General features: G+C 42.2%; 2 protein-coding genes across 5 annotated transcripts; both read left to right on the plus strand.

Moving 5' to 3' along the window:
- The first annotated feature begins 1,606 nt into the window (after nt 1-1,606).
- On the plus strand, nt 1,607-77,612 carry PIWIL2 (piwi like RNA-mediated gene silencing 2). Of its 2 annotated transcripts, XM_055299856.1 has the most exons (23): nt 1,607-1,673; nt 2,844-3,080; nt 5,140-5,227; nt 5,374-5,512; nt 6,009-6,224; nt 6,814-6,924; nt 10,264-10,381; nt 10,846-10,970; nt 11,792-11,872; nt 12,170-12,283; nt 23,835-24,023; nt 24,658-24,739; nt 25,826-25,915; nt 28,105-28,245; nt 31,700-31,813; nt 33,032-33,220; nt 35,527-35,628; nt 36,223-36,339; nt 36,905-36,993; nt 37,945-38,050; nt 74,146-74,399; nt 74,851-74,958; nt 75,782-77,612. In XM_055299856.1, exons 2-23 carry the CDS (start codon nt 2,892-2,894, stop codon nt 75,936-75,938), a joined length of 2,919 nt encoding a protein of 972 aa, XP_055155831.1. In that variant the 5' UTR covers nt 1,607-1,673; nt 2,844-2,891; the 3' UTR covers nt 75,939-77,612. The 2 variants fall into 2 exon arrangements, with proteins under 2 accessions (XP_055155831.1, XP_055155832.1); XM_055299857.1 differs by lacking the exons at nt 74,146-74,399; nt 74,851-74,958; nt 75,782-77,612 and adding an exon at nt 54,510-56,184.
- A 9,358-nt stretch (nt 77,613-86,970) lies between these two features.
- SLC39A14 (solute carrier family 39 member 14) lies at nt 86,971-134,025 on the plus strand. 3 transcript variants are annotated; one of them, XM_055299853.1, is made up of 9 exons: nt 86,971-87,099; nt 118,473-118,750; nt 120,919-121,105; nt 121,884-122,053; nt 126,178-126,300; nt 127,666-127,854; nt 127,981-128,188; nt 129,234-129,418; nt 130,808-134,025. In XM_055299853.1, exons 2-9 carry the CDS (start codon nt 118,487-118,489, stop codon nt 130,952-130,954), a joined length of 1,473 nt encoding a protein of 490 aa, XP_055155828.1. In that variant the 5' UTR covers nt 86,971-87,099; nt 118,473-118,486; the 3' UTR covers nt 130,955-134,025. The 3 variants fall into 3 exon arrangements, with proteins under 3 accessions (XP_055155828.1, XP_055155827.1, XP_055155829.1); XM_055299852.1 differs by lacking the exon at nt 121,884-122,053 and adding an exon at nt 124,048-124,217; XM_055299854.1 differs by lacking the exons at nt 86,971-87,099; nt 121,884-122,053 and adding exons at nt 114,191-114,207; nt 124,048-124,217.
- Nucleotides 134,026-141,188: the final 7,163 nt, after the last annotated feature.

Genomic DNA, 141,188 nt, shown 5'->3' on the forward strand with positions numbered 1-141,188 from the left:
TTACAAAACAATCTGCTTTACTTTTTTGGAGTGCACTTGCTACTGATGTTTGCATGGGCCACAAAATTCTGCCTACTATATACTTTAAAAGAACATAACATTGTAACATTGAAAGGTAGGAAGGTTGTAGAGTAGAAGAACTTAAAATGTAAAAAATACATCCATAAAGAGTAAAGGTATATTTTGTCAATTAGATCCCTGCTTTGTAAATTGTCCTGCTCCAATACTTTTCAAATACTATTCTTTTTTTTTTTTTCAAATACTATTCTGATTTGAGGAGAGTCCTTGAATGTATGGATTAAAACAAGGTATGAGATATCTAAGGTTTGGAAAAGCCTTCTGTAGTGCAATTCCATGCAGAGCATTTACATGTCTCTTTAGCATTGGCGTGGTTTCTTGAAGCTTGACCCCAACCACCTCCTAAATCCTGGAGTTGACAAGGGGTGTAGTTATTTGCCAAAATATTTGGATAGAGGGAGAGGTCTATTTCTTTGGGTGAAAATATTCTATAATTGAAAATTAACCACCAACACTTTTATATAGTTGGGAGAAAGCTTTTCTTGGTTTACAGATTCAGACATCAATAAATAATAACAGTGGGGACACCTGCGTGGCTGAGTGTCTGCCTTCAGCTCAGGGCATGATGCTAGAGTCCGGGGATCGAGTCCCGCATCAGGCACCCTGCCATGGAGCCTGCTTCTCCCTCTGCCTGTATCTCTGCCTGTGTGTGTGTGTGTGTGTCTGTCTCATGAATAAATAAGTAAACAACATTTTTAAAATTAAAAATAAATAAATAATAACAGTATGCAACATCTATTGCAGGCAATCCTTTCCTTGAGGTACATAATTCATATACATCATCTCATTAATATAAGTACATTTCCATACAACCCTAGGAATGGATGCTTTCATTCCTATTTTATATATAAAGAAAGTGAGGTGCAGAGATCACATAGGTATCTGAATGTAAACTCAAGCTTACCCTTGCCGAGTCTCTACCTATATTCCTATATCCTCTAGCTGGGATGGATGGGGCAAGTCCATTTCATTATGAGCGGGACACCTGGGTGGCTCAGCAGTAGTTGAACGTCTGCCATTGGCTCAGGTTGTGATCCGGCTCCCTGCATGGAGCCTGCTTCTCCCTCTGCCTGTGTCTCTGCCTCTCTCTCTCTCTATCATGAATAAATAAATAAATAAATAAATAAATAAATAAATAAATAAATAAATAAATAAATAAATAATAAATCTTTTTTAAAAAACATTTTTTTTTTCATTATGAGCCAACTTTTCCTACTGGAGTTACCCACAGAACAGAGTCGAGACCCTAGAAACAAAGCATTTAACGCTTCGGCTTCCTCCTAACTTCCGGGCCCCCATTTCAAGCACCCTCTGAGGATAAATCCTCTATAGAACGAAGCTGCTAGAAAGGGAGCGGGCCTTTTCACAGACGAGCCAATGGGGTAACTGCATCCCGTGAGTGGCATTTTGTCTGGCCAATGGGGTCAGCCCTCAAGGCCTCGCGAGAGGACCGGAAATTGGTCTGGAGCATGTGGGCCTCTTGGCCTGCCGGATGCTGTTGAGCGCCGAGTTCTCCCGGGGCGCCGCGGAGCCGGGCGACGACTGGAGCCCGCCGTGTGGACCGGGCGGAGTTTTGGAAGGCCAGGGAGGCCCAGGTAGCCCAGTTGTAGGCCGAGTGGTGAGCGGGTCACCTTACGGCCCGGTGCGGACCGTCCTTCCCCATCCCCCTCCTCCTCACCCCTCACCTCAGGCGCGAGGGTCTGTGGACCCGGGGTGGGGCCGGGGCGGGGGCGGTAGGTCGTTACTTGAGGCCTGGTGTGTGGAGGAGCAGCGCAGGACCTGGAGAGAGGGTGGGAAGGTGGCGGCCCAGGGAGAGAGGCCCCGCCTGCTGGGTCTGAGTGAACGGGAGAGTGGTTTGGACGGCACGGTGGGTGGGTGAGAGCCGCTGCAGGGCTGTTGGTTTGGGGGCTCGCCTTCGGGGTGGCGGAGTGGGGGTGGGGGTGGGGCGGGGGTCGGATGTGCCTGGAGGGGCCTCCCTTCTGGTCAGGCCCGCGGGGCCCACGGCCCTCTTCCGTGGCACCTTCCAGGCAGCCAGCTTTAGGCTGACTAATCCAGAGGAGGAGGTCCACGTTAAGGGAGGGCCTCCTGGAGGAGGGGCCTGAATCCACAGAAGTGATGAGGGAGGAGTGGAGAAAGGGGCCCCATGGCGGAGCTCCTCTAACTGGCAGGGGGTTACGGCGCCTCTCAGCCTGCCCCAGGGCGACCTCGGATTCCTTGGGTGGTGCTGGGAAGAAGTGAGAGCAGAAAGGTCAGGCTAACCCAAAAGGAGCTGAAACAAACTCAAGGAGAGGACTATTGTAGCCTTTAGGGTAGGGAGGCATAGGCTACCATTTTTGTATGAAAGAGGATAGTCTAGTTCAACATTTAAATTTTATTTATTAAAAAAAACAAATTTTATTTATATCAAATATGTTATAAATAATCATTTAAAATTTAATTAATTAAATAATATCATTTAATAATTCTTTATTTAAAATTTAAAGTAATATTTATTTAATACATATTTATATTTATAATATTTGTAATAGTACATATAATATATATTTATGTATATTTATTTAATAAATCATTAAATAAATATTGCTGTTGGAAAGTGTTTAGGATGTTCTAGGCTAAATAGAGCTTTTGAAGTGAATACGATGTAGGAAGCTGGTTGTATTACTGGTCTGACGTAAGGGAACTATATTTTTAATGCTTTGTGGGTCTGTCTTGAAGGAAAAGGAAAACAATTGGGGATCTTTTTAATCTTTATGAAATACTGGCAGGTAATTCATCAGAACAGGATCGACACCCGTATCCTCTGCGGCCTTTCAATGGATCCTGTCCGACCACCCTTCAGGGGCTCTTCTGTGCACCCATCTCAGTGTGTACGGATGCCAGGCCCTTGGCCACAAGCTCCTAAACCTTTGGACTCAGCTCTGGGCAGGGCAGGACCTGCAGGCAGAGGCCATGTGTTTGGAAAGCCAGGGGAACCAAGCAAACAGAGTGGGCCAGCACAAAGGGTAAGATCATGTCTGGATGCACAGTAGCAACATATAGCTTATCATCAGAGGAAATAAAAGATTTCAAATAACTATGAAGCCCCATATGGGAAAAAGAGAGATTTGGGGTTTTTTGGTTGGTTGGATTTTGTTTTTGTTTTTCTTGGTAATTGCATTTTGGACATATATTTCAAATACTGGAGTTGTGAGTTTAGAAAAAGTACCTCATAAAAAATGCTAGATAGGCTTGGGTATCCTCAGTCTTCTAGTTTCCATAGATATAAATATACATGTATACATAAATGATAGGTTTGAAGATACAGCTTTGTGTTCTAAGTATTTAGATTTTCACACTGGGTTTGGCTCTATGGTATTAGCAGCTTGTTAAGAAATTTCCTTTTAGAGGGCTCTTTGCTCAAATCTTAAAAATATTTTCAGCTATTGCTTCTAATGTGTGTACATTCGCATGTATGTACATTGTTAATCTCATATAGTAATTTTAAGAATGGTAATTGTCTATAATTAAGAAATCTCAAAGAATAAAAGTTAGCAAATAGAGGAAGAACCTGATAATGCAGTTACGACCATTTGAAGTGGAATAGACAGGGGATCCCTGGGTGGCGCAGCAGTTTAGCGCCTGCCTTTGGCCCAGGTTGTGATCCTGGAGACCCGGGATCAAATCCCACGTTGGGCTCCTGGTGCATGGAGCCTGCTTCTCCCTTTGCCTGTGTCTCTGCCTCTCTCTCTCTCTCTCTCTCTCTCTCTCTCTCTCTGTGTGTGTGACTATCATAAATAAATAAAAATTAAAAAAAAAACTTTTGAAGTGGAGTAGACAGTGTCAAATGTAATGTTGTGGAGGCAGAAAGAAAAAGGACATTATGTTATGCTTGGATGGCTTGCATAAGTCTGTATGTGACAGCTCTAATTGGCATAACACCAGTAAACTTTCAAGACTTCCACAGGAAGACAGTTGCAAGTTTTGTTGGAGGTTGTTTTAAAAAACCCAAATCTCAGATACTTTTAAATGGTCCAATTTTCTTTTTTTTTTTTTTTGGTCCAATTTTCTGAAAATTTATTAACTAGTATATGTGTTTCCTCTTATCTTCGGTATATAGGAAACAAATAAGAAAAGTTGTACTTTGTTACTCTGTACACCAAGCAGGGACTATACCTGTATATATGCTTAAAAACCTAATATGACATAGCTATAAGTCTTAAAAGTATTTATTAAAACTACTTTTTTTTTTAAGATTTTATTCACAAGAGATAGAGAGGCAGAGACACAGGCAGAGGGAGGAGAAGCAGGCTCCATGCAGGGAGCCTGATTCAGGACTCGCTCCCGGAACTCTAGGATAACACCCTGAGCCAAAGGCAGACGCTAAACCACTGAACCACCCAGGCGTCCCTATTAAAGCTACTTAAAGGGGCATCTGGGTGGCTCAGTTTGTTAAGCATCCGACTCTTGATTTTAGCTCAGGTCATCTCAGGGTTGTGAGATAGAGCCCCATTTTGGGCTCTGTGCTGGGCGTGGAGTCTGAGGTTCTCTCTCTCCCTCTCCCTCTGGGCACCCCCGTAATCTAATTAAATAATTTTTATGAGGTATTTTTATCCTTTATTCTTATAATGTGCATAGAATTCAAAGATGATTTTAATTACCAATACTTTAAGAAAACCATCAGTGGGGAATCCTTGGGTGGCTCAACGGTTTAGAGCCTGCCTTTGGCCCAGGGCATGATCCTGGAGTCCTGGGATTGAGTCCCACGTCAGACTCCCTGCATAGAGCCTGCTTCTCCCGCTGCCTGTGTCTCTGCCTCTCTCTCTGTGTATATCTCTTGTGAATAAATAAATAAATAAAATCTTTAAAAAAAAAAAAAAAGAAAACCTTCAGTGTTTCTGGGTTTCTTGTTATAAACATCTTTATTATATCTTCTTAAACACTTCACTATATGTGGTACAGAATGTGTGTCACTTCCAGTCATTGAAATAACACTTATTTCATTTTAGAAATGAAATATATTCTACATCTTAGAATAACTGTCAAAATATATTTTCAGATAACTGTACCCTTTAACTTACATAGGAATCTGTAGGTTTCATGTCTATGTTCCGAGGACTGGGCCTTGAAACTGTGTCCCGGGCCCCTCTGAAACGGGAAATGCCTCCATCAGGTATGTGGAAAACTAACTCAAAAAAAGTGTAGTATGTATGTATGATTGCTTTGTTCTTAAATTTACAGTTTATCTTCAGAAAAATAAGTGTACTATACAACATCTTCAACTCACAGTTATAGTTGGGTTTTGGCCCTTCCATTCAGGTAGAGGCATTTTAGGTCGAGGCTTGTCTGCCAGTATGGTACGCAAGGACAAAGAAGAACCCCATTCCACTTTTGCGGATCCTTCCGTGTTGGCAGCTGGGGATAGCAAGATGGCAGAGGCTTGTGTTGGTTGGAATAGGTGGGTAAAGTTGCCTTCTAGGGTAAGTGTCAAATTCAGATGAAATGTCTTTATAAGCCCAAAGAGAAACTCTGAAAAGGATCATATTATAAACAACGCATGGTTTTATACTAAAGAGTGGGTATTTTCCCCAGAATAATCAGCAGCCACTGATCCAGTCAGTCATTGGAAATGGGTAAAAAGTAGTTCTCCACTGGGCAGTTTACAACTCCCATTTGCCCTGATAAGTTAACCTGATTGTGGTGGTTCACAACCTGGCTGACTCACTCTTCCACCTCAATTCTGCTGAGGAAATTGGCCCTGAAAGTCAGTATTAGTAACAATTAGCAAATGAGTCATGTAGGCATATTTGGATCTGGAAAGAATCCCAAGGTTTGGGTCCCTTTTGCTGACTCCTTCAGGAAAAGAATGTAGACTTGGAGAAATCATTTAGATGGGGTATAGATAGAAGCATGGTTGAGAAAGGCCCGATTTGCTTCTCTTTTCAACATTTCAGAATGCTTGGAAGAGGGAATTCGAATACATCTTTATTATCTTTGGGAAGAGCAGCTGGTGGTTTAGGCAGAGGAGTACACAAGGCTCCTGGTGCTATCAGCCTGACTTGTCGAGATCCTTCCCAGCTATCATCACCACCACCTCTGCCACCATCCTCACTGCACTCTCTGGATCACTCTCTACTTGGGGCTGTGGAACATAAGGAACATAAGGAAAAGTAAGTCTCTACTTGGTAATGATGTGGGAGGAGACCTTCTCATAAAATCATAAGCACTGTTTCTGTTGCATCTAAACTCCTTTGTGGGTGGTGGGTACTGCAGGCTTGTTTATTTTGTTTTGTTGTTTGGTTTTTGCCAGGGGGGAAAGTGACAAGGGGGTGGGACAATGCCTGATGAAGTGAAATGGGGTTGATGGGTTAAATAATACGTACCAGGGAATGAACTCAAATGATTTTTCATTTCCTTCTCAATTCAGACATAGCCAGTTCTTTGACTCATCGAAGATTAGGAAATAGTCTAGGAAAGATATTGCAGCAGTTCATCTTTCTTATTGGAACTAATTTTTGTGTTTTAGTTAGCTGGCCTCAATTATTCCATTGATATTACCAGGGCAAAAAGGGTGATCTTGCTTCTCTAATTAGAGATTGCTAAGATTTTAGCTTCTAGCCTTCAAAGCTTGCTTTTGCGTAACTTGTGTAAGCTAAGTGTAAAATATTACTTCCCCCAGTGTTTTTTTCTTTCTTATTCTTTTGTGGCATGAGTTGCTTGCATTTGTTTTTGTTATATATGCCTACTTTTATTTTCCAGAGAGGTTTTTGTGAAGCAGGGCTCAAAAGGAACACCTCAATCTTTAGGATTGAACCTTATCAAAATACAGTGTCATAATGAAGCAGTTTATCAATATCATGTGACCTTCAGGTATTCACAACTTTTTTTTCTCTGTATTTACTTCTTAGAGAACAGTAATGAAATCATTTCCCTGGAATAACTGAGTATTTTTCTGTGTGATTCCTAATGAACATCCCCCCCACGATAATGTGCAAACTCAGATCCTTGTGATAATTTTAAGGTTAACATTATTTGCAGGGGCAGCCCAGGTGGCTCAGTGAGTGGTTTAGTGCCGCCTTCAGCCCAGGGCCTGATCCTGGAGACCCAGGATCGAGTCCCATGTCAGGCTCCCTGCATGGAACCTGCTTCTTCCTCTGCCTGTGACTCTGCCTCTCTCTCTCTCTCTCTCTCTCTCTCTCGAATAAATAAAATTAAAACCAAACAAACATTACTTGTTAACATTAACATTATTTCACTATTTCAGATTTTAACTTATTAGGTGCCATTTTAAGCACTTGCAAGGTGGATTTACTGTGAAATTGATGAAGCTTGAAGTCCGGGCCTTTTACTTGCACAGACCCCTTCCATAATCTTTTTTTTTTTTAAAGATTTTTTATTTATTCAGGAGAGACAGAGACAGAGACAAAGCAGAGGGAGAAGCAGGCTCCATGCAGGGAACATGATATGGGATTCGATCCCTGGATTCTGGGATCACACCCTGAGCCAAAGGCAGATGCTCAACCGCTGAGCCACCCAGGTGTCCCGCTTCCATAGTCTTTTAACTTACTTTGTAATTTTGCATTTCTCTTCTTAAAGAGAGACTCCTCCCCACCGCTGGTATAAGACCCACATCCCACAAAACCTGGATCCCTCTTGCCTAAGTCTCATACTATGAATAATTTTATATCAATAACTTCAGGGTTTCTCATAATTCTTAAAAATTAAGAATTCATGTTTGTATTCTTTTCAAATCTCAGGAAGGGAGTGCTTGGGTGGCACAGATGGTGAAGTGTCCAATTCTTGATCTCAGCTCAGGTCTTGATCTCAGGGTTGTGAGTTCAAGCCCTGTGTTGGGCTCTACACTGGGTGTGGAGCCTGCTTAAAATCTCAGGAGAGTCATTAGCTAGAGGTTATTAGCTGGAATTGCGAAAACGAATATGTGTTTTGGAGTGTCTGTGAAGAGAAAATAGGAGGATGGAAGGCTGAATTTTTGGAACACAGCTGCTAATTGGTATAAGAGAAATAAATGGAAAAAAAAGAGAAATAAATGGAGTGAAAGAAAGGAACAGTTAAGGGGGAAATACCCTGAAGACAGGTTATAAAGACCAAAGGAAGGGCTCCTTTGAATGAGGAGGTAGTTGACTTCAGCCACAGGAAAAAAAAGTTACTGAATTTACTTTGAAGAGCACTCTTGATTTTCTAGTAGCTTTATTGGAGTTATGGAGAAAAAACTAGACTAAAGGAACCAAGGTGAGCACAGGCCATGGGAAATAGCCAGTGAATTGGCTACTTATTTATAACTAGATTTTTTTAAAGGTTTTATTTATTTATTCATAGAGACACACACAGAGGCAGAGACACAGGCAGAGGGAGAAGCAGGCACCATGCAGAGAGCCTGATGTGGGACATGATCCAGGGTCTCCAGGATCACGCCCTGAGCTGCAGGTGGCGCTAAACCGCTGCACCACTGGGGTTGCCCTTGGCTACTTATTTAAAAAGTGGGGGGGCCGCCTGGGTGGCTCAGCAGTTTAGCGCTTCCTTCAGCCCAGAGTGTGATCCTGGAGACCTGGGATTGAGTCCCACCTCAGGCTCCCTACATGGAGCCTGCTTCTCCCTCTGCCTGTGTCTCTGCCTCTCTCTCTGTGTGTCTCTCATGAATAAATAAATAAAATTTAAAGAAAAGACTTATTAGAAATTATGAAATAATAAAAATAAAAAGTGGGTAAGAGGATGAGAAATGAAATGATAATTAAATAGAGTAGTAGGATTGCTTTAAAACTGAGCACATGTGGCAGGTGAAGAGAAGCTAAAAAAGAGGGTGAAATTGTACCCTAAGAAGGGAGGGTAGTGGGAATGGGCCTGCTCTGGAACTGGAAGAGAAATGGATGAGCATAATGAGAAGGAAGAACTCTTTCTCTGGAAATGAATTGACAAATGTTAATGAAGCAGAAAGGAATGTGAGTCCTCAGAAATCTCTGCATTGACTGGACAGTGGAGAAGACATGGATTCTATAAATTTCAAGATGGTAGATACGGACCTTTGAAGCCACAGTATAAAGAGCTTGCCAGGCCATTGAGAGGGTACTGAGATGTATTACTGTGAACTGGTCATCTTGTGGCTTCCTTTATTAAGTGAAGAAAGTCCAGAAAAACAATTTTAAATACTATGTTTAGGGCATAGTGTCATTCATGTAGATTAATTTTTTGGAGAAGCATTTTGTTTTTTTGTTTTTGAATTTTTATTCATGAGAGACACAGAGAAAGAGGCAGAAACATAGGCAGAGGGAGAAGCAGGCTCCCCGTGAGGAGCCCAAAGCAAGACTCAATCCCAGAACCCCAGGATCATGACCTGAGCAAAAGGCAAATAGATGCTCAACCACTCAGCCACCCAGGTGCCCTTGTAGAAGCATTTTGAAATGTGATATTAATATATGAATGTTTAGTTTTGGGGACAGCTATATTGGATTACCACTTGATTTTTTCATCTTTCGTCATGTGCTTGAACATACCCTATATTAACCTTAGATTTGTTTAAGCTTTCCAGTTGTACACCAACATTGTATATTATTGATATGAAATGGGACGGTCATTGTACTAAGTAGCTACTGGAGCTTTTCAAAGGTGTAATATTTGAGACAGTGAATCAATAAAAAGTAGAAATTGCATTGTCACAAGTGAAAAAAGGATGGAGTAAAATCCTTTTTTAAAAAAATTATTTTTAATGTGTGTATTTTTGCAGACTCTAGAGCAATGATTGACAAACTACGGCTGTCCTGGAGGGCAGATCTGGCCCACTGCCTGTTTTATAATAAAGTTTTTCTGGAACATAACCAGGCTCCTTGGTTTACATATTGTCCATGCTGCTTTAGTGTGTGTTGGCCAAGTTGAGTAGTTGTAGCAGAGACTATATGATCTGTAAAGCCTAAAAAAATTGCTATCCTTTACTGAAAAGATGTTCTGACCCTCTTGTCTAAAATCTGGACATGTTAAAGCAGTTGTCTTTGGGTGGTGAAATTACGAGTTTTTTTTCTGTGGGCAGGTAGGTATTCTTGGGTTGAAATTCCTCTTATAGTCAGGTATATTTGAATTTTTAATATGACCACTAGATGGAGCAGTAGTTACAAGTGAGTCTAACAAACCTATTACACAGGGATGGTAAAGACTGCCATTTGAACAAATTGAAGTAAAATCCTCTTTATTGTTTTCTAGCCCCAATGTGGAGTGCAAAAGCATGAGGTTTGGCATGTTGAAGGACCATCAAGCTGTCACCGGAAACGTTACTGCTTTTGATGGATCCATTCTCTATCTGCCTATTAAACTTCAACAAGTGAGACCAAATAGGAAATATATTTTGGAATGAAACCTAAGAGTGCTTTGGTATTTTGAGTGGTAGGAAATCATAGATCTCCTGATGTTTGAGTTGTACTTTCCTATTCTCAGAGGAAAGACAGGCTTCTCAATAACAAATGTCAAATTAAGAAACTTTTTCATTTGAATTCTTCAAGAAGTTGCTTCTCAGGAAGAGTGGTTGGAAGCCTTTGACCTCAGTGACAGAGAATGGTTTTAGGTTTCAGCATGCAAAGAGATCTGTTGCTAGTCAGTCCTCTTACCAAATCCTTTCTTAAATCCTAGTTGTCATGCTATGATTTTGCCTAGTGTGGGCAGCAAAGTCAGGGGAAAGTAGAAAATATATTTAAGATATTTTAGTGTTTTCTAGAACACAGTTGGATTAGATGAGGGCTTGACAGTTTTGTCTTTTTTTTTTTTTACTTGAATATATTTATTTGTTAGGTTCTTGAGCTAAAAAGTCAAAGGAAAACTGATGGTGCAGATATCAACATTAAGATTCAATTGACAAAGACCCTGGAACCCTGTTCTGACTTGTGCATTCCTTTCTACAATGTTGTTTTCCGTCGGTGAGGAAACAGCTTATTTTCTTTAATCTCAGTCTTAAATATGTAACCATGTTCTTCAAGAAGCTTGGATGGTATTATACAACACATATATAAAGATGAGTTTGGAAACATTTAATAAATAAATAAATGGAGGCTATTGAGGCTAACTTACTAAAAAATTATGTCAGGTGATTCTCCAGATTTAGGTATAATGAAGGGTGGCTGGATGGGTTCCTTTGAATCATTCAGGAACTTTAAAAGCAGAGGTTATATTGCATAATTTAATGGTGTTACTGATGGAGCTACTCAAAGTGGCAGCCTGCAAAAATTTTGCTGGAAGAATTTTTTTTCCAGGTCCCTTGATTTTTTTGGATTCAGATAGCTCATATTTTTTTTACTTTTTATAAGACTCAAATTTTCATAAAATTTACTCCTATATCACCTCTTTTTAAATGATACACAGAACCTAATTTCTGCCTAGTAAGCTGAACTGCCAGGAATAAACATATAACTTCCTATGCCAGACTGATCTTTACAAACAGGAATTGACTTTTTTGCATTCCTTTTAGTTAATGGTGAAAAATAACGTAAATTGAACCTGGGAAATAAGTTTTGTTACCTTTGTAAATAAGACCAGTTGTTGTCAGTTGTATATACCTCAAGATAAATGCTTTGATTATTTATTTATTTGCAATGGTGTTCTCAGCATAAAAGCTATGTTGTGCAAAAGACACCAAAGATTTTGGGACGTTAGGCTTCAAAAGGAAGATATAGCTAAGAGTAATAGAGCTTGAATTTTTTTGATTTTTCTTTAGAAGACCCATTTTTGCTCTTTATTTCAGGGTAATGAAACTTTTAGATATGAAGCTTGTGGGGAGAAACTTTTATGACCCTACAAGTGCTATGGTACTGCAGCAACACAGGTCAGTGGTGGTCTCTTCCTTTCAAATGTTCTGGAAAGAAATTTTTCATTGTGATTATCATATATAGTACAGAAATCTCAACAGTATTTTATGATTGTGAATACAATTTATCAGTTAAACCTGTTCCATAGTTATTATTTTAGTAGGTTCACAATGATGTTGATTTATTTTGTTTCATGGTGCTTTCTCACTGTTACTATGGAGGGGGGCCGTATTTGCTCTATTGTTTCAAATAGGGGCATGGAAGTATCTGTGGTCCTTTTAGAACCCTAAGGTAAAGCTCACCTGTCTCTTCAGGTTGCAGATCTGGCCAGGCTATGCAGCTAGCATCCGAAGGACAGATGGAGGTCTTTTTCTCCTAGCTGATGTCTCCCATAAGGTCATTCGGAATGATTCGGTTCTAGATGTCATGTGAGTGAATTGTGGGGATCTATTTTTAACAAGCTAGCAATTTTCTGAAAAGTTCAGTAATAGCTGAATACAGATTGACCATTGTTCTGTTTAGGTTTTAAATTGTAGAACAGATTAAGAATACTGAATGTATATAAGTCTTGCTGGGATAGCATATGAATAGAGACCTACTGTACTTTGAGAAGGAATTGGGGTTTGTTTGTTTTTTTATTCGACAGAGATTTTATTTCTTTATTTGACAGCACATGCAGGGGGAACAACAGAGGGAGAGGGAGAAGCAGGCTCCCCACTAAGCAGGAAGCCTGATGCCATGCGGGCTGTATCCCAGGATCCTGGGATCGTAACCTGAGCCAAGGGCAGATGCTTAACTGACTGACCCACCCAGGCGCCCCAGGAATTGTAGTTTTAAAAAAAAAAAAAAAAAAAAAAAAGATTTATTAAAAAAAAAGATTTAAAAAAATAAATAAATAAAATAAAAAAAAAGATTTATTAAAAAAAAAGATTTATTTATTTTATTTAGAGTATGTGTGTGTGTGCACATGCATGTGTGCACTTATGAGCAGGAGGGGCAGAGGAAGAGGGAGAGAGAAATCCTCAAGGAGGCTCCACCCTACGTGAGGAGCCCAATTCAGGGCTCAATCTCATGTCCCTGAGATCACCATCTGAGCAGAAACCCAAGAGCCACCCAAATGCCTCTATAGTAACACATTTAAACAAAAACTCAGGGTGTGTGTGTATTAAACCAAGCTTTTTTAGAGAGTTAATACAATTCCTCCTCAGGGCTCCTGGGTGGCGCAATTGGTTAAGCATCTGACTCTTGATTTGGCTCAGGTTGTGATCTCAGGGTCATGGACTGGAGTCCCTTGTTGGGTTTTGTGCTCAGGGCAGAGTCTGAGGATTTCTTTCTCTACCTCTACCTCTCCCACTGCCCCTCCTCCACTTCAAGTACTTGCACACACATGCTTTTTTTCTCTGTCAATGGAATAAATAAATCTAAAAAGTGAATGTGTTACTGTAGTAAATTATTTACTGTAGTAAATATAGATGTGATTAATTTGTAATGGCTTCATGAAATCCCATTTTATTTTATTTTTTTTTGAAATCCCATTTTATAGATAAATCTGTGTCCATCACTGATTCTTTTTTAAAGGCTATGTGCTTAGAAGTGGAATTATTTAATAAAAAGGCTGAACATTTTAAAGACTTCAAAAAATATTTGCTATAATATACTTATATATTGACAAATTATCTTCTAGAATACTCAGTTCATTTTTCTACCAGCTGCATACAACTACTAGGTGTTATCAGGCTTATAAATCTTTGCTTACCTGATAAATTGATTCTTTCAACATGCATTTATTGAGCTTCTATTGTATACCAGAGTCTTGGGACATATAAGTTAACATAAAAAAGATCCCTCTTCTCAAGAGTTTGTACTATAGTTGGGTACATAAACTATAAATAATAAACATGATAAGTGAATCGTATAGCATACTACAAGTGTTGAGAACTTTGGAAGGAAGAAAAAGTAGAACATAGACTAGGAGAGATCAGGAGTACCAGAGGTAGGGTAGGGGAAGGTGGAGAGCTGTAATTTTAAATAGAGTGGTCAAGTTAATTCAAGCCCAACACTCTCAGGAGATGAGTGAGTTAGCCAGGTGAATATATGGGTGAAGGGACTTGTTGGCAGAGGGACTGCCTGGGTAAAAGCCTTTAAAAGATAGAAATATACCTGGCTCATTCAAGGAGTGTTAGGGAAGCCAGGGTGGCTAGAGCAGAGCAGAGCAAGGCAAGAGGAAGTGGAAGTATGGAGAAGATGGAGGAGATGATAGTATAGAGCTTTGTAAGGCTATTGTAAGGAGATTTTAGCTTTTAAAGTGAAGTGTAGGACTTAGAGTTGAGGAGGGAGATGACGTGGCTTGAGTTGTAAAAGGATCCCTCCCGTTGCAGTGTGGAGGAGAAACTTGGGAAGGTGGGAATAGAAATGGGGAGACCAACCAGGAATCCAGTGGAGGCATGAAGATGGCAGCAGTGGAGGTGAAGAGAAGTGGTTGGCTCCTGGATATATTTTGAAAGTAGTGCTTATTAATAAGTTTCCTGGCTGGATGTGGGGTATGAGATAAAGAGAGAGGTTGAAGATGGCACACTTTTTTGGGTGAATTTGTAATTATTTATTCTGTCTTTCCTAGACTATCTCTCCTTGATGGTGGGGCCATGTCTCTTTTTCTCACAGTACATCCAGCTCTAGTTGATTCCTAGCATGTAGTAAGTGTTAAGAATATTTGTTAAATAAGAGTAGATGTCTTCAAGTGCACTGTTTCTTTATAGTCTCTGCTTTTCTTCTTAGATCTAACTTCTGTTTTATTTTTTCCAGTGTTTTAAACCTTCTGGATTTTATTTTGATGTGATATTAGGATCATATTGATTGCCTTGGAACTATCACACAACTTAGTGAAAAACTTTTGTTTTTTTAGATTTAAATCCCTCTCTTTATCGTATGTTAAAATACTTGGATTTATTTCTGAATATTTCATTTTGATCTAGTGGTTAAAATCAATGTGACACTGTTTCAGTTACTGTAAATTTATTAGCTTTTAATATTTGTCAAGGAATTCTGTTTTCAGAATTTTTTTAAAAAGATTTTATTTATTTATTCATGAGAGACACAGAGAGAGGCAGAGACACAGGCAGAGGGAGAAGCAGGCTCCATGCAGGGAACCCAACGTGGGACTTGATCCTGGGACTCCAGGATCAGGCCCTGGACCGAAGGTGGTGCTAAACCGCTGAGCCACCCAGGCTGCTCCATGTTTTTAGAATTTTTGTAGCAAATTTCACCAATTTACTCTTGCATGTGATCCTTTGAATAATTTAATGAGAATAAGAAAAAAAATGACATTTTGATTAGCATTGACTGAGGAGAACATTCAGTGATTCTTCCTATTCACAAATATGGCATATTTTTCCATTTATTGAAATTTATTTTTATTAAAGTTTTACTTTAATAAAAGTTATAGTTATATTTTAACTACACAAAAGCTATTTATAGATGAGTTATGTAGTATTACTTTGTTTTTTGCACAATAGCTTATGTTGTATATAAAATTATCTTTTTATTTCTTAAGTACGTAATTTTATGTGTACTTACCACTAATTCACTTTTTATAGATTTCAGAGTATAGTTTTGCACTTATCCTAAGTATTTTATTCTTTTTGATGCCTTGTAAACGGATTTCTTTAAAAGTTTCATTTTTTTTGTTACAAGTGTATAGAAAAACAACTGATTTTTTTATATCATTCTTGTATCGCACAACCCCTGTGAACTCGTTTATTAGTTATAACATTTTATTCATAGATTCTTTGGGATTTTCAATATAGGAGATCATGTCATCTGCAAATAAAGATACGTAATTTTATTTCTTCCTTTCCAATCTGGATCTCTATTTATTTTTCTTGCTGAATTACTCTGCTAGGACCTCTAATACAATGTTGAATAGAAATGGTGTGGAAAAAGAAAAAAGCCCTGACCCCGCCCCTAATGTAAGTAGCCTTGGATATATTCCCTTTGATAATAAAGACAATTCAACTAGCAAAAAAAAAAAAAAAAAAAAAAAAAGAGTGGACATCCTTTTCCTTTTCCTTTTCCTGATCTTAGGGAGAAAATATCCATCTGTCTTTCATCAAGTATGTTAGGTGTGAATTTTTTGTTGTAGATGCCCTTTTTCATATTGAGGAAGTTACATTTTATTCCTGGTTTATTGAGTGTTCTTAGCATGAAAGGCAGTTGGGTTTTCATCATTTAAAAAAAGCCCCAAACATTCTGCTTTTAAAATGGATTTTTCAGTATTAAACCTTGCATTCCTGGGATAAATCCCACTTGTTCATGGTGTATAATTTTTTCTATATGTTGCTGGTTTTGGTTTGCTTGTATTTTGTTGAGGATTTTTATCTATATTCCTAAGCAATATCTGTAGTTTTCTTGTGATACTTTTGCCTGGTGTTAATATCTGGGATATACAGGCCTTATAAAAAGAGTTCGGAAGTATTCCCTTCCCCTTCTGTTTTTTTTTTTTTTAATTTTTAAAAAAATTTTTTAAATTTTTTTATTTATTTATGATAATCACACACACAGAGAGAGAGAGAGAGAGAGAGAGAGGCAGAGACACAGGCAGAGGGAGAAGCAGGCTCCATGCACCGGGAGCCTGACATGGGATTCGATCCCGGGTTTCCAGGAGCGCGCCCTGGGCCAAAGGCAGGTGCCAAATCGCTGCGCCACCCAGGGATCCCCCCTTCTGTTTTTTGAAAGAGTTTATTAAGGATTGGAATTCATTTTCCTTTGAATGCTTGGTAGAAATTCATCGGAGATACCATCTGAGTTTTTTTTCTTTGTGTGCAGTTTTTAAATTGCTAATTTAATTTCTGTACTTGTTAGATATTTATTCAGATTTTCTGTTTATTTTTGAGTGAGTTTTGGTCATTTGTGTCTTTCTAGGAGTTTATCCGTTCCATTTAGGATTATCTAATTTGTTGGCATACAGCTGTTGAAAGTGTTCCCTTACAGTTCTTTTTATTTATGTGAAGCCAGTTGTAGTGTTCCCTCTTTTCATCACAGATTTTAGAAATCTGAGTCTCCTTTTTTCATAGGTGGTCTAGCTAAAGATTTGTCAGTGTTTTTGACCTTTTCAAAAAGCCAATGTATAGTTTTGTTGACTATATTTTTCTGTTCTCTCTTTCATTAATTCCCACTCTTTTTTTTTAAATTTTTTATTTATTTATTTATGATAGTCACAGAGAGAGAGAGAGAGGCAGAGACACAGGCAGAGGGAGAAGCAGGCTCCATGCACTGGGAGCCCGACGTGGGAGTTGATCCTGGGTCTCCAGGATCGCGCCCTGGGCCAAAGGCAGGCGCCAAACCGCTGCGCCACCCAGGGATCCCAATTCCCACTCTTATATTCATTATTTTCTTCCTTCTGCATACTTACGGATTAGTTTGCTCTTTTTTTCTCCAGTGTCTTCAGGTGAAAGGTTGTTTTTTTGGGGATATTTTTTCTTTTTTAATATAGGCTTTTACAGCTATAAATTTCCCTCTTAAGTAATGCTATAGCTGTATGGCATATGTTTTGGTATGTTGTGTTTTCATTTATATCCAACTCCAAGTATTTTCTAATTTCCTTTGTCATTTATTTGACTCCTTGATTATTTAAGGGAATATGTTACTTTCTACGTGTATGTGAGTTTCCTGAGTTCTTCTGTTACTGATTTTTTTTTCTGTTACTGATTTTTAATTTCATTCTGTTGTGATCAGAGAATTTACTTTGTATTATTTCTGTCCTTTTATTTTCATTGAGGTTTGTTTTATGATCCAGCATATGATCTATACTGGAGAATATTCTTTGTGTACTTTGGACATTGTAATTTTAACTCAAAATACTTTTTTGCCTTTTACTAAGGAAAGTGCCAGAATTAAGACTTATGGTAAACCTTTATATTGAAAGCAGAAATTCTCCCAGGGAGAGTATGAGACCTTGACATAGGTAAACCTGTGACAAACAAGAAAGAAGCACTGAAGTTGTCTAAGGATGTGTGTTTGTGAACCATATTTCAGGTTCCAAACACAGATAGGAAGGGCCATGAGATCAGCGACCCAACTATCGTTGACCCTGGAATTTGAACAAATAAACACAATGATCTTCTTTCACAAATTGCTAAGACAATAAGTGCCTTCCTAATGTTTGACCACTTTCTTTTTCACAAATTGGTTTCTGACCAAATGACCTCCAACTATAATGTCTCAGGAGTGGATTGGCTTGGTTTGGAGGCTTATCTGGCTTATGCCTCCATGCATTCCCTATAGAACACTCTCTTGTACACTTAATAGGGACAAGGAAATCCAGGGCAAAACAGAAACACGTGAAAGAAGCCTTTATGCATATAACAGCAAAAGCAAAATAAGCAGATGGAGAGTAATCAAGTTAATGGCAAAAATAATTTTCAAATGGTATTCTTTCAAAACAAAAAGCCCAAAGACCTCATACAAAGACCAAGGTCTAACCTGAAAACTCATTAGAGAAGCAGCTAAAACCTAATGAAACTAATCTGAGCTCAGCTGGTTATTGGGACTGTACTCACTGGCAGCATATCTGAAGGACAAGTGGAGTTAAGCACAAGGGGTCCAGGGAGTGCATCTGTAGAGTGTTGCAAAGGAAGAGCTTCCACAGTTACTATGATGAGACCTTCAGAATTGTCAAAGGACGAGGAGACTTCTGTTCCATGTGAAATAAAGAGAAGGCTGATTTATGATTTACTGTTTACTACAGTGAGTTGAGACTACTGATCTCAGAGAGAGTACTGGAGAGGTATGGAGTTCAGGACAACAGTTTTCCAGAGGGGCAAGCAGTAGAAGCATGGTTGCTCAGGTCGTCTGTTGTTGATTGAGTAGTACTCATCATCGGGATGCTTATTGGATTAAGTTGTTCGCGACTGGTCAATTTATGGAAACAAGGGGACAACTCTGGTTGGATAGCTAGCAAAAATAGGTTTGTGGAGGTGAGTTGAACAGAATTGTATTAAGCAAGTTTAAAACTGGATTTTTTGGAGGGTGCCTGAGTGGCTCAGTCAGTGAAGCATCTGCTTTCAACCCCAGTTGTGATCCTGGGGTCCTGGGATCGAGCCCCAAGTGGGGCTCCCTGTTCAGTGGGGGTCTGCTTCTCTCTCTCCCCTTGAGCCTCTCCACACTCATTTTCTCTCTCTGTGTCAAATAAAATATTAAAGAAAAATAACCCCCAAACCCTTGGATTTTATGGCTACTTGTTACCATGGCTACAATACAATCTTCTCCAAAGTTTGTGATTTTTTAATTGCAAGGAAGACACGAATGTGCTTTCATCTGATTTTATTGTTTAATTTCTTACATGTTAATATATTTTTTTAACAATTCTCTCAATGTTTATTTAAACTTAATATAAATGCTCCAAATAACTTAATCTGTATCCATCCATCCATCTACATATAGGTTGCTTCCCTGAGACTAGACTAATTCTAAAGTTGATATGAAAAAAATAACCAATCGGGACTCCTGGGTGGCTCAGTGATTGAGTGTCTGCCTTTGGCTCAGGGCATGATCCTGGAGTCCTGGGATTGAGTCCCACATCAGGCTTCCTGCATGGGCCTGCTTTTCCCTCTGCCTATGTCTCTGCCTCTCTCTCTGTGTCTCTCATGAATAAATAAATAAAATATTTAAAGAAAAAAAAAGAAAAAAAAACAAGAATATTGAGGAAAAGTCTAAAAAAGAAAAAAAAACTATACAAAGGGGGATTGACCCTATGATATTAAAACATACTAATAAAATCTCTTATTAAATGATATATATATATAACGTGTTATTGATTATTTTTAAATGGTTACCAAAATTTTTATCTGTTTTTTTTTATCTGTGTTTTTAAACATGTATTTCTTCAAAGATGTATTGAGAGGGGGAGGGGGGAGGGACAGAGAGAGAGAGGGAGAATCTTAAGGAGACTAGGCTGAGCATAGAGCCTGACCCAGGACTTGATCCCATGACTCTGAGATCACAACCTGAGCTGAAACAAAGAGTTGGGTCACTTAACTGACTGCAATATCTGGGTGCCCTGGTTCCTTTCTTTTCTTTTTTTTTTTTTTAAGATTTTATTTATTCGTAAGAGAGACAGAGAGAGGCAGAGACACAGGCAGAGGGAGAAGCAGGCTTCATGCAGAGAGCCCGACCTGTGACTCGATCCCGGGACTCCAGGATCAGGCCCTGGGCTGAGGGCAGCGCTAAAACCGCTGAGCCACCTGGGCTGCCGAGGGTGCCCTGGTTCTTATCCATTTTTTTCCCCACTAACTTGAAATGTCACTGGTAATTATTGGCACCGTTATTGGCACTCAGTCCTAATTTGTATTTTACTCTCATCAGGGTCTTCTATTACATTAATTTCTTTTTTCAGATTTAGTAAGGCACAATTGACATGATAAATCTCATATTTTTTTTAATTTATTTATTTATTATAGTCACACACAGAGAGAGAGAGAGGCAGAGACACAGGCAGAGGGAGAAGCAGGCTCCATGCACCGGGAGCCCGACGTGGGATTTGATCCCGGGTCTCCAGGATCATGCCCTGGGCCAAAGGCAGGCGCCAAACCGCTGCGCCACCCAGGGATCCCAAATCTCATATTTTTAAAGTATACAATTTGATGAGGTTTTTGTTTGGATTTTATTTATCTGAAAGAGTGTAAGAGCAGGGGGCAGGGAGCAGGAGAAGCAGGCTCCCCACTGAGCAGGGAGCCTGATGTGGGGCTTTGATCTTAGAACCCTAGGATCACGACCTGAGCTAAAGGCAGACGCTTAACCCACTGAGCCACCCAGGCACCCGCAATTTGATGAGTTTTAACTTATTTATATACCAACATCACAGTGAAGATAATGAGCATATCCATTGCCCACTCAAAATTTACTTATGTCTCTTTCAGATCTCTTTCTACCTTTGTTCTCCTTTGTCCACCATAGGCAGCACACACTGGTCTGCTTTCTGTCACTAGAGATTAGCGTGCATCGTTTAGAATTTTCTATATTTAGAATCATATGATAGGGGATCCCTGGGTGGCTCAGCGGTTTAGGACCTACCTTTTGGCCTAGGGCATGATCCTGGAGTCCCGGGATCGAGTCCCAGGTCGGGCACCCTGCATGGAGCCTGTTTCTCCCTCTGCCTGTGTGTCTGCCTCCCTCTCTTTGTGTGTGTCTCATGAATAAATAAAATCTTTTTTTTTTTTAAAGCATTTTTTTTTTTTATTAACACTGGCTAGGTCTTTTTTTTTTTTAATTTATGATAGTTACACAGAGAGAGAGAGAGAGAGAGGCAGAGACATAGGCAGAGGGAGAAGCAGGCTCCATGCACCGGGAGCCCGATGTGGGATTCGATCCTGGGTCTCCAGGATCGCGCCCTGGGCCAAAGGCAGGTGCCAAACCACTGCGCCACCCAGGGATCCCAATAAATAAAATCTTTAGAAAAAAAATCACACCGAAAACAAGCCAGACTGGAAAAAAAAAGGGGGGGGTATCTATCATATGATTTTTTTTTTTTTAAGATTTTATTTATTTATTCATGAGAGACACAGAGAGAGGCAGAGACAGAGGGAGAAGCAGGCTGCATGCAGGGAGCCCGATGTGGGACCCGATCCCGGGTCTCCAGGATCATGCCCTGGGCTGAAGGCAGCGCTAAACTGCTGAGCCACCCGGGCTATCCTCAGTGTGATTTTTTTTTTTAATTTTATTTTAATCCCAGCATTTAGAAGTCAAAGTGAAATAGATGTAGTTAGAAATCATTGATTTCTATCTACTTTTCAATGTTGAATGTTGGAATGGCAGGATTCAGCTCTATATTGTTTATCTCCTGCGTTCCTCATCCCTTTTTAGCTTTTTCTTGATTGTGCCTTCTTCCTCCATGTCTTCCTACATTTTCTGATGGAAAAGACAGTGATCAGGGAAAAGGAATTAGGTAAGAGAATATTAAAAACTAACATTATGAGTTCTGAAAATAAATTACAAGTTAAAAAGTGTTTGGATATGGATTCTATAGTAGTGGTTTCTTTTGACTTCCACAACTACATATATAGTTAACCTACTTTTTTGGGGGGAGAGAGTGCACACACAAGTTGGAGGGTTGCAGAGGGAGACAGAGTCTTGAGCAGTCTCCATGCTCCGCGCAGAGCCTGGCGTCAAGCTTGATTTCATGACCCTGAAATCATGACCTAAGTTAAAATCAAGAATCAGAGGCTTACCTGACTAAGCTCTCCAGGTGCCCCTGTAGTGAATTTATCTTTATAGCCATTTCTCCTCTGTATTTAACCTAGCAGAATAAGCTTGCTCTCTCTCTCTCTTTCTCTCTCTCTCTCTCTCTTTCTCTCTCTCTCTCTCTCTCACACACACACACACACACACACACACACACTGCATCTGGAATGTATCAGGTACTGATGATCATGATGGAGATGATATTTGCAAACATACAGTTCTGTTGTCTGTACGAGGGGTACAGTTCTCACTGTTTCGGGTCTATACAGTCATTGCATTCTCTCAACACTGTGAGTTAGGTGCTTTCACTGACCCCACTTTCACATGAGGAAACCAAGGCACAAAGAGCAGTAGCTCTCTCAGAGTTTCACAGGCTAGTAAGTGGAAGACACAAGATTTGAACTCAGGCGTTGGCTCTAGGGTCTGTTGTCAGGGTTGAACTGCTTAAAGTGTCTGATGGTTTTTCATCACTTACTTAATCTTTCTTAGGGCGAGTTCTGTAGGATACTATAATTGCCCAGAAGGGCCATAAATGTTTGTTCAGTAAGGTTAGAAGTACAGGGTGGGAGGAATCTGTGGTTAAATACATCGGAGGTAAATATGTTTCTTTAGGAGCCTGAGGTGCATGTGTACTTTGTGAGTTTCTAAACAGGCTTTATAATATGCAGAGTGGACTCCACTTTTTTGATTGTGGAACCTTTTTCACACCTCCTCACAACCTATCAAGGGACCAGTGTTTTTGAAGAATATACCCTGGGTGACCCTGACCCACAGAAGAAAGTCCAAACTCTGTTCCTTGACTTAGGAGGACGTTCAGATTTGGTCCCTGCCTGATTTTGGCCTGTACTTACACCATCTTCTATCCCTCTTCAACGTCCTTGCCCTCCCCATCCCCAGATTGCTGCTCATCTCCTCCCTATTGCTGCCTCTGCCTGGAGTGTCACTCATTCCTCTCCCCAGTGTTTCTGCTTGGCAGACTGCTCCTTCAAGCATCAGCTGCTTCGGTCAATGTTCCTTGACTCCCTAGGCATATTCATTCCTATGAATTTCCTGTGTCGGCTTATTCATGGCACTGTTTAGAGGTTACGGTGAGGGTACATTTAACTATAGTGAATCTGTTCATCTGCATCTTTAGCATCTTCACCAGGACTGTCTAATAATAGGGATTTGTAATAGGTATTTCCGTTAGCTAAAAAGGGCAAATATAGTTTAAAAAATGTTTTGTTGTCCTTCTGTAGACTATCCTAATGATGATGATACAAAATAATTATTTTGATGATTAAAATACTTTATTCAAAGGCAAACTGTGAATGTTATTAATTTGTAGTTGTTTTTAGTTTGACTTTTATCTCTTCACTATTTTGTTTTTAAAGATTTTATTTATTAGCACATGTGAGCGAGCACGAGCAGGGATGTGAGGAGAGAGATGGAGAGGGAGAAGCAGACTCTCCACTCAGCAGGAAGCCTGATGCAGGGCTCCTCCCAGGACCCTGAGATCCTCACTTGAGCCAAAGGCAGACACTTAACTGACCCAGACACCCCTCTTTTCACTATTTTTTATTAATTTTGGATATTTTGGTAATGTCAAAAAGAGATGAGTCCTATCTCTCAAAAGAGACAACTGGAGCCTTTTGTTGCTATATGGCTGTGATCATACCCCTGAAGTACTTGTTTGCATCCTCCATCCTTTTCATTGTGCTCTGTGAATACAAATATGATTCAAAAGTCTCTTGTTTCTTTCCAAAGGCATGCCATTTATCAGCAGAACAAAGAAAACTTCCAGGATGAGTGCACTAAGCTTTTGGTTGGCAATATTGTTATAACCAGATACAACAATCGTACCTATCGTATTGATGATGTGGACTGGAATAAGACACCAAAAGATAGCTTCACAATGTCTGATGGAAAGGAGATCACATTTTTGGAATACTACAGGTGGAAAGTAGAGACTGGGCTTGGGCCTTCGGGGGGGTGTGGGATGTAGTCTGCCATTCTCTAGCAGAATGTTGAGTTCCATTGTAGCCTACAGTGGGACACTTTTATGGTAATAGATTGGTAATGCTCCCAAGATTAAATGAACTTGTTTGTGGGATTTGACTTTAAGTTTCATTTAGTAATTTTGGAAATTACTTTATAAATTAATACCAAGGTTTGAATTATATTTCTTTTGTTGATTTAAGTAGAAGTCTGGTTGGAGAGATTAAGTTCAAATCCCTAATCACTTGACTATCATTTTGCCTTTTCAGTTGCCCAAGCCTTTCAACTTGATGCAGTTTTTTAAGATTGATTTATTTGAGGGTGAAGGGAGTGCAGAGGAGCAGGGGGAGGGGCAGAGAGAGAGAGAATCCCAAGCAGACTTTGTGGAGCCTGATTTGGTGCTCGATCTCACAACCCTGAGATCATGACCTGAGCTGAAATCAAGAGTTGGATGCTTAACTGAGTCACCCAGGCGCCCCCAACCTGTTGTGGTTTTAAGCAAATTTTTCTCTGGACTGTTAGAAGATTTCTCCTCCATTTAGTGATGCTGTTTCTGAAATGCTTTCCTGCTTTTGCCTCTGTCCTGGTCTAGCAAAAACTATGGAATCACAATTAAGGAAGAGGACCAACCACTGCTGATCCACAGGCCCAGCGAGAGACAGAACCAAGGGATGGTGAGTTGGCGGGGGGAGGGGTAATTAGATTTGTACTTGTAGCTTAAGTTCTTCATCTGTGGTGCTGGGAGCCATGAAGCCGAGTTACAGTGTGGTTGGGGAAAACTGTGGAGGATTGTCTCTAGCCAGAGGTGCCACTTAACATGGTAGGATTTGTTTTTTTGTTTTGTTTTGTTTTTGTTTTTTTTAGATTTTATTTATTTATTCATGATAGAGAGGGAGGGGGGGCAGAGACACAGCCAGAGGGAGAAGCAGGCTCCATGCAGGGAGCCCGACCTGGGACTCAATCCCAGGTCTCCAGGATCATGCCCTAGGCTAAAGGCAGGCGCTGAACCGCTGAGCCACCCAGGGATCCCCAGGATTTGCTTTTGAAATCCCCATAATGAGGAGCTAAGTATCCATATGAGCAAGTCTGGTTAAGGAATAAAGAGAATTATTTTCTGCTAAGATTAAAACACTAGATCCGTTAGGGAAGAGAGACATTTAACCGGGCCAGGAGCCAGGGGAAAGTGCCTTGACAACAGCTCTTCTGTCTTATTTTTTTTTTTTTAAGATTTTATTTATTTATTCATGATAGTCACACAGAGAGAGACAGAGAGGCAGACACAGGCAGAGGGAGAAGCAGGCCCCATGCAGGGAGCCTGACGTGGGATTCAACCCCGGGTCTCCAAGATCGCGCCCCGGGCCAAAGGCAGGCGCCAAACCGCTGCGCCACCCAGGGATCCCAGCTCTTCTGTCTTAAATGAGTATGGCTGAAAATCACCCAGCTAAGATAAGATCTGGAGGCCTTAGCTTGTCTGGAGGTCTAAGAGGGACAGTTATTTTTTTTTCCTAGTTTTTCCCCTTTTTTTTGACCATTTCAACATTTTCCTTTTACTTAATATAACAAGCTTATAATATTGTGACTGAGGGGAAAAGGTTAAAATACTTGCAGTATTTCACTGCCTTCTTTTCTGAGGTTTTATGTTCCCTAGTGTACCAATTATGTCCCCGCAGGCCCAGCCCTGGGCATGGCATGTCTTGTCAGGTCAGGAGAACAAGACCATCTTTGGTGCCTTATTTTTCCTCCCCGTTCTCTCTTCAAAGCTGCTAAAAAGTGAAATCCTGCTGCTGCCTGAGCTTTCATTCATGACTGGAATCCCCGAGAAGATGAAGAAGGACTTCAGAGCCATGAAGGTGAGAAATGCCTGTGTTGAATGGAAGGCCTTTTCGCTAACAGCTTGAGCCTAGACCTGGGTAGGCTTGTGTTATCACCTGGGCAGGTCTGTTCTTCCAGGCTCCAGTTCTCTCTAAAACATGCCCTGTGTCCTTTCTCATTCACTGTGAAGAAGCTGATCAGAGCCTCCCTTTGGAAGATTGTCGGCACAGTAGAGTGACTGAATTATAAGGGAAAAGGAAAAATGTAATTGTCTTCACCCCTATCAGTCAGATAGATGACTGTAAACTGGTCATATGATCACAAGTGAGGTTCTTTGAGCGCCTTGAGTTTTTCTAGCATTCTTACAAGCCTTCAGTCTATTTAAAGGGGTGAGGAGATAATGTAGCAAAAAAGTAATCAATTAGTCAGAGACTGAGGTAAAAGGATAGAAGTTTATCTCATGGGGTGTGGAGTGTCCAGGAGATGTTGGGCTTGGTCCCCATAGGAAATAGCTGAGAAGCACAGACGTGGGCAGCAGCACGAATCTGGAGCCGGAGCCATTCACCTCCACTCTGTCTGCAGCGCTTGGGGCTTTCCACACTTGAGCTTCTGTGCTTCCTCACTCTCCTAGAGCATGTCTGTTACCCTTGGACCCATGCCTGTCTCCGCTGCCGCAGACTATTTTCAGAACATCATAAAGAGCCATAAGAGATTTCTTTCAGGGATCCCTGGGTGGCGCAGTGGTTTAGCGCCTGCCTTTGGCCCAGGGCGCGATCCTGGAGATCCGGGATCGAATCCCACGTCGGGCTTCCGGTGCATGGAGCCTGCTTCTCCCTCTGCCTGTGTCTCTGCCTCTCTCTCTCTGTGTGTGACTATCATAAATAAATAAAAATTTAAAAAAAAAAAAAAAAAAAAAAAAAAAAAAAAAGATTTCTTTCATGTTTACCTTCGTCCCTTTTCCATTTAACATGTAGGTCAAGGCTCCTTCCTTACAACACTCAATCACCTAATGACTTTATGATCACAGGGCTATCTGTACAGCCCCGTAGACTGGCGGTAATGACTGCCTCACAGGGAACAACAACTGTATAGTTCTGTAGTCCCAGAAGAATAAAGAACTCACATATGTGATTCAGAATCTTCATATACACATTTAAGTATTCATTTAACAATAACATTAAAAAGCATATATTATGGACCAAGCACTGGACAGAAAAGAGTCTTATGATGACATTAGATACAGTAGTAGTAGGACATGAAATAGAAGAGTGGATGTGGTTTTCCATTCTGTTATGTTTGGCTCTGTGCCTAGTACAGGACATTTTTTCCCCCTGTTTTTTCCAAATAATAAATTGGTGTAATCAAGCTCCCTTTTCTCCTGTTTCATAGACTTTCTTAGGTTTTTTTTTTTTTAAGTTTTTATTTATTGGGGCACCTGGGTGGCTCAGTGGTTGAGTGTCTATCTTTGGCTCAGGTCGTGATCCCTGGGGTCCTGGAATCAAGTCCCGCATCAGGCTCCCTACAGGAAACCTGCTTCTCCCTCTGCTTATGTCTCTGCCTCTCTCACTATGTGTCTCTCATGAAGAAATAAAAAAAAGCTTAAAAAAAATTAAAGGGACACCTGGGTGGCTCAGTGGTTGAGCGACAGCCTTTCGGCTCAGGGCGTGATCCCAGAGTCCCAGGATGGAGTCCCACATCAGGCTCCCTGCATGGGGCCTACTTCTCCTCTCTTTGCCTCTGTCTCTCGTGAATAAGTAAATTTTTTTTTTAAATAAAAGTTTTGATTTATTTGAGAGAGGGGGAGGGGCAGAGGGAGAGGGAGAAGCAGACACCCTGCTGAGCAGGGGAGCCCCATGTGGGGCTGGATCCCAGGACCCTGGTGGGATCAGGACCTGAGCCAAAGGGAGACACTTAACTGACTGTGCCACCCAGGTGCCCCTGAATTTCTTGGGAATTTTAAATTCAGAACATAGTTTTAAGAAAAAGATAAGATTTAGCTGTGATGTGGGTGAAAAAAACAACATTTCAATTCTTTTATGATTAAATTTTTAAGCATATATTTCACATTCCTGAGTCATGTTTATTAAAATCTTTGGAGGTATTTGAAAATGTCTACAGATTTCAGTGGAAAAGAGGTTTTCTTTTGGAAATGTTTTAGTTATATTGGGGTTTAACTTCATATCGGAGATACTAATACTTTTATTATCTCCATTTTAAATCTATTTAGGATTTGACCCAGCAGATTAACCTGAGCCCCAAACAGCACCATAATGCTTTGGAATGCTTGCTGCAGAGAATTTCAAAGAATGAGACAGCCAGCAATGAACTGGCACGCTGGGGACTCTATCTGCAGAAGGATGTACATAAGGTAAACTGGATGTAGCCAAGTAGGAAACCGTGGTGACCAGCTATTTTCAGAGCTTAGTGAAAGTAGGTGATAGCTTCCTGTCTTGTCTTTATTTTGGAGTTTTACTCTATTTTTATACTTTTTTTGGGGTGAGGAGGCCCTAGTCATAATATTTAAATTTCCTTCTCCTAATTGATTAGTATCTCTTAAAGATTTTTCTTCTGTATTTTGCAGGGATATGAGCTGTTAATTTTCAATCAAATAGATAGCAGAAGGAATATCGACTTAAAATTTACCTCATTATTGGGGTGCTTGGGTGCCTCAGTTGGTTAAGCATCTGACTTTTGATTTTGGCTCAGGTCATGATCTCAGGGTTGTGAAGTCAAGTTGCACTGTTGAGCTCTGCACTCATTGGGAATTCTTACTTACTTATTCATTCATTCATTCATTCATTCAGTCTCATGGAATTCTGCTTGAAATTCCTCCTCTCCTTCTGCCCATCCTGATGCTCACATGCACTCTCCTGACCACCTAAAAAATATAAATAAATAAATCTTTTTAAAACTTTTATTACCTCATGTTCAGTTTTCCAATCTAAATAATTTCTAAGGTTTTGTATGTTTGATATTTTTCTTTCCCAGTAACTAGTGATTCTTTGAGTACACTACTGTCATTCTTTCTGTAGGCATAGAGTACCAGACTTACACCATCTAATTTTCCTGTGGCCCTTTCTGCCTGCATTTTGTCTGAGTCTGCTAGGTTGTATTTTGTGTGGTGTAACCCATGGGGCAGAGGCAGTATGAGATGGTGGTGGAGTCCTTCGCCTCTGGTGTCCACTTATTGGCTTTGAATCTCAGCTCAGCCAGTTGCCATCTTAGTTACTTTGAGCAAATGGCTTAGCATCTCTTAGTTTATCTGTAAAATGAGGATAATAGTTGAGTGATAAGAATTTAAATGGTAGCATCTTTTAGCATAATACGTGACATATAGCAAGTGCTCAGTAAACATTAGCTATCACTACTTTTCACCTTTCTTTTGAGGTTATACTAAAATAATTCTATCTTTAGTTCCTTGCACTCTGAATTGACTCCTTGTTAACTTTTTTTTAATAAAAATAATGGATAGTTATTAAGGAAAATGTTGAAACTTTACAAAAAAGCAAAGAAAGAGGGGCACCTGGGTGGTTCACAGGTTGAGTGTCTGCCTTTAGCCCAGATTGTCATCCTGGGGTCCTGCGATTGAGTCCCACATCAGGCTCCCTACAGGGATAAGGAGCCTGCTTCTCCCTCTGCCTATGTCTCTGCCTTTCTCTATCTCTCATGAATAAATAAAAAGTAAAAACAAACAAAAAAAAAACCCAAAGAAATAAAAATACAGTAATTTAATGATCCAAAGATGATATATCTTAGCGATTTATTTTAGATATATATGAAAAATATTTCAATGTATTTCATTCCCCTACACATTTTTCCTGTAAAAATAAATCTTTTTCTTACAAGGCTGTGATTATATCGTATATGGGTTTGCATTTATTTAATGTTATACTTTAAACATGTGTTTTTGTTACTAAATGTTAACTTGAAAATGTAGAAAACATAAGCCAAAGAAGAAAAGAAAGTTCATCTATTTCAGAACAACCACTGTTAACATTTTTGTACATACTCTTCAGTAGATTTTTGTGTGTGTAGATGTGCATGCTTGCATGCTTATGCATACTCACACAGCATGTGTTCATATGGTTTCCTTCTCCCCCCTCAATATATTTAGAATGGTTTTCCATGTCATTTAATATCTTTCAAAATATTTTAATGGCTTCCATCCAGATAGTTTATTAACATTTTTCTATTCCTTCACATTAAAAATTGAATTTAGTATTTTTTTATTAGAAATAGTTATTCAGTGAACAGCCTTGTTAACTAGGTCTTTGTAATGTTTATTATCATAGTCAGATTTATGGAAGTGGAATTTTTAGGGCAGGGGACATTTATATTTTTAGTACTTTTATTCTTATTGGTCAGTTGCCTTCTAGAAAGGCTCAAAAATTTTTTTACTTCATATCATGAGTTGGATTCCTTACACTATTGCTAATGTGGGCATTGTTATTTATGTTTATAAGCTCATTAAATTTTTTTGGGTTATATAAGTTTTTTTTTTTTGAAGATTTATTTATTTAAGAGAATGGGGGAGAGAGAGAGCTAGCATGTGCCTGTGCAAAAGTGAGGGGAGGGGCAGAAGGGAGGGAGAAAATCTCAAGTAGACTGCCCGCTGAGCACTGAACCTGATGTGGGGCTTGATCTCACAACCCTAAGATCATGACCTGAGCCAAAATCAAGCGTTGGATGCTTAACCGATTGAGCCAGCCAGTGCCACAGTGTTATTTTTTAATAAGCAAATGGTAGAGATCATAGAAAGTAAAAATCCCCTATAATTGCACATCCCCAGAAATAATCACTACTAAGTACAGACTCATTCAGTTTTTATGATAGGTACATTACTATTTATTTTTTGTAAAAACGGCATCATATTATGTGTAGTTAGAAGGTGGTTTTAAGGGACACCTGGGTGGCTCAGTGTTGAGCACCTGCTTTTGGCTCAGGGCGTGATCCCGTAGTCCCGGGATCAAGTCCACATCAGGTTCCTGCATGGAACCTGCTTCTCCCTTTGCCTATCTCCCACCTCTCTCTGTATGTCTCTCATGAATAAATAAATAAAATCTTAAAAAAAAGTGGTTTTAATGATTGCAAAATAGTCCATGTTCTTATATCATCGACTTTACTATCTTCCTATTTTTGCATATTTAGATTTGAGTGACTTATTCCTAACTTTAATTTATTCTTTTGTTATATTTATGCCTTTTCTTTCTGGTTTTTCTTTCTTTCTTTTTTTTTTTTTAAGATTTTATTTATTCATGAGAGAGACACAGAGAGAGAGGCACAGACACACAGGCAGAGGGAGAAGCAGCCCGACGTGGGACTCGATCCCGGGTCTCCAGGATCACATCCTGGGTGGAAGGCAGGCACTAAACCTCTAAGCCACCTAGGGATTCCCTGGTTTTTCTTTTTAAGGTATAGTTTATGTTCAGCTTTCTTAAGAAATTTTACTTTTAATTTTTTACTTTCAGTTGGTCCCTTAAAATATTATTTTCCTATTTATCTTGAAATTATAGTTGTTTTACAGACATTCTCTACTTCTAAAGAAGCAATGCTTTCTAATCCCTTCTTTGGGAGACCATGTTGGAAGCTTCAGTAATTAAAGAGCCATGCCTATAAAAATGTTACCTATATTTGTCCAGAGTTTTATTAGCCTGGACTCACGGCTAGGAGCTTCATTTTGTGCCATTCTTAGAAGTTATAACAGGACCCTGTTACCAGACCCTGTGGAGTTGACCAGACCCAAGACAGGACAGTATCATTGTTCTTTCCTAAATTGTGTTTGTAGATGGCTCATGTCAGGTGTAACTTTGTTTTCTATTTAGATCGAAGGACGTGTTCTGCCAATGGAAAGAATTAACTTAAGAAATACTTCATTTATCACATCTCAGGAACTAAACTGGATTAAGGAAGTAACCAGAGACCTTTCCATCTTGACTGTAAGTGACTTTTGAAGTGGTGAAGAGAGGACCAGTATTCCAATAAGTATGGAAATTAGGGTGCAGGAATGACTCAGTATCTTCTTTTTGAGAGTACCAACTGAATTCCCATCCTGAATTATCTACTAAACAGGGTTCCTTTAAATAGAGCAAACTGAGTTTTTAGAGGTAAGAACTTTGGTTGGCCATAGACTTAGGAAAAAGAAATAGATTGCTATGGTAATTCATATAGTGCCAACCTATTACCCACTCTCCCTTTTATCTTCCTTTATCTTCCCCCGCTTTTCCCTGGGGGTTCCTGGAAGATGTTTTTATCCATGAAGTATAATTTAAATAGTACCCCCACCCAGGGAACTAAAGAACAGAATGATATACAATTATTTTTAAATGTTTTTGGCTAACCTGGTCTTTTTGGCCATGCATAAAGTACACACATCTGTTTCTCAAACTTTTTATTGAAATATGTTTAAAGAAAAAGTATACTTAAAAGAATTTTCAAAGGTTTATAAGCCTGTGGAATCAAGGATTAAAAAAGATAACTTTGGGCAGCCCCGGTGGCTCAGCGGTTTAGCGCCTCCTGCAGCCCAGGGCATGATCCTGGAGACCCTGGATCAAGTCCCACGTCAGGCTCTCTGCGTGGAACCTGCTTCTCCCTCCGCCTGTGTCTCTGCCTCTCTCTCTCTCTGTGTGTGTGTGTGTCTCTATGAATAAATAAAAAATCTTAAAAAAAAAAAAGACAACTTTAAAAAAAATAAAAATAAAAAATAAAAAAGATAACTTTACCAATGCCCCATAAGCCATCCCTCCTGCTCCTCCTTACTATCTACCTCTCACCTTTAAAAACTGCAAGAGTAACTAATCGCTCTCCTCATTTTAACAGGATAGATTCTTTTGTTTTTTGTACTTGATTTATACATGAAACCATATGGCATATATTCTATTATGTCTAGCTTCATTTCTTCAGCCTTGCATTGGTGGGTTTCATCCATATTTTTAAGTATGGTTGTAGGTCTTTCATTCTCATTGCTGCATAGTATTAGTATTCCACTGTGAGAGTATTCCCCAGTTTACTTATCACATACATCTGTGTTAGCTACAGGAATTAAATCAGGACTCAAAGCTAAAAGCAATTTATTCTCTACAATAATACCTCCTGGGTTTGGTTTTGGAGTGTCTAAGCTGTGGGAAGTGCTAAAAATAGCTTGTGGTTATTCCTAGGTCCCCATGCATTTCTGGGCACTGTTTTACCCAAAGAGAGCAATGGATCAGGCCAGAGAACTGGTTAACATGTTAGAGAAGATAGCTGGCCCCATTGGTATGCGCATGAGCCCACCAGCCTGGGTTGAACTAAAGGATGATCGAATAGAGACCTACGTCAGAACCATTCAGTCCATGCTAGGAGTTGAGGTAATAAATTAATTTGAGTATATTTTAAAATGTTTTAAAATACTTGAATACTTGATTTTAAATTATCTTGGTTATCAGTATGCTTATGATGCCTGAGAAACCTGCGTCTTACGTACACATTAAATATTGAACTAAATATAAGTAGTCCTTATGCCCCTTGATTTGTTCTGCTTCTCTCATTCTTTGCTTGCAGCCTCACTCACTCTGGTGTTTTTTCATGTAATTGACAGAGAGTAGCTGACTTAACTTTAGTTCGTTATCTATATAGAACATGTTGTGCTCAGAAAGCAACTTTCTGGGCCTGGTGCCATTTTGCACGATTCAGTACAGAGCTGTCACAGTCTGGTCTGGCTTAAGATTTGAATTGTGCTGGTGATGAACTTGGCACCTGGCCCATCAGCCCAGTCCTGACAGCTGATCAGGACCCCTGGAGCTAAGCAGGTCATGGGACTCATAACTCAGTAGTTCAGGCCTGTAGTTCTTACCGGTGCGCAAAACAGAGAAAGAAGCTTCAGGAAGGAACAAAAGCAGAGGAAAAGTTTTTGGAAGTAATTAGTCCTTTGACTTGAAGGATCCATTCTTGTGGGATGAGTACTAGAGTGAGATCTTCTTAGGATCTAAGAAGGGTTATGGGTTATCACCCATAGCGCCACCGTCGTGTTCTGTCTCTCTTTGTAATTTCCTCCTGGTTTCCCGGGCTTGTAGTCTGCCATGGCCTCTCCCTGGGCCTGATCATTGATAATTTTGCTGTGCTTTCAAAAGAACAACGCAGTGTAGTACATCAGTGCCCCCATCTCCCCACTTGCCATGTTCTTTTAGGAGAATATACTGCCATCAGTTTTCCTGCAGCATGGATATGAGGCTCATTCATCACATTTACCAAACTTAATTCATATTGGTCTTGTCTCTGTTGTCTTTAGGGCATGCTGCTTTATTATTTGTTAGGGGTCATAGACTCAGATGTCTGCGGGAATCAGGTGAATAATACAAACAACTAAAGTGGGCTAGGAGGGGACCTAGTGAACTAAAGAGAGTAAACCACATGACTGCAGATGAAAGCACACCATTATCAAGTTGATTTTTAATTTATTTATTTTTCAGTAGAAGCAAAAAATCTGGATTTGTGTGTATGTGCCCTTCCTTATGTTTAGATGTTAATTTTAAAAAGCAGGGCAGGGGGCACCTGGCTGATTTAATTGGTAGAGCATATGACCCTTGATCTCAGGGTCGTGAGTTCAGGCCCCACACTGGGCATGGAGCCTACTTAAAAAATAAAAACAAAGGGATGTCTGGGTGGCGCAGTGGTTGAGTGTCTGCCTTTCTCAGGGCATGATCCTGGAGTCCTGGGATTGAGTCCCACATCGGGCTCCCTGCATGGAGCCTGCTTCTCCCTCTGCCTATATCTCTGCCTCTATGTGTGTGTATGTCTCTCATGAATAAATAAATAAAATCTTTTAAAAAATAAAATTTAAAATTATTAAACCCACAACCAGAGTTGTGAGTAAGTACTCTAGGGGCTAAAAAGCTACTTGTGTTTGATAGGTCCAGCCCATAGGCTCCCAGTGTGTTCTGTGTGACTTTGGAAGCTCTTTGATGTGATTGCTGGAATGTGTGTTCTCACAGAAGTCTTAATCTAACACTAATCTTGATTTGGAATAATATAGTATTAATTTACTATTAATAGCTGTTCTTGCATAAAGGATTGGCACTTCATTTCACTTAAGTGCTACTTTTCTTTATTCAGACTTTGAAAGATCCTGTTTCCAGTGTTGGATCTCTTAAACAGATGGGTCAGGGATGCTTATATGAGATACACTGCTGGCAATGTCATTCTCTCTCCTAACCATAGAATTAGGAAGAGCCACTTACGGATTTGGCAAGAGCTTCGTCTATTTGTGTTTGGCTCTGAATGCTTTCTTGTGGTATCTCAGTTTTGTGGCATGAATGTTAATAAGGTGCTTAGCTTACTGAAGAGAGTGGTAGAAAGCATTATAGGGAATTGAAAGCAGCAATTAGGTAACCCTTGCAAATGTTCAAACCTACCTTTTTAGGCAACTTTAGGCGAACGAAGTCAGGTAGTAAGGACTGGCTCTAGATATTTTGTGTACATGTGCAAAGAAGCCCTGAACCCAACAAAGGTTCAAGGACCTATTTGGGGTTGGAACAATCTACCCTCTTTTTTCCTGTCCCCCTCTGCCTTAAAGGTACTATGACTTTGCAGGCTCTTACACTGCCCCCAGCTGGAACCCTGTCAGGATCCCCTGAGAATTCCAAAGCCTGACTTTTATGTACTTTATCTCCTCAAGGGGAAGATACAGATGGTTGTTTGCATCATCATGGGCACACGTGACGATCTCTATGGGGCTATTAAAAAGCTATGCTGTGTGCAGGCTCCTGTGCCCTCACAGGTGAGTGGGAGCTGGGCAGGAGGCATGGATGGAAAGTCTAACCTCCCTCGAGTCTTTGAAAAGAGGGATTCAGGTGTTCAAAAAGACTGAAGTAACTATTAGAAGTCATCATGTGTAACCCTTCCACTGGAACATTCCCCTTATTAGAGTAACCTGGTTAAGAGCAGATGCTCTTTATAAATGCTGCCTTCCTGTTTCCAAATGAGTGAGTTTGGCTGGTTCAAGTGCCTGAGCTGCTGGGCGGTCTCACATGATTGGGTTCTAAGAGTGTAGGCTTCACTCTAAAAGGGGAAAGCTGTTTTTCCTAAGTGGGTTTAAAATTTTTTTTATTCTGTATGAGATTCTTTTGAAAGTTTGTTTTTTTTGGTGATTCTTTTATTTTGATTTGTATTTGTGGTGTGTGTGTGTGCGTGCAAATGTGCTTGCACACTTACACTTGTGCATTCCTGCATGGAAATCCTAGAATTAGAACTAGTCGTGCAAAGTGTATTATCTGCTAACTGAGGTTTCTTAAATGTTGTGTGTACATCAGGCTTCTTTTACATTGTCTAACAGGCTGATAGTGTCTTCTTTCCCCACACCCTTTTGTTATAGGTCATCAATGTCCGAACCATTGGTCAGCCAACCAGGCTTCGGAGTGTGGCCCAGAAAATTTTACTTCAGATTAATTGTAAATTGGGTGGTGAACTCTGGGGAGTGGATATTCCTCTGGTGAGTGATGTGTCTTCATTCAATTTAGCTCTTCAGAGATTTCTACCTAGTTGTTTTCCTTATTTTCCTTATAGAGTTATCTATTCTCCATGCTTAGTAGTCTAAATGGTTCATGGCATGATTTTGTAGAGCCCACGTACTGAGTATGGTTTTTATAACTTCAAATACCTGAAACCAATAAAAATAAGACTAATATTTCCTGACACATGAAAATTATATGAAATTCCACTTTCAGTGTCCTTAAATGAAGTTTTATTTGAATACAGCCATATTTTTTTTTTACAGACTAGCGATGGCTGCTCTTGTGCTGTTAATGACAAATGGAATTGAATAGTTCCTACAGAGACTGTGTGGTTCACAGAGCCCAACATTATTTACTGTGTAGTTCTTTACAGAAAAAGTGTGCTGATTCTATTCTAGATTTCCGACTTCTTCCTTGTGTTTAAAAAAAAAGGTTGATTTCAGTCTTTCCTTTTCCCAGAATTTATTTTCGTGTTTTGCTTTTGAGGGGCAGATAATAAAAAGATGGGGGGATGGATTGCTTGTTTTTTGTTTTCTAACCCAGAAACAATTAATGGTGATTGGGATGGATGTTTACCATGACCCTAGCCGAGGCATGCGCTCTGTGGTTGGCTTTGTTGCGAGCATCAATCTGTAAGTACTACTCATAATGCCGTTTTGTTTGGTTACCTCATTTTGATGCCTAATCTTACTACAAATTTAGCAAATACTTTTTGAATTTTTTGTTATAGAAAAGTATGCTTTACAAAAGTATGCCAAGCTCTTTTTTCCTTTATCTATTAGCTTATGTAATCTGTTTCCCAAATTTGTCAGATCTGTAAGTTTATTTCCCTGGCTGTGGTATAATCTTCAGAATGGGGGCTGTATCTTAGTGGGGTTCCCTCCCACAGCAGTGAGGGACTTTTTTGTTCTCATTGTAAAAACAAGGCATGTTCATACAGATACCTGCAGAAATTTAGAAAGTGAAAGTTCCTCATGAAAATCTTTTATTAACTACCACCACAGGTTTAATGTATGTGTATATAAACTTTCAGATTCTCATTTATATGCATAGAACCCATACAGGTGGTGTATATATGTAAAAATGGTATGTTACTATTTATACTATTCCTCAACTCTTTTTATGTACTTAAATTGTATATTGCAGACATTTGCTATCAATACAAATAAATCTCAGGCAATTCTTTTTAACTGCTGCATGGAATTTATTGTTTGTTGGAGCACTGTTTAGTTCTCTGTTGGTGGATATCTAGGTAGTTAAATTTTTTCAGTTGGAAGTAGTTTTGTTGCAAAGACCACAATTGTGCCTATATTTTTATATTCTATGTATGACATATAAAAATACATATTATATGTGTAAAATATAAATATATATAAAACATATAATAAACAAAAACTTATATATAAATATGTATACAATATATATTATGTCCCGATGTGTTTTTACCTGTAACATAAATACATTTACTAGGTATTTGTTGTTTTGGTACATAGAGAAGCCTGTGTGTACTGACATTCAGACTGTAGACATTCCTCTATGAGTGTGTATTCATCTTTCTCTCTCTCTTACTGCCTTCTCCCCAGCACTCTCACAAAATGGTATTCACGAGTGGTATTCCAGATGCCTCATCAGGAGATTGTGGATAGCCTGAAGCTGTGCCTGGTGGGCTCCTTAAAAAAGTTTTACGAGGTGAGGAGAACAGATTTAAAGTTTCACGGTTTTTAAGGACTATCTGACCACTTGAAGAGGAAGTCTGATTTAGTGGGAGGGATCCCAAATTGAAGGTGTCTTCTAAACTGACTGAAAAGTTAGTCATTGCTGAATAGGCAGCTCAAAGGGACTGCTTTCAGGCTTCTGCTTGTACAGAGCAGCTTAAAAAGATAAATGCTTTGATTTTGCTTGGTAAGTAATGATTATTCCTAGATTGTCAGTCTGATGCCTGTAGACATAATCTTCATGCCCTTATCAGGGAAGTGGGAGTAAATTTCAGCAATTAAAGCAGCTTATGAATTTACTCAGCTTTTTATGGCTATTATTAGGACTTTTCATTTTGGTTCAAGAGAAATGCCTCCCTGTAAATCACCCCTAGAACTCCCAGGAATGCTAACCATGGAGAATTGCTGTCATTAAACTGATAGTGGGTCTGGCACAATGAGCAAGCAAAATACTGGGTTTTACCTTGGCCATACATCAAAGGAAGTGCTGATAAGTGGCTTTCATTTCTTAGGGTCAGAGTTAGCCCTTTGCATGGAGATTAACAATAAGAAATTTAATAACTTTATATGGTTATAGCCAGTCACTAGAACTCCACCTTGTTTCTTTTTAGATGAATGTTTCCTACATTGTCTTTCAAATAGTTTAATATTCTTTCAGTATTTGAGATTATATAAAAAAAACAAAGTTGAATTTTGTCTCTGAGGAGATGTAAATACATATGCCACTTTGTAACCAAGTCCTACACACACACACTACTTTGTCACCAAGCCCACCAGGGGCAGGAGGGAGTCATGAAACCGTTGTCCTTCATAGCCCTCGGAAGCAACCAACCCTGCCAACACCCTGATCTCAGACTTCTAGCCTTCAGCCCTGTGAAACAATACATATCTGCTGTCGAAGCTACTCAGTGGTACTTTGTTATGGCAGCCCCAGTGAACAGATACTCAGTTCATCCCAGCTCTGGCACATGCAGTTGCAGCTCTGGTCTGAGAACCATTAAGAAAAAAGAATGTTGAGGTAAGGTGGGGAAAACAAAAAAAAAGTATTGTTGCACCAGCATCTTTCTCCACCCCCTCTTCTCTAGATCCCCCAGAGCAGAGGAGAGAATCTCTGGGCCTTCCTCATGCTGTGTCAGTACACACTCATGGAAGCATGCAAGTCAACCCTTCATGCCTTTATTCCCTCCATTTTAAACAAAGTTTCAATTGTCCATTCTATTCTCTAACAAACTGTTCCTCTGGGAATGAAAATGTGTTCCTTGGTCTGAGGAATGTGAATTGGCAGTCCAAACTGGTGCAGTATCTTCTGTTTTCGGGGTTTTTTTTTTTTTTTTTTTTTTTGAACATTTTGTATCTACCAACAGGTATGCATAGCCCAGTCCACAATAGATGTCTGTTTATGTCAAAAAAACTATTTCTTGAGCAGCCTGGGTGGCTCAGTGGCTTAGCGCCGCCTTAAACCCAGGGTCCTGGAGATCTGGGATCGAGTCCCACGTTGGGCTCCCTGTAGGGAGCCTGCTTCTCCCTCTGCCTGTGTCTGTGCCTCTCTCTCTCTCTCTGTGTGTGTCTCTCATGAATAAATAAATAAAACCTTTTAAAAAACAAAAACTATTTCTTGCCTCTTGGAGCTACTATTGTCCATCTAACTTGGCACATATGTGCAGGGCCTTCCCCTCAGGAAATCTACCCCAGAACCATCTGCATTCTTTGTATCCCCTCTTGTCAAAACAATGCTTGTTGGCATTTTGCACTTCAGAGAGTACAAGAGAAATGTCTAGATTAGCCCATTTCTTCATTCCTGTGGCTCCAATGTCTGCTCATTGTCACCTTAAGCAAGCGCACCAAAATAACCACTTGCTAATTTCAACCTCTTTTTGATCCTGGAAGGAAGTAATTATTCCCCATTCACACTTCCCTGTACTTATTGATAATTGTTTACTTTTCTGTCTCTATGAATTTTTTTTAAAGATTTATTTATTTATTTATGATAGAGAGAGAGAGAGAGGCAGAGAAACAGGCAGAGGGAGAAGCAGGCTCCATGCCGGGAGCCCGACGTGAGACTCGATCCCGGGACTCCAGGATCGCGCCCTGGGCCAAAGGCAGGTGCCAAACCGCCGAGCCACCCAGGGATCCCCTGTCTCTATGGATTTACTGATTTTGGATGCATTATGTGGAAGTAATCATAAAATATGTGACTGTGTTTGGCTTCTTTTATTTAGCACGTTTTTAGGGTTTATGCAAGTTGTAGTATATATTACTACTTTGTTCTTTTTTATGGATGAGTAATATTCCATTATCTGTTTATTCCACAATAGATTTATCCATTCATTATCGATGAACAATTGGACTTGTTCCTATGTTTTGACTATTCTGAATATTGCTGTAAATATGCTTGCATATGTATTTGAGTACCTATTTGCATTTCCTTTGGGTATATACCTAGGAGTGAAATAGATGAGCTATAAGGTAATTCTGTTTACTTTTTGAGGAGCCAGCAAACTGATTTCCTCAGTGGCTACACCATTTTCATTCCTACCAACAACATAACAGAGGTTCCATTTTCTCCAGTTCTTGCCAAGACTTTATTTTCCATTTTTAATTATAGCCACTGTGAAGTGGTATCTCATTGTGTTTTTTTTTAAAGTGTTTTTTTTTTAAGATTTTATTTATTTATTCATGAGAGAGAGAGAGGCGGAGAGACAGACAGAGGGAGAAGCAGGTTCCATGCAGGAAGCCTGATGTGGGACTTGATCCCAAGACTCCAGGATCATGTCCTGGGCCAAAGGCAGGCACCAAACCGCTGAGCCACCCAGGGATCCCCTCATTGTGGTTTTAACTTACATTTCCTTAATAACCAATGACATTGAACATCTTTTCATGTGCTTATTGTCCATTTGTATATCTTCTTTGAAGAAGTCCTTTCAAATATTTTCCTGATTTTTTTAAAGATTTATTTATTTATTCTTGAGAGACCGAGGGAGAGGCAGAGACACACACAGGCAGAGGGAGAAGCAGGCTCCTTGTAGGGAGCCTAATGTGGGACTTGATCCTGACTCCAGGATCACACCCTGAGCCAAAGGCAAACACTCAACCACTGAGCCACCCGGGTGTCCCTATTTTCCTTATTTTTAAATGGAGTTTTCTTTTTGTTGAATTGTAAAGAGGTTTTTGGAGTTGTGGGGGTTTTGTTTTGTTTTGTTTTGTTGTTTTACATATTTTGGGTGCAGAATGCTTGTCTGATAAATGATGTGCAGATATTTTGTTCCATTCTGTAGGATATCTTTTCTTTCTTCATAATGTTAATTTGATGCATAAAAATTTTAAATTTTTGTGAAGTCCTGTTTATCTGTTTTTCTTTTTGTTTCTTGTGCATTTGGTGTCAAATCTAAGAATCTGTTGCCAACTCTGAGGTCATGAAGATTTACCCCTATGTTTTCTTGTAACAGTTTTCAGCTTTAGCTCTTGTATTTGGATCATTGATCCATTTTGAGTTACATTTTGTATATGGAGTGAGGTAGGAATCCATCTTTATTCTTTGGCACGTGTTTATCCACTTATCCCTGCATTACTTGTTGAGGACTATATTCTTTCTCCATAGAATAGTTTTGGCATCCTTGTTAAAAATCAATTGGGCATAGATGTTTATTTCATAGGGTTTATTTCTGAACTCTAAATTCTATTCTGTTGGTCTAAATATCATTTTTAATTTATTAATTTTTTAATTTAAATTTAACGTACAGCGTATTGTTAGTTTCAGAGGTAGAATTCAGTGATTTGTCAGTCTTCTGTAACACCCAGTGTTCATGACATTGTATGCCCTCCTGAATGTCCATTACCCGGTTATCCCACCCCCGCCCCTCCATAAATGTCATTCTTAATGTCAGTATAAGACTGTTTTGGTTACTGTTTCTTTTTAGTTAGTTGTGAAGTTGGAAAGTGTGAGTCTTCCAGATTTGTTTTCTTTTTCGAATTTTTTTTAATTTTTATTTATTTATGATAGAGAGAGAGGGAGAGGGAGAGGCAGAGACATAGGCAGAGGGAGAAGCAGGCTCCATGCACCGGGAGCCGGATGTGGGATTCGATCCCGGGTCTCCAGGATCGCGCCCAGGGCTAAAGTCAGGCGCTAAACCGCTGCGCCACCCAGGGATCCCTCGAATATTTTTTTAATTTTAACTGTTCAGGCCCCTTAGAATTTCATGTGAAATTTCCATTTCTGGGGGAAAAAAGCCATTGGAATTTTGATAGGGATTGCATTGAATTTGTACAGTGCCTTGCAAGTATTGCCATCTTAATAATACTTAGTCCTATATAGACAGGATATTTTTTCCATTTGTTTAGGTCTTTAATTGTTTTCAGCAACATTTTATAGTTTCCATATACAAGTATTTTACCTCTCTGATTAAATTTATTTCTAGGAATTTTATTATTTTGGATGCTATTGTAATTGTTTTCTTAATTTCATTTTTGAATTGTCCATTGATCATGTACAGAAACATAACTGGTTTTTAAGCATTAATCTTTAACCTTAACCACTTTTTTGAATTAGACTTAGGGCTTTTTCTTTTTTAAAAAAATTCTTGATATTTTCTATTTATGGAATCAGATGATCTCCAGAGATAGTTATACTTCTTTCTTTCCAATTTGAATGCCTTTCTTTTTTTTTTAAAGATTTTATTTATTTATTCATTTTAGAGAGAGAGTGAGTGTGCATGAGCAGGGGAAGGGAGGGTGGGAGGGAGGGGAAAAGGGAGAGAATCCCAAGCCAACTCCATGCCAAGTGTGGAGCTCACTGCAGGGCTGCATTCCATGACCCTAAGGTCACGACTCAAGCCAAAACCAAGAGTCAGATACTTAAGTGACTGAGCCACCCAGCCAGTCACCTCCAATTTGGATGTCTTTTATTTCTTGCACAGTTGCTGTAGTTGGAATTTCAGTTACAATGTTGATAGCAATGGTGAAAATGGGCATCCTATTTTATTCCTGATGTTTATTGGGAATGATTTTAAGTCTTTCACTATTGAGTATAGGTTAGCTGTGAGTTTTCCATAAACTTGATTGATAATGTTAAGGAAGTTTCCTTCTATTCCTAATTTGACGAGAATTTTTTCTTTTTTCTTTTCTTTTTTTTTTTTTTTGACATGTGATGAACATTTTTATGTTGAAAGTGTGTTGGATTTTATCAGATGCTTTTTCTGCATGTTAATGTATAACAATCTTATTCACATTAATACCGAATTGATTTCAGTAGTATACAAAAACTTTGTTCATACACAGTTCTGTTCTTTCCCTCTTTTTTTTTTTAAAGATTTTATTTGTGAGATAGAGCATAAACATACACACAGAGAGAGAAGCAGGCTTCCTGCTTATCAGGGAGCCCTAGGTGGGGCTTGATCCCAGCCAGGATCCTGAGATCATGACCTGAGTGGAAGGCAGACACTTAATCAAATGGGCCGTACAGGTGCCCCTCTCTTCCTCTTTTTGTATGGTGCTAATTCTGTATTAGGGTTCTCCAGAGAAACAGAATCAGGAGCCTGCATGTGCACACATGCATGCACATGCACACGAAGAAAGAGATTTGTTCATTTTAAGGAATTGGCTCACATAATTTATGGAGGCTGTCAAGTCCAAAATCTTCAGAATGGGCCAGCAGGCTGGAGACCCAGGGAATAGCTGATGTTGCAAATCAAATTTGAGTTTATCCTACTTTGTATTCTTTAGGCTTCTTGGAGATTCAGTTGAATTTTTTACCAGGTTTGGTAATTTTAGGTCCACTATTTCTTCAGATGACCTTTTTGACCCTTTCTGACTCACCTTTCCTACTGAGACTCCCAATTATTTGTATTTGGTATGTTAGATGGCATCTTAGTCTCCAGAAACTGTGTTTATTTTTCTTCTTTTTCCCTCCTCTTTCTCATACTGGATAATTTCAGTGGATTTATCTCCTAGTTCATGGATTATTTCTTCTGCCTCATCAGATCTACTGTTAAGCCCCTCTAGTGGAAATTGTCATTTCAGTTGTTATATTTTCTGATTTCCAAATTTTTACCTTTTTCTCGCTTATAACTTGCATCTTTATTGATAGTTTATTTGGTGAGACACTTTCTATACTTAATGTCTTTATTTTTTTTTTCTTAATGTCTTTAGATGTGGTTTTCTTTAGTTTTTTAAACAGTAATTAAAATACTGATTTAAAGTTCGTGTCCAGGGATCCCTGGGTGGCGCAGCGGTTTGGCGCCTGCCTTTGGCCCAGGGCGCGATCCTGGAGACCCTGGATCGAATCCCATGTCGGGCTCCCGGTGCATGGAGCCTGCTTCTCCCTCTGCCTGTGTCTCTTCCTCTCTCTCTCTCTCTCTCTCTCTCTCTCTCTCTCTCTGTGTGTGTGACTATCATAAATAGATAAAAATTAAAAAAAAAAAAAGTCCGTGTTCAGTAAAGCCATCAGCTGGGTTTATCCTAGGCAGTTTCTATTGACTACTTTTTTTTTTATGTTTTTTTTTTAATTTTTTTTATTTATTTATGATAGGCACACAGTGAGAGTGAGAGAGAGGCAGAGACACAGGCAGAGGGAGAAGCAGGCTCCATGCACCGGGAGCCCGACGTGGGATTCGATCCCGGGTCTCCAGGATTGCACCCTGGGCCAAAGGCAGGCGCCAAACCGCTGCGCCACCCAGGGATCCCTGACTACTTTTTTTTATTATGTGAATGGGCCATATTTTACTATTTCTTGACATGTCTCATTTTTTTTATTGGAAACTAGACATTTTTCATATATGTGGCAACTCTGCAAATTAGATCTCCACTCCCAGGAATTGCTGTTATTATTTTTTATTTGATGGCTTTTCTGCCTGATTTACAATCTCTGTAATCTAGATTATGTGTAGCACTGAAAATTTCCCTTGGTTAGTTTAGTGATCAGTTAATGTCTAGACATACACTTCTTTAAATGCCTGGAACCTGTTCTGCCCTCCCACCCTGTGACTGCTACATTATTACCATAGTAGTGAGGCTATAGATGCTACTGCAGAGAAAGGAGGATGTGAGTAGAACAAGTTAAAATACCACAAAGCTTGTGAGATTCAGCCTTTATTTTATTTATTTTATTTTTTTTATTCAGCCGGTTTATTTTTTTTTAAATTTTTATTTATTTATGATAGTCACAGAGAGAGAGAGAGAGAGAGAGGCAGAGACACAGGCAGAGGGAGAAGTAGGCTCCATGCACCGGGAGCCCGATGTGGGATTCGATCCCGGGTCTCCAGGATCACACCCTGGGCCAAAGGCAGGCGCCAAACCGCTGCGCCACCCAGGGATCCCCTATTCAGCCGGTTTAACTGAACAAATGCTCTTCAGATTGTTGCAAACCTCTGGCTGGTATCTACAATTCCAGAAAGTTTGATTTTGACCAGTTTTGCAGTGTACTCGTTGCTTTTATGGAGGAGATTTTTCAAGGTCCCTTTTTTCCCATTCAGTAAGTATATTCTAAGGAGTGCTTTTGACAGTCTTGCAGTTTTCCAGGTGGACAATAATTAGAGTCTAGAACCCACTAAGTGTAGATGACACTAGGAAACCTCCAACATTTTGGGTTGGTGCCCTAAAGGGTTACATTGTAGGAATAAGCGTGAGTGAGTAGTATATAACCATTAGAGCAAACTATGGCTTATCTTTGAATAATACAATGACCCTGAATGCTTACGGTCCTGAGTTTCTCATAGTGCTAATACTCCAGACTCTTGGAAAAAGTAAACATAAATCCTCTCTGTATTAAAACCTCATTCCAGGCTTCCCCTCATTTCTATTAACAGTATTATCAATGCTGTGTTTGGCATTCAATTTCTAGAAAGCAGTGCATGTAGATTATATATACACACCTACATGTCTACCCATCTGTGTGTCTGTAGGTAGGTATATGACATATATATGCATGGACATACATATGTGCTTATATATAAACATGTATATAAAATACACCTAAGTTTAACTGAAGAGTTAATGAAGAAAAACATAAGAAAGGCAAGATACAAAAGGACAGAAACCCTACAGGCATATTCTAATTCTGAAAGCAGTAGCTAAAAGTTGAAAAGCTTTAGCACATTTGAAAGTCTTTAAGGATCAAAAACTGGAGGCCAGGGCTCCTAAATCAGTGGTGGTCCCTAGTATACTTCCCCACTCCTTGAGTTGTGAATCTAAAGGGCTACAGAGTTGGAGTAAAGAACTATAGGTAGACTGAATCATGTCAGTCCCTGAATATGAATTAGTTTATTTATTAAATTTTATTTAAATTCAATTTTCCAGCATAGAGTATAACACCCAGTGCTCATCTCATCACCTAAATATGAATTTAGGTGAACTCAACTGCTACTTGCCAGAGCAAATACAAATTCTCTGAAGGAAGGTAACATTATGTTAGGCATCAAAATGTTTCCACAATGCTTACCAATCAATCAATAATAACTAATAACACAAAAAAATGAAGGGACTAAAAATAGGAAAAAAAATAGATGCTTGATTCTGATCCATATAAGACTCAGATAATTGAGCAATCAGATACATTTTTAAATAGCTACACTTGGGGTGCCTGGGTGGTTCAGTCAGTTAAGCATTGGTCTCTTGATTTCAGCTCAGGTCATGATCTCAGGGTTGTGAGATCAAGCGATGTGTCAGGCTCTGCTGGGGCATGGAGCCTGCTTAAGATTCTCTCTCCTCCTCTCCCCATCAATCTCTCTAAGCCCCTCTTTAAAAAAATAAAATCTTAAAAAAAATCTTAAAAAAAATAGCTACACTTACTGTATTCAAAGAAGTAAAATACAACAGTAAGAATTTTAGCAAAGAATTGGGAACTATGAGAAAAAAAGTTGGAATTTCTAGAACTGAAAATTCTGCCAAATAAAATTAAATACTCAAAGGATGGGTGTATTAGGTTGCTGACTGCTATAGCAACGTACTATAGACTGGGTAGATTAACAAAGACTTATTTCTTCACAGTTCTGGAGGATGGGAAGTCCAAGATTAGGGTGCTGGCAGGGCTGGATTCTCCTGAGGCCTCTCATCTTTTCTTGTAGATGACTGTCTTCTCTCAGTCACATGGTCTTATCCTGTGTGTATCTGTGTCTTAATATCCTTTTCTTACAAAGACACAAGTCGTATTTAATTAGAGCCTACCCAAGTGATCTCATTTAAACTTAATAATCTAGTTTTAAAGGCTCTATCTCCAAATACAACCCCACTCCAGGGTACTAGGGGTTAGGACTTCAACGTACAAATTTTGGGGAAACACATCTCCATGCAAAAAAACTGGGTAATGGTAGTTTAGACTTAATTGAGGAAGTAAAAAGTCAACTGAGAGATAAGGAAAAAAAACCGGAAGCATTGAGATACAAAGATATGGGAGAGATGGGGTTATAATATATGCATAAGTGGCCCAGAAGGAAGTTAAAGAGGGTATAGAACAGAAGAAATATCTGAAAAGACAATGGTAAAGAATATTCCGAAGGTGACAGAAAACAACAGAGCAATAGATACAAGGTGTCTGAAAGATCTCAAGTAGAATATATAAAAAGAAAAGTACACTTAGGTATATTACAGTAAAACTGTTGAAAGACAAATATGCATATGCAATGCACATGCACACAGGTTAAGACCAGTCTCGAAGGAAAAGAAAAGAAAGGTTACCTTAAAAAGTCAACAAATGTACTAATAGCTAACTTGTCAAAAAGTGTAAGCCACAAGGTGATTGACACCTGGCTTGCTCAGTCAGTGGAGAATGGGACACTTGATCTCAGGGTTGTGAGTTTGAGCCTCACATTGGGTGCAGAGATTACTTAAAAAAATACAGTCTTTAAAAGAGAAAAGAAAACTGCCTATGTAGAATCTAGTATCCATGAAAAATAACTTCTAATAAGGTGAAATAAAGATACCCTATGGCAAACAAAAAATTGAGAGACTTTGTCTCTGGGAAACTCACATTGAAGGAAGATACTAAATGACATTCTTCACCTAGAAGGAAAATTATCCTAGAGAGAAGCTTAGATGTGGTTATGGCATAAAAGTGGCAAATATGGGATAAATTTGAATGAATACATACTACCTAAAATATTATAATTCCTTTGGGACCTGAGTGGCTCAGTCAGTTAAACATTTGCCTTTGGCTCAGGTCATGATCCTAGGGTCCTAGAATAGAGCCCCACATCTGGCTCCCCGCTCAGCAGGGAAACCTGCTTCTCCCTCTCCCCCTGCTTGCTCCTCTCCCTGCCCTCTCTCATGCTTTCTATCAAATAAATAAAATCTTTAATAAAATAAAATAATACGGTTCCTGAATGGGTATATATTAGTGTGTGTTGGTATATTTAAGTTTCAAATTAATGAAAATAGTACATAAGGAGGAAGTAAATGAAATTCTAATGCTGTTAGTTTCCTAAATTATTATTATTATAGTTTCTTGAATTATTGAGTAAAAGTTGAAAGTACTTATATTATACTTAGATTAACTAGATTTATGTTGTAATTTCTAGATTAGACACTAAATAATAGAATATAGAACTATCAAGAGAAAATTATTTCTTTTTAAACTTTTATTTACTTGAGAGAGTATGTGCACAAGCAGCAGGAAGAGCAAACAGAGGCAGAGAGAGAAGCAGACTCCCCATCAAGCAGGGAGCCCAAAGAGAGGCTCATGACCTGAGCAAAAGTCAGATGCCCAACTGACTGAGCCACCCCAGGCACCCTACAAAAAAAACTAAGATTTATTTATTTAGAAGAGACACACACAGAGAGAGATAGGCAGAGACATAGGCAGAGGGAGAAGCAGGCTCCTTGCAGGGAGCCTGATGTGAGACTTGATCCCGGATCCTGGGATCACTCTCTGAGCCAAAGGCAGATGCGCAACCACTGAGCCACCGAGATATCCAATCACAAAAAAAATTTTTTTTAAAGATTTTATTTATTCATGGGAGACACACAGAGAGAGAGGCAGAGACACAGGCAGAGGGAGAAGCAGGCTCCATGCAGGGAGCCTGACGTGGGACTCGATCCCTAGTCTCCAGGATCAGGACCTGGGCTGAAGGCGGCACTAAATCGCTGAGCCACCAGGGCTGCCCACAAAAAAATTTTTAAAAAGGAAGAAAGATGGATGCCTAGATGGCTCAGCGGTTGAGTGTTTGCCTTTGACTCAGGGCATGATCCTGGAGTTCTAGGATAAAGTCCCACAACAAGCTTCCTGCATGGAGCCTGCTTCTCCCTCTGCCTGTGTCTCTGCCTCTCTGTCTCTCATGAACAAATAAATCTTTTTTTAAAAAAGGAAGAAAGAAAAAAAAAGTGAAGCAGCAGAGACAAATAGCATCCAATACTTGAATTTTGAAAATGTTATACCACGTGAAAGAAACCAGTCACAAAAGACTATAGATCCCATTCATAAAAAATGTGCAGGAGAGGGAAATCTAGAGACAGAAGGTAGGCCAGTGGGGAAAGGTGGGTAGGGTGGTGATGTTGTACATACCTATGTATATACTAAAAACATATATACAATTTAGTTTGGTGAATTGTATGTATAGTCTGTGAATTATATCTCAGTAACAAGATGTTTAAAAAAAAAATTTAAGAACCATATAGAGGGGGATCCCTGGGTGGCGCAGCAGTTTAGCGCCTGCCTTTGGCCCAGGGCGTGATCCTGGAGACCCGGGATCAAATCCCATGTTGGACTCCCGGTGCATGGAGGCTGCTTCTCCCTCTGCCTGTGTCTCTGCCTCTCTTTCTCTCTGTGTCTCTCATGAATAAATAAATAAAATCTAAAAAAAAAAACATACAGAAATTATGGAGTTGTAAAATACAGTAAATGAAAATTTTACTAGAGGAGATTAATACCAGATTTGACTAGGCAGAAGAAATAACCAGCAATCTTGAAGATAGGTCAATTGAGATTAACCAGTGTGAGCAAAAGGAAGAAAAAGGAATGAAGAAAATGAATAGAGATTCAGAGATCTGTGGGGCACCGTTAATCATACCAACATAAACATAATGTGATTCTTAGAAGGGACTAAAGATAGAGAATGGAGAAGAAAGAACATTGGAAGGAGCAATAGCCCCAAATTCTTAAATTTGATGAAAATCAGTAGCAAACTTACCCAAGAAGCCCAGTGAATACTAAGTAGTAGAAACTCAAAGATATTCATACCTAGACACATCACAGTAAAAGTAACTGAAAGACAAAGCATCTTGAAAGCATCAAGAGAAAAACACTTATTTTTTTTTAAAGATTTTATTTATTTATTCATGAAAGAGAGAGAGAGAAGCAGAGATACAGGCAGAGGGAGAAGCAGGCTCCATGCAGGGAGACCGATGTGGGACTCAATCCTTGGACTCCAGGATCACGCCCTGGGCCAAAGGCAGGCGCTCAACCACTGAGCCACCCAGGCGTCCTGAGAAAACCACTTACTATATGTTCAGTGTGTCTTCAGTAAGATTAAGACCTGACCTCTCATCAGTGTCATGGAGCCAGAAGGCATTGGGAGGATATATTCAAAATAATGAAAAGTGTTGAATAAGAATTCAGTATCTAGAAAAACTATTTTAAAATGAGAGAAATCTTGACAATATTAAGCTCAGTGAAAGCAGCTGAATGTATAAAAAAGCCACATTTTATATTCTTCTACTTCAGTGAATTATCCAGAATATGTAAATCATAGAGACATTAAATGATTGGTTTCCAGAGAGTGAGGATGTGGACAAGAATGGGGAATAATTGCTAATGATTGCAGGGTTCTTTTGGGGTGATGAAAATATTAAGGAATTAGTGTTAGGGCATAGCTTGATGAATATATTACAAGTCACTAAATTATACAGTTCAAAATAGAGAATTTTATGATACGTGATTTATGTCAAATATTTTTAAATGAGGGAGAGTGAATCATTGAGCTCTATCTCTGAAAGTGATAATACACTATATGTTGAGTTTAAATTTTAAAAATAAAGGGAAAAATAGATAAAACAATTAACCCAATCAAAAAATGAAGAAGAAATTAAGACAATTTCAGATAAACGAAAGCTGGCATAATCTGTCATTGGCAGACCTATCCTACAAGAGATACTAAAGGTAGTCCTTCATGTGGAAATGAAGTAACACTAGATAGTAATTTGTGTCCACATGAAGAAGTAAGTAGCACCAGAAAAGGTAACTGGAAAAGGTAATCAGAAAAAGTAACCATAAAAGATAAAAGAGAGCAAAAAGGTATTTTTGTCACTTTTTCTTGACTCTATGATTTAAGAAACAACTGCATAAAGCAGTAGATGTAAATCTTTTTTAAAAATTTTTTAGTAGATGTAAATCTGAGTAGATGTGTATACAATGTATCAAGATATAATGTGACAGTAAAGGCACAAAGTAGAAGGGAGGGTATAAAGTAATATACAAGTGGAGTTTTTTAATATTACTAAAATTAATGTTATATTAACCAAGTGACATTGTTCCAAGTTAATATGTTAATTGTAATCTCCAGGGAAAACACTAAGAAAAGAACTCTGAAAAATAAAACAAAGGGAACAACAATGAAATTAAAATGGTAACTAGAAAATATCTATTTAATAGAAAATAAGGCCGTTGTGGAAGAATAGAAGGAGAAAAGTGATAGAAGGCATGTAGAAAACAGTGAAATGGCACATGTAAATTTTACCGTATTAGTAATTACCTTCATTATAATGAAGGACTAAACATTCCATTTAAAAGATAGAAATTAGAGAATGGATTAAGTGAAAAATCCATGGTTATGATTTCTGCAATAGATGCATTTTAGTGTCAAAGACACAGTGAATTTGAAAGTAAAAGGATAGAACAAGATTATATATTATACAAATAGTAACCAAAACAGAAATGGAGTGGCTGTACTGCTATTAGAATAGACTTTAAGGGGATCCCTGGGTGGCTCAGCGGTTTGGCGCCTGCCTTTGGCCCAGGGTGCGGTCCTGGAGTCCTGGGATCGAGTCCCACGTCGGGCTCCCAGCATGGAGCCTGCTTCTCCCTCCTCCTGTGTCTCTGCCTCTCTCTCTCTCTCTCTGTGTGTGACTATCATAAATAAATTTAAAAAAAATTTTAAAAAACAAAACAAAACAAAAAAACCAAAAGTGTCAATCCATGAGGAAGACCTAAAATATAAATATATGTGAACCTATTCCAAAATAGACTCCCCAAAATACATTAAACTAAAACATAATTAAAAGCAGAAATAAAAAATTCAACAGTAATAGAGACTTCAAAACTCCACTTTTAATAATGGATAAAACAATCAGAAATAAGATTAACAAGGAAACAATACTTGAACAATAGTATGATCCAACTAAATGCAACAGATATCTATAGAACACTCCATCAACAGAATACACATTCTTCACCAATCTACCTGTGACGTTCTGCCAAAATAGACATAGACCACTGTGTCTGGATGTAAAGTAAGACCAAATAAATTTAGAAGGATTAAAGTCAAAACAAAATATGTTCTCAGAGCAGCCTGGGTGGCTCAGTGGTATAGCACCGCCTTCACAGGGCGTGATCCTGGACATCTGGGATTGAGTCTCACATCGGGCTCCCTGCATGGAGCCTGTTTCTCCCTCTGCCTGTGTCTCTGCCTCTCTCTCTCTGTGTCTTTCATGAATAAATAATTAAAATCTTTTAAAAATAAAAAAAAAAGTAAAAAATAAAAACAAACAACAAAATATCTTCTCAAACCACAATGGAATAAAATTAGAAATTTTAATGAGAACTTCAGGAGATTCAAAAATATATGGAAATTAATACTCCTAAATAACAAAGGCATCAAAGAAGATATTAAAAGGGAAATTAGAAAATACTTTGAAATAAAGATGCAACATACCAAAACTTGAGTATGTAGATAAATACTGCTTGGAGAGAAGTTTATAGCTGTAAACACCTATATTAAAAATGAAGATCTCTGGGACGCCCGGGTGGATCAGTGGTTGAGCATTTGCCTTTTGGCTCAGGGCATTATCCTAGGGTCCAGGATCGAGTCCTGCATCTGGCTCCTTGCCAGGAGCCTGCTTCTCCCTCGGTCTACATCTCTGCCTCTCTCTCTGTGTGTCTCTCATGAATAAATAAAATCTTTTTTTTAAAAAAAAGACCTCAGGGACGCGTGTGTGGCTCAGTGGTTTAGCACCCGCCTTTGGCCCAGGGAGGGCATGATCCTGGAGTCCCGGGATCGAGTCCCACATGAGGCTCCCTGCAAGGGGCCTGCTTCTCCCCTCTTGACTGCCTCTGCCTCTGCCTCTCTCTCTCTCTCTGTTCCTCATGAATAAATAAAATATAAAAAATTAAAAAAGATCTCAAAAGAACCCAATTTCCACCTTGAGAAACAAGGAAAAGAAGAGCAAACTTAAAGCAAGGAAATAATAGGAAAGTAAAGTAAAGTAAGGAATTAATAGAGATTAGAGCGTAAGTAAATGGAGAATTGAAAAACCATAGAGAAAAGTCAGTGAAACCAAAACTTGGTTATTTGAAAAGATCAACAAAATTGACAAACCTTTAGCTAAAACACCCATGAAATATAGAAGAGTAAAATTATTAAGATCAGGAATGAAAAAAGAGACATTCATCGCTACTGACCAAATGGGGAAAACAGGATTATAAAAACATACTGTAGACAGCTATATCCCAAGAAATTAGATTACTTAAATGAAATGCACAGACCCTGAGAAAGACAAACTGCTGAATCTTTTTGGTTATACCAAACATTTAAAGAAGAATTAACACCAATTTTTCATAAATTCTTCCATCAAATTGGAAAGGAGGGAACACTTCCCAATTCAGACTATGAGGCTGATATTACCATGATACTAAAGCTTAAACAAAAATATTACAAGAAAGCTGCAGCAAGCATCTAGATGGGATATAAAGAAAACTATGTCTTTCTAGATGATGTTAAATTACATATAGAAAACCTTGAAGATTACACAATTACAGCTAATCAATTAGTTTGGCCAGATTGAGGATATAAGATCAAAATGAATTAATGAGGGATGCTTGGGTAGCTCAGTGAGTGGTTCAACTTCTGCCTTTGGCTCAGGGCATGATCCTGGGATCCAGGATTGAGTCCTACATCCAGCTCCTTGCGGGGAGCCTGCTTCTCCCTCTGCCTGTGTCTCCGCTTCTCTCTGTGTGTCTCTCATGAATAAATAAATGAAATCTTCAAAAAAATGCACTAATTGGTTATACTTCTGTACACTAGCAGTGATCAAAAATGAAATGTAGGAAAAACTTAGAAGGGCAAGACATACTGAAAACTGCAGAATGTTCATGAAAGAAATCGAAGAAGATGTAAATAAAAACATCACTTATTAATGGATTGGAAGACTATATTGTTAAAATAGCAATACTTCCCAAATTAGTCTACAGTTCAATGAAATATGTATTAAGAATGTAACATTCTTTTTTTTTGCAGAAATGGACAAGTTGATTTTCCAATTCATGTGGAAATGTAAAAAGTCCAGAATAAGCAAAACAATTTTGAAAAAGAAGAGCAAGTTGAAGGACTCACACCTTCTGAATTCAAAACTTATTAAAGCTAGAATAAGCAAGACAGTTTGGTACTGATATAGAGATAGGCTTAGGGATCAGTGGAATAGAACTGAGTCAAACCCATGTACCTATGGTAAATGGATTTTTCACAAGGGTGCTGTTCAGGGGTAGAAAGAATTGTCTTTCCAAGAAATGATGCAGGGACTACTAGAAATCCAAATGCAAAAAAGAATGATGTTGTATCCTTGCCCCACACAAAGTAAAAAATTAACTCCAAATGATTAAGCACTCAAATATAGGAACCAAAACTTTAAAATTCTGGATGATAACATAGGTGTAAATCGTTGTGACCATGTATTAGACGTGACGCTGAAAGTGAAAGCAAGTAAAGAAGAACAGGTAAATTGTATTTCATCAAAATTAAATTTTTATTATTTTTTTAAAGATTTATTTACTTATGATAGACATAGAAAGAGAGAGAGACACACACACACAGGAGGAGGAGGAAGTAGGCTCCATTCAGGAGCCTGATGTGGGACTCGATCCCAGGTTTCCAGGATCATGCCCTGGGCTGCAGGCAGCACTAAACCTCTGCGCCACTGGGGCTGCCCAAATTTTTATTATTATTATTATTTTTTACTTCAAAGAATACCATCAAAGTAAAAAGACAACCCATGAAATGGGACAGAATCATTCATCTGAAATTCCTGGTAAAGGTCTACTTTCCAGAATACATAAAGAACTCTTACAACTCAACAACAAAGAGAAAAATCACCCAATTTAAAACCAAGAAACATTTGAATAGATGTTTCTCCAAAGACTATATACAAATAGACGAATACATGAAAGGTTGCCTGGGTGGCTCAATCCCTTAAGCATCTGGTTCTTGATTTTGGCTCAGGTCATGATCTGAGGGTTCTAAGATAAAGTCCCATGTCAGGTTCTGTGTTGGGTGTGGAGCCTACTTAAGATTCTTTCTCTCTCCTTTTGTCCCTTCCCCTCTTAAAAAAGAAAAAACACAGGAAAAGAACTTAACATCATTAATAATTAGGGAAATGGGAATCAAAACCACAATGAGATACCACTTCATACCAAAAACAGATAAAAGATTATAGTAAAGCCATAAAGCAATATCTCTCATGAACATTAGGTGATGCAGAAATCCTCAACAAAGTAAAAAAATTACATACCTTTTCAAATGCATGTCCACCTGGAACTTGTGACCTTATTTGGAAGTAGGGTCCTTGCAGATGCAACCAAGTCAAGATGCAGTGATTGAATTAGGATGGATTATATATAATCCAGCAGCTGATACTCTTATAAGAAGAGGGAAATTTGATCATAGAGTCATAGGGTGAAAGCCATGTGAAGAAGTAAAGACACAGAGGAGGAGAAGCTGTTGTGAATGTGCAAGCAGAGATTGTAATGACGTATGTACAAGCCAAGAAACACCACGGATTGCCAGCAACCACCAGCAACCACAGGAAGCAAGGAAGAATTCTTTCATAGAATCCTTTGGAGGAGGCATGATCCTGTTGATACCTAAATTTTGGACTTCCACCCTCCAGAACTGTGAGAATAAATGTCGTTCAAAGCCATCCAGTTTGTGGTTGGTTGTTATAGCAATGCTTGGAAAAAGAACACACCCACCATGTTGTGTTGCAGTTATACAAGGCTGGTTCAACATTTAAAAATCTAGTGATCCATTTCATCAACAGGTTAAAGAATAAATATCACAACAATAGATGCAAAAAAAAGCATTTGACAAAATTCTGTTGACAGTCATGGTTTAAAAAAATAGCAAAAGCTCCCAAAAAATTAGTAATAGAGAGAGAACTTCATAAACCTAATAATAGAACATCTACAAAAACCCTATAGTTGAGTGGCCCAGGTGGCTAATTTTCTTTATTCATGAGAGAGAGGCAGAGACACATGCAGAGGGAGAAGCAGGCTCCCCATGGGGAGCCCGATGTGGGACTTGATCCTGGGATCCCCTGAGCCAAAGGCAGACCCTCAACCACCAAGCTACCCAGGTGTCCCAAGACACTAGTTTTTCGTAAGATTGGGCATGTGTATTTCCCCTCTCATCATTTGTATTCAACATCATACTGAAAGCCTTAACTAATGCAAAAAGACAAGAAAAGGAAATAAGATATACAAATATTGGAAAGAAAAATGTTTGCAGATAGAATGATTGTCTACAGAAAATACCGCATGGAATCAACAACTAAAAAACCTGGAATGAGCAAAAATTACAAAGTTGCAGGATACAAGGTTAATATATATAAGTCAGTTTCTTTCCTATATACCAGCAGTAAACAGTTGGTATTTGAATTTTAAAAATACCATTTATACTGACACCTAAAAATGAAATCCTAAAGTATGCTAACAAAGTTGGTTCAAGATCTACATGAGGAAAACTAAAATTTTGATAAAAAAGAATAAATGGAGAGATGTTCCATGTTCATTGATAGGAAGACTCAGTGTCAGTTCTTCTCAACTCCGTCTATAGAGTCAATCCAATTACTTTTTTTTTTTTGAGTCAATGCAATTCCAGTCAAAATCTCATCAAGTTATATTGTGGAAATCTATAAAATTTACACATAAAGGCAGAAGACATAGGACAGCCAGCACAATACTGAAGAACAGTCAGAGGACTGACATTTCCCAACTCAAAGAGTTAATATAAATCTATAGTAATCCAGGTGGTGTGGGCTTGGCAGCAGAATAGATGTTAATGAAACAGAACAAGAGAGCCCAGAAATAGAATTATATAAATGAAGTCTAGTGATCTTTGATAAAGGAGCACATACACATCAATGGAAAAAGGATAGTCTTTATCAGCAAATGGTGCTGGAACAACTATTCACCTGCATAAAAAAGATCTAATCACCTTTCTCTTACCATAATTAACTTAAAAGGTACCATAAGTTTATATTTTAAATCCAAAATGGTAAAACTTCTGGAAGGTAACAGGAAAAAATCTAGATGACTTTGGGTTTCAATAACTTTCTTAGATACAAAAGCACAATCCATAATAGAAAGGGTAAGTTGGACTTAATGAAAATTAAAAACTTCTTACAGCACCCAGGTAGCTCAGTTGGAAGAGCATGTGACTCTTTATCTTGGGGTTGTGAGTTTAAGCCCCCAAACTTATGGTTTGGGTGTAGAGATTACTTAAGACGTTTTTAAAAAAATTAAAAACTTATCTGTGAAAGATACCATGAGAATGGAAAGATGCTACAGACTGGGAGAAAATATATGCAAAACACCTATTTGATAAAGAACATTATCCAGAATATACAATATACAAAGACCTCTTAAAACTCAAGAAGACAATCTGATTAAAAGACTTAACAGGGGGATCCCTGGGTGGCTCAGCGGTTTGGCGCCTGCCTTTGGCCCAGGGCACGATCCTGGAGTCCCAGGATCGAGTCCCGCATCAGGCTCCCGGCATGGATCCTGCTTCTCCCTCTGTCTGTGTCTCTGCCTCTCTCTCTCTAACATAAATAAATAAATAAATCTTAAAAAAAAAGAGACTTAACAGACACCTCACCAAAAAAGATAGAAAAATGGCAACAACAAAAAAAAGTCCATGAAAAGATAATATTAGGGAATTGCAAATTAAAACAGTGGGATGGGGATCCCTGGGTGGCGCAGCGGTTTAGCGCCTGCCTTTGGCTCAGGGCGCGATCCTGGAGACCCGGGATCGAATCCCATATTGGGCTCCCGGTGCATGGAGCCTGCTTCTCCCTCTGCCTATGTCTCTGCCTCTCTCTCTCTCTCTGTGATTATCATAAATAAATAAATTTAAAAATAAAATAAATAATAAAAAAATAAAACAGTGGGATAAAAAAATAAAACAGTGGGATACCGCCACATTCCTATTAGAATGGCCAAAATCCAAAACACAGATGACCCCAAATGCCAATGAAAGTGTGAAGAAACAAGAATTCTCATTCATCGTTGCTGGTAGGAATGCAAAAATGGTGCAGATACTTTGGAAGTCAACTTGACAGTTTCTTTCAAAACTCTCTTTTTAGAGACGTTGTAAAGTAGAGGAAGAGAAAGAATCTTAAGCAGGGTCCATGCCCAGTACAGAGCCCAATGTGGGGCTTAATCCTGACCCTGAGATCATGACCTGAACTTCAAGAGTTGGACAACCAGGCACCTTGCCTCAAAAGTCTTAAGAGAGTCTTAAAAGAGTCACCTGGGGGGCTGAGTTAAGCATCCGACTCTTGGTTGCAGCTCAGATCATAATCTCAGGATTCTGGGATCAAGCCTCATTTTGGGAGCCATACCCAGCATGGAGTATGCTTGAGATTTTCTCTTTCCCACTTTCTCTGACCTTCCCTCCAATGCATGTGTGATCTCTCTGTCTCAAATATGTATTTTTTAAGATTTTTTATTTATTCATAAGAAACAGAGATATAGGACTCCATCCCAGGACCCTGGGATGATGCCCTGAGCTGAAGGCAGACACTCAACCAGTGAGCCTCCCAGGCATCCCTAATAAATACGTCTTTAAAAAAAAAAAAAAGAAAGAAAAAGATTCTTGTGGTGCCTGGCTGGGTCAGTCAGTAGAGCATGCAACTCTTGATCTCAGGGTCATGAGTTCAGGCCCCACATTGGGAGTGGAGCCTATTTAACCCTCTCCCCATGATATTCAGCAGTAGCGCTTCTTAGTATTTACCCAAATGAGCCAAAAACTTAACGACATTGCAAAAACTTCCACAGAGGTGTTCATTGTAGCTTTATCCACAATTGCCAAAACTTAGAAGCACTCAAGATCTCCTTCAATATGTGAATGGAAAACTAAACCTGTGTATCCAGACAATGAAGTATTAAAATTCAGCTGTAAGAAGTGAGCTATCAATTCCTGAAAAGATATGGAGGAATTTTAAATGCATATTACAAAATGAAAAAAGCCAGTCTGAAAAGACTACATACTGCATGATTCCAACTATAGCACATCTGGAAAAAAAAAAAAACTATGGAAATGGAAAAGAGATTGGTGTTTGCCAGAGGTTTCGGAGTGTAAGGAAGGGAAAGATAAATAGGGGGAGCACGGAATTTTTAGAGCTGTGAAACTATTATATATGGTACTGTAATGATGGGATACATGACATTATGCATTTGTCAAAGTCTGAAGAATGTACAACATAGTGTGAACCCTAATATAAGTTAGGGACTTCAGTTAAGAACAATGTATCAATATTTGTGCATTAATTGTAACAAATGTACCACCCTAATACAATATGGTAATGTGAAACTGTAAGTTGGAGAGGTGGTATGTGGGAACTCTGTATTGTCACCTCAGTTTTCTTTGGTGTGAATTTAAAAGTGGTCTAAAAATAGTCTTTTTTTCAAGATTTTATTTGAGAGGAGAAAGAATGCACATGAACACAGGGGAGGGGCAAAGGAAAGGGAGAAGGTCAAGCATACTACTCTCTGAGCAGGAAGCCTGACATGGGGCTTGATCCCAGGACCCTGAGATCAAGGCAGACACTTAACCGACAGAGCTACCCAGGCACCCCTAAAAAATGGAAACAGTCCAGATGTCCACAGACCGATGAATGTATAAGCAAAATGTGCTCTATCCCACAATGGAATATTATTTGGCCACACAAAGGAATGAAGGACTCATAATTCTACAGCATGGATGAACTGAGAAAATGCTAAGTGAAATTTGGTCACAAAAGACCATGTACTATATGATTCTGTTTGTTCTGAATAGGCCAATCCAAAGAAACAGAAAGTACATTGGTATGTTCCAGGATGGGGGGGAACACAGGGTGATTGCTAATGTGTATGAGATTACCTTTTTAAGTGATGAATGTTCTAAAATTAGTTACTGGTGGGGTGCCTAGGTGGCTCTGTCAGTTAACCGTCTGACTTTGGCTCAGGTCATGATCCCAGGGTCCTTGGATATACTCCCACATTGGGCTCTCTGCTCAGTGGGGAGTCTGCTACTCCCTCTACTCCTCCCCCTACTTGTGTGTGTGCACATGCATGCACGTATGCACACACTCCCTCAAAATCTTTTTTAAAGGGGCACCTGGCTGGGTCAGTGATTGAGTGGCTACTTTTGGCTCAGGTCATGATCCCAGTCACCTAGGGTCGATTCCTGCATCGGGCTCCTCACGGGGAGCCTTCTTCTCCCTCTGCCTATGTTTCTGTGTCTCTCATGAATAAATAAATAAAATATTTTTTAAAAATCGTTTTTAAAAATTAGATAATGGGGGTTCCAGGTGGTTCAGTTGGTTAAGCATCTGCTTTCAGCTCAGGTCATGACTCCAGGGTCCTAAGAGTGAGCCCTGAGTCAGGCAGGCTCCCTGCTCAGCTGGGAGTCTGCCTCTCTCTCTGCCCCTCCCAGCTTATACTTGCTCTATATCAAATAAGTAAATCTTGAAAAATTAAATACAGTAAGAAAATAAGTGTTGGTGAGTATGTGGAGAAAAGGGAACGCTTGTGGACTGTTGGTGGGAATGTAAACTGGGGCAGCCACTATGGAAAGCGGTGTGGAATTTGCTCAAAAAATTAAATACAGGGACGCCTGGATGGCTCAGTGGTTAAGTTAAGCTCTGCTTTCGGCTCAGGGCATGATCCTGGAGTTCAGGGATTGAGTCCTACATCAGGCTCCCTGCATGGAGCCTGTTTCTCCCTCTGCCTATGTCTCTGCCTCTCTCTGTGTGTGTGTCTCCTGAATAAATAAATAAAATCTTTAAAAACAATTAAATACAGAACTACCATAAGATTCAACAATTCTGTCTCTGGGTATTTATCTGAAGAGAAAATGAAAACACTAACTTAAAATGGTATCTGGAGCATTATTTGCAGTAGCTGAGATATGGAAACAACCTAATTATCCATCAATAGGTGAGTAAAGAAATTGTGGCATATGTATTATAGTAGAATATAACTCAGCCATTAAAAAGAATGAAATCTTGCCATTTGCAACAACATGGATGGACCATGAGGGCATTGTGGTAAGTGAAATAGGTCAGAGGAGGACAGATACCATATGAGTTTATATGTGTCATTTTTTAAAAGATTGATTTATTTGGGAGAGTGCATGTGCACAAAGGGGGGGGGGAGGAACAGAGGGGAAGAGTCTTCAAGCAGACACCCCACTAAGCATGGAGCCCAATGTGGGACTTGATTCCAGATGCATGAGATCATGACCTGCACCAAAACCAAGAGTCAGAAACAACAACTGAGCCATCCACGCACCCTACAGCTGTCATCTTAAAGAAAAAACAAAATCCCAAGTTTTATAGGGAACATATTAGTAGTTGCCAGAGGTGGGGAGCGAGGAGAGTAGGCAAAATGATTGAAAGGGGTCAAACGGTACAAACTTCCAGTTATAAAATTATATAAGTCATGGGGATGTATATACATCATGGCAACTATAGTTAATCATACCATATGTTGGCAGCCCCAGTGGCGCAGCGGTTTAGCGCTGCCTGCAGCATGGGGGTCTCCAGGATCGAGTCCCACGTCGGGCTTCCTGCATGGAGCCTGCTTCTCCCTCAGTCTGTGTCTCTGCCTCTCTCTCCCTGCCTCTCCTTCTCCCTCTCCCTGTGTCTCTATGAATAAATAAACAAAATCTTAAAAAAAAAAAAATCATACCATATGTTGTATATTTGAAAGTTGCTAACAGAGTAGGTCTTAAAAGTTCTTATCACAAAAAAAATTGTAATTATATGTGGTGATGTATATCAGCTAGATTGATTTTGGTGATGATTTTGCAGTATGTATAAATATGTGTTGTATACCTAAAACTAATTTCCTGTGTCAATTATATTTCAGTAAAAAATAGGATAACAAAAAGTACAGATTCAATACATGTTAATAGCATAATATTTTTGTATTTATTTATTTATTTATTTATTTATTTATTTATTTATTTATTTATTTATTTATTATAGTCATACAGAGAGAGAGAGAGAGGGGCAGAGACATAGGCAGAGGGAGAAGCAGGCTCCATTCACCAGGAGCCCGACGTGGGACTCGATCCCGGGTCTCCAGGATCGCGCCCTGGGCCAAAGGCAGGCGCCAAACCGCTGGGCCACCCAGGGTTCCCCTATTTTATTTATTTTTTAAGTAAACGTTACACCCAGCACGGGACTTAAACTCATGACCCTGAGATCAAGAGTTGCATGTTTTACTGTCTCTGCCAGTCAGGTGCCCCAATAACATTTTTAATTAAAGATAACTACTTCCAAAGATGAGTGAGAAGAGACCCATTGTTTTACATTTTTGCAAAAGGCTTTAATGTTTGGGTTAGCAAAATACACATAAATATTCTGCATTTACTCTTTTGTGATGTTATGTATCATTTACTCTCTGGAAAATTCTAGTCTATATTTATGAAAGAATTACAGGGAATATGGCAGATAGTGTAGCAGTAGTATAAAAATATTTTTTTACTTTATGGACTCCCTAGAATGTTGCAGGGACTGCTGGTAGGGAAAGATGGGACCCCGGAGGACATACACCCTAGTCAATACTAGGAGTCCTTGCACACTGAGCTCCTAGACTTATCCTCAACGATCTGCATGGCCTCTCCACTTTGGTATCTCAGGGGCTGCTGAAACCCAGTTTTTGCATCCGAGTGCCAGCATTTCCTTCTACTCAAGTGTGAAAATCAAAACCCAAGTTAAATTCTTGACACTTGCCACAGCCTTATATCTCATGAGTAATCACCAGATGTGAAGTTCATCAGTTATTTGCTTCAAGCCTAAGAAGCTGAAACTCTGCTCTGATCAACCCCTTTTGCTGTTGTGGTTCTGACTGTGGCAAAGTTTATGTAGGACTAGACTGGTTTTGACTAGTAATTGGCTTTAGAGGGAGGAGGGCCAAGGTATTGCCTTTGGAATGAAAACTTGCAGGCAGCTATAGAATATGTGAATATGGGTTCTTTCTGCTTTTCAGTTCTACTTTCACTTCTCTTTTTGTAGCAGAATTGGGAGAAGTAGGGTGGAGTGCTAATTCCAGCAAGTGATTATTATTTGGAGGGATCTTCCAGACATCAGCCTGATTTAAAGTCTATTTTGTCTGATACTCGTATAGACATTCCTAGTTTCTTCCTCTCTTTTATTTTTTTAGAAGGGGCAGAGGGATGATGAGAGAGAGAATCTTAAGCAGGCTCCACACCCAACAGAGCCTGACACAGGACTTGATCTCACAACCTGAGATCATGACCTGAGCCAGAATCAAGAGTCAGGTGTTTAACTGATTGAGTCGGGAGGCCTGGGTGGCTCAGCGGTTCAGCATCTGCCTTTGGCTCAGGACGTGATCCTGGGTCCTGGGATCCAGTCCCACGTCGGGCTCCCTGCGTGGAGCCTGCATCTTACTCTGCCTGTGTCTCTGACTCTCTCTCTGTGTCTCTCGTGAATAAATAAATAAAATCTTTAAAAAAAAATAAAAATAACCGAGCCACCCAGGTGCCCCCCTAGTTTCTTTTCATTACTGTTGCACAGAATATCATTTCCTACTCTTTCACATTCAATCTATATGTTTTTGGATCTAAAGTGAGTCTCTTGTAGACAGCATATGGTTGGATCATGTGTTTTAATCTATTCTGCCCGTCTTTTTCTAACTGGAGAATTTAATCCATTTACATTTAAAGTAATGAGAGAAATTCTGTCCTTTTGCTGATTGTTTTCTATGTGCCTTATAGCTTTTTTTTGTTTTCCATTTACTGTATTACTATTTTCTTTGATCATTTTTTTGGTAGTAAAATGGTTAAATTCCTTTCTCATTTCTTTTTTAATTGTATGTTTAACAGTGTTATGCTGGTTTAAAGTATACAGTATAATGATTCAACAATTCTACACATCATGCAGTGCTCATTAAGGCAAGTGAATTCTTAATCCACTTTTTCTATTTCACCCATTTTCCCCACCCATCTTCCCTCTGGCAACCACCAATTTGCTCTCTGTATTTAAGTGGGTTTTTTTTTTTTTTTTTGTCTGTTGTCTCCTTTGTCCATTCGTTTGCTTTCTTAAATTCCACATATGAGTGAAATTATATGGTATTTATTTTTCTCTTTTTTCACTTAGCATAATACCATCTAGGTCTGTCATGTTCTGGCAAATGGCAAGATCTCAGTTTTTATAGCTGAGTAATATTCCTCTATGGGCGTGTGTGTGTGTGTGTGTGTCTGTGCGCATGCCACTCAGGCGCCCCTACTTGTTTTATGGTTGTTCTAATAGTTCTTCTCTGTTCTTCCTTCTCTTCCTCTTTTGCCTAATAGTTTGATGGCCTTCTTTAGTGATATACCTGGATTCCATTTTCTTTATTTTTTGTGTATTTATTAAGGTTTTTGATTTGTGGTTGCTGTTAGGTTCATATATAACATCTTAGGGGTTGCTTAAGTTTGAACTCATTCTAGAAACACTAAATTTTTATTCCTCCCACCAACCATGGTGTATGTATATATTCTACTTTACATTCTTTTATTTTATGACTCCCTTGACTGATTTTTATAGGTATAATTTATTTTACTGCTATTGTGCTTTAACCTTTATACAGGTCTTATAAGTGATTAATCTCCTACTTACGTGTTTGCATTTACTTTTGAAATTTTTTTCCTTTCATAATTTTCTTACTCCTGTTATGGCCTTTTCTATTCACTCAAAGAATTTCCTGGGCAGCCCCAGTGGCTTAGCGGTTTAGCACTGCTGTCAGCCCGGGGTGTGATCCTGGAGACCCGGGATTGAGGCCCACGTCAGGTTCCCTGCATGGAACCTGCTTCTCCCTCTGCCTGTGTCTCTGCCTCTCTCTCTCTGTCTCTCATGAATAAATAAAACTTAAAAAAAAGAATTCCTTTAATATTTCTTATAATGCTGGTCTAATGGTGATGAACTTCTTTAACTTTTGTTTGTGAAACTATCTCCTTCTATTCTGAATGATAACCTTGCTGGTTAAAGAATTCTTGGACAGACATTTTTTTCCTTTCAGTACTTTGATTATATCATGCCACTCCTTCTGACCTGAAATGTTTCTGCTGAAAAATAAGCTGATAGGGTTTTGTGGTTTCCAGTGAATGTAACTATTTTCTTTTCTTTTACTATCTTTATCTCTACTTTCGGCCTATGCAAAGGCAGACACTCAACCACTGAGCCACCCAGGCATCCTGCTTTTTGCCATTTTAATTTTCAAGTGTCTTGGTGTGGACCTCCTTGTGTTGATTTTGTCGAGGGTGCTCTCATTTCCTTTTGTGTATGTTCAGTAGCTGTTTTCTTTTTTAAAAAATATTTATTGGGCACCTGGGTGGCTTAGTCAGTTGAGCATCTGTCTTCAGCTCAAGTCATGATCTCAGGGTCCTGGGATCGAGCCTCACATTGGACTCCCCCTCTCAGCAGAGAGTCTGCTTCTCTCTCTCTGACCCTATTCCCCACTTGTGGGCTCTCTCTCAAATAAAACCTTTAAAGATCTTTATTTGAGACAGAGCATAAGAGACACAAGTAGGGGGAGTGGCAGAGGGCGAAGGAGAAGCAGGCTCCCCATGTGGGGAGCTGGATCCCATAACCCTGGGATCATGACCTGAGCCAATGGTAAACACTTAACTGAGTCACCCAAATGCCCTCAGTAGCTATTTTCCATGCAGTTAACATGGGGATTATATTTAACATCCTAAAGTTCTAATACTCTAATTTGAATGTATAGTAGTTTAACAACAATAATATATAAAAACTCTGCTCTTTTAGCGGTCCATCTCTACCTCTTTAGATGTTGATATCATAAAATTATATATCTTTATACATTATGTGCCCCAAAACTTAGACTGATAATCCTCTTAAATACACTGGTCTTTAAATTTTGTAAAAAGCAAGATTTGGAGTTACAAACCAAAGTGATACAATACTAGGTTTTATTATTTTTTAAAATATTTTATGTATTTATCCGTGAGACACAAAGAGAGAGGCAGAGATATAGGCAGAGGTAGAAGTAGGCTCCCCATGGGAGCCCGAAGGGGGACTCGACCCCACAACCCCAGGATCACAACCTGAGCCAAAGGCAGATGCTCAACCACTGAGCCACCCCCAAGGTGTCCCTTTACTAAGTTCTAGAGTAATACTTTTTAAAAATTTACTAATCTCATAAATCATGTAGAAAAATTTAAAATGTACCAACAATTTTTTTTCCAACAATTGTTAAAATCATACTTAACCTTTATTGAAATCTTAATTTCTTCACATGGCTACACATTACTGTCAGGTATTCTTTTGTTTTATTTTTTTTAAAATATTTATTTGAGGGATCCCTGGGTGGCGCAGCGGTTTGGCGCCTGCCTTTGGCCCAGGGTGCGATCTTGGAGACCTGGGATCGAATCCCACGTCGGGCTCCCGGTGCATGGAGCCTGCTTCTCCCTCTGCCTATGTCTCTGCCTCTCTCTCTCTCTCTCTCTCTCTCATAAATTAAAAAAAAAAAAAGAAAAAAATAAATATTTATTTGAGAGAGAGAACAGGCAGGGGAAAGGGTGTGTGTGTGGGGGGGGGGAGAAGCTGTGCAGGGAGCGTCATGCAGGGCTCCATCCCAGGATCCCAGGATGATGACCCAAGCCAAAAACAGATGCGTAACTGACTGAGCCACCCAGGTGCCCCTGTCAAGTATTCTTTTATTTCACACTACAGGACTCCCTTGAGCATTTCTTACATCACATGCCTCTTGGCAAGAAACTCTTTCAACTTTTGATTATCTGGGAATGTCTTAATTTATTTACTTTTTGAAGAAATAATTTGCTGGTATAAGTTTTGAGTGACGGTTTTTCTCTCTTACCCTTTGAAATATATCAGCTCACTACATTCTAGTCACCAGAGTTTCTAATGATCAATTTGCTGATAATCTTACTGAGCATTTTGTGTGTATGGTGATTTTTTCGTATTTTCAGGATTCTGTCTATGGCTTTTGAAATTTTGATCATGTGTCATCAGTGTGGTTCTCTTTGAATTTATCTTACTTGGAGGTCATTGAGCTTCTTCAGTGTTTATATTCATGTCTTTCATCAGATTTAGGAAGTTGTCAGCCATTATTTTTTCAGATATTCTCTCTGTTCTCTTGGGAGTCACATGATACTTAGGTTGTCCCGCTAGATGGTGTCCTATTGTCCCTGAGGCACTATTCTCTTCTTCAGTCTTTTTCCTTAGACTCAATAATATCCACTATACAAACTTCCAGTTTGCTGGTTTTTTCCTTCTGCTTGTTCAGCTCTGGATTTGAATCCATGTAGTGAATTTTCATTTCAGTTATTGTGCTTTTCAACTCTAGAAGTTATTTTTAGTTACTTTTTAGGTATTTTCTTTATTAATATTTCCACTTTTGTTTACTTTGTCCATATCTCTCTTTGGTTCTTTGAGCATCTTTAAAATCATTGTTTTAAGGCCTTTGGTCATTATAACTGCCATGACGTCTTTGTCAGCAACAGTTTGTCTTTTTTTTTTTTTTTTTTTTTATGATAGTCATACAGAGAGAGAGAGAGGCAGAGACAAGGCAGAGACATAGCAAGAGGGAGAAGCAGGCTCCATGCACCGGGAGCCCGACGTGGGATTCGATCCCGGGTCTCCAGGATTGCGCCCTGGGCCAAAGGCAGGCGCCAAGCCGCTGTGCCACCCAAAGATCCCAGCAACAGTTTGTCTTGATTTAATATTTTCCTTTGGGCCATACTTTCCTGTTTGTTTGCATTGTGAGTTTTGTTAAAAACTGGACATTTGAATCTAATGATGTGGTAACTTTGGAAATCAAATTCTTCCCCTTCTTCAGGGCTTGGCTGTTCTTTGTTAGTTTTCCTTTTTGATTGCTCTAGGCTATGAGTGCTGGGACTTAAGGCCTCCTTGGTTCTTTTGAGCTTTTTGTCTGGGCATGCATTTGTCACAGAGTCTTGACATATATGCAGTTGTATTTGAATGTCTAGTCTTCAGTGCCTGACCCTCAAAAAAGGAGAAAGAGAAAAATGAAGAGCATGGGGGAGGATGACACTTGCTCATTAAATCCTCTGGAAGTCAATTTAGCTGGAGAGAGAGATGGCAGCAAGAATAGCTCCCTGCCTGTTTGCACACATGTAATCAGAAGCAGCAATCAGAGCACAGATCCCAGTATCTGTAGGACAGTACTGAGCAGTGTCAGTGAGCATGGAGATAGGGCTGCAGGTTATTTCTCCTCTCACTGTCCAAGTCTTCCTGGGATGTTGTAAGCCTTCCACAAACTCTAGCATTCCAAAACTGTTTATATCAGGTGTATTCTGCTAGTGCATTTGTTATCTGGAGGTGAGCGGGTGGGGAACAAATTCTTTGTTCTTCCTCCTCCACCATCTCCTCAGAATCCCGTCAGTCTGGTCTGTTCTTGATAAAATTTCTCCAGCTTTAGGCCTCCTCTTCCTGCTACCCACACTCACTCTTGGCATTTGTCTCCTGGGTGTTTCAGAAATTCACTGCTCATCTGTGAAGGCTTTTGTCCAAGTCAGTTTATCAAGGCTTTCTTGTATCGGCTGGTCTTTGATAGTCCCATATGGAAGTGTGATTTTTTTAAAAAAAGATTTTATCTATCTATCATCCATCTATCTATCTATCTATCTATCTATCTATCTATCTATCTATCTATCTATCTATTTTAGAAAGAGAGCACACACATGCATGAGCAGGGGGGAGGGCCAGAGGGAGAAAGCATCTGAAACAGACTCCAAGCGGATCATGGAGCCCGTGTGGGGCTCAGTCCTGTGACTGCAAGATCAGGACCTGAGCCAGAACCAAGAGTTGGACGCTTAACCAACTTGAGCCACACAGGGCCCCCTGGAAGTGTGATTTTTACCTTTTGATTTTTTTGTGTTACCATAAGAATAAAGGTTTTTGGTGTCTTGACATCCTGAACTGGAAGTAATGTAGTCCTAATACCCATTCTTAATCATCACTGATCTGTTTTTAATTTTTTTAACTTTTAATTTTTTAAAAAAGATTTTATATATTTGAGAGAGAAAGAAAGCACAAGTAGGGGGCGGCAGGCAGGGAGAGGGAGAAGCAGGCTCCACACTGAGTAGAGAGCCTAATGTGAGGGTTAATCCCAGGACCCTTTTGACCTGAGCCAAAGGCAGATGTTTAACTGACTGAGCCACCCAGGCGCCCTTGATCTGTTTTTTATTTTTATTTTTTTTAATTTTTTTTAATTTTTATTTATGATAGGCACACAGTGAGAGAGAGAGAGAGAGGCAGAGACACAGGCAGAGGGAGAAGCAGGCTCCACGCACCAGGAGCCCGACGTGGGATTCGATCCCGGGTCTCCAGGATCACGCCCTGGGCCAAAGGCAGGCGCTAAACCGCTGCGCCACCCAGGGATCCCTTGATCTGTTTTTTAGATGGTTGCCAGAGCAGTTTTTCAAATGTGTGACTGATCATATAGTGGTTTTCTTACCGCTATACCCTAGTTGTTTTCTTACCCTTTTTCCAGCCATAATTTAAGCCTTTGCTTGTATTCTATGTTCTATCTGGAATCCTTTTACCCTTCTTTGCTGCTTGAGTTGTCTGCTGATCCTTCAGTATACATTTTCCTGAGACATAATGTTCATTTCTCCCTCCAGATGACAAGTATATTATACTTTTCTGTTCTTACAGTATTTTATTTACCCCTTTGTTACGTTATTTATAATTTATCCTGAGCATTTATTTTATGTGTCTGTCTCTCCAGTTTTAATTTGGGTTCCATGAATATTTGGATGGTATAAAACTAATTTTTAAATTCTGAGCACAATTGCTTGCATTTAGTGGCATTGAGTGTTCTGTGAATGAATGGAGATATACCTAAAAGAACATCTCAGACTCTCAGAAGATACTGATTTCCTACTTGATCCTTGCCATTATAGTCACTGCTAACAGTACCACATCAGACAAGTGTAATCCTGCTCTCAGAGTACTCATGAACTTATTTACTGTATTTACTCTTACAGTACTGAAGTGGCTTTAGTAATATGCATTTAACATTTATGTTTCAATATTGTGATTTATTTTATATCCTGATCCCTGTCTAGATCATAATCATTTATGAAATGAGGATACTGGATTAGATGACCTAGAAAAGTTACCATTGTTAACTATTATTAGATTTTTAAGCCCCTTGATAAGACAGGAATCATGTCTTTCACTTCTGTTGGCAGATTGTATAGGGCCAAGGATAGTATCTTACACTCAGTGGTTGGTTAGCAAATTTTAAAGAAAGAGGTGATGTCAGTGAATACTTCAGATGAATATGATTCTATTTTTCACTCTATTGATCTCATTATGTCCCTTCTCATTGCTTCGAAATTTCTGTATTTCCTTGATCTAGCTCATTCTCAATAGCTTTTAAAGATAAATGTAGTTGCCTATTGAACAACACAAGGTTAGAGGCACCAGCCCGCCATGTAGTCAAAAATCTGTGTATAACTTTTGACTTCTCAAAAACTTAATAGCCTGCCATTGACCAGAAGCCTTACCAATAACATAAACAGACAACATATATTTTGTATGTTAAATGTGTCACATTCTGCATTCTTATGACAAAGTAAGCTAGAGAAAAGAAAATGTTAAGAAAAATCGTAAGGAAGAAAAAATAACATTTACAGTACTGTATTGAAAAAAAATCATATATAAATGGACCCACACAGTTAAAGCTCATGTTCAATGTTCAACTGTATATATTTTTCACTTCATCCCTCTTAACTCTGCTAAGAAGGTAAGGTGATTGTTTATCTCCATTTTACAACTGAGGAAAGTGTTCAAGAGCATAGCCAAGGAACAGAGTCAGAGTTCAGATCCAGGACCCTTCCTCTCTGCTTCCATATCTGGGAATTGAGAGTTTCTCCCTGATCTAACTTGGTGGTATCCCCCTTTTATTTATTTTTTTTTAAAGATTTTATTTATTTATCCATGAGAGACACAGGCAGAGACCCAGGCAGAGGGAGAAGCAGGCTCCATGCAGGGAGCATGATGCAGGACTCCATCCCAGGACCCTGGGATCATGCCCTGGGCCAAAGGCAGGCGCTGTACCACTGAGCCACCCAGGTGTCCCATGTATCCACCTTTTTTTTTTTTTTTTTTGTATCCACCTTTTAACACAGTGTATCAGTAAGGTCTTTGAGAAGTCACAGAAATGTGTTAATTTTAGCAAAATAGGAATTAATTGATACAATTATGGAGAGTCTCAGGATTGCTGAGAAGGTTTAGCATTCAAGCTGGGAAATGAGGCACCTGGGTAGCAGAGTCGGTTAAACATTTGTCTTCAGCTCAAGTCATGATCCTAGGGTCCTGGGATTGAGCCCAGGTCAGGTTCCCTGATCAGCAGGAAGTCTACTCCCTTTCCAGCTGCCTGCCTGTTTTGTGCTATGGCGCATGCCAGTGCTCTCTCTCTCTCTTCCTCTCCCATGTACATTCTCTCTCAAATAAATAAAATCTTGAAAATAACCCCATAAAACTGGGAAATGGATAGGAATCAGGTTAGCTCCTAAAGTTCCAGAAGCAAGGACATAAAGAGACACTACCACAGAGGGACTGAAATCCAAGTGATTTTCATTCTCTGCTCAAGATTCAGAGCAAGGAGGAGCCTTATGTTGGCACTACTTGAGTTACCTTTATGACCTCTGGTTAGTGCATTGGTTCTCAGCTAAGGGCAGTTTTATCCTCCCAGTGGGCAATTCCTAGAGGAATTTTTAGTTACAACTGGGGGCAATTACTACTGGCATCTAGTGAGTAGAGGCCAGGAATGCTAAATATCCTATAGTGTCAGCCCCTGCAAAAGAGAATTATCTAGCCCCACAGATCAGGAGTGCTGAAAAATCTTGGATGTGGGAAAGGCACCTCAATTAATAGTCCTTAGCAGACTTACCCTACTGGGGGTAGAAGGAAACTAAATGTTCTTACCAAAAAAGGTAGAATAGATGCTGGACAGCCAAAGACAACACAAAAACAAAAGAGTAGTACAAACTGGAGCAATAATTTCAGTTTTGGACTGTGAAGTTGAATACACATTTGTAAATGACATATTAGAGGTGTTTTTTTTTTAATTTTTATTTATTTATGATATAGTCACAGAGAGAGAGAGAGGGAGAGAGGCAGAGACATAGGCAGAGGGAGAAGCAGGCTCCATGCACTGGGAGCCTGACGTGGGACTCGATCCTGGATCCCAGGATCACGCCCTGGGCCAAAGGCAGGCGCTAAACCACTGCGCCACCCAGGGATCCCACTAGAGGTGTTTTTTAAAAATTTATGAAATATTTGAAATTCTGAACTTAAACCCAGAAAGATTCTAAATGACTATTTTTAAAAAGTATTCTTTGAATTGAAACTTAAGAATAATGAGTGGTGTGGGGAAAAAAGAATGTATTGTGTGTGTGTATTTAATTCAGTAATAATTTAGGTTTTGGGGAGAAATTGTGAGTAACCTATACCACTGGATTAGAATCAAACTGCCACTTACTGTGAATTAAACTACAGCACTTTTGGGATGCCTGGGTGGCTCAGCAATTGTGTGCCCACCACTCAGGGTGTGATCCCAGGATCTGGGTTTGAGTCCCACATAGGGCTCCTTATAGGGAGTCTGCTTCTTCCTCTGGCTATGTCTCTGCCTCTCTGTGTCTCTCATGAGTAAATAAATAAAATCTTTAAAAACTAAATAAGTAAACAAACTAAAGCACTTTTCAGGGAAGTTCTAGTTTAAAATAGAGCATCTTATTCTCTTAAACTATTGAAATCAAACCCAGCTAGAAGATAATTATATTTTCTTTTTTTTTTTTAATTTTTATTTACTTATGATAGTCACAGAGAGAGAGAGAGAGAGGCAGAGACACAGGCAGAGGGAGAAGCAGGCTCCATGCACCGGGAGCCCGATGTGGGATTCGATCCCGGGTCTCCAGGATCGCACCCTGGGCCAAAGGCAGGCGCCAAACCGCTGCGCCACCCAGGGATCCCATAATTATATTTTCTAAACAGGAAACAGATTATTATTCAAACTGATTCAAACTAGCAAATTTGATTTGGATCCATAGACAATTTACCATGACTTTTTGCTAATTAATTAGTTAAATTAAAAATGTTTCACATTATACCTGATTACAGGATAACATTTAATAAAGGACCCTTTCACTAATTAGCAACTTTGGATGTTGCTTGTACACAAAAAATGTGAAGATGGTGGATCTGTAGAATGTGCAGTCATGTGTTAGAATTTCTCTAACAGTTTACCTTGTTCTTTGCCTAGACAGTAATTCATGTTAAATCCAAGTCAAAGGAAGATGGAGTCACCCCATAATTTCCCTACCATTCCTTTTAACGTTCATACTATTTTTGTGCCTTATTATATATGTGACTCATCACTGGTCTATTTTTGCTTTCATATTTTATAACACCTTTGCTGTAGCATTTCTGTTTTACTACCCTGAGGAAGTCTGGAAATGACTAGAAACTTTCCCCTCTTCCCTTCTGGGGGGTTTGGGCCCTGCTGCCAGATCTCCAGGCTGTGCTGAGTGAGCCTCTCCCTAAGGGGTCATTGTCCCTGGCCCCGCAGTTCATCTCAGCAGGGTGTCGTTGCAGGTAAACCACTGTCTCCCAGAGAAGATCGTAGTGTACCGTGATGGAGTGTCTGATGGCCAACTAAAGACGGTTGCCAACTATGAGATTCCTCAGCTACAGAAGTGTTTTGAAGCTTTTGAGAATTATCAGCCCAAGATGGTAGTATTTGTAGTTCAGAAGAAAATCAGCACCAATCTGTACCTGGCTGCTACTGAGCACTTTGTGACTCCCTCCCCTGGGACTGTGGTAGATCATACCATAACAAGCTGTGAGTGGTAAGTCGGGAAAACATTATATTTTAGTAAGAATAGGTTGGAGGAGTTATCTGTTCCCTAGGTACTGGAATGGGGAAGTTGCCGGGAAAGATGTGGAATGGAATCCTCAGAGATTTTACTGTTATAAAGTATTTTCAAAAACAATTAAAAAGCCAATAATAAATCTTTTACTTCTTAGGTATAAAATATTGAACACACGTTTTTCCTAAGGTTATGCATGCTTTTTTAAGCCTATGCATGCAGATTTGGTGGTTTCTACTACCATTCTTAAATAACCTATTGAGTCTGGAAACCTGCATTGTAATCATGGTGTGGTCTGTGTGTTTCCTTGATCCAGTCATTTGACCTCTTTGAGCCTTAGGTGAAGGAGCCAAAGTGATCGCCAAGATCTTTTCCAGCTATCTTTAGCCAAATCTGACCATATCATTCCTTTGTACTTTTTCCTTCCTAGGGTGGACTTCTACCTTCTTGCTCATCATGTACGGCAAGGTTGTGGCATTCCTACCCATTACGTCTGTGTTCTCAACACTGCAAACCTGAGCCCTGATCACATGCAGAGGTAAACTGACCGAGAGATAACTTACTCTTTCTCTCTCGTAATTAATTCTGGCCAGCTAGCTAAAATGGGGTCAATCCCCGCCCTCCAGAATATTTTCCCTTTTAATTTCTTTTTGGCTTTCTTGATAATGGTATCTTTTTCAAGAGTGATTGGTATTTCATGTGCACATTAAAATTATTTGAAGAGCTTTAAAAAAAATTAGTGATACCTTACCCCCAGCGTTCTGAGGCCTTTTTATTTTAAAAACTGCTCTGGGGATCCCTGGGTGGCGCAGCGGTTTGGCGCCTGCCTTTGGCCCAGGGCACGATCCTGGAGACCCGGGATCGAATCCCACGTCGGGCTCCCGGTGCATGGAGCCTGCTTCTCCCTCTGCCTGTGTCTCTGCCTCTCTCTGTGTGTGTGACTATCATAAATAAATAAAAATAAAAAAAAATAAAAACTGCTCTGGATGATTATGACATATAGCCAGTTTTGAGACCCAGTGTCCTTGGACTCAGATTATATCAGTACTTTGCTAGGGTACTTACTCTTCTGTAGCCTATTCTTGAGGGAGGAAAAAAAGTTCTCCTGTGTTTATTTTGTTTCGATCTAAAAACGGGGGGGGGGGGGGCACCTAAAGAGAGGGAAATTACCCATGTCCTCTTGATTTACAAATAGTGGAAAAGAAATAATCGCACTTAAAAATTATGATTCCCAAAAGTTGCATCATGTTTTTCTCAGACTTTCAGTTTTTTTAAAAGTATGCTGTGTGTCATACACTCAGAATCATTCCCAAATTGAAGATGGAGAGTCATATGGATCGTATTTTCTTCTTGGCCTACAGGTTGACTTTCAAATTGTGCCACATGTACTGGAATTGGCCTGGCACCATCAGAGTTCCAGCTCCTTGCAAGTATGCCCACAAGCTTGCTTTCCTGTCAGGACAAATCTTGCATCATGAACCAGCCATCCAGTTGTGCGAAAACCTGTTCTTCCTGTGACTGGATGGCCAGGATGTGGGCTGGCTAGGGAGGTTAGAGTTCTGAACTCAGCTGTACTCCTGTAGGAGCAACAGGGATGGAAATGGTTTTTGTGTTGGTGGGGTTTTTTCACCAACCCAGTAGAATAAGATGCCTTTTCTTTTTTTTTTCTTTTATACCTGATAGCACCAAGAAATAAGTTCCATTCTAAATGTCAGCTGGAAATTGCCTTGTGGTCTTTGTAGAGCAAACAGAGGCAGTACTGTACCTGCATAGATGGAAGGGTGAATATGGGGGATCCTTTAAGAGCCTCCACAGCCAACATGAGCTGTGGAGACCTGCAGAAGCAAAAATTACACCTTATAAGTTCTGCTTATTAAGCAGTTACCATTTCTGGCGCCAGAGGTGATAATGAAGTCATTCCAAGTTTCTTAAAGTAGACAGTTACTTTATTTGGGCAACTGAGAAAGGTAATAAAAAGGCCTGTGAGGCAAAGTTTTCAAGATATTGCTATTACTGGCAAGTGTGAAAGGCACGTAGTAAAACCAGCTAGTGGCATATTCAGGCCCTTCTGACCTCATCTTGTCTGGGGATTGAGTTTATGACACCTGTGATACAAGTTGGCTTTGAAGATTTTGAAAGGGGCCTTTAAGTCATTCCTTAGTCTCCTGAGAGAAGCCAGATAAAGTTTTTTTCTGTATGTTTTAGTTGCTTTACAGTGCCCTATGTTGATTTTTTCCTACACTCTTCACCCCTGACACACACTTGCTCTATTACTGATCTTTAATAAGCTTCAGCTTTTAAATTAAGAATGAGAACATGGTGAAATTCAGCAGCTAGAAAGGTTCATGACAGAGTGTGAACCTTCCTTAAACCTTCCTCCCAGGTGCGTGGCCTCTCTTTGCTGATGTGTTTGTAAATGGAATCATTGATTTCCCCTGCTCAATAACCTATTCCTGACTGTTGGCTCATTTTGTTAGGAATTTTTCTGAATCCAGCGTAAGATTTCCAGAAGTCAGCTTTGGAAAACACGACACTCCTGCCAAAGTCCAGGCATTTCAGTTTAGCAAGTTGTCACTATGCCTGTGGGATTTTTTGTGTTTACTTTTCCCTGTTTTAAAATCTTCTAACCCCTTTAGGGTTAATTCAGTTTTAACTTTCTTTAGCTGGTTTTAAAAGCCAGTGTCATTTACCCTTTTTGAATTTTTATTTATTTATTTTTTGGTGTGATGGCATGGAGGGGACAAACAAATTCCCATTTTATATGACAGTCTGTGAGAAGAGAAACTTTAGCTTTAAAAACTCCTTAGAAGAAGAAAATCAAGCAAGTCTTCAGTTTGTTGCGGTGCCCAGCCTTTGCTTCAAAGTTCTGTTGAAGAACTTTGAGTGTGATAGTCCTTAAGAGCACTTCTGGTTTCATTTGGAGTACAGGACATAGGGTAGAGTAAGGGTAAGGCTAAGACCTGGAATCTAAAACCACTGAATCAAACAAATTGGATCACTGGTCTCTGGCTTTACAGATCAGCTTTCTGATTCTCTTTGGAAGCATTTTGAATTTCTCCTTTGAAGTTGGATTTCCTAATACTCATTTTCTCTTATATAATCAGAAAAGACAAATGCTTGAATATAATACAAATATTTCTTCACTTTTTATTCCTGTTTTCTTGCCTTGTTTTTCAGTATTATTGTGAAATGATTGAGCTGTGGGTTGGGAAATAAAAACAAATTTGTATAAATGTGAATTTGTGTTTGAAATAGTGCTGTTGATATATATAGTTCTTTGCCTTCCTAGAGCTGCAACACTTGTTACAATTATTAATTTACTATTCATTATGCAAGATGCAGCTGTAGTATTAGTAGCAAGGTAATTTCACTGTGACCTGATAGTAAGATTTCTTGGAAAAGACACTAGTTATCTTCTGGGACAATTGAGGGATGTGTCTATGTGCAGTCTTGTTTTTCAAATCTCTTTTCCCATCAGTTTCTATTGTCTATGTGAGAGCCACCTACAAGAGTGGCCTCTCCCTTCCCCTTTTTTTTAATAATGCTTTTCTTTCTGTAACCCTTAAAAATGCCTTCCAAAAGCACCCTGGCTGCTTGTTTCACCACTATGTCTCCTTCTGTTTATTTAGAAACTCCATTCTGAAATGATTTGGTGCTTCTTGAACTCATTCTAGATAGAACCTAATTTTTTTAAGTAGGCATGCATAAATAAGTTAATTAATTAAATTAGGTTCTGTGCCTAACATGGGGTTTGAACTCATGACCCGAAGATCAAGAGTCACGTGCTCTGCCAACTGAACCATGTAGGCACCACTAGAGAGAACTTAATTTCTGTACAATGTTACAGGGCCCTTTTGACATGGGTAGCATTTTATTGAATGGTGTGAAAAAAACACAGTTTTATAAATAGAATATCTTTCTATATTAAAAACAAAATTTGTGCCTGAAATTTCTCAGTGATTTGAGAATATTGGAGAAGGACCCTACTATTACTTTGTGGCTCCCTACTTAGCTTTAGCCTTACCTGAGTTTCTTTTTTTTGTTGTTGTTTTTTTTTGTTTTGTTTTGTTTTTATTTTATTTTTTATTTTTAATAATAAATTTATTTTTTATTGGTGTTCAATTTGCCAACATACAGAATAACACCCAGTGCTCATCCCGTCAGGTGCCCCCCTCAGTGCCCGTCACCCATTCACCCTCAGCCCCCGCCCTCCTCCCCTTCCACCACCCCTAGTTCGTTTCCCAGAGTTAGGAGTCTTTATGTTCTGTCTCCCTTTCTGATATTTCCTACCCATTTCTTCTCCCTTCCCTTCTATTCCCTTTCACTATTATTTATATTCCCCAAATGAATGAGAACATATAATGTTTTCCTTCTCCGATTGACTTCACTCAGCATAATACCCTCCAGTTCCATCCATGTTGAAGTAAATGGTGGGTATTTATCATTTCTAATGGCTGAGTAATATTCCGTTGTATACATAGACCACATCTTCTTTATCCATTCATCTTTCGAGGGACACCGAGGCTCCTTCCACAGTTTGGCTATTGTGGACATTGCTGCTATAAACATCGGGGTGCAGGTGTCCCGGCGTTTCATTACATCTGTATCTTTGGGGTAAATCCCCAACAGTGCAATTGCTGGGTCGTAGGGCAGGTCTATTTTTAACTCTCTGAGGAACCTGCACACAGTTTTCCAGAGTGGCTGCACCATTTCACATTCCCACCAATAGTCTTACCTGAGTTTCTTAGTAAGTTTTCCTGTCTGAATTTATTTTCTGCCTTTAAAAAATGAAGAAAGTCAAGAGAATGAGAAAAAAAGCCAGATTGAGAGAAACCATTTGCCAAAACACATTTGATATAAGACTTATCTGAAATAAAGAACTCTTAATAATAAGAAAGTAGACTGAAAATTGGGCAAAAGACCTAAATAGACATCTCACCAAAGATACACAGTTGGCATAATAAACATATGAAAAGGTGTTCAACATCACATGTCATTACAGAATTACAAATTAAAACAAGATACCACTACACCCCTACTAGTCTGGCCAAAATCCAGAACACTGACAAAGTCAAATGCTGACAAGGATGTGGAACAATAGAAACTTCCATCCTTTGCTGGTAGGAATACAAAATGGTATAGCACTTGGGAAGACAGTTTAGTAGTTTTAATACAAATACTCCAAAAGATATAAGGTGACTGAATGGATAAAAAAGCAAGACGCATCTACGTGCTGCCTACAGGAAACTAACTTCAGACTGAAAGACACCTGCAGACTGAAAGTGAAAAGATGGAGAAGCATTTACCATGCAAATAGAAGTGAAAAGAAAGCAGGAGTAGCAATACTTGTATCAGACAAAATAGAGTTTAAAGAAAGATTGTAACAAAAGACAAAGGAACCTGGCTAGCTCAGCTGGTAGAGCATGGGACTCTTGATCTCAGGGTTGTGAGTTCAAGCCCCATATTGGGGATAGAGATTACTTAAAATAATAAAATGGTTAAAGTGGCAAAGGTTATATGTACTTTACTCCAATTTACAAAAAAATTTTAGGGGTACCTGGGTGGCTCAGTCAGTTGAGCATCCAACTGTTGATTTCAGTTCAGGTCTTAATCTCAGGGTTGTGAGTTCAAGCCCCACAATGGGCTCCACACTTGGTGCGGAGCCTACAAAGTAAAATTTGGGGGGGTACCTGGGTGGCTCAGTGGTTGAGTATCTGCCTTTAGCTCAGGGCCTGATCCCGGGGTCCTGGGATTGAGTCCTGCATCAGGCCCCCCACAGGGAGCCTGCTTCTTCCTCTGCCTATGTGTCTGCCTTTCTCCTCTGTCTCTCATGAATAAATAAATAAAATCTTTTAAAAAGAAGAAAACAATTTTTTAAAAAGGACACTATATAATCATAAAGAGAACAATTCTTGTGAAGATACAACAATTGTAAATATGCACCCAACATGGCAGCACTCAAATACATAAAGATCATGAGATCAAGCCCCATGTTGGGCTAGTGCTCATTGGGGGGGGGGGGGTCCTGCTCAAGATTCTTTCCCTCTCCCTCTTGCCCCACTTGTGTGCTCTCTCTCTCTCTCTCTCAAATCTTTAAAGAAACCCCACAAATAGGTGGAAGTTAAATAACACTACTAAACAATGAAGTTTCGGGCAGCCCCAGTGGTGCAGCAGTTTAGCGCTGCCTGCACCCTGGGGTGTGATCCTGGAGACCCAGGATTGAGTCCCATATCGGGCTCCTTGTATGGAACCTGCTTCTCCCTCTGCCTGTGTCTCTGCCTTTCTCTCTCTCTCTCTCTCTCTGTCTCTCATGAATAAAAATATAAAAAAAAAAACACAATGAAATTTCTTGGTCAACCAAGAAATTAAACAGGAAATTTAAAAATGCTTGGAGAGACAAATGAAAATAACACAGTAATCCAAAATGTTTAGGATGCAGTGAAAGCTGTTCTAAGAGGGAAGATGATAGCAATGCAGGCCTATTCCAAGAAACCAGAAAAATTCAATGTAAGTTTACACATAAAGGACTAGAAAAAGAAAAAACCCAAAATCGGTAGAAGGAAGAATAAAGATTAGAGCAGAAATGAAACAGAACGAAAAAAAGAACCCAAGATCTTTGAAAATATCAACAAAATTGATAAACCTTTAGCCAAACTAAGCAAAAACTAAACCTATTCTTACCATGTTCTCTGGCAATCACATTCCTTGGTATTTGCTCAAATATGTTGAAAATGTATGTCCACAGAAAAACCTGCATGCAAAGGTTTATAGCAGCTTTATTCAGACTTGCCCAAACTTGGAAGCAACCAAGATGTCCTTCAGTAGGTGAATGCATAAATAAAATACGGTACATCCAGATAAAGGGATATTATTCAGGAAAAAAAAAAAAACTATCAAGCCACAAAAAGACATGGAGGAAACTTAAATGTTTATTACTAAGTGAAAAACCAGTCTGAAAAGGCTATATGATGTATGATTCCTACTACATGACATTCTGGAAAATGGAAAAACTATGGAGACGGTGAAAAGATAAGAGGTGGGGGGGGTAGGGAGAGATGACAAGGTGGAGCACAGACGATTTTTAGGGCAAGGAAACTATTCTGAATAATACTATAATGGTGGGATACATGTCCTGTATTCTTCCAAACCTGTAGAATGTGAAATACTAAGCACCAATCCTGATGCAAACTGTGGACCTGGGGTGATTATGATGTGTCAGTGTGGGTTGCAGTTTTGACACATGTACCATTTCTGGTAGGGGATGTTGGTAGTGGGGGAAGCTATATGTAATGGGAAATCTCTATCTGCCACTCAGTTTCGCTGTGAACCTAAAATTGCTCTAAAAAAATATTTGAGTATATTAGGGAGACCTCTGGCAACATGGTAGACTGAACAAATGCTGACCAAAATAGGAAAAAAAAAATTGTGTGTGTAGTAGCTAAATTTGGGGAAAATGGAACAAGGGAAGGGAGGGAAAGAAGAAGGAAAGAAAACATCAAGGTACAAGAAAGAAAGGGGAGCCAGAGTCGTAATATTTGATGCCAACACAGCTCCCAGGGTTATGGACAAAAGTGCAGGGGCAGAGCAGGAGCAGTGAGGATTTGCATTCCAGTTAAGGATAGAAGATGCCTATGAGGTGCCTCATTACAGGATTGAAGTCTCTTGGATGAAGAGAGCTGGAGCCTGAAAGGGTCCCTGCCAACCATCCTGGGGCGGCAACATGGAACTGAGGGGTAAAAAGACAATCATGGGAAATCCAAAGCCTGGGCCACATGCAGGTATATGTAGTCTGAATTTGTATTACTAGCATGTGGAAGGACCAGAAGCTACCATGAACATTACCATGAAGATTGGCTCGGATGGGAGAGGGCCCAGAGCCCTGCAGAAACAAGTGCAGTAAATTGGATTGCAGCAGGTTAAAGCAGCTAAAATGAGCTCCTGCAAGTTAAAGGAGAAAGAACGAGCGGCATAATATGAAAGATACAAAGACAGGGTACCTGGGTGGCTCAGCAGTTGAGCATCTGCCTTCGGCTCAGGTCGTGATCCCGGGGTTCCGGGATCGAGTCCTGCATCGGCCTCCCCACGGGGAGCCTGCTTCTCCGTCTATGTCTCTACCTCTCTGTGTCTATCATGAATAAATAAATAAAATCTTTGAAAGAAAGATACAAAGACAGTTTTCCAGAATTAGAGGCAAATATCAGTCTTCTATCTGAAGAATCGGAGGATAAAGAAAAGCACATCCACTTCTAACTATACTGTAGTAAAACTATAGAACCCCCAAAGACAGAATCTTAGCAACAGTTAGAGGTGAAAGATTGCTTACAAAGAAAGGGTGTCAAACTAGCAGCTGATTTGTCATTCACCCACAAGTGCTTAATACAGAGGAATAGTAACTTAAAAATGCACCATTAGGGACGCCTGGGTGGCTTAACGGTTGAGCGCGTCTGCCTTCAGCTGGGCATGATCCTGGAGTCCCTGGATGGAGTCCCACATCAGGCTTCTCCCTCTGCCTGTGTCTCTGCCTCTCTTTTTCTGTGTGTCTCATGAATAAATAAATAAAAATAAAAATAAAAAATGCACCATCAACTTGGAATTCTGTTGCCAAGTACACATTTATTCCAAGGCAAGGGCAAAAATAGTGATATGTTTTAATAAAGATCAGAGCAGAAATTACTGAAAGAACAGAAAAACAAGAGTTGGTTATTTGAAAAGATTAACAAATGGGCAGATCTTCAGCTGGATTGGCCAAGGAAAAAAAAACTCAAATCACAAAACTCAGGAATGAAAGAAGGGATTATTGACCTGACAAATAAAAAGAATTATAAAGGGAATACTCTGAACAATTGGAGACATATCAATCCTCTCTATGCCAACAAACTAAGTTCTTAGATGAAATGGGTAAATTCCTATAGTTAATTTGCTACTTAATCAAAGTGTTATCTTTACCAGTTGTCTTTTTTGTTTGCCAAAACCATTTGATGATAACAGAAGTGACTGAGGCTAAAGGCATTCTCTTTCGGCTAACGGCAGAGTATGAGGTGCTAGTCCTCTGACATATTTTGGGGAAACCAGAGCCTTCACATTCCCTATGATCCTCTTAAATTCATTAAACCATGCCAAAACATGAAAAACTCATCTCCCCCCTTGAAGTGGTCTGAGAAACCTGTCTATGGTTTCTCTCTTCAACAGGCCTGAGGGCTGGGGAGCAGAAAAAGGATCTTTGCCCCACCTGCTGATCAAGTTGCCTACCTTGTCAACACATACCACAGAGGGCGGGGTTTGATTTTCTGAGTCCCCAGTCCTAACCCTATACACACTCAGGGCTGGGGTCTCATTTCTCTGACTTCTTTCCCAAGGCTGTTCAATCCACTTCAGCTATGTGTAATCAGTGTATCTTTTGACTGGTAGCTGTCGTACCTTGTCAGAAGGGAAACAGTCATGAAATACGTCAGGTTTTTGTGCTTAGTTCCCTTAAATATCATCCAACATCAAACTTAGTGAGCTGGCCTATTCATTCATCCAAAAAAATACTGAGAATCTATGATCTGCAAGATGTTATGTTAGGGGATGCAGGGATATACAGAAATCTTTAGTAATCAAGACTGTTTAAGGTCTAATGAGGTTAGAGATAAAAATGAAATAATTTTTAAGGGGAATATGCAAGTACCATGAACCATATAAAGTGTTTTTCTTGTTTTTTAAAAATATTTATTTATTCATGATAGAGAGAGAGAGAGAGAGAGAGGCAGAGACACAGGTAGAGGGAGAAGCAGGCTCCATGCAGGGAGCCTGATGCGGGACTCAATCCCAGGACTCCAGCATCACGTGCTGGGCCGAAGGCAGGTGCTAAACCGCTGAGCCACCCAGGGGTCCCCCATATAAAGTCTTTTAATTCTATGGATCATGACCAATAATAGGTCCTAAAATCATTTTAGTGGGCTTGTTACCACTTTTTAAAAAAATTAAAGTAGAATATAAAATAGCAGTACGTTGCATATACTAAGGAAATCTTGTAAAACTTGTTTGCTGTATTATTTATACTGGAGTTATTTATACTGGAGTGTAAAATATTTTTTAATGTAGGTTACAGTCAAAAAAATTTCAAAGGGTGGATCAAATGTGCTACAGAAGAATCAAAAAGCTTTCTGGAGGGAAGTAGCTTTGAAGAGTTAGAATTTTAACAGGTGGAAAATGGAGCTAATAGGAAAAGGGGCATGTCATATGGAAGGAAATATAGAATTGGGAGCCCGAGCATGGCACTAGTATAAAAAATTGAGTACTACTCAGCAACCAGGAGAGATTTGGGGTTCACTCTACAGAATTTTGTGTGGGGGTGGATATGGAGTTTTAAGAACCTTTTGATTTTAAGCTGTGTTAATGATTAATTGTATTCCCCTAATGGATTACTGATAGCTTATCAGCTTTGGTGGACTTTGGCAACTTTACCCTCCGTCAGGTTGCAAACAAGTGAAATGCTGCCGTAGGCCCCATGGTGGGGTATCTGGTCTTGCCTGCCCTCCAGTCTCTCTGACAGGAGCCTTGTTCCCCTATGTAGTAATGACACCTTGCCTAGAAAAGTCATGGGATTGTTTATGGACCTCAGGTTTAAGAAGAGATTAACACATTCCTGTAATGTGCATTTATGGGCTTAATACTTTTCAGTGCTGTGTTAGAAGCATGCTTGTTTTGTTTAATCTCTGTGTGAGTTTCTCATTTCTTTCCCAGTACTTTAAGGAAGGAGTGGTATAGACTGGACCATTTCTGATGGCCCATTGGAGATGGGATTGAGTCCCAGTGGATGACATAATGTCTGAAAAATACTCCCGAGTTTAACCAAGAAAGACAAATATAAAGGGTTATTACAAAGATGAAGGGGCTCTGAGGGAAATTCTGCAAGAGATACTATTACTTTGAAATCACTTGGAAAATGAGAGGAATATCACCCCACCCCTTACCCAACTGGAGCACTATAATTGCAGGATGAGGATAATTGAATTTTAGAAAAACTCAGGGCCCAGCTAGTCTCTTCAGGAGTGGCATAAACAATCTGGCCTGCTCTGGCTTTGTTTCAATTCTTTCTTTTCCCTCTCTACCCAGTACTTAGGAACAAGCTGCCAGTGTGCCCCGGAGTCTTCCTGCTGTGTGCTCCAGGGATTGTCTGCTTTCCTCTTATCATTGGCACTGCCAGCATGAGGGTTCTCTCCAGAACTTTCAGAGTGGGATATAGTCCCCCTTCCCTGGGCAAATTCACAGAGACACTAAGTGCCAGGGTGGCATTAGTCATTGAGGTAAAACTGGGACATGGGTAGAAACCGGCTCCAGTTCTGCTTCAAGACCTTTCCTTTCTGTCCCCAACACCCAGGTGGCAGCTGGTATAGCTGTAGAGGAAATAATCATGATGTCCAGCAGAATAGAACAATGGGAGTTTAATGGGTGGCTTATTTTCTCAAGAAATTTGCATTTCCGAGGCCTGATATCCATCTCAATAGGAGTATCCCACACCGGAAGAGACTCCTAGGAGAAGCCTCACCCCAAAATTAACATTTCTCCCACTTTGGGATTAAGAAATGTAGCTCCCTTAGAGAGCCTGATTATTTGGGGACGTTTAATTTGAAAGTAATACATGGTTTATTTGGAACTTGAACAGGAAATTTTTGTTTTATTTTTTTAAAGATTTTATTTATTCATGAGAGACACACACACAGAGAGGCAGAGGCACAGGCAGAGGGAGAAGTAGACTCCCTTCGGGGAACTCGATAGGGGACTCGATCCCGGATCCCCGAGATCATGCTCCCTCCCTGAGCGGAAGGCCTACGCTCAACCGCTGGGCACCCAGGCGTCCCTGTTGTTTTTTGTTCTTCTGGCTGGTTGAAATACGCAGAACAAACATCCTATACGGGTGCATCCCTTTCTGGACTCTATTTCAGGGACGCCCGGGTGGCTCAGTGGTTGAGCGCCTGCCTTTGGCTCAGGTCGTGATCCCGGCGTCCTGGGATCGAGTCCCGAATTGGGGTCCATAGGAAGTCTGCCTCTCTGTGTCTCTCATGAATAAATAAATAAAATCTTAAAAAAAAAAAAAACCCAAACAAAATAGACTACATTTCAGATTTGAGTTGGGGGGTGTGGGGCGTGTGTGAGAAGTTTTTTCCATTAATCAAAAGTGTTAAAATATATACGCACATATAGGGTGAGTAGCAGTCTTCACTGCTGAGCGACGGAGGCCAGGTTGTAAGAGCTTCCCACGCTGAGAGGGAAAGGTCTTAATGGGAGTTTCCAAAGGAAGGAGGAGTCTGGGGCCCGGGTGAATGAAGAATGGAATCCATGTCAGGGCTGGAGGACGAGGCAGGTCCGGCTGGGATCCCAGGGAGCCGGGCTCTAGCCGGCGGCCAGCTGGCGGGGGCCCCACGTGGCAGGCCCGGGGGAGCGCAGGGTGCGGTGAGCGGGGGGCGGGGCCAGCGGGGGGCGTGGCCGGGGGCGGGCCCTGCCGCTGACGCGCAGGCTATATAGCGGGGCATGCGCGGCGTGGCGGGGACGGCCGCAGGAGGGGGGGCAGGGGCGCGCGGGCTCCCTCCGCTCACGCACCGCCTGAGCTGCCGCCGTTGCTGCCGCCGCCGCGGGCCGCCCGAGGGCCTGGCTTGGGAGGTCGGCGGGGCCCAGGCGGCGTCCGCCGGAGCTTCAGGTGAGGGCGTGCGCGCGTGCGCGCGGGGCCGCGCCGTGCTCCGGAGTGGGGCATCGCGCCTCCAGGTCTCGGGGTCACCGGGTGGGGGCGGAGGCGCGCGCCCGGCGGCGCCGAGGACCGGGAGCCCCGCTCCGGATTCCGAAGCCTCGGGCTGGAGCGGGGAGGCGCCCCGGAGGACCCGCGCCTGGGCCGGACGCTGGATGGAGGGGACACCTGGCCGCGCTGCCGCGGCGGGGGTTACTTGGTGGCGGGGGAAGGGGCTCGCAGCTGCTTTCCCTTCGGCTGGAGAGCGAGGGATGTGGGGGCCGGGAGGGCTGTCCGCATCGTCTGTAGCCGCCCCGAAAGGCCGAAAGGCTTCCTGGAGCCCGTAGGTAGGAGCTCAGGAAAGGCAGGGAGTAGATGGGCAAATCTGGTGGGCGGCTCCGGTGGGACCCTGGTGTCCGGACTGGGCTTTCCGCGAAATGCGTCGCCCCAGCCCACCGCACCCCGCCAGCCCACCGGCCAGCCGAAGACCGATGACCCTGTCTTCCGGCTGCCTGGTAACTGGAGCTGGAGAGCGGCAGAGGAGGGATGGTGCTAAACCCTGACCTGGCTTACCCCGTGGGCATGGCTTTTTTAGCTATTTTTGGTCCTACCGACCGAGTTGGGCGATGTGGCTGAGGCTGCCCTCTCTTGGTGGGTTAGGGCAATGGGACAAAAGAGCCATCCAAGCAGTTTCACCATGTGATTCTGAGATTCAGTTAAAGCCAAGAATATTTTCTCAGCTCGGGGTTGCGGCTTCCGTAGTGAGGACCTCGTGTCTGCCAGCGCCTGGGTGTCCAGTAGGACCGTGTGGGCATGACTGCAGGAGGGCAGAGGGCTCACCGGGGCCATAGGAGCGGCGAGGGTAGGAGCAGCTTTGAACCTGACTTTTCTTCCTGGAGGCACCCTGGATTTGGTTTTGTCTTTAGAATCGCTCTTCCCTGGGAATCACAGGCACGTGGATGGGCTGCTGGGAGGTGGTGGTGGTGGTGGTGGTGGTGGTGGTGGTACAGGTACAGTGTGCTGGGGACCGGCCTGGTTACCCTGGTCTCTGTCCCAGCTCTGCTCCTAACCTGCCCTGTGACCTTGGGAAGGGGGTTAGTGCTAAGGTCAGAATAGATCTATCTGCAGCATCTGTGATTAACCCTTAACTCTTAAAACAAGAGCCACAGAAACTGAGAGGAACTTGGTGGTGAAGCAAGGGAAAGAATGTCCAGAATTGTGACTTTTAAAAGCTGTGATAAAAACGACATATCCCATTTCTTGTTGGTGGCCCAGAGGTGGGCTTTTCATAAATTGTGTGGTAGCCAGGAGATAGATAAGTGCTATTCTTTCTGCCTCTGGTTTGCAGGTATGACTAAAGGGCACCAAACAGAATTACTGGCCTTGTCATTTAGGCAAGAAGAGTAAATAAAAACTGTAGGCTCTGTGACTCTCCAGTAAGTCTGTACGGAGGGCCTGGTTTGTGTTCAGCTCTGCAGGGCTCCTGCTGGGTGCAAAGAGGGGATGGATGAGACCTGGCTTCTGCAGACTCTTGATGAGGAGAGAGAACATCCAGACAAGAATAATAAGGTAGCAACACAAGAGAGGCCATGCTGTTGTGTTCAGTAAGTTTAGCGAAGACAGCACTCTATTAGTAGTGGTGTAAGGTGGTGGGACAGTCTGGGCTTTTGAGCCAGATCAATCTGTTCAAATCCTGACCCCATTACTCAACAGCAGGGCGGTTTTCTAACCTCTGTAGGCCTGTTCTCCCTACAGTGAAGCACGCTGTGATTGTTCTTGGAACATCGTAGAGGTCTCATCATCATCTCTGTGGGATGGAGTGTATTATTTAGGGGTCTAAAGCTGATAGGTAGGTTGGGTTGTAGGAGTGGTATGAGTGCAGACTTGGGGTTGATCCATCTCCTCCTTAGGAACGTGGTTGCAATTTCCATGCCTTTTCTAGGTAGGTGGCTTTTCTGTGCCCTGCCAGGGATTGTCCCACAGAATCACCGAGCAAAGGGAAAAGAGGGTTGTTGTTTTTTTTCCCCTAACCTTTAGTTTTAGGAGCTATTCTGTTTTCTTCAGGTAATTGAAGTACTCCTTTTCTGAGCCGATAATAGGCCAGAAAGACTAACAGTGGGTTGGAAGCCTGTGGGTATAGATCAGTCACTGGGCTGGTTCTGTTTTCAGTTCCTTCCCACAGTTTTCCTTACCTCCTCGTACCCCACTCTATGCCAGGAGGAACCTGAATGCATGTCCAATAATCACAGGATCTTGGGATCTGAGGAGTGGTTCTGTGAATAGATGGTATATGTCTGAGAATTGGAAACTCCTCCCCACCATGCTACAATAATTCAGCCTGTTTGCCTGAAGAAAATAATGAATGCTTAGGCATTTTGCAGAACTACAGCTAAAGAAACTAGATCTGTAGAGGTTAATTGGTATTCCCAAGTCACATTGCTTGCTAGTGACCAAGGGACTTAATGGAGAAGACTGAAGAAAGGTTCTGTTTTTATTCCTAAGCGTGAAGATAAAATTGCTAATTCTAGGGATCCCTGGGTGGCGCAGCGGTTTGGCGCCTGCCTTTGGCCCAGGGCGCGATCCTGGAGACCCGGGATCGAATCCCACGTCGGGCTCCCGGTGCATGGAGCCTGCTTATCCCTCTGCCTGTGTCTCTGCCTCTCTCTCTCTCTCTCTCTCTCTCTCTCTCTCTATCATAAATAAAAAAAAAAAATTGCTAATTCTAGTCTTTTCCTTGAAAAGGTGAAGAGGAAGGAGCTAGTTATACCGTGTACTTATTTAGGGGAAAGGAAGTTGCTTTGCTTGTGTGGAAGTTTCCTCTGGAGAAGTCTTCTACTTCTCTTTCCAGAATGCCTTGAGACATGTGAGGGTAGGGAGTGGATGCGGAAGGGTCATGCTGCTGGGGCCCCAGCCAGGACTCACTAGATGTCTACAGTGGGACTTTTCTGACCTCGAGACTGGCGGGTTGGCAAAATGCCAGCAGATAAAGCAGTCCAGAGTCTGCTGCCAGCCAGGGGCCTCATGCCCTCCCAGGGAACCAGCAGGGCAACCTCACCACAAAGTCTCTGAGACCCAACTGCCTTGTCCCCACCCTTACTGTGGTCATTGAGCCTCCCAGAGGCAGAACTCTTGTGGGCCCTCTGAGACCCACCACCCTAAAGCGAGAGGAAAAGTGCCCACAGAATCAGCCTGGAGAGAGCCTGGCATGCCCAGTTGTGGGAAACAATAAATATTCCCTGCCTTGAGAACTCAAGTTCTGGCTGTGTTCTCAGGCCTCCTAACCACCTTCGTCCAGCATCTGGCCCTGGAGAGTGTTGGGGTTTGGTGGAATGAGAAGGTGGCAGTCCTAAATTTGTGCCTAGGGGCTCATAGGCAAGGCACTCAGTGTTAGTAAATAAAAAAGTCAGCTTAAAGTAGGGAGTTTTAAACAATCCGTATTTTAAGCAATTTGTTTAACTTTAAAAACCTACGCATGTATTTTTTTTTTTATTCACTACTGTGATTTAGGGCTGAGGCCTTTTCTTTGGGTTTCTGGGTACCCTAATTAAACTTGCAAATTGTCTATAAAAATCATACCTATACATAACCACCTGCAATTTTCACATTTCCTTTTTTTTTTTTTTTTTAAGATTTTATTTATTCATGAGAGACAGAGAGAGGGGGGCAAAGAAGCAGGCTCCATGCAGGGAGCCTGACATGGGACTCGATCCTGGGATCGAGGGATCCCCTTCACATTTCCTTTTATTTTATTTTTAAATATTTTATTTTAAAGAGAGTGAACACCTGCCTGCACAAGCAGGATTGGGGGGTGGGGGTTGGGAGTGGGCAGAGGGAGAGGGAGAAGCAGGCTCCCTGCTGAGGAGGGAGCCCCACACAGGGCTCAGTCCCAGGACGCCGGGATCATGACTTGAGCTGAAGGTGGAGGCTTCATACCTATACATAACCTATACATACCTATACATAACCACCTGCAATTTTCACATTTCCTTTTTTTTTTTTTTTTAAGATTTTATTTATTCATGAGAGACAGAGAGAGGGGGGCAAAGAAGCAGGCTCCATGCAGGGAGCCTGACATGGGACTCGATCCTGGGATCCAGGGATCCCCTTCACATTTCCTTTTATTTTATTTTTAAATATTTTATTTTGGGATCCCTGGGTGGCGCAGCCGTTTGGCGCCTGCCTTTGGCCCAGGGCGCGATCCTGGAGACCCGGGATCGAATCCCACATCGGGCTCCCAGTGCATGGAGCCTGCTTCTCCCTCTGCCTGTGTCTCTGCCTCTCTCTCTCTCTCTCTGTGTGACTATCATAAATAAATAAATTAAAATTTAAAAAAAAAATAAAAAAATAAAAAATAAATATTTTATTTTAAAGAGAGTGAACACCTGCCTGCACAAGCAGGATTGGGGGGTGGGGGTTGGGAGTGGGCAGAGGGAGAGGGAGAAGCGGGCTCCCTGCTGAGGAGGGAGCCCCACACAGGGCTCAGTCCCAGGATGCCGGGATCATGACTTGAGCTGAAGGTGGAGGCTTAACCAACTGAGCCACCCAGTGCCCCCACATTTTCTTTTCTTTTATTAATTTTTTTTCACTAGGCTCTGTTCACGTAGTTCAAGAATCAAAAGGTTAAAAAACAATATACACACTCACACCTAGTGAAACATCAGTGAAACATCTTACCCTTGCCCCCTTTTTTAACAGATGGTTCAAGTTAGCACTTTAGACATGACATGTTGTTTACCCTTTGCTGTTTTTACCTCCTAGCTGTATTGGATCTTTCCATATGGGCACAGAGAACACTTGGGTCATTCTTTTATTGTAGTCACATATTCAGGATATGGAAGTACAGTGATATTTTAACCAATGTACGTAAGTCATCTCTCTCTGTCTCTGAACTTGGGTTATTTCCATTATTTTGTCTGTTTTGTTATTACATAAGATGCTGCAATGAATAACTTTGTACAAATGGTATTTCCTACGTGTGTAATTATGACTCTAGAAGAAATTCTCAGAAGTGGGATTGCCGGGTAAATGGACACAAACATCTATCTGTTCATTAGTTTTTCTTTTCTTTTTTTTTAATATTTATTTATTCATGAGAGACATAAAGAAGCAGAGAACATAGGCAGAGGAAGAAGCAGGCTCCCTGTGGGGAGATGTGGGACTCAATCCCAGGACTCTGGGATCATGACGTGAGCCAAAGGCAGGTACGCTCAACCATTGAGCCACTCAGGTGCCCCCCAAATTTTATTTATTTTTTGAAGGTTTTATTTATTTATATGAGAGTACACGCACAAGAGTCAGGAGAGGGCCAGAGGGACAAGCAGACTACTGAGTGCAGAGTCTGAGACTAGGGGCTACATCCCAGGACCCTGAGATCATGACCTGAGCCGAAGTTAGGTGCTTAACCAACTGAGCCACGTAAGTGTACCCATTTTTCCCCTCCTTTGTTACATGCCTTTCTAGATGAGCAGTTCTCAGACTTTTTGATCCGAAGATTCTTTAATAATGTCTTTTATGTTCCAAATCTCTTGATTTTCGCTGTGTTAAGAATTAAAATCGATTTGGGGCACCTGGGTGGCTCAGTCAGTTAAGCATCCAACTCTTGATTTCAGGCCTGGTCCTGATGTCAGGGTTGTGAGATTGAGCCCCATGTTGTGTTCTGAGCTGGGTGTGGAGACTGCTTGGGATTCTCTCTCTCCCTCTCCCCCCACCAAAAAATTTAAGCAGATTTAAAAATAATAAAAACATTAGAAGTAAACATAAAAAACGTATTTTAATGAAAATATCTTTTTTCCGGGGCGCCTGGGTGGCTCAGTTGGTTAAGCACCTGCCTTCAGCTCAAGTCATTGATCACAGGGTCCTGGGATCGATCCCTGTGTCAGGCTCCCTGCTTCTCCCTCTCTGCCATTCCCCCTGCTTGTGCTGTCAAATAATTTTTTAAAATACCTGTTTTCCTAGATTAAAAAAAGCAGAGAACAGAATGGCGTTGCTTTTACATTTTTGCTGATCTACAGGATTTCAAAATAGTCATTGATTAGATGATAGCAGAAATTGTAATAGCTATAGTGTAAGTTTGCTGGTAAAGACTCAGTTGAAGTCTTGAGAACAAACTAAGTTAATCCCTGAAAACACACATATTTATACTCTAAACTTCTACCTTAGAAATCTTCACAAAACTTAAGGCCACTGTATTCACCATACTTCATGTAGCCTCTAAAAATGACAGTGAAGAGACTTTTTAAAATGTTATTATAATGAAAATAGTTTTTATCTGCTAGACCTCCTGAATGGGTCTCAGTGACCCCAGGTATCCTCTAAGACTGGAATTGCAGAATTGCTGTGCTAGAGCATTTAATTTTCATAGAAACTAAACCTTTTCTTTCTGCACTGACATTTCAGTTACTACTTAATAAAATCATAACCACAAAAACAAATAAAACTAGCATAAAGATGTTTGGGCATAGGCTCAGCAGACTTGGTAAATGTGACCTCTGCTGGTGACAGCAGAGGGGCCATTTGCTGGAGGACATACTGGGGCAGAGGTGGGGGGTGGGGCAAGCCAGTGGAGCTCAGCTGAGAGCTTCCACCCAGTGAAGATAGGCAAACTCTGTCTCAGGTCTAAAGATGCTTGCAGAGTCCATGCAGAGATGCACTGAGTACACATGGAATGTTATGTGCTGTCTTGTGGGTTGTTAAGCTACAGTTGAATGAAGCAGGTGAGATACTTCGACTGAAAGAAGGTGAAGGGATTAGGGTAGGAGTAAGCGGGGAGAGCTTTCTGGAGGTGGAATTAAGCCAAATTTTGAAAGCTATGAAGAAAGGAAACTGAGGAGTCCTGGCAAGGAGGGTTGTGTGAATAATGGCACAAAGAACATACTATCCTGGAGCAGGGGTGCTCAGCATAGACCAGAGGTTGATAGCTGGAGAAGAAAGAGCAGGTGACAGGCATCACTGAAAATTTAGGTTGGATCCAGGGGTTTTGAAGGGGTCTGGAGTCTAAGGTACTGAAACTCACTCTGAGAACCCTTAGCTGTTTCCATGTCAAGCACTTAACTGCCCTCTTTCAGCAGCTCTCTGTCTCAGGGTCCAGCCTGCTCTTATCCAGAACAACTCTGTGGCTCCAAATCTAGATCCTCTGCACCAGTCCACTTAAACTGCCACCTCCTGCCTCCTCTTAGCCCTCAGAGGCAGGGAACACTTTTCTATCCTGTCTCAACACTGCCCTGTCTACCTTAAAAAGCCTTTTACAGAAACATTGTGGTTAATCATATTCCACAGCATCTCCAAGCAGCGGTTGGGTGTGTTTGAAATTTTTACTTTTTTTTCTGATTATCAAAAGTAAGGCATACTTATTGTAAAGAAGAAAGTAAAGAAGTTTTGGAGAAAAAGACTGTAATCCTGTGACCCCGAGGCAACCTCTGTTCACAAATTGCATATTTCTTTGTCATTGTTTTTCATGATACAATTGGGTACCCATCCCCTACCCCCTTACCTTGGCATCACATTTTCTCCTTAAGGATTTAGTCTGCTTTCTGGCTCTCTAATAACTTAGGCAACTATTTCCTTTTAAACTTTTTATTTTGAACTAATTTTAGACTTAAGGAAAAGCTGCAGAAAATACAGCACAGCAGAGTTCCTTCATATCCTTCACCCTGTACTGTGTAGTACAATTCTCAAGAACAGGAAGTCAACATTGGCAAATATTATTAACTAAGCTATAGGCCTTCTTTAAATTTTACCAGTATTTTCGCTAAGGCCATTTTCCTATTATCCCACGTTACATTTAGTAGTTATTTCTCCTTGGTCTCCTCTAGTTTGTAAGAGTTCCCCTGTCTTTCCTTCTTAGAATGGAGTCATGGCATTTTGGGTAAGAATATCACAGAAATGCTGCATCCTTTTCAGAGCATCCTATCAAGGCATTCATGACGTCAAGATGTCTGATTACTGGTGAGGTTTTCCTGGATCACTTGGTTAAATTGGTGTCTATTAGAATTCCACACTGAAAAAAAGACTCTTTCTCCCATGGCGAATCCTTTTATGCCTCAAATCCCTTTTACCAGGAGGATCCTGTCTCTTTCAAGGGCTCACCTGATTAGTTGTGGTCACATAAGGTAATTTCTCTATCTTAAGGTCAACAAATTTGGTCAGCTAACACCAGCAAAATCCCTTTTTGCCAGAGATTGTAACATAATGACAGGCGTGATGTCTCATATTGACAGGTCCTGCCTCCACACAAGGGCGAGGGTCACTGGGGTCATCTTAAGATCCCGCCAGTCATAGCAAGAGAACCCCAGATCAAAATAATCAGACCTTAATTCCAGCACCAAAGCATGAGTTTGCCATGACTGCCCTAGCAAATGATCACAAACTAGGTAGCTTGAAACAATAGAAATGTATCCTCTCGCAGTTTTGGAGGCCGGAAGTTTGAAATCAAGGTGTCAGCAGTACCACACTCCCTCAAGGCTCTAGGGGAGAATTCGACCTTGACGCCAGCCTCTGTTCTTGGCTCACTCACTCCAATCTCTTCCTCCATCATCAGATATCGTTCTCTGTGCCTCTGTCCAAATTCACTTCTACTTTATCTCGTAAAGATGCCAGTCATTAGATTAGGGGCCCACCCTAAATACTGGATGATTTCATCCTAAGATCCTTAACTAATTATATCTGCAAAGATCCTATCCAAATAAAGTCAGATTCTGGAGTTTTGGGTAGACATGGATTGCGGGGGTGGTATTTTTCAAACCACTACACTTAGGATGGAGGAGGGAATGTCCTTTGTGGACTGTCGTTCACAGGGCTGCAAAAGAAAAAAGAGGCTTCTTTTTAGACCTAAGACAGAAAGCAGGCCTTGCTATTGAGGCAAGGGCCCAACCTTAACTTGCCTGCTCCCCTCATGTTGACACAGATCTGAGAAGTAAATATAAACTAGAAAGCTGGCCTCTGAGGTCCTTCATGCTTGGGATCCATACATCTTGCAGTACCAACAGCTTGCCTGTGCATGGAGCTCTCACTGATTACTAGTTTCCCTATAGGATAGGCAGGGCAGAGATGGTGGGACTCATTTGGTAGGGGGAGGCAGGATCTGACTTCAGAGAGTTTAGATATATCACAGAATGTTATAATTTAGTCACGTCCAGTCCAGCGGTTCTGAAATGTCAGACCAGTGCTCCAGCCCAGTTTCAGGTTGATCTCTCAGAACTTGATGTACAGATACCTGGATCTCACCCAAGATGCTCTGATCCAGGAGAACTGAGGTAAGGCCCTGCTCACTGGGGTGGCCAGGTTAGGAACCAACCATGCACAAATGTAAACCATCCCAGGGCAGATGAGGACTGCCGCCCACCTCCAATTCTTAAGATCTTTAAAAAGAAGAGGGAAAAGCCTTCCCATTTGGTCATCATTAAGCCTGTCCCATTTCCTAACTGGAATCTAAAATTAACTTTCTTCTTAAAAGTAATACATGTTCATTGCGGAAAATGCAGATGAATAAGAAGATAACAACCATTAAACCCATCATCAAGAGATAACAATTAGACATTTATAGTCATTTTCTGTGAATGTATACAGCTTAAGGAAAGATGGTCTGCTCTGCCTACAGTTTGATAGGTTCTTTGTTTCCGTTTACCCTATCATGAACATCTTTCCATGTTAATCTTTCCCCAAATAACTAAGATGTATCAAACAGTTACTGTGTGTTGGGCACTGTATTTATATTCAGTATCTCATTTACTTTTCTTACCTGTTCTTCAGGAGGGACCATTAGTAAATAGGCTTTGTTTTTCTGTATAAGGAAAATAAGTCTTTTTGACTCAGGCCTTGAAACTAGTGAAAGCAGATTTAGAATTCACAATGAAGTCTGTCTCACCTAAAGCCGAAGCTTCTAATCTCTGTGCTCAAACTATACAAATTTTGTTATATGGATTACCTTGTTCTAGCAGTCCCCTTCTCTTGTGCATCCATTTATTTATTTTTAAGATTTTTATTTATTTGACAGAGGGAGAAGGCGAGAAAGAGAAGCAGGCTCCCTGCTGAGCAGGAAGCCTGACTCAGGGCTCAAACCCAGGACCCTGGGACCATGACCTGAGCTGAAGGCAGATGTTTAATTGACTGAGCCACCCAGGTACCCCTATTTTAAGGTGGTTTTTTTTTTTTTTTTTTTTTTTTTTTTTTTTTTTTAAGATTTTTGTAGATGTTAGAGCATATGCACATGCGAGCATGAGTTGGGGGAGGGACGGAAAGGGACCAAGAGAATCTTGAGCAGACTCTGCGTCAAACACAGAGCCTGACATGGAGCTCAATCCCATGACCCTGAAATTATGACCTGAACTGAAACCAAGAGTCAGGTGCTCAACTGACTGAGCCACCCAGGTGCCCCTAAGATTTTATTTTTATGCAATCTTTACGCCCACTGTGGAGCTCAGACTTAAAACCTTGAGATCAAAGTTGCATGCTCTTCTGACTGAGCCCATCAGGCACCCCTATTGTGCATTTAGATGACTGGCAACTTTATACCATTACAAGTACTGCAAGAATGCATGCTCTGTGAGGGTAACATTTTTGTTTTGTTTATTGCTGTATTCCCTATGCCCAGAACAGTTGGCACTCAATAGATAGATGTCGAATGTATGTACACTTCTGTAAAGTCCTTAAAGCTGAATACCCTCTTGCAACATGATTTCCATAGGATGAATTCCCAACGGGAAGTATTGGGACTTGACAAGAGAACTTAAAAAGTTTTTTTCTGAAAGAATAAATGTGTAAAAATAGCCAAGCAATTTAAAGAAAATGGGGTAGTTGGGTGGCTCAGTCGGTTAAGCATCTGCCTTTGGCTCATCTCATGATCCCAAGGTCCTGGGATCAAGCCCTGGATCAGGCTCCCTGCTCAGGGTAGGGGAGTCTGCTTGTAGGTTCTCTATCTCTGTCTGTGCCAAATAAATAAATAAAATTAAAAAAAAAATAAAGAAGGAAGTAGTGAAGTTAGACTTGCTTTACCAGGGAAAAACATGGTGACATTGGCACAGGAGAGGTAAATAAAACTAAATAGAAACCTCCAAAACCAGACTGCAATGTGTGTAGGAATTTAGCAAATGATACTATTTCTGACTAGTTTTTTTTTTTTATTTCTGACTAGTTTTGATCTGATTTTGAACACGTATTCTTAGCTTCAGTATCCTCACCTGTAAAATGAAAATGATGCTATCTTACGGTGCTTTGGTTTTATTTTAATGTTTCCAAAATACAGAATTATCTCATTTATGTGGGCATTTCATGCAGTGTCTTCTACTCTGAAAAGATGTTGATACTTTTACAATTAGGGAAGTCCTGTAGACTCTTTTTTTTTTTTTTTTAATTTTTATTTATTTATGATAGTCACAGAGAGAGAGAGAGAGAGGCAGAGACACAGGCAGAGGGAGAAGCAGGCTCCATGCACCGGGAGCCCGACGTGGGATTCGATCCCGGGTCTCCAGGATCGCGCCCTGGGCCAAAGGCAGGCGCCAAACCACTGCGCCACCCAGGGATCCCCCTGTAGACTCTTATCGTAACAAAGGTTGTTATGAAGATTAAGTGAGGATGAAAATGAATTGCTTAGCCGTGGTACCTAGCAGACAACAATAAATCTGGGCAGTTCTTACTGTAAAATAAAGAAAAAAAAGGATTATGGATAAGTTACAGGGGTGTTTAGTACAAATGACAGAGTCCAACCAATGCTGGTTTGGTAAATAACTTGTAAGGTCGTATAAGGTGATGCCTGTAGGGTCCCAGGCTCTCCTTAGTGCCTCTCTGCTCTGTCATCCTTTGCAGAGGACTTTGTTCTTGTAATAGTTGCTTGCCAGCCTACACCTCTGAGCAGGAATGAGGAAAGAAAAGAGAGGACACCCACATTTTATTAGCTAGAGCAGCCACCTATGCAAAGGATATATCTGACTTTTATCTCTGTTTCTTATCTTTTCATAGACTGTACACTTGAAGTTTATAAAGAAAATGGACTTTATTAAACAATACTGGGATAATTGAGTATTTTTTAAAAGTTAGATTTTCCAGGCACCTGAGTGGCTCAGGTGATTAAGCATCTGTCTTAGGCTTAGGTCATGATCCTGGGGTCCTGCTCAGTGGGGAGTCAGCTTCTCCCTCTGCCTGCTGCTTCCCCTGCTTGTGCTCAGTCAGGTGAATAAATAAAATCTAAAAAAAAAAAAAAAGTTAGATTCTCTTTCTTACACTGTGCCAAATCAAATTCTAAATGAGATTTAAATTTTTTAAATGCAAGAAAATGCAGATGTATATTTCTATAATTTCAGGTTGGGGAAGGATTTTTCTAAGCACACTACTTAAAGCAGAAGCATGTTTACTTTGCCTCTATTTTAAAAATTTGTCAGTAATACCAATTGACAAAACTAAGAGGCAAGTGATTAATTTGGTAGGTATTTGTAACATGTGGCAGGACATTAATATTTTTACCATACAATGAACTCCTGCTAACACCAGTAAGAACAAAGATGAACGAATCTCAGCAAAAATGGGCAAAGGAGAGTAATAGTTGGTGAAAGAAGAAAGAGAAATGTTAGTAAATGAGAAAACACATTTAGCCACACTGCTAATGCAAGAAATGCAAATTAAAAGAATTGAAAGAATGATTTTTAACCTATTTGGCAAAGGTGGAATGTTATTTTAATAGTAAACATTGGTGAGAATCTTACAAAACAGGCCTTTTTTTTTTTTTTTAAGGGAATGCACTGTGAGCAGGGGAGGGGCAGAAAGGGAAAGAGAGAGAATCTCATGTAGGCTTCAAGCAGGCTTCTTGCCCAGCATGGAACCAGTCACCAGGCTGGATCTCACACCCTAAGATCTTGATCTGAGCTGAAATCAAGAGTCAGATACCCAACATACTGAGCCACCTAGGGTCCCTGACACAGGCATTCTTATGCACGGATACTAGGAGTATTAAATTAGTTAAACTTTCAAAAACGGCAGCCCAGGTGGCTCAGCGGTTTAGTGCCGCCTTCAGCCCAGGGCCTGATCCTGGAGACCCGGGATCGAGTCCCATATCAGGCTCCCTGCATGGAGTCTGCTTCTCCCTCTGCCTGTGTGTCTCTGCCTGCCTCTCTCTCTCTCTCCCCCTCCCTCCCCTCCCCCCCCATCTCTCATTAATAAATAAATAAAATCTTTAAAAAAAAAACTTTCAAAAGGATGGAGTAAACTGTGGAGTAAGGGGTGTGTGTGTGTGTGTTTTAGAGAGAAGGGGTGGGCGAGGGAGAGAGAGACTCTCAAGCAGACTCCCTGCTGAGCTCAGAGCCAGACCACATGGGGCTTGATCTCAAGACCCTGAGATCATGACCTGAGCCTAAACCTGGACCAAGACCAGACCTTTAACCCACTGAGCCACCTAGGTACCCCTAAAGTAAGTTCTTAGTAAATATTTGTTGACTGCTGCTCTGGGACAGGCCTGACCCCCAGGATAACTTGCTCCTGGATCTCACTGATTCCTTCTGCAGAGACCCCCTGACCCTTTAGGGCCTCCGCCGCATGCCCTGCTGCCAGGTGGAGGTTGAGAGAGGAGACAGCTCACCTCTCTGAAGGCCTTTCCCCACCACTCGGACCCCAGGATTGCTGAGCCGTCCTCCCAAAGGGAGGTTAGGAGGGCAGACTCAACAGCTATTTGTTTTCTCACTTTTTTACTGGAAGCCTAAAAAATTGGATTGTGGGGGGAGGTGGTGGAATGTGTGTGTGTTCTGCTAGTCCAGAAAGTCCTGTAAAATCATGGGGCGCAGGCTGAACTGTTGGGCACTCTCATCCTTTCCTGGAAACCGGAGGGCTCCCAGCCAGCCCCAGGGACTCTTGTTTTCTTAGAGCACAGAATACGTGAGGCTTGGGGCGAGGTGGAGCCATGTTGGCCTGGGGAAAGCTGGCCCTGTTTCCCTCCCGGAGATGAGCCAGAGGCCTAAGGCCCTGAAATCCCTTCCCGCCTCTTTCTTTCTCTCCTCCTGCTCATGGATGGCATGGCCCAGCTCTGCCATCCTAGGCCCAGGTGACACTGACTGGCATGTGTATATTTCAGCGCTGAACAGTTTTCTCCGATGTTGGAGACGTTCCATCTGAGAGGCCAGGCAAGTTCTCAGGATTCCAGATCCCTGGTTAATTTCCAGGAGCAGCAAGCCACGACCGATCTCCTCACCTTTCCCAGAAAGGTGCAAAAAGTACAAAGTCAACCACTCCACCAGACTCTAGCCACAGTGGCCTGTGGAGCAACCTGAGCAGCCCTAGGAACAGAGATTGTGACCCTCAGAGATTGTTCCTGCTCGTCCCTCCTTGTCCCTCCTCAGCCACCCCCCACGTCCAGCAGACACTGTGTGGGGATGCCTCCCACGGCAGAGGCCTTGACCATGGGCAAACCGAGGTGTGTGCACAGCCCTGCTGCCCAGATTATGCCTGTGACCTTGACTGTTCTCACACCACTCCCTCTTGGCAGCCATTCACAAGCCCCTCCCCCTGCATTTCAGGATGTGTGCAGTTGGCACATTGAGAGGTTATATGCAACTAGGCTGGGACTCAGAGTTTCCATGAGCAGCTGAGAAATTCTAGAAACAGCCTGTACTTGTGGGGTTTGCTTTCCTTTTCTTCCCCTGCCATGGGGAAAAGTTCACGTTATTTTTGGCGGGATCATCAGATGGCTGCCCATCCTCTACACTGTCTTCGGGGTTGCAGGGCAGGGAGACTGCCTGCCTGTGCCTGCTTCTCTCCCACCATCTTGCTCTTAGATCCCCTGCTACAGCTTAGATATCTCTGTCTTACATTTTATATTCCAGCTCCAGACAAACTTCTGGGTCCCTGGTGGGGAACTTCAGCTCTATTTAAGCTATAGGAGAAGGGGTCCAGTCCCTAAGGTTGCTATTAGTTCAACTGTAGATAGAGACCAAAGAACAACACGATTCTAAACTGCCTGGCACTGTGAAAACAAGCAGCGGGAATTTAACCATTTCACTCAGCAGGTATTCTTTGGGTGCTGACTTGGTGCCAGCCACGCATTTCTTCAGGCTCTGGGAGGGTCAGAGATCTGGAGTTTCCACTACTGTGCAGTTTACAGCATAGTACTAAGAGACAGAAAATAAATATGTAATCGAAAAAAGAAAAAGACTATTTTATTAAGATTTTATTTGAGACAGAGCACAAGTGGAGGAGAGGGGAGGGGCAGAGGGAGAGGGAGACGCAGGCTCCCCTATGAGCAGGGAGCCTGACTTGGGCTCAATCCAAGGACCCCAAGATCATGACCTGAGCCTAAGACAGATGCTTGACCAACCAAGCCACCCAGGCATCCCAAGAAGATGATAGTGACATAGGCCAAGAAGAAAATAAAACTGTGTTGGGGGGCACCTGGGTGGCACAGTGGTTGAGCATCTGCCTTTGGTTCAGGTCATTGGTCCTGGGGTCCTGGGATCAAGTCCCGCATCAGGTTCCCTGCAGGGAGTCGGCTTCTCCCTCTGTCTCTGCCTCTTTCTCTGTCTCTCATGAATAAATAAATAAAATCTTAAAAAAAAAAAGTGTGTTGAAATTCTGAGTGACTGGAAGTGGGCTCTTTTTTTTTTTTTTAATGAACCATGTGATCATCCACCTTTGTAGAGGTGACATTTGAAAAAGCACTCTAAGCAGAGGGAACAACAAATGCAAAGGCCCTGAGATCAGAATGTATATAACACATTAAAAGGATAGAAAGAAGGCCAGAGTGGCTAAATCCTAGTGAGTGAGAGGGCTCAAAAATGTAAGTGGGGTAGTGGGGTTGGCAAGGACCAGATGACACAGTGACTTTTAGACCAGGGAAAGGAGTCTAGGTTTTATTCCACTTGTACTGGAAAGCCATCGGAGGGTTTAGAGTAAAGAACGTGCTGTGATCAGAATTATACTTAAAAGGATGACTTCTTTCATTGAGCTGTACACTTAAGATTTGGGCACTTTATATGTGTGTTATAGTTTAAAAGGGGAGAGAAAGGACTGACAGTATGGGGGTAGGTGCCCAGTGGAATCTGGAAAGCTGGTTAAGAGGTTTCATTTCATTTCAATATCCCCTCCACTCGCATTCCTTATGCTCCATCAGCTTTACAAGGAACCAGAATGGGCTCTTGTCCTTGGGAGTTTATAGTGTAGTGTTTTCTTTTTTTTTTTTTTTTTCCCTTTAAGATTTTATTTATTTACTCATGAGAAACACAGAGAGGGAGGCAGAGACACAGGCGGAGGGAGAAGAAGGTTCCCTCCAGGGAACCTGATGCGGAACTTGATCCCAGGACCCCAGGATCACACCTTGAGCAGGCGCTCTACCCCTGAGCCACCCAGGTGCCTCATTTGTAGTATCTTTTGATTCAGACAGTCCTTCCCAACCTCCCTGGAGAAGAAGCCTGAAACAGTGAGTGGCATTCACAAGGCAGTTGTTATTTAACCTTGTAATATACACTTGATGTTAATGTCACTGTGGGTGATTTCACTTTTGTTGTATACTATTCTGTTGTGAGAATTGGTTCATTTATTCATCTACTCTTGCTGATGGGTTTTGGGGGTTGCCTCTAAGGTTTTTGTTATTGTGAGTAGTGCTGCCCTCGAATCATTCTTTTCTAACCCCCTCTCTGTTTTGGGTGGAAAGTCACCCAAACTACAGCTCGTCTGAGTTGCAAGCCAAAATCAGAAACACTTTCCAGGGGGTAATCCAGTTGCCCCTCAAGGTTGGGGTTTGGGTTGGGGTTGGTTGGAGAGGGGTTAAGCCTCTAAGTCTGGTCAGAATGTTGATCCCTTTTTAATAGGCAAGCAGTTTATAGGAAGTGGGGAAGTGGAAGGGAAAGTGGAAATACATGCATAAATAGTTGTGTTTTTAGGGAAGTCACTTCTGCGATGGATTGTCCAGACTGCTGCTGTACCCACAGCCTTTGGGATGTTTTAACCTGCAGAAGGGGAACTTTGCCCATGTGGGTCTTTTGTTGGCGCTGTTCTGTATCTTGTGATAAGAGCCAGAAACCTGGTTGCTTTGCTCTGGAATCCATCTGTGTGCTCTTGACAGCCTCTGTAGAGCTCTGGCAGAGAAGGGACAATCCGGAGGGCAAAGGGTCGGATCCTCATGCTTTCCTTTCCCCCTTTGAAGTGGGCTTTGGGAAGACACTCTCACCTGCTCCTGCCCTTGACCCCACTGCTGTAAGTGGGGCATCTTCAGTGAAGCCTATCTCTGTAATCTCCAGACAAGATGGTACATTTGCATATATATGCATTTGTATTTACATATTCATGCAGCAGGTGCTTATGTAGGTTCTACCAACCTAGGACTGTTAGGAAGCAACCTGGGAAGGTAGTCGAAAGTATTAGAACCGGTTGACCTTCAAGGACAGAACACAGTTGAGACAGGAGTGGTAGGAACCAGAGGAAGGTGAGGGTGCTTCCCCGAATGGTGGGACCTGTGCTAGGAGAATTTAGGGTGGGTCAGAGGGGGAGCTTTGCTGCCTGCATGTCATCCTTTTTTTTTTTTTTTTTCCTCCTCCACATCCAGGCCCTTCATACCTTATGAAAAGAATGCTTGAAACACATGCAGACTTTCTGACAGGTGTTTCTAGCAGGTGTTAATCAAACTTCTAGCCTGTGGGTTGCAAAGACAGGAGGTACAGGGGTGAAGTGGGGTGTGGGTAGGGCATTCCCAATATGAACCCAGGGTCCAGGCCAGAGAATAAACACAGGTGATGGTGCAAGCGTTAGGGTCTAGTTGCAGGGACTCTTAGTCCTAACTATAGGCGGAGTGACTGAGCTTGCTGTGGGGTGGAAGAAAGTGCTGGGAAGGTAGCATTTTAGCATGAGGTAGGATGGCATGGTGCAGGGGAGTGGAGGGAATGAGATGGAGTCTATAAGCAGATATAGCATGAAGCTGTGGGCGACTCTGGTTTCTCTTTAGGAATCCTAGGAAGAGGGGTTCTCTGGTCACGTGGCAAGGCCTGCAGTGAGGAAGCAGGATGTGGGAAAGCCTTTGCCTAAATAATTAGATGGTGACTGCCAGTAACCTTGGGTCAGTGATGAGCCATGTGGGCAGTTGGGACAGTGGGAGGGAAAGTGGAGGAATATGATTCAGGGATGTAATTACTCAGTGTCCCTCCCTTTCCTGTCACTTTCCCCAATTTGGAAATAAGGGGTTTTTTCTTTCTTTTCCCCAATAATCCTCTTTTTCATAAAAATAGGGCTCATTTATGACTCTGCTGAGAAATCTGTGCCTCTCTACTGGGGCCTCTGGTCACATGCAGGAGCAGGAGCTGGGCAAGAAGGGGTTGTCCTCTTTGAAGAAATCCAGTGCTGGGCCCCACCCCAGAGTTGCTGACTCATCCGCTTTGGTGCAGCCGAGAATTTGCACTTGCAGCAAGTTCCCAGGTGATGATGATGATGCTGGTCCAGGGGCCACACTTTGAGAACCAGTTTTCTAGAAAAAATTATCACACAGTTCAGCATCTCACTGTGGAGATTGGCATGGTCAGAGTCTTTGATGAGGAGTCAGGGGCTTGAGCCAGCTTAAGGATGGAAGGGCTGTTATAGGGGGAGGTAGTGTATAGAAGGGCATTGAAGAGGAGGGGCGGGTGGAGCAGCTGGCCCCAAGGCAGAGATAGTCTTTTTTTTTTTTTTTTTAAGATTTTTAATTTTATTTATCCATAGAGACACACACACACACACACACAGAGAGAGAGAGAGGGATAGAGACATAGGCAGAGGGAGAAGCAGGCTCCATGCAGGGAGCCTGACGTGGGACTCGATCCAGGGTCTCCAGGATCATGCCCTGGGCTGCAGGCGGCACTAAACCTCTGCGCCACCAGGGCTGCCCAGAGATAGTCTTTGCTACAGAGCAGTGGAGCTGCCCAGGTCCTGGCTCCTGGTAGAGAGAGGTTCACTGCATCAGGAAAACCAAGTGTGCCTCTGCTGGGTGTAGCTCAGGGTCTTATAAAGGCTCACTGTCTGGTAAGGGCCCACCTCACCTCCCAGAGGGAGCCTGAGGCTCAGAGGATCATTCTTACCCATTTGGGGAAAAAGAAGCATAAGAGACTTGTAGGCAGAGGCTCTTGGTGGCAAATTTTGCCCGCAGTGTTGCTGCAGGGAGTTGGAGTTGGCATTTATAAATGGCGCTCTTGTGACAGCAGGACGGTTGTGCAGACCTGTTTGACCCTGATTTAGGAAATGATGGCAGGAGGTAGGTTGGTCCTTTTGAACTCACCCTGATACTTTTGGTTATGAAGACAATGATGTGGCTTCTTCCTTCCTAATAGCTGCTAGAGAGGAGCCCATTGGTTTTTTTTAATGGAAAACTAGGAGGCCGGCAGGGGAAGCACACCAGGCTGGGTTGAAGTAAGGAGAAAGACACTTTGCTCTTGAGAACAATCTGAGTGCTGTGTTCTTCCTCCCATATTCGAGAGCGCCTCTTGGTCTCCCAGCTTTAGTGCTTGACCACCTCAAGTCCGTTCTCCAGACCATAACCAGACTGGTACACTAAAACCACAAATCTGATCACCTCTTTACTGGAAATGAGGTCCAGCCACCTTAACATGTTTTACTGAACTTGTAAGTTCTTCTGTGTGCCATCTTTGCAGCTACATTCCAGAACATTCTACTTCACCCCCACCGCCATGACCTTACGTGGCCCACTTTTACATGCCCTCATGTCTCTGCTAAAATAATGTTTCTTTTTGGAGGCCTTTTCTGATGATAGATTTGATCGCCCCACTGTGTTCCCCGTAGCATCCTGTACCCCGCCTCACTCAACCAGGCCTCCGTGCCCAGGCCACTCTGTGGTTTACTCCTGTTCTCGCCATGTGTTTATTCACAGTGCCTCCTTTCACTATCTCAAGCACACTACTTTGGATAATTATGTTCCGAACCTACTAAAAGTAGAGTCAGAAACTCACTTGCACTAAAATTCCACTGTAACTTGGATTCACTGATTAGCTGTCCTCAATCCAGGCTTTTTTTTTTTTTTTTTTTTTTTTAAGATTTTATTTATTTAGTCATAGATACAGAGAGAGGCAGAGACATAGGCAGAGGGAAAAGCAGGCTTTCTGTGGGGAGCCTAATTCAGGACTCGATCCCAGGACCCCAGGATTATGACCCAAAGGCAGATGCTTAACCACTGAGCACCCAGGTGCCCCTTGATCCAGTCTTAAAGGTGTGAATATCCTCTTCCTCAGGATGCAACCCAGGACATCCATTTTGCTGGTATAGATCATGGCAGGGGCGACATCGTTCTGAAGCAGGCAGCTTCTTGATGCCATACCACCTGATGGCAGGAGAGGCAGCTGCTCCTTGGTTGGTGATCCATCTCTACCCTGTGATCTGGGGAGTCCTCCTCAGTCTACAGTGTGCTGTATGTTTCTTCACCTCTTCCCGTGATTCTCCAAGCCGTTCAATATGTTCCACAAAATCCCTTTCTGTTTAAATTCCTGGCTGAACCCTGAACAACTTGATGACCCTTGTCATCATCGTTCTTGTAAGTTGCTGAATTATTTGCTTTCCCTACTCCCTGAGGACAGCTACCAGGCATCCTCAGTACCTAGTGTGATTCCTGGTATAAAGCCAGTATGCAATGAATACTTATTGAAAAAAATGAACTCCTGGGCTCAGTTTTTAAAAGTCTGGTAGATGTAGCTAGCTTTTAGTTCAATGAATATAAATGAAATTGAAGGAATGGGGATTGTTTAGTCTAGAGAATAGGAGAGTAGTAAGTGGTGTTGGCCGCTGACTTCAGATAATATCTGAAGGCCCCAGGTTGGGGAGACAGAATGTCTCTGGAAGGGGGCACTGAGCTCCCTGTTTCTTATCAAGCTGTAAGGACAATGCAGGCAAACATCATGTTGGAGGGACGCCTGGGTGGCTCAGTGGTTGAGACTCTGCCTTCAGCTCAGGGCGTGATCCCAGGATCCCGGGATTGAGTCTCACATTGGGTTCCTTTCAGGGAGCCTGCTTTTCCCTCTGCCTATGTCTCTGCCCCCCCCCCCATCTCATGAATAAAGTCTTAAAAAAATAATAGAAGGGACATTGGACTTCACATCTTCCAGCAGATTTTCTGCTTTCCCTTCCTTGTGTACCCAGCACTGGTCCAGGCACTGTGTTCTGGGGAGGAGTAAAGGGAGGCCCTCCTGGCCTTCAAGGAGCAAAAAATCTGTGGGGAGGGATCCCTGGGACACCAGAGGATGAGTCCAAGGTAGTTGGAGAAGAGTGTCCAAAGAGTGTTCCTAGAAAAAGATAGCACTAAGCTTCTTTCTTTTAAGATTTTATTTATTTATTTGAGAGAGAGAACACAAGCAGAGGAAGAGGGACAAGCAGATTCTGTGCTGAGCAGGGAGACCACATGGGGCTCTCAATCCCAGGACCCTGGGATCACGACCTGAGCTGAAGTCAGACGCTTAATCGACTGAGCCACCCAGGTGCCCGCACTGAACTGCCTTCTGAGATTAGGCAGGAGTCAGCTGTAGGTGAAGGGATTGGCCTGAGAGCTTGGGGGTTGAAAGAGAAGGAACAGACTAAGCTCTCTCTCTCTTACCAGCGTGCCCCTGTGAGGTGGGACGTCTCATGGCTTAATTGTACTGGGGGCACATGGTAAATAAGTAGCAGGCCTCAGATTTGAACCCAGGTCTGCCCAGCTTGTCATGTTGTCTGATGATTTAGCAGCTAGATCATACATTTTTCTTATTTATTTGACTTTGAATAACAAGTTAGGGAGTTTTGCTTCAGGCAGGTGACGTAAGTGATGGATGTGAGCACCGTGTTTCCTAAGCCACATGTCGGGCCCTGTGGTCTGACAAACAGGAGTGGACTTAAGGGACAACAGGTCAGAATTTTGCAACCAAGTGTCTGGGAAGTGGTGATGGATGAATGATGAGAACAGCAGTGACTCTTGACCTAGCCTCTGGTGGGGAAGCCCCTACTGGCTGCTGCTCCCCAGGCCGCCTGACTCATTTAGTTAGTTTTGGAAGACTTCTCTGCTTTGTCAAGTCCAGGCTCCAGCTGAATGCAGGAGCCTGGCAAAATGCACTTCCTCTCTCCCCTACTGGTCCAGCCCTCAGGGCCTGGCTGTCATTTCCCTCACTCAGGGCTCAGCAGGTGGCTAAGTCAAGCCGCTAGCCGCATCACCCCACCCCACCCCGCCTCAGCTGTCTACACTGGGCCCTGACTCCAGGCTCTGACTTTCTCAATCTCCCTCCCATAGGCACACACAGTGGGGGCTCAGTAAATATTACTCAATGAGCAGCAGGCTGCTGGTTCTAATTTTGTTCCCTGCTTCTGAGTCCCCACTTTTTATATATATATATGTAAAGTTTCTCATCCTGCCCCTCCCAGCAACAAGGGGTTTTTCTGGGGAAAGTAAATGGGCCACTGCCCCTAGGAAACACCACCCTCCTCCCCGCCCCTCCACCCAGCAGACCTCCTGCACTGTTTGCAGAAATCAGGCCTGATTTCTGGGTGGCCTTTGGTTGAGCCAAAGCTCCAGGCTAAGGTTCTGGGAGTGGGAGCTGGGAGAAGACATCCTTTTAGGGTGTGTAGGAGAGCAGAAGCCTGGAGGGGGCAGAAGAATGGGCCCATTGAGACCTGGGCCTCTTGGGTGAGGAGGAGGGCTGGCTTTCAAGCCACTGTGTTTGCACTGTACTTGGAGGGGATTTCAGCCCACCCCAGAGGAGGGTGGCTTCTTGGACATGGTTCTTTTGGTGAATGGGGGGGCTGCATACTGATTGGTAGTTCTCAAAAATTCTTTGAACTCCAGAGAGCCAGTAGGGTATTTCCCCGAGGACCAGGCTGTGAGGCTACTGGTTTTCTCATTCAGACAACTGTATCACTATTAGTTTGAGCACGAATACTGGGAGTATACTAATTTATAGAACACTGGGCGGTTTTTGTAGTTAGATGTACTGATCATTGCTTTTATAGATTGTAGGTTTTATGCCATATTTAGAAAGTTCACCCTAACTCCTTGACTATAAAAATAACCACCTATGTTTACGTGTATTGCCCTTATCCCCACCTCCCATTGGGACACATCAGTGAGTTGAAGTAAAAAACTAAAAACAAATACTCCAAATCCCACCATCCAAATGGTCCTCACTACTATTACGTAGATACTCTGCTGGATAATCTTCTAGGCATACTCACAGATAAATGCATATAGAGAAAGAAATAATCTTACAGAGAGGTATTTAAAATTTCCCTGAATGTAACAGAAGAAAAGGAAGCAGTAAAATTAAAGGAATTATTAAGCTTTAAAGAAATATGTTTTTTCACCAAGAGATTATTTTGTAAAAGAGGTTTAAAAACAAAAACTGAGTCATATCTATAATAACTGTTTTAGATAGTATTTATTACTGCTAGGAGAGATGAGGACATTAGCATTTTCACATTTTTGTGTCCTCATCTTTTTGTCTCGTCTTGTAAATTGTCCATTTTTATAACACATAGGTTCTGTACTGTAACCATAACCTCCAGGGTTTATTTTTCTAAGGGTTTTACTTTAATGTTTACCATCAGTACTTTTACCATGGTTTCTGCTTTCCTAAGATCTTTATTTCTCTATATTAGCTGCATTTCATTCTAATGTTTTCGCACTCTAGTTAGGGAGACTATAGCCTCTGACTTCTTTCATGCTTGAGAATTTCTGCCTGTTGTCCTCACTAGATTTGTGTGACATCTCGGCTGGGAACAATATCTCTGGTTCTTTTCTCTCTCACTGATGTAAACATTGGTGCATTTTCTTCTGATACTGAATGTTGCTCTGGGGAAGATGAGGGAAGTCTGTATTTTCTGCCTCTTCTGCCTCTTAAGAGAAGTTTTAATATGTTTCACAATTTCTGTAATAAAATTTTTTTGGGGAAAAAGTTCCTTTTTGATGCCTGAAAACATCTTTCAAGTTTAGCATTCTGCTTCAGATTGTTGTGGGAGATAGTTTATTATTTCAGTCTTCAGGTTCTGTTGCTCCTTTCGTTTCAGGGAAATCTTGTGCCCTTTATCTTTGAACGTACCTTGGAATCCAGTCTTGGGTTTAGGAACTTTAGGAACCCCAGTTATCCTATGTTTGGTATCATTGTCTTCTCATTACATTTTTTGTTTGTTTGTTTTGTTTTTAGATTCATTTTTTTAGTAATCTCTACACCCAAACTGGGGCTTGAACTTAAAACCCCAAGACCAAGAGTTGCAAGGTCTGCCCACTTGAGCCACTAGCGCCCCTCATTCCCCACCTCCCATTGGGACACATCAGTGAGTTGAATCTGTCTTTTCCATCTACATTTACTGTGGTTATCTTGGACCCTCTTTTTGTCAATGTTTCTATTTTAAATTACTGGTAGAATTTTGTTCTTTGTTCATTATAATTTATTTATTGATTGTTTAGTGATGTTGTTTTGTTCTTTTTTTAGGAAGCCTGCATTCTCTTTGATCTCATTTGGTTTTGTAATTTCATCTTTGAGCTCTGGTTTTATTGCATTAATGTTTTAATTTATTGTGTAGTGTGAGGCGGTTGGGAAGAATTGCTTCTCTGGAGTTATGTTTTACTTTGGGTTGATGTCTTTGTCTTTTGCATTATGTTTCCATCATGTTCACGCTAGTGCTGTTGGTTGTCAGCTCTAAAACATGACCATGACTCTATACTGAGGCTGGCTTGCCCCCTACTCTAGCGCCAGCAATGTTAAGGGCTGCGTATTTCTCACCTGTTTACTGAGCCTTGCACCAGTAGGAATGTGGGGATGAGATGGGGCAGATGGATCTGTCCCAGATTCTGGGTGTTAGTAGCAGCTCCTGTGGCATGGCTCAGCCCACAGATTTGGGAGGTGTGTCCCACTGGTGTTGGAGGGGGAGGTATACCCACTGGATGTGGATCATTTCTCCAGTTAAGTCTATGGCCTTGGAGTTCCCATTTCCCTCAAAAGAGAGTCACTCATTGTTCTTGTTTCAGTGTCACCTGTTTATTTTCCCAGCAGCTTTTCCCACTACTCCTTAATTGGAGAGGAAAAGGGATTGGCAACTGTTTGCCTCTGCAGATGTGGGGGAGGTCAGTGAGAACTCTAGCTCTGCTCCCCTGTCCCTGCTAATGGCTGTGAGGCTGGGCCAGGCATCAGAGATGGGCCATGGGTGGTGCCTCTTGGATTTCTTAACCTGCCTCTGGATTTGAAGCTACTATATTAGACTATGTCTACCCTCTTGTTTGGTTACTCTTGGTGTTTTGTTTTGGTTTTGCTCATGTTTTACTCAAATGTTAATGATTTAGGGGAAGGAAAATTGTGAAAACCATTTCGGTTCTCCATCTGAACTCAGGTCTTTATTTTCATATAATGTTTCAATGTACTTTATCTTTCTTAATATTGAGAAAACTGAAGATTTCTTTTCCTCTTTGTGAACTAAGGAAACAGACCCAGTGAGATGAGTGTGTTGAGTGGAGTCCCTGCAAATTGGCTTTCAGGCCCAGTGGTCCTTCTCCTGCCAAAGCCAGCACTTCCTTTGGTATTTCATGGATGAGGAAGACAGATGCCCAGTGTTCTTGATTCCTCAAGACCTTCCCCACCCACTCTGTTCCCCCTAGCTTTGTCTTTGTCTGCAAGTTTCAGGGTTTTGTATACCTCTCCTAATAGAGCTGCAGGAATGTTGCCCCCTTGACTCCCCTGGGGCCATCTGCATTTGTTTACCCCTCAATAGTTAACCATTAGTGAGGAGTCTCCCCTGGGGAGACAGTTCTACTGGAGAAAGACCAATCTATCAAAAGCTGTTCTACAGAAGTGAACTGTTGACCTGGAAAGAATCCCCAGAAGGGTGGGGAATTGCCTCATAGTTAGCTGGGTCACTCATAGCCCTGGAGCCCTGGTTGTGCTGAGGTCACAGGTACCTCAGAGACCCCCTACTGTCTGTCCCCAAGAGGAACATAAGAGAACTAGACACTTCTTTTGACATCCTTTGGATTTTAGGTGGAGGAGAAGACAGTTGAGAGGAAAGCTTTAGGTGATTCACTGAGGCCAGCCAGTGGTGGGGCCAAGGGTTCTGGGGAGCCATTGTTTCTGTCACTGTGGCATCCCCCTCGCTCTCCGCTACCCCTCCAACCCCCATGGCTATTCTTGCTTGCTTGCTTTGGTATGGACAATCAACCTTTTAAGTCAAGTGCTTTGTAAAATTTTAAGCGCTTTGTAAAAACCCAGTTGAGATGTCCTTGCCCTGAATGCTGCCATTCTAGCTGAATTCTAGCTGTAAAATTCATGGTACTCCTACATAACCCATCCTTTGAGGGGGCACAGGATAGGCCCAAGTTAGGTGTGCTTACAAATATCTTTCACCCATTTCCTGCGGCTTACCAGTGGCCTCGGATACAGTTGTCTCTGGAGCATTCTTTTCTTCCCTGTTCATTCCTCAGCTCAGAGGTATCTGAGAATGAGAACGGTGGGCCAGCTGGTAGTCAGGGAAGGAAGTGGATGTTGGGAGGCCTAGAAGATCCAGCATCAGGAAAAGGTGCCACTGTATCACCATAGAGAGAAATCAGTGTTTGCTCATGTCTGACAGGGGAGGTGGGCATAGAAAACCAACAGTGTGGTAAATACAACAGTGAAACTATGTCCACAGCACAGAAATGCTGTGTTTAGGATAAGATACTTCTGAGCCAAGTGAAGGGATGGATGGATGGCAGGCAGGTGGAATTTGGAGTTAGGAGCCCCCAAGATGGTAGAGAGACCTGAAGGTTCACAGAGGGTCTGAAAGCAAGCGTCTCTCACTGACTTTCTCCCTGGGGGTTTTTTACTTCCCCCTAGAAGGGCTGGGTCTGGCGCCTTGGAGGCAGACCTAAAGGCACTAAAATAATTGACTTCTTTGAACCCAGGCCAAGTGAACAAAGGAGTGGAGAGACTCCAACTTCTCTTGAGTGGGAGAGCCTGGTCCTCTGAGCCAAGAGCACATTTCAAACCTTTGTCTCTTTCCAGCTTGTTTTCCTGCCCTGTGCGCTTCTCTTAGGACTCCTGGAAGGTGTCCTTGAGTGCAGCTGGCTTGGCTCCCTGGAAAAGACCAGAGCGGCCCACCCAGGGGCCTGCCCATTTCCATAGCCATCAGAGACTGGACTTGTCCTGCAGCTGGGCCCACAAGGTGACGATGACCCCTTCTCAGCACCACCATCCATCTGCATCAAGAACTCTATGTGTTCTCTTCCTCTCTCCTTTCTTTCCTCCAAAGAATCTTTCATAAACTTTTTTCCCCCCTAAGAATAACTGGGAGCGGGCAGCCCGGGTGGCTCAGTGGTTTAGCACCACCTTCAGCCCAGGGGGTGATCCTGGAGACCCAGGATTGAGTCCCGCGTTGGGCTCCCTGCATGGAGTCTGCTTCTCCCTCTGCCTGTGTCTCTGCCTCTCCACCCCCCCACCCCGTGTATTCTCATGAATAAACAAATTTTAAAAATCTTAAAAAAAAAAAAAAAGAATAACTGGGAGCTAAAGAAAAAAAAAATCTCTATTGGAGCAGAAGGCTCCCCTTTTGTGTCTACCAAAAGGCCAGGGTCACTTGGATTTGAAGTGTCTTTTAGCAACTCCAAGATCCCTGGACCAGGACTTCTTCCTGCCCTCCAGTTGTTTTTAGATGCTCTGAGGGGTGGGTTGTGTCGTGAGTGTTGGGTCAGGCAGTGGGTCCCACTCACTGAACCTACTCATGCACTTGGGGAGCTGTGCCAGCCGGCCAGGGAGTTGGCAAAGAGCAAATGTTTTGTAAATGCTGACTTTGAAATGAATGGCAATCCAGGTAAAGCTGCTAAAGTTCTGTGGGGTGTCTCACACTTGAAGTGATTTTGTGTTTGTTTTGAGGTTGCTGCAGATAAATGTGAGAAATGTAACTGAAGTGGAACCATTGTTTATTAGGAAGGTACCCGTAACACCGCCTGGCCTCTAAGGTGTACCTGGGGGGTCTCTTGTGCAGGTCTTCAGCGCAGGTCTTCAGCATACGTTATGCTTGGCTTTGGGGTGCTTGCTGAGGGTGGTAGAAATTGGGAAGAGCTGGGGTGCCTGGCTGGTTCAGGCAGTAGCATGTGCCGACTCTTGATCTTGGAGTTGTAAGGTCGAGCCCCACGTTGGATGTAGAGGTTACTTTTAAAAAAATCTTTAAAGAGATTGGGAAGCCCTGCCTAGGAGACATGCGAGATGTTTCAGGCCTCCTCGGGGAGCCAGGGCATGTATTTTATGTCTCCATACAGCGGGGAAATGGTTCAGAGTGCATGGACTTTCCTTTCATTCAGACCTGGCTTCAGTTGATGAAAAATTTAATTTCTAGCTTCACTGCTCAACTTGTTGGCCATGGATCATGTTTCCTAATCTCTGAAACCGGGTTTCCTCATCTATTAGATGAAGATAAGCATCCCAACTTCTTTCCAAGGCATCTGTGACTGTCAGGTGCTTATTAGCAGGGTTGGCACTAGTGAAGCCAGCTGCTGCCCTTATCATCTCTTTGCCCTCCTTTGCTAAATCCACAGCCCTGCTCTCCTTTGATAGTACAACACCTGTCTCAGACAGATGACAGGGTGTTCAGGTAGAGAACCATTTGCTTTGTACATTGGATTTTAGCCATTTTGGCATAAGATCCCACCTGCTCACTGTATGAACTTCTGGTTCTCTGTAGATTTGAGAGTTGTTAACCTCAAAGTAACACTTTACAAAACTGCTGTTTGTTCTGATGGCTAATCCACTCTTTTGTGTAACTCAAAGGACATTCCACTGAAGGGTGAGATTTTCCAGATCTATGCATGTCCCATGTGTGAAAGCTAAAGCCTGGAATGTCCCCTGGGAGAATTGTGTGATGTGTGTTCTGTGGGCCTGGAGTAAAGTTAGCCACAGGGGTATTCCTGATAGTTCTAGGCGTAGCTCAGGACCTGGGATGGGAGTCAAAGTGGAGGAACTCTGCTGATTATAATCAAATTATAACATTTGAGGGGATCCCTGGGTGGCTCAGTGGTTCAGCACCTGCGTTGGGCCCAGGGCATTATCATGGAGTCCTGGGATCGAGTCCCGCATCAGGCTCCCAGCATGGAGCCTGCTTCTCCCTCTGCCTGTGTCTCTGCCTCTCTATGTCTATCATGAATAAATAAATAAAATCTTTTAAAAAAAGAAAAAAAAAGAACTAGGCCATGAATAAAAGAAAAAAAATCCCTTTAAAAAATTATAACATTTGATTGAGTGCTTTCTATACGTCAGGCCCTTGGTGACTTGCCGTAGCTCATGTCATTACATTTTCACAATAATCCAGTGTGGTATGTACCCATTTTATAGAAGAGAAAACTGAAGTAGAGAGCCCAAGTAACTTGCCCAAGGCCACTTAATCTGGCCAGCACAGTGGCACAGAAATTCAGACCAGGTTTTCTGACACTAAAGGCCAGGGTAAGCTGCATTACTACTTTTTTTTTTTTTTTTTTTTTTTTTTTTTTAAGATTTTGTTTTGTAGGTAATCTAGCCACCAAATATGGGGCCCTAGATCAAGAGTGGTAGGCTCCATCATCGACTGAGCCAGCTGGGTGTTCCTGCATCACTGCTCTGATTCCAGAATGTTGACTCTGGTTAAATTTATCGGCCAACATTGCACCACTTGTAAGCGACAGAACCAGGGTGCAAACAAGCCTGTTCTTAAGCACTCTGCTCTGGCTCCAATGTCACCAGCAATGGCCTGGAGGTGGAGTGATCCACTATGGGGCGTGCCCAGGCACCAGAAGCCTGGGAGGCGTGGAAACCCCTGCAGTGATTGGGTTCCTGGGCCTAGATTAAATAGGAGGCTCGTTTTCCCCACCTGGTGTTTATTTCCCTAATTAAATTATAACTATACTGAGGGAAATGATTAACGAAAGAAAATCATCATCACCCCTGCTATCTCTCAGGCCTGTATTTCCCTCTTCCTTCTCACAGCCTAACTCTTACATAATCGTTCTGTTTCTTTGCTTAACATTAAACTCCATACTATTGGATGAATTGGTATAATTCACCTGACCATAACTTTCTGCCTATAACCTTTTTATTTTTGGATTGCTTTATTAGTATCAATTTTATAGGCTTTTTAAAAATTTATTTGAGGGAGAGCGTGAGCAAGCAAGAGAGAGCACCAGCAGGGGGAGGAGCAGAGGGAGAGGGAAAGGGATGAGCAGGGAGCCCGTTTATTGTCCTATAACTTTTCAAAAGTCTCGATATTTACCTAGCCACCGGCAGCATCCTACTCTGTTGTTTCACCTAACATTCAGTTTTGTATTTTTTTGAAATCTGTTTTGCTGTAATAGACAGCAATATAGCACCATCCATCTTTTAAGTTCGTATTTTTTTTCAATTGAAGTATAGTTGACATACAATCTAGTAGTTTCAGGTGTGGACCATAGTGATTTGACGTTTAGGTTACACGGTGCTCAGCACGATAAGTGTATTCACCACCTGTCACCACACCAACTTATTATAGTAGTGTTGACTATGTTCCCCTTGCTGTACTTTTTTTTTAAGAGGTTTCTATTACTACTTTATTTTTATTTAAATTCAATTCTTGCCAACATATAGTATAACACCTAGTGCTCATCACATCATGTGCCTGTCATGCTGTACTTTTCATCCCGTCTTAATTTATAGTGAAAGTTGGCACCCTCTTAATCCCCTTCACCTGTTTCGCCCATCCTCTTGCCCCCTTAAGTGTGTATTCCTAACAAACCAGAGAGTATTCTTTCATTTTTATTCTCTAATTTAGATGGTATAGAAATAAACCCATCGTGTTTGGTGTACTTCCCCCCCCCCCCCCCCCGCCCTTTTAGTTGTAGTTTTTTTGTGTGTTTTCTTTTTAAGGCAACTTTTTATTTTGGAGAATTTCCAATGTACAAAAGTGTAATAATAGTATAGGGGTGCCTGGCTGGCTCAGTCAGCAGAGCATGCAACTCTCGATCTCGGGGAGTTTGAGTCCCACATTGAGTGTAGAGCTTACTTTAAAAAAAAGGAGGGGGGATATAATAAATTCCCATTCACTCATCAAGAAGTTTCATGAGTTATTAACTCATGCCGAGTCTTGTTTCATCTATGCTCTTAGTGCAAATACCCCCTCCTTTGTTATTTTGAAGCAAATTCCAGATATCATTTAATCTGTGATTTAAGTATCTCTAAAAAGATAATTTTTATAGCATAATCACAGTTCTAATTTTTAAATTTAGTCAAATCTGTTGATTTGTCCTTTCATTTTTTTATTCTATGCTTTTTCTCAAAAGTTTGGCAGAGGTTTTAGAGAAGGGTGAAGAGTCAGAGGGGAGAGAAGGCTGTGTGGAGCTGAGGCTGCTGGGTCTGGTGCATCTGGTGGGGAAGTGAGAGGAGAGGGTGGGTTTCTGGAGCCTCTCACTCACCTGCCTCTCCTTCTTGCAGGCTTATTTGTCACCATGAAGCTGCTACACCCAGTGGCCTTTAACTGCTTCCAGCTGATCCTGCTCAGTTTATGGAGTGCTGTTCCTGAAGCTCAAGCTTTGTCCACAGGGACGCCAACCATCAGTGCAGTCTCTTTCCTGCAGGACCTCCTGCATCGCTATGGGGAGGGTGACAGCCTCACTCTGCAGCAGCTGAAGGCCCTTCTCAACCACCTGGATGTGGGGGTAGGCCGGGACAATGTCACCCACACCCTGCACGGACAGAGAAACCTCTCAACGGTAAGGCTGTCAGGTCTGCTGAGCATTGTCTGCCCTCGGGGTGGGGGGGTCACAGTCCCATCAGGCATGAGTAGCCCAAGCAGCTTGGGACAGACGAGCCTTGATGGCAGAGCAGAGGGGCCAGCTCTTCCCTTTTAGTCTGGGTCCCCAGCAGCACCTCCTGTCCTTCCACGTGGCTGTTTTGGAGCCCTTACCGGAGGAAGCAGCCAGTGAGGCTCCTTAGTCCTCCACCTGCTTCCTCACAGCTACAGTGGGATCACCTGGCCCCGCCAGCAAGCTGAGCATTTTTCAGTGTTTATGCTCTACAAGGCCTCTCTGCAGTTGCAGGGGAGCCTCACAGTACCTCCAACAGAAGGCGGGAGGTCTTCATTATTTAGAAGGGAATTCCAGGGGTCCCACAGTGAGTTCCTGGACAGCTCAGGACTAAGACCCAAGTCCTTGGCTTCTCGTTCTTTGTTCTTTCTTCCATGTCATCTTGGCTAATCATAGTCTGAGGCTATTTGTGGCAGCCAAATGTAAGTCAGCCAGCAGTGTCTTTATATATCTGCTCTGTTCCCAGGGTTGAGTGCTGCGAGAAATAGAGAAAAATGAGTCATGTCGAAGAGTTTGCTGTCAAGATGGAGAGCTTAACCAGCTGAGGACAAAGTTATCTGATAATAAACTGAAGTATTAGGGGCATCTGGGTGGCTCAGTTAGTTGAGCATCTATCTCTTGACTTTGCTCAGGTCATGATCTTGGGGTTGTGGGATTGAGTCCAACTTTGGGCTCCACGCTTGGCAGGAAGTCTACTTGAGATTCTCCCTCTCCCTGCCCCTCCCCCATGCTCGCTCACTCTCATTCTCGTGCTCTCTCAAAATGAATAAATAAATCTTTTTTTAAAATGGAGTGTTAGGGGATCCCTGGATGGCTCGGCGGTTTAGCGCCTGCCTTCGGCCCAGGGCATGATCCTGGAGTCCCGGGATCGAGTCCCATGTCGGGCTCCCTGCATGGAGCCTGCTTCTCCCTCTGCCTGTGTCTCTGCCTGCCTCTCTCTCTCTCTCTCTCTCTCTCTCTCTCTCTCTCTCTCTTTCTCTGTCATAAATAAATTAAATAAATAAGTTAGATGCTGTGAGTTGGACACTCTTCATAGGGCTCAGAAACGAGAGAGGGAGTGGGGTGTGTGTGCTATAGTGATCAAGGAAGGTCCGTGGGTTAGGTGTCCAGGGACTTCATCTTGAAAGACAACTTTTTGTAGAGGTAAGGGACCAGGTAGCCTGGACACAGAACCACAGGCTGGAGGTAATGTCAGAGTTGGGGAGGAGGCTGCCCGCATAGGCTCCTGCAGACCCCAGAGGCCCTCCTGGCATGGCAGCAGTGTCTTGAGGTCACTAGAGTCCAGCCCTCTGCTCTGTGGGCCCAGAAGCTCTCACCTGTCAGCACATCCAGAGGGCTGTTAGAGACTGACCCGTATTAAACCACCTCAGATAGATAAAGACTGATGTGTAAGTATATAAAGTATAATTAGAAGTAAAACTGCAGTGTTTCATGAGAACGGTATGTGAGAACCATTCCCTAACCGCCTCCTAAGGGGACTGAGTGTTCATGTCCTGTACCAGCCCTTGCCTGCTCCATGGTAGAGTGAATCTTTATTTTTTTCCTTCCTTCCTCCCCTAATCACTGTCAACACATTCTTCAGGCTGGGGTCAACACTACGTATATGGTCATGGAGACCTCCTTAGATGCCGGAGCTCAGTAGCTCTGGAGAAGTCTCTCAAATAGGCACTTTGATACAATAGCTCCTCAGGCTGTTGTGATGTGTGGGCAGATTTGGTATCTGGATGAAGCTATATCTTCAGGTATGCAAATAGAATCATGTTTTCCAAAAAACACACCCTGCTCACAAAGATTAGAAACCAGCTGTTCCCAGACCTCATGGGCAGCCATGTTCTAGTGCGTGCGTGTCAGGTGTGTGACTTTCACTGGGTGACTGATGCTGAGATTATACTTCTAAGTTTTCCAAGTTTAGGGACTACCTTGCTCTCCTCCCGTGAGATGAGTCTGCAGACTCCCCAGGATTGGGACAGGTCCCATCTTTGTTTTCCATGCTTGCAAGGCCGAGTCCGTGGTGACAAGGGGCGAGGTATGACTTTGGATCCTAAGAGGCTTCCTGCTTCTTCCCTTTGCCTCAGTGCTTTAGCTCTGGAGACCTCTTTGCTGCCCACAACTTGAGCAACCAGTCACGGATCGGAAGGAACGAGTTCCAGGAGTTCTGTCCCACCATCCTCCAGCAGCTGGATTCCCGAGCCTGCTCCTCTGAGAACCAGGAAAACGAGGAGGATGAGCAGATAGAAGAGGGGAAGCCAAGTGCGATCGAAGGTGAGCTGGGGCAAGAAGGCAGGGGCCGGGGGCCGTGCAGGTCTTCGCGTGGACTGCCGGGCTAATGGACGGTGCCGCTCGCGGCAGATCTGACCAGTGAGCAGCTCGTCCACACTGGGGTAGTGGATTAGAGGAATGACTGCACTGGCATCTCCCGCGCTCACAAGATGCCCTGGCATATTGTTTGGACCCAGTGGTGTGGCTGTTGAACGTTCAGTGCTGGCCTTTTGGACCAGCCTGTGGATGATGCTTTCCTTGGCCACTTTTTCATTTTTGTAACTACAAGGGACTAATGCCTCCGTTTTTCAGTTTGGCTGCCCTTGGCCCCCACCTCCCTTCCCCCGCCCTGCCCAGTACCTCTGCTCCAGCCACAGTGGACTCACCGTGGCCATGAGCTTGTGCGACTTCATGGGCCTGCATCACCCTGAAATCCTGCCTCGCTGGTGCCCGCGGCCCACCCCTTGGTGCCTAGCACGTGCTGCCTGCCTTGTGCTCATTGTTTCCTGCTGTCATCATTTCCCTCCCGATTTTTAAACTTTTCCTGTTTTCACCTGCCTCTCCCATCTGACAGGTAAGCTGCTTTTGATAGCGACTGCTGTGCTGTTGGTAGGCTTCCCCACAGCATCCCGCCAGAGATGGACTCAACAAACACGTGCTGATGGGTTGGTGTTCTCTGTCTGCCCCACTTGTAGCTGAACTGAGAACGGGCCTCCCCAGGCAGGAGGAACACCCCCACCCTCAGTAACGGAGGCCCCCATCTGTTCTTGTTCCTCCGCAGTGTGGGGCTTTGGCTTCCTCAGTGTTTCACTGATTAACCTGGCCTCTCTCCTGGGAGTCCTCGTCCTGCCGTGCACGGAGAAAGCATTTTTCAGCCGTGTGCTCACATACTTCATCGCCCTGTCCATTGGAACGCTGTTCTCTAACGCGCTCTTCCAGCTCATCCCAGAGGTGCAGTAGAACAGAAACTTGTGCGTCCTCTCTCCCCGGGGGCTGGCCACTGCGCCGCCCTGCTTCATGGCCCTGTCCCACCCCCTTGTCCTGAGGCACCTGGCAGCCACCACCTGGAAAATTCACTTCTCCCTCATATCAAGGGACACCAATATGTCTTCAAACTCTGGATCTCAAGGGCCTTCTTTTTGCTCCTGGGGCACCCAGGTTGGCCTGTGGCCTCTTCAGGTGATGTCAGATGCAAGGCACTCCGAATTTGCCCTCCCTGTCCGAGATCTCTCTGTCTCCTTTCCTTGGTCGCTGCCTCTCTGAAACCCGGTTTGCAGGGCTCAGAAGGAGCGCTGCAGCTGGTGGTCACTGTCTGAGCCCTGGTCCTTTGTGCCGTCTCTGCTCTAAGTAGAGGCCCTGGCTGTAATCGGTGTGGCCACCCAGAGATCCCCCATATGGAAAGAGATGGAACGAAAAGAGGCTACCAACTGATCGATAAAATTGGCTTCAAAAGCAAGTGATCCTTTTTTTTTTTTTATTCCAAGTAGGCCACAATTCAGAGCATAGAGAACCAAACAGAACCAAAACTTTATTTAACAAAACAAAATTAAAATTCTGAGACAAAGAAAAGAGGCTCTCAGTCCTTTTTACCTTGCATCTTGACTTTTTCCTGGGATAGGACTGACTTCCTGGTGCCCTTACTTGACTGTTTTGTAATATTTGTTAATTTTGCTTTTTAATTGTGACCAGTGAGGAGCTAAAAAAAAAGAAGACCCAAGTTGATGGTCTGCCCACGTTGTCAGCTCTGGCAAGGCTGTGCCCATGTGGTCGGGGTGACTCTGTGGGCCGCCTTTGGGAACAGGGGCAGCCGCCTTTCATAAAAAGAGCCGGTGTCAGTGGCTGCCCAGCTTATCCCAATCAAGACTCTTACCCAGAAGAGCTGCCAATGGGATTCCTGGGCCTTTCCTGGTTCTAAGTGAAGGAAGAAATCTGGCTTAAGAGGAACCATCTCATTGTTACCTCAAAATCCCACGTAAATCTAACAAACACTTGTCACGGGAGGCCTCATCTTGGGCTTTTCTTTTTTCAGCTCCAGACATTGAATTTATTAATTTTTTAAAGATTTGAAATAAAATACCGTATTGCTTATTGAATGGAAATATAATAATTGTACGTTCTCTGCCCCTGTGGTTCACAGGGGCATGCATCTCATCCTGGCTCCATTTCATCCTACCTAGAGTGTGGGATGCTAGGAAATGACAGAGGAAATACTGTTTTGTGACAAGGTGATCTTGGAACTCTGCCCTGTATGTTGGAGCGCTCTCAGAGCAAATGGCAACAAACTTGGGGAGAAAAACAAAGAAACGAAACACAAACCCTGAGAAGTTAAGAGGCTGAATTTGATGGGCATCAGGCTTTGCCTGTTCTCCCTCCTGCCGCCCTGCACCTCTGACCTGTTGTATCTTGCACAAAGCCAACCGAGTCCAGGTGGTACTGAATGGTCCGGATGTGAAAGCAAACACGGCAGCACCGTGAGCTCTCTTTGTCCCCTTGATCTTGTTTCCTATTAAAGAGAGAGCCCTCAAGTCCAAAGTCTGCCATGGGCTGCCTGGGGATAGGCCCAAGCACACCTCAGCTGTGTGACGAGGCGGCGCCCCACCCTGTAGCCACAGCAGCTGGCAGGTGCACCTCCAGGTGTCACTCGGGCCACCAGAAGCGGCAGCCACAGGGTTCCAAGGCCACCTTGAGTTCCTCCTCATTTCTCCTGAACTGATTGAAGGAAATTTCATCAGACCTGAATCACTAACAAATTTTCTGTTTCTCTCTCCCTCCCTACTTGTCTCTCTGATTTTTCTTTTTGTTTTCCTTGTTAATATCCACCCAAACCTTCCTCATTGCCTCCCCATCCTTTCCACCCTGTGTTTCCCCTAAATGGTGGTTGCTGTGAAATGGGGCATTTGCCCTGCTCCCTGTCCCGGGTGGGGCTGGCTCTCCCCCAACGGCAGTGTGGGGATATGGTCTCCTCTGTGTGACCGTCATCTCCCTCTGCTCCCTCATGGGGGCCAGCGTGGTGCCCTTCATGAAGAAGACTTTTTACAAGAGGCTGCTGCTCTACTTCATAGCTCTGGCGATTGGAACCCTCTACTCCAACGCCCTCTTCCAGCTCATCCCCGAGGTATGACAAGCCAGGGCTTTCTCACACAGGAGCATGCCAGTCTCTGGGGGGGACTGTGGGGCACAGTGGGCGGACCCTCCACTTTGACGCAAGGCATAGGAAGGAGGTCCTTTCCTTTCGGAAGGTGAAGCTGAGATTGAATCTCGAGTTAGGAAAGACCACATAATGTAGGTTTGGGAGCTGAGTTGGATCCCAGCTCCACCTTTGACAAGTTCATTGACCTTGGGCATGTCACTGGACCTCTCTGGGCTTCTGTTTCCTCCTATACAAAACAGGGCAAATGATAGGATGGGCCTCACGATGACGTTGTGAGGGCTATGTGAATTAATACTTGTAAGTCAACTGGGTGCCTGCTATGTACTCTCTAACTGCTGGGTGAGAAGATGCAGTGTAGTTAAGATTGCTTTATGGCTCCCAATTTGGAGCTTGTGGCACAAGCAGAGAAACCAACAGAATCCATAGGTCTCAGTAAAAAGATCAGTTCCCTGCAGTAGGTTGTTTTGGGGCAAAGGTAATCTGAATAAAGCAGCCTGGTTTTCACGTACATTAATGGCACCTTTGCCCCATTCCCTAGGTTACTGAGAAAATCTCCAGAGAACTTAGTCCCTGTGGGGTTTGGCAGGCAGCCGTGGAGAAGCTTCATCTGACTTGGTGCAGCGTCTGTGGTAGTGTGTGGGCGGCGTCTCCTTGTGGTGGTCTGACAGGCCTGGGCATAGCCAGAGTCTGGCACAAACATGACGCCGCCTGCTGCTTCTTAGAGCACCTTGTGTTTTCTAAGAGGTGATTTTCTGTTTCCCTGATTGATTCTTAGATCAGCTAATGTCTAGAGATCTAGTAACGTTTTACCCATTTAACGGATACAGAACAAGAGCACATATCCTAGAGGCCAGGTTTCATAACTCCTAAGGCCATGCCTTTGTGGAGAACTGTTAGTTGGCGGTTTCCACTCCACTCTTCTGAGATGCTGTGCCTCTCCTGGAAAGTCGGCCTCCATGTGCCGTTTCTACTCTACAACTTAACCTTTACATCTCTTAGGAAGCTACACAAGCAAGTGGAGATGCGTTTTTGCCCCTTTAAAACAGAAAGGAAAAACACTTAACCTTTTAAGCAGTCTAGTGTTCCTGGTACTTAGGATCACTTTCATCTTTGACCTATCCACACGAGAAGGTGGGTTTATTCAAGAGGCTTGTTTCCGGTCTGAAAATGGAGAGAGCCCTTCACTGGCCAGCTTCCCAAGACCTCACCACAAGTCAGGAGCGTCACTGAGCATGGAATTCTCCCGATTCCTATTCCAGTCCTCTTCCCAGTAGATTGCTTTTTTCCACCCCCGTGGTCATTGAAGTTTCCAGAAATAACCCCAAACAACCCCCCCTTCCCTTCCCACTCCCCAAATTGGCATGTGCAGCAACACAGTTGGCTTTCTTGGCTTTGTGGTCACTGGGAGGTCTGTGGTCAGGAAGATGCCAAAATTCTTACTATTTAACTGGGGAATGGATTTCCCATTTTAGAAAGCGTAATTATACCATCGCTCTTTGTTTATAAGCACATCAGCGAGGGACATTAGATAACAATGAAAGTAAACACAAGTGTCTTCTTAAGGATGGAATTTGCAGGCAGATTGTGCCCTTGTAGCAGAAAACCAGGAAAAATGAAAACAGTCTCTACTAAAAGTGGAACACCATATCCAAGGGCTGTTCTTCCTGACAGTAAAATTCTAAAGAGGATCGGTCTTTTGCATCTGAAAATAAGCTAGAGAGAACCTAACAGGCATGGTGATGTGGCTTAAAGGAAAGTCAGGAGTTCGATTTTGCTGGGAAGGGAAGGAACTGGTAGGTAGCAGAGCTACCCCCACTGAGGACCACTCTTTCCAGTCCTAGATAAGAAAGTGGTTAAGAGACAAGCGGGGACCTGTGAAGATTTTTTATTTTCTTAAACTCATTTTGTTTTCCTGGGTCCACAGGCTTTTGGTTTCAACCCTCTCGAAGATTATTATGTCTCCAAGTCTGCAGTGGTGTTTGGGGGCTTTTATCTTTTCTTTTTCACAGAGAAGATCTTGAAGATGCTTCTTAAGCAGAAAAATGAGGTGAGGCCCAATTGTTGGTTAAAAACAGTGCTCCTGGGCAGCCCCGGTGGCACAGCGGATTGGCGCCGCCTGCAGCCTGGGTTGTGATCCTGGAGACCCGGGATCAAGTCCCACATCGGGCTCCCTACATGGAGCCTGCTTCTCCCTCTGTGTCTCTGCCCCTCTCTCTGTGTTTATGAATAAATAAAATCTTTAAAAAATCAAAATAAAAACAGTGCTCCTGGGCAGCCCGGGTGGCTCAGTGGTTTAGTGCCGCCTTCAGCCCAGGGTGTGGTCCCTGGTCCCCCTGGTCCAGGGATCGAGTCCCACATAGGACTCTCTGCATGGAGCCTGCTTCTCCCTGTCTGTGTCTCTGCCTCTCTTTCTGTGTGTGTCTCTCCTGAATCAATAAGTAAAATCTTTAAAAAATAAAAATAAAAACAAAAAAAAAAAAAAACATGCTCCTAGGCATGCATCCATCCTAGAAATGTTTGTATGTCTCAGTAGTGGTATTATCTTACAAGCACCAATGCAGTGAACGTACCTGCTGTGGACAGATTTCAGGAACAGATCTCCTGTCTCACCTTACCAGGCAAGGATGTCCATGTCTGGCCTGTGTGTGTGGCTTTGCTAGGCAGCAGCAGTTTATTCCCTTGTTTCATTCAAGATTATTTCTTTAGGGATCCCTGGGTGGTGCAGCGGTTTGGCGCCTGCCTTTGGCCCAGGGCGCGATCCTGGAGACCTGGGATCGAGTCCCACGTCGGGCTCCTGGTGCATGGAGCCTGCTTCTCCCTCTGCCTATGTCTCTGCCTCTCTCTCTCTCTCTCTCTCTCTCTCTCTCTCTCTCTCTCTCTGTGTGTGTGTGTGTGTGTGTGTGACTATCATAAATAAATTTAAAAATTTTTTAAAAAAGATTATTTCTTTAACGCACCTTTTGTACCTTTAGGAGGTGAGGGAGGTGCTTGATGTGTGTAGTCATGGTGTAGGAAGTACCACTACAAAGAAACAGGATCATTACTGTAGTATAGCTCTGAAAAGGTATCTTTGGTGCCTGGCATGTGGCTGTCCTCCAAATAGTTGCTGAATGGAATAAAATGAGCCATTGCAAAGGAGGAGCTATAAACTTTCAAGCAAAGCCACCTCACTGGAACAGGTGTTGGCTCTGAGGTCACAGCTACGATTTCTGTCCTACACCAAGCCCTGCCTTCACCTGGGTTCAGCTTCCTATAACAACTTTCCTTTTCCTGTGTGTATTGCCTGCTTGTGTTTTCTCTGATGGTGGGAAGGAGGAGGTCTTCTGCTGGGAGCACTTATCCATAGTGAGTGCTCAGGAAGCTTTGTGGTTTTGGTGAGTGTCATGCTGATCCCTCCTGATGGCCCCTCCAGCATCATCATGGACATAGCCATTATGCCTCTGAGACACTTCCTTCCAAGAAGGACCAGGAGGAGGGGGTGACCGAGAAGCTGCAGAATGGGGATTTGGACCATATGATTCCTCAGCACTGCAGCAGTGAGCTGGATGGGAAGGCCCCCGTGATGGACGAGAAGGTCATCGTGGGCTCACTCTCTGTCCAGGTCAGTGGGCCGTCTGCTGTTGGGTGGGAGCCTTTAACTATTAATGGCCTTGATGGCTCAGGCTTACCTTGAAGGACCATCCTCCACCCTTTGACCTGGGGGCCATGGGGATGGGCTCTGTTGTAGGACTTGCAGGCTTCCCAGAGTGCCTGCTACTGGCTCAAAGGCGTCCGCTACTCTGATATCGGCACTCTGGCCTGGATGATCACCCTGAGCGACGGCCTCCATAATTTCATTGATGGCCTGGCTATTGGTGCCTCCTTCACCGTGTCTGTTTTCCAAGGCATCAGTACCTCAGTGGCCATCCTCTGCGAGGAGTTCCCACATGAGCTAGGTAAGAATGCCTGCACTGTGCCATTCCTGTTGTACCTGCGCTGCTGTGGTTGTTGGCACAGCACCCTTCTTATTTATTTGAGAGAGAGTGGGGGTGGGGGGGCTAGAGGAAGAGGGAGAGAGAATCTCAAGCCATCTCTACACTAAGCATGGAGGCTGACACAGGGCTTGATCCTGCAACCCAGAGATTAGCTGAGCCAAAATCAAGAGACACCTAACTGAGTGAGGCCCAGGTGCCCCAAAAATGATGGACATTTTTATAGAGGTGTTTGTTTCCCTGTGGCTCAGTTTCCTCACCTCTAAAATGGGGTTAATAATAATACTTCATAGATTTTTCATGAGGATTAAAGGAGCAAAAACAGTGAAAAGGACTTGCTTTGTGCCATGTGTATTCTAAGTGTTCAGAGTAGGTTCTCTCTCTCTCTCTCTCTCTCTCTCTCTCTCTCTCTCTCTCTCTCTCTTTAAGGTTATCTCTTACATCCTATCAATCTTACTAGATTGAGATGTCTGTTAGAGGTCAGTGGGTGGAAGAAGTAGATGAGCCGGGAGTTAGGAAGTCCTTAGTTTTATCAGAGCAAGAATGTAAAAGGCCCAGACTTCAGAGGCTCAGAAACTCAAGGTCAGGTCCTGGCTTTGCCAATCTACTGGCTTGTGACTTCGGGCAAATTATTTAACTTCTCTCAGTGTCACTTTGGTTTTCTGAGAATACCATTCAGTGTAGTTGTGAGGAAAGAAGCTCCTATTTCACCATCCATCTAAAGAGCAGTGAGGTTCTTGCTAGTTGCTTATCTATGTTGAAAATCCTGTGTGTCATTTTCAGCCTCTAGGCTGGAAATGCATGGCTACTTTTGTAAATGGAGAAAGCTCCTAGATGTGAAGAGGAAAGGGTGCCTTGGACTTGTCATTGCAGTCTCAGGCCTGAGGCTGTCTTGATTTTTTTTTTCCCCCAAGACATGATGCATAGCTGAAACAGTTTGTCCTCATCACGTTCTCTGTCTGTGACCTAGAGTAACTCTTCCTCACCTTTCCCTCTTGTCCTCCCTTAGGAGACTTTGTCATTCTGCTCAATGCCGGGATGAGTATCCAGCAGGCTCTCTTCTTCAACTTCCTTTCTGCCTGCTGCTGTTACGTGGGTCTGGCCTTTGGAATCCTGGCTGGCAGCCACTTCTCTGCCAACTGGATCTTTGCACTGGCTGGAGGAATGTTCTTGTATATTGCTCTGGCTGATATGGTAAGTCTTCCATAGTTCATGCCATGTAAGCACCATGGGAGGGACTGGGTTATTCACTGGGCGAGAGGCAGCCAAGAGGACATGAGTTTGTTTTTAGTAACAGCTTTGTTGAGGAATCACTCCTACCACACAATCACCTACTTAAGGTCTACAGTTCAGTACTTTTAAAGATGACATTGGATTTTAAAGGACAAAAAACTTACCAGCGTGTGTTATTAAAGAAAATGATTAACCTTAATCCCACACTGCTCCTTAAATACTTAAGTATTACAGAGTAAGTATGTACAGATAAACGAAGGGAAGGAAGGAAAAGAAATGAACATTGAATATATACTTTTATGTTCTGCTTTCCTTTTTTACTTCATGTATCCTAGACATTTTTTCCATGTTGTGTACCCTTTAGAAGCATATTCTATTCCATGGCAGTGTTATTTGGTGAGAGGATACCTTTTCCGGAACTAGAATTGCTGGCTCAAGAAGGATGTATTGTGGTTGGAGGCTTTTGATAAGTGTCACTGCTTTCGGCGGTGACCGCCAACATTTGTGGTACTGTATCCACTAACGTTGGCGTGACTCTTTTAAGTGGCTTTAAGTTGGCTAATGAAATACCTGATTGGTTACATCTTTTGTAGATGGAGGTTGATTTCTTGTTGGCATGACATTCTCTGGCATGTTTGCATGACTTATTTCCCACATCCTTTGAAAATAATACTTTTGGTACAGTGATGAGAGTGCTGACCACCATGACCCCTCCTCACTCCCTGGAAACATTTTAAATTCCCTCCTCTCTTGTGGGGAGCCCCTCCCACGGTGAGGATATTCTTTTGCATTACTTGAATTAGGAGGTCTAGGAAGTCTGTTCATTGTCACCTGCTTTGCTGGCCAGCAGCCCAGGACCTTGAGTCATAGCCATCTCATAGCTCCAAGCTCTGGCTCCTCACACAGTTGCTGAATTTCCCAAAGAGGTGGCAGCAGCATTTTAGTAACAAAAAGATCTTCTCGAGTGTTCTTCAAGTCCATAGCAAAAAGTTGACTTTTATCAAAGCAGTTCTTTTTAGCCAACATCTAAACCTATCCAGGGTTTCATGCACAGATACTTTTACCTCAGTAGTTGAAAAGTAGTAGTAGCCACCTTGGACCAAAGCTGATAAGGCTACTGCTGCTGGCGTTTTTTGTGAAGGACTTCTATGTAATATCCATATATCTCATTTACATATTCTTTCCCTATAATATAACACTTGAATGATACATGACATACTCTAATACAGATATTCTTAGGATAGGTATAACGATGAGTCCGTCCGTGTGATCCGTCTCTCACTGAATTGTCCTGGACTCCCCAGGCTGGGAAAGGAACTCTAGCTCTCTTGTTTTTCTCCTCTTTCTCAGTTCCCTGAGATGAATGAGGTCTGCCAAGAGGATGAAAGGAACGGGAGCGTGTTGATCCCCTTTGTCATCCAGAACCTGGGCCTCTTGACGGGTTTCACCATCATGCTGCTCCTCACTATGTATTCAGGACAGATCCAGATTGGGTAGGGCCCTGCCAGGAGCCGGTGGGATTGGAAGTTGGCTCTGGGCCGCCCAGTCCCTGGCCCAAGGACTCGGCACCCGCGACGCACCTCCAAAGTGGCAGTTGTATTAAAGACTGTGACACGGACTGTACTCCCGCATTCAGATGTCAGCTGTTTTTACACATGCTCTGTCCTAGGAATAAGCTGCCCCGGCAACCAGTGTCTAGGTAGTGCCTCTCTCCCATCTCTCCCCCTTTCTCAGACTGACCCTGGAACCTTGAATGCAGCTTACTTAGCAGGCAAGCCTAACTTTTTTCTTTGGTTACCCTGGCCTCTTTCTCTTCGAACCAGCACTGAGAGGTTTTGTACCATCGCCCTACAATGCAAAAATACCACCAGTGTTCATGACTTGGTTCATAGTAATGGGAGGCAAATCTGGGGTTTCAGGGCCCATGAATCTAAATGTGTGTCCTGGACCTCAAGATGACCCATTTTGAAGTAGATTCACCTATTTTTACAGAGAAAGGGTCCAGGGAACAAGAACCCCTCCTATTTTTTTCAAAGTCTGTCCAGTTGCCTGTTTTCTCAGAGAGAACTGAAAGTTGGAACACGTGTAGGGCAGGAGAGGAGCATAAGAATCATCATTGCGTGCGAGGTGGGTGGCTAGCAGTGATGGTTGTGCCCTGTCATGATGGTTACCTGTCCCCCTGGCATGCTGCAGCTGCGATCTCATGACTGTACCAGTGAGCTCGCATTCCCCACTGGTGGGCCGCTGCATGGGGCCAGTTGCCTGGACCACCTCCCCTTCTTTTACATTAACACTGACAGAATGGAAGGCCAAGAATGGAGACCTGCAAGATACCAGTTGGTTTTGCTATGATTTCCACCTCCCCTTCCTCCCCTCTCCCTTCTGAGAGATTTTTATCTGCCTCCATAGAAGCACATTCTGAGCACACCCAGTCTTGTATTTGAGGGGAGACTGCACAAATTTCCCTCCCCTGGTCACCACTTCTGCTGCAAAGTGGCAATCCAATCACTTGCAGAATCGGGTGCAGATCATGCTCTTCTTAGACAAAGGTGATCAGAAATGGAATCGGTGCGGGCACAGTTTAGGATTTCGTAAATAAAAAAGTACGAGTCATGGAAGTCTGAGTTGGAAGATCCAAGTGCTCAGATGGGGCACTGCAGATGTTTGCAGAACGGGAGCTTCCTGGTGATGCCACGAGTGGGTTTTAGGTTCCCCTTCCTCCCTCACCCCAAGCAAGAAAGGGCGAATCCTAGACTGAACGGAACATGAATTGCTCTAACCCTCTTCAGAAGATGGATTGATAGGCTTGTCTGTGAGACTGTAGGCCAGCCCCAGGCACTGTGGAGCCGTTGCCTCGGAACTCTGGCTTCAGGGGGAGCTCATCTCCAGGTTCACTAGGTGAATTGATTTATTATTATCATATTGATAATGTGAGATTCTTAGCCACTTTGGGGAGCCAGTCTCCCCAGAAGCCTTTTTTAGTGGTGCCCACAGTTGCAGCCCAGGGGCTGTGCTCACTAACTGATTTGTGTGCATGACTCACAGGTGTGCTGGTCATGGCCCACACCTGTGAGCTTTTCTGTTCTTACACAGGAAGACTTTCCACAACACAATAATTAAAAGCCACATCTCTTTTGGTTTTTCCTCTTCTTGGGAAATGGCCCTCAAATCAGGAATAGTCTTGAAAAGAGTATGAGCGGGAACACTGCTGGCTATGCTTTATAAGTTTTTCTCCTTCTCTTGCCTGTTGACTTGGAGAGATTTGAGAAGGGGCTGAAGAAGAAGGAAAACTTGAGTTCTCAAGATTCTAGAGTAAATATCAGGCCTGACTCCTGATAGGATTATGGTCCAATTTTACCAAAGAACCAATTCCTCGAATGTTGGAATCTAACTTTTTATATTATCATTGTTTTTTATTATCGTTGTTGCTGTTTTAAAAACGGTTCTTTGTCTTCTCTGTTTTATTTTCCTGTGTCTGACTTTGCTTTCAGGAGCTAGCAGCCAGTAACAAACTTTAAGACTTTACAGAGATTTTTCTTTCCCTAATTCACATTAATGTATGAAATTTATAATTTTAGCATTCCCTATAGATCCGTCATTCCTTACAAATACCGATCTTCTTGGAGTAGAATACTAAGTTAGAGGTAGTGGGTTCCTAGTTTTAGGAGAAGAGCTTGAACATGTAATTGTTATCAAATTTAAAAATCAAGTATGAAGTAGTAGGGTGCTTTCCCTTTTCATGCACATCTATATTAACTTAAGAACTTTTCCTTTCATAGACAGCTGCCTCAAAGAGAAATTCTCTTTAAACTGTAATTGGTCCAGAGACCAGTCCTGGCTGGAACTCAGGAGGGGTGGAGGCATGCAAATAGTACAATCGAGTCTGTGTTGCCATTGGCAGCAGATTTGCCTCGAGCATTGAAAATGTGGCAATTCCTTTTTGACTTTGAAGTATTGGATTTGCTGTTTTAAGCATTTGTACATATTAGAAGTCTGAAGAGTAGCAAGCTTTGAGAACTTGTTCACCCCTGGCATTAGCACCTTTGACATCTTTCCCCAGGTGACCAGCTCCTAATGTCAACTAGGAAAGCCTGTATCACGAATAGGAGCAGTGACCCAGGAGCAGGCTTCTGCTGCTTTTACCCTTGCCCTGGCCAGCAGGTTGCCTTTTGTCCTCTCCCCGCCGCCCCCCCCCCCCCAAGAGGTGTTTAGGATCTTTTGTTTCTAGTGTCAACTCAGGGCTTTTCCTCATAGGTTCTTTGCCCTGGGTTTAAAAGAGGAGGCGTCTCTGGGTGTCCTAAGACCTGTCTTTAGGAAGTCCCATTCCAAAGAGATGGTAGTATTCTGGAAGTCTGCTTAAAAACAAGAAGCTGTCTGATTTTTGCAAAAGAGCGAGGTTAGGTTTTTATTCATCTTTTCTTTTACAGTTCTGCAGTTCCATCACAGTGTTTTTTTTCAATAACTCAGGTGTTAATGAGGATAAATTAGAAAAGAAAATAACTTATGTGGACTGTAAATGTTTTATTTGTAAGATTCTATAAATAAAAGCTATATTCTGTACTGCTGAATCACAAGTGTGATCTTTTACAGTAAGGGAGACTGGGGGACACAAGGTGGCGATAGTGTCACACCAATGTCTAAAGCTTTGTGTGCCGATTCCGCTTCTATTTGCAAAGGGGATTTTAGACAGAACCTTAGATACCATAACCTGCTCACTTTAAAATGATTTAGGGGCACCTCGCTGTCTCAGTCAGTGGAGCATGCAACTCTTTTTTTTTTTTTTTTTTTAAGATTTATTTATTCATGAGAGACCCAGAGAGAGGGGCAGAAACACATGCAGAGGGAGAAGCAGGCTTCCTGTGGGGAGCCCGATGTGGGACAAGATCTCAGAGCCCTGGGATCACACCCTGAGCTGAAGGCAGATGCTCAACTGCTGAGCCACCCAGGTGCCCCAAGCATGTGACTCTTGATCTTGGGATTGTGACTTTGTGCCCCATGTTGGGTATAGAGATTCCTTAAAAATAAATCTTTCTAAAGAATGAAAAAATCATTTATCTTTGATGGAGCCTGACTTTGCTAATGTTGCATCACAGAAGAACTTTGGTTTCCTTTTTTTAAAAGATTTTTATTTATTTTATTTTTTATTATTATTGTTATTTTATTATTATTATTTTTTATTCATGAGAGACACAAAGAGAGAGAGGCAGAGTGAGAAGCAGGCTCCCTGCAAGGAGCCCGATGCCGGACTCGATCCCAGACTCCAGGATCACACCCTGAGCCAAAGGCAGACGCTCAGCCGCCGAGCCACCCAGGCAGCCGTAACTTCTGTTTACTAAGGAGAGCTTTCTATCCATGCTCTTCTCCCTTGTGCACATCCACCACTTGAATGAAATTTGTAGAGTAAGCTTGGTTGATTTGAGCCACATCTCCTGTATAGGTTACAGGAGAAAATCCTGTCATGGGACCTAAAATTTTAAACCCTTCTTATTCCAGTTTAGTCACAGGGCCAGGGATCAGTTATGTTTCTTCCGCAACAAAAATGAGCAGTAAGGAGGTGCCTAAGTGGCTCAGCTGGTTAAGCAGCTGTCTTTGGCTTAAGTTATGAACCCAGGGTCCTGGGATCCAGCACCACCTTGGCTCAGTGGGGTGTCTGTTTCTCCCTCTCTGCCCCTCCCCCTGGTTTCTTGGTGGGATTTCAGCACCTGCCACACAGGAGGAATAAATGAAGAAAAACAACTGAAAGGTCTGTAAAAATAATCTTTTTCCACTGGCAAATGTTTGAGTGGGATTTTTCTCTTTGGTGTTGGTTTTGCTTCTGCCTTGCTACCTGACTCTATCTACTTTTTCTAATTAAATATTTTTAAAGATTTTTTTTTAAGTAATCTCTATGTCCAACGTGGGGCTCAAACTTAGAACCCTGAGATAGAGAATCACATGCTCTACCAACTGAGCCACCTCTAGTCCTCCTTCATTTAGAAACAAGTTTTTGAGAGTTGAATTTGTGGTCTGTGTAGAAAAGAGCTAAACATAGACAAGTCCTTCAGGGGGTTAAAACAGATCTTAGCCCATTGTTTGTAATGCTCTTAACCAGGTAGGCCTTTTAAAGACTGTTTTGGTGGAAGGTGAATGCGCTTCTATCATGTTACTTCTAAAAGCATATTCTATCATTCAGTGATGCTGAGATTTGACTTAAGCAAAATCTCTTTCAAGAAATAGTAAAGATACTAAATGTGGGCAAAGGGTTTTTGGTTCATGCGAAAACAAAATGTTCATCTCTCTTTTTTTAAGATTGTATTTTTTTAATAAATTTATTTTTTATTGGTGTTCAATTTACCAACATACAGAATAACACCCAGCGCTCATCCCGTCAAGTGCCCCCCTCAGTGCCCGTCACCCATTTACCCCCACCCCCTGCCCTCCTCCCCTTCCACCACCCCTAGTTTGTTTCCCAGAGTTGGGAGTCTTTATGTTCTGTCTCCCTTTCTGATATTTCCCACACATTTCTTCTCCCCTTATATTCCCTTTCACTATTATTTATATTCCCCAAATGAATGAGAACATATAATGTTCTCCGATTGATTTACTTCACTCAGCTGTATTTTTTGTTTTGTTTTGTTTTGTTTTAAGATTTATTTATTTACTTATGATAGAGAAAGGCAGAGACACAGACAGAGGGAGAAGCAGGCTCCATGCAGGGAGCCCCATGTGGAACTCAATCCGATGTGGGACTCGATCCCGAGACCCTAGGATCACACCCTGGGCTGAAGGCAGGCGCTAAACCGCTGAGCCACCCAGGGATCCCCTCATGGTTTGTTTTAAACGAAGGGAGGGAGTTAATAGACCATGTCCCTGTAGAACAGCAATCTTTGACCCTGGCAGTAGGTGAGATTTCACGATATAGTTAAGGAATAACCCCAAATTGTTCTCTGACCGACAGTCACAAGCCAAGAAATAGTTTTTTCTTCCACTGGGATCTGGATTTTTTCTTTTTCTCTGTAGTTTGCTTCTAGTTTTTTGGAGGACTAAGAATAAACTCATAATCATATGGGAGGACGCCTGGGTGTCTCAGTGGTTGAGCGTCTGCCTTGGGCTCAGGGTGTGATCCCAGGGTCCTGGGATAGAGTCCCACTGCCTGTGTCTCTGCCTTTTTCCGTGTGTCTCTCATGAATAAATAAAATTTTAGAAAATAATAATCCATATGGGTTTTTACAGATACTATACACGTCATAGCCCATCAGACAATTCTTTGTGGAGACCTCTGACAAGACTTCTTTTGATGAAGTAATTGTAAATGCGAAATGTGCTCTCAAAGTCTGTACCATCGGGACGCCTGGGCGGCTCAGCGGTTGAGCGCCTGCCTTGGGCTCAGGGTGTGATCCCGGGGTCCGGGATCGAGTCCCAGGTCAGGCTCCCTGTGAGGAGCCTGCTTCTCTCTCTGCCTATGTCTCTGCCTCTCATGAATAAATAAACAAAATTAAAAAAAAAAATCTGTATCATCCTGCGGTTGGCTTTGTGTATGTGTATACATTTAATAAGAGAATCGAGGTATTGCCATCTCTGTCGATGTGGATGGGGTGGTAGGAAGACAACCAGAGGGACTAATGCCCCAGAGAGGCTGTCATGGCCCTAAGCTGGGGGAAAGGGTGCAGACCAAGGGGTCGGGGCAGGGTTGGGTGAAGCTCTGCCTGCATTCTTGGACCACAGTCCAGGCCCACTCAGTCACCAAAGGTAGAATCGAATACAAAAATTGCAACCCCCGTGTTGGGAGGGGGAAGAATGAAGGCACCAGGCTTGCCCACAGCCCACCTTCAGTGCAGCCAGGTCTGGCCCAACCTCCTGGCCAGCCCCTCTTGACCTTGACGGATCACCCTTGCGAGCTAGGCAGGGCCCCTGTGCAGTTCCATACATACTGGCCTTGAATCCGTGGTTAGCAGCAAAAGCCACCACCGCGTGGCCGGTGCTAGTCCCTGTGCACCCCGCGTGGGTTCTGCAGACCGTTGATACAGAACTGGAAGGGGCCAGGGTGCAGAATAACCTGGATGCTGCTGTTGGCTCCGCCCCAGCCCCTCCGCAGTCTGCAGCTACCGGGGAGTAAGCTTGAACAGGAACTCTCCACCCACACTCTCCCACCTTCACGGGATTGATTCTGGAACTCCTGCACTATGATCCCATTCTTGTTTAAGCCACAAAACGGGGCCCTACCAAATGCCCTTGGGCTGGAAGGTGAAAACACAACCTGTCAACCACCATGATGTGGCCACTTTGGGGGCCCAGGAGGTGGCCGACTCCAATCTCGGTCTTTTTTTTTTTTTTAAGATTTCATTTATTTAGGGACGCCGGGTGGCTCAGCGGTTGAGTGTCTGCCTTTGGTTCAGGGTGTGATCCCAGAGTCCAGGGATCGAGTCCCACTTTGGGCTCCCTGCAGGAGGCCTGCTTCTCCCTCTGCCTGTGTCTCTGCCTCTGTGTCTCTCAGGAATAAATAAATAAAATCTTAGATCATGACCCGCACCAAAGGCAGATGCTCAACCACTGAGCCACCCAGGTGTGCCTCCAATCTGTCTTCAACTAGCCCTCAGGGCAAAGGGTGCTGACCTGGTGGTTGTCACAGTCTGCCACAGCTGTCAGGCAGGCCCTGCAGCCGCCTAGGGGAACCCTCTGAAACCCCTCAGGGGTACTTGCCCTGGCCCTTGCTGGAGGAAATCAGCTTGTTGCCGTCTGCTACCCCTACGCTGTGCTGCTAGCTACGAGCTGGTGAATTTGGCCTCCCTTCCACGACTGCTGGCACAGAAGATGGGGTTGTCCTTCTGCCTGAGGCCTTGGTAGCCTGGGAGCTGGGTCTACGGCCTGCCTTCTGGTGCATGCGGCTGCCCAGGAGGCAGGCATGGACATCGGGGGACCGGGGCCAAGTCCTGGGGGAAAGGATGTGTGTGCTGCTTGGCTAACTTTGTTTTTTTAAAAAGATTTTATTTATTCATAAGAGACACAGAGAGAGAGAGAGGCAGAGACACATGCAGAGGAAAAAGTAGGCTCCCTGCAAGGAGCCCGATGCGGGACTCGATCCCGGGACCCCAAGATCATGACCTGGGTCGAAGGCAGATGCTCAACCGCTGAGTCATCCAGGTGTCCCGGCTAACATTTTTTAATGCAACAAAATCTAAGAATGACACCCAAGCCAGTTTAATGGAAATTCCTTCCAAACATGATGTTAACCCTATGGGTTTTAAGGGATGGGAAAACAGCTCATTCAATACTTTTTGTTGTTGCTTAAAATAAAAGTTTAGGTCTTTCATTACAGATGCTAGTAAGGAGGTGAAAAAAGTCTCTTTGATCCAGCACATTCTCTCAGGATAGGAAATTCTTCCAAGTGGTATATTTCCTATAACTTCTCAACTTCTTTAGGTTTATTAATCTCAAGAATAAATTCTTTTGAAGTCGGTGTCTGGTTGTATCCTATAGGTGAGGCCCCTGAGGAGAAATCTCTTAGCCTACCAAATTCACATGGTTTAAACATTTTGTAGTAATTCTCCAAGTAATGTAGGGTTTTTTTCCCCTTCTTCTCTCAAAAATTGTGTGAGCAGAAAAAGAGATTAAATGATTTTTTGGGAACCCCGGGTGGCTCGGCGCTTTAGCGCCGCCTTCAGCCTGGGGTGTGATCCTGGAGACCCAGGATCGAGTCCCACGTTGGGCTCCCTGCATGGAGCCTGCTTCTCTCTCTGCCTCTGTCTCTCTCTGTGTCTCTCATGAATAAATAAATAAAATCTTTTTTAAAAAATTAGATTTTTCTTTTCTGGAAAAACTGATTTTTAAATTTTTTTTTGAATGTAGGCTCCACGCTTGATGTGGGGTTTGAACTTATGACCCTGAGGTCAAGAGTCTCTCTATGGGGATCCCTGGGTGGCGCAGTGGTTTAGCGCTGGTCTCTGGCCCAGGGCGCGATCCTGGAGACCCGGGATCGAATCCCACGTCAGGCTCCCGGTGCATGGAGCCTGCTTCTCCCTCTGCCTGTGTCTCTGCCTCTCTCTCTGTGACTATCATAAATAAAAAATAAAAATAAAAAAAAAAGTCTCTCTATGGACTCTGCTCAACCAAGTGCCCCTGGAAAAATTGTTTTTTTTTTTAATTAAATTGATTTTTTAATATAGATGGTTCAGTTGTATATCCTAATTAAAAGTATAGATAAAATCTAAACATTAGAGATTTCAATGTTGTTTTTATTTGGTTTTAAAGTTTGTTATATTTAATCCTGAAATCTGATTTTCCTAATTATGCTCTATTTAGCCTAACAAGACTAATTTGTAATCCTTGGTTCATGCATTAAAATTTTGCTTGAAAACTGCTTTGATCTAGCTGATGGTAATAATTTTTCATTGAGGGATCCCTGGGTGGCGCAGCGGTTTGGCGCCTGCCTTTGGCCCAGGGCGTGATCCTGGAGACCCAGGATCGAGTCCCACGTCGGGCTCCCGGTGCATGGAGCCTGCTTCTCCCTCTGCCTGTGTCTCTGCCTCTCTCTCTCTCTGTATGACTATCATAAATAAAAATAAAAAAAATAATTTTTCATTGAAAATTTTAATTCAGCTTTATATGCTAGTTTAAACAAGAAAGTTTTGAAGCAAATGAAGATGAGCAAGAATGAATACAAGACTGCTCCCCCATGGTTCTGGATTCTGTTTATGTCTTCACCTAAAGAAGTATAAGATCTTTAGGCCAAAAGAATGGATGTGTCAATTCCGTTACTGACTGGCTAGGTGAACTGCACCTCAGTGCCTTTATTTATGATATGAAGTAGAAGTTGTCATTTCCATCCTATCTATCTCCGTAAATGTAATGAGAACAAAATGTATGAGACAGTGCTTTATAAATTAAAACTCTATACCAGTGGCAATTAACATTAATATTCTGTTGTTTGGATTCCTTTCAGAATCTGAAAATTTTCTAACGTTTCTCTCACAGACACCCTAAACCACTTGCAAATATACTCTGAACCTTAATTTCATTTATAGTTGGGGGCAGGATGAGGAGGGAGTGATCTGAAAGCCTTGCACCACAGGTTAAGAACTGCTTCAGACAAGGGTAAGATATTCATTCATTCAACAAATTATTGAGCTCCAACTCTGTGCTAGGCACAGCACTGACAATGGCAGTGAACAGGACAAAGATGTTCCCCTTGAGGAGTGAGGGTAGACACACACAAAAAAAACAAGTGCTACAGATAAAGTAGGATAAAGTAGTAGTAAATGCAAGAGCTCTGGGACAGAAATGAACTTGGTCTGTGTGAGGCCAGTTTGTAACTAAATCTAGTACATACAGTATAAACAAGGCCACCATGTCTGAACTGCAGCAGGCAGAGGAAAGAGGTCTGAGCTGAGTTCAGAGTAGACTGGAGTCAGGCCACTTTGGGGAAAGGAAGAGACACTTGAGGATTTTATTTTATTTATTTATTTTTAAAAGATTTTATTTATTTGAGATAGAGAGTGAATGAGAGAGAAAGAGAGCGTGGTGGGGGCACAGATGGAGAAGGATAAGCAGACTCCCTGCTGAGCGGGGAGCCCCACTCGGGGTTCCATCCCAGGACCCCGGGATCATGACCTGAGCTGAAGGCAGATGCTTCATGACTGAGCTACCCAGGTGCCCCAGACACTTGAAGATTTTAAAGCAGAGGAATGATACAAATCGGGTTTAAGTTTGGAAAGATCTGTTGTGTGAGAAAATGGACTGTAGGGGGCGTCAGTTG

The sequence above is a fragment of the Nyctereutes procyonoides genome, unplaced genomic scaffold, assembly GCF_905146905.1.
Source record: "Nyctereutes procyonoides isolate TBG_1078 unplaced genomic scaffold, NYPRO_anot_genome, whole genome shotgun sequence".
NCBI classification, from domain to species: Eukaryota; Metazoa; Chordata; class Mammalia; order Carnivora; family Canidae; genus Nyctereutes; species Nyctereutes procyonoides.

Excerpts from the sequence above, each read along its gene's own strand:
- PIWIL2 (XM_055299856.1), top strand. The coding sequence starts at position 2,892 with ATGGATCCTGTCCGACCACCCTTCAGGGGCTCTTCTGTGCACCCATCT. Across the intron at positions 5,228-5,373 it reads ACGGGAAATGCCTCCATCAG|GTAGAGGCATTTTAGGTCGA; the intron begins GTATGTGGAAAA and ends CCTTCCATTCAG. Across the intron at positions 24,024-24,657 it reads ACATTTTTGGAATACTACAG|CAAAAACTATGGAATCACAA; the intron begins GTGGAAAGTAGA and ends GTCCTGGTCTAG.
- SLC39A14 (XM_055299853.1), top strand. The coding sequence starts at position 118,487 with ATGAAGCTGCTACACCCAGTGGCCTTTAACTGCTTCCAGCTGATCCTG. Across the intron at positions 122,054-126,177 it reads TCTTCCAGCTCATCCCAGAG|GCTTTTGGTTTCAACCCTCT; the intron begins GTGCAGTAGAAC and ends CTGGGTCCACAG. Across the intron at positions 127,855-127,980 it reads TGGGCTCACTCTCTGTCCAG|GACTTGCAGGCTTCCCAGAG; the intron begins GTCAGTGGGCCG and ends GCTCTGTTGTAG.